The sequence below is a fragment of the Pyrus communis genome, chromosome 5, assembly GCF_041283825.1.
Source record: "Pyrus communis isolate YQ-2024b chromosome 5, ASM4128382v1, whole genome shotgun sequence".
In the NCBI taxonomy this organism is placed as follows: domain Eukaryota; kingdom Viridiplantae; phylum Streptophyta; class Magnoliopsida; order Rosales; family Rosaceae; genus Pyrus; species Pyrus communis.
In genome coordinates, this window is record NC_142569.1 from 13,655,335 (window position 1) to 13,794,094 (window position 138,760).

The 138,760-nt window shown below is 37.2% G+C and overlaps 17 protein-coding genes, 1 long non-coding RNA gene, 1 other non-coding gene and 7 pseudogenes across 30 annotated transcripts; 15 read left to right on the plus strand and 11 right to left on the minus strand.

The window, feature by feature from the left end:
* The first annotated feature begins 1,929 nt into the window (after positions 1 to 1,929).
* On the plus strand, positions 1,930 to 4,766 carry LOC137726051 (Polynucleotidyl transferase, ribonuclease H-like superfamily protein). Of its 2 annotated transcripts, none has more exons than XM_068464912.2 (8): positions 1,930 to 2,315; positions 2,397 to 2,527; positions 2,745 to 2,927; positions 3,031 to 3,143; positions 3,247 to 3,363; positions 3,449 to 3,563; positions 3,667 to 3,882; positions 4,076 to 4,766. In XM_068464912.2, the coding sequence occupies exons 1-8, from the start codon at positions 1,987 to 1,989 to the stop codon at positions 4,717 to 4,719; spliced, it is 1,848 nt and encodes a 615-aa protein (XP_068321013.2). In that variant the 5' UTR covers positions 1,930 to 1,986; the 3' UTR covers positions 4,720 to 4,766. The 2 variants fall into 2 exon arrangements, with proteins under 2 accessions (XP_068321013.2, XP_088550586.1); XM_088694460.1 differs by having other exon boundaries at positions 1,934 to 2,319.
* Positions 4,736 to 7,173, minus strand: LOC137726053 (F-box/FBD/LRR-repeat protein At1g13570-like). Its single transcript, XM_068464915.2, has 4 exons — positions 6,914 to 7,173; positions 5,679 to 6,509; positions 5,417 to 5,572; positions 4,736 to 5,271 (listed from the first exon to the last, which is right to left on the minus strand). The coding sequence occupies exons 2-4, from the start codon at positions 6,468 to 6,470 to the stop codon at positions 4,987 to 4,989; spliced, it is 1,233 nt and encodes a 410-aa protein (XP_068321016.2). The 5' UTR covers positions 6,471 to 6,509; positions 6,914 to 7,173; the 3' UTR covers positions 4,736 to 4,986.
* On the plus strand, positions 6,918 to 9,284 carry LOC148696819 (uncharacterized; annotated as a pseudogene).
* An 11,274-nt stretch (positions 9,285 to 20,558) lies between these two features.
* On the plus strand, positions 20,559 to 23,936 carry LOC137725575 (FAD-dependent oxidoreductase family protein). Of its 2 annotated transcripts, none has more exons than XM_088694464.1 (9): positions 20,559 to 21,118; positions 21,235 to 21,384; positions 21,826 to 22,040; positions 22,176 to 22,246; positions 22,377 to 22,539; positions 22,759 to 22,951; positions 23,095 to 23,253; positions 23,384 to 23,472; positions 23,552 to 23,936. In XM_088694464.1, the coding sequence occupies exons 1-9, from the start codon at positions 20,767 to 20,769 to the stop codon at positions 23,642 to 23,644; spliced, it is 1,485 nt and encodes a 494-aa protein (XP_088550590.1). In that variant the 5' UTR covers positions 20,559 to 20,766; the 3' UTR covers positions 23,645 to 23,936. The 2 variants fall into 2 exon arrangements, 1 of the variants encoding a protein (XP_088550590.1); XR_015962756.1 differs by having other exon boundaries at positions 20,708 to 21,118; positions 23,361 to 23,472.
* Positions 23,937 to 24,052: 116 nt separating this feature from the next.
* Positions 24,053 to 26,825, minus strand: LOC137724815 (F-box/FBD/LRR-repeat protein At1g13570-like). Its single transcript, XM_068463499.2, has 5 exons — positions 26,726 to 26,825; positions 25,977 to 26,039; positions 24,899 to 25,738; positions 24,638 to 24,793; positions 24,053 to 24,525 (listed from the first exon to the last, which is right to left on the minus strand). The coding sequence occupies exons 2-5, from the start codon at positions 26,037 to 26,039 to the stop codon at positions 24,226 to 24,228; spliced, it is 1,359 nt and encodes a 452-aa protein (XP_068319600.2). The 5' UTR covers positions 26,726 to 26,825; the 3' UTR covers positions 24,053 to 24,225.
* Positions 26,826 to 27,887: 1,062 nt separating this feature from the next.
* Positions 27,888 to 29,185, plus strand: LOC148696820 (uncharacterized; annotated as a pseudogene). Its single transcript, XR_015962138.1, has 5 exons — positions 27,888 to 27,955; positions 28,008 to 28,169; positions 28,389 to 28,572; positions 28,716 to 28,874; positions 29,066 to 29,185. The product of XR_015962138.1 is annotated as an uncharacterized LOC148696820 (transcript).
* A 161-nt stretch (positions 29,186 to 29,346) lies between these two features.
* Positions 29,347 to 32,660, minus strand: LOC137726743 (linoleate 9S-lipoxygenase 6). Its single transcript, XM_088694463.1, is given in 9 exon segments — positions 29,347 to 30,257; positions 30,367 to 30,630; positions 30,729 to 31,027; positions 31,173 to 31,262; positions 31,363 to 31,448; positions 31,535 to 31,792; positions 31,795 to 31,945; positions 32,036 to 32,319; positions 32,417 to 32,660. Coding segments are annotated over 9 exon segments (2,358 nt in total). The 5' UTR covers positions 32,568 to 32,660; the 3' UTR covers positions 29,347 to 29,482.
* A 6,142-nt stretch (positions 32,661 to 38,802) lies between these two features.
* LOC137724816 (uncharacterized) lies at positions 38,803 to 40,948 on the plus strand (annotated as a pseudogene). Its single transcript, XR_015962139.1, has 7 exons — positions 38,803 to 38,950; positions 38,995 to 39,108; positions 39,514 to 39,727; positions 39,868 to 39,938; positions 40,069 to 40,230; positions 40,450 to 40,633; positions 40,777 to 40,948. The product of XR_015962139.1 is annotated as an uncharacterized LOC137724816 (transcript).
* A 427-nt stretch (positions 40,949 to 41,375) lies between these two features.
* On the minus strand, positions 41,376 to 44,894 carry LOC137726973 (linoleate 9S-lipoxygenase 6-like). Of its 2 annotated transcripts, XM_088694461.1 has the most exons (9): positions 44,655 to 44,894; positions 44,274 to 44,557; positions 43,943 to 44,183; positions 43,537 to 43,875; positions 43,365 to 43,450; positions 43,175 to 43,264; positions 42,731 to 43,029; positions 42,369 to 42,632; positions 41,376 to 42,259 (listed from the first exon to the last, which is right to left on the minus strand). In XM_088694461.1, exons 1-9 carry the CDS (start codon positions 44,803 to 44,805, stop codon positions 41,485 to 41,487), a joined length of 2,529 nt encoding a protein of 842 aa, XP_088550587.1. In that variant the 5' UTR covers positions 44,806 to 44,894; the 3' UTR covers positions 41,376 to 41,484. The 2 variants fall into 2 exon arrangements, with proteins under 2 accessions (XP_088550587.1, XP_088550588.1); XM_088694462.1 differs by lacking the exon at positions 43,537 to 43,875.
* A 1,437-nt stretch (positions 44,895 to 46,331) lies between these two features.
* Positions 46,332 to 47,064, plus strand: LOC137725242 (uncharacterized). The gene has a single exon (XM_068463868.2). It carries the CDS (start codon positions 46,394 to 46,396, stop codon positions 46,877 to 46,879), a length of 486 nt encoding a protein of 161 aa, XP_068319969.1. The 5' UTR covers positions 46,332 to 46,393; the 3' UTR covers positions 46,880 to 47,064.
* A 3,923-nt stretch (positions 47,065 to 50,987) lies between these two features.
* LOC137726379 (uncharacterized) lies at positions 50,988 to 51,731 on the plus strand. The gene has a single exon (XM_068465300.2). The coding sequence runs from the start codon at positions 51,056 to 51,058 to the stop codon at positions 51,539 to 51,541; it is 486 nt and encodes a 161-aa protein (XP_068321401.2). The 5' UTR covers positions 50,988 to 51,055; the 3' UTR covers positions 51,542 to 51,731.
* A 3,108-nt stretch (positions 51,732 to 54,839) lies between these two features.
* Positions 54,840 to 54,935, plus strand: LOC137727188 (small nucleolar RNA R32/R81/Z41). Its single transcript, XR_011067757.2, has one exon. It is a non-coding gene; the product is annotated as a small nucleolar RNA R32/R81/Z41 (small nucleolar RNA).
* Positions 54,936 to 56,866: 1,931 nt separating this feature from the next.
* LOC137723313 (calmodulin-like protein 3 pseudogene) lies at positions 56,867 to 57,860 on the plus strand (annotated as a pseudogene).
* LOC148696821 (putative disease resistance protein At1g50180) lies at positions 57,831 to 59,920 on the minus strand (annotated as a pseudogene).
* Positions 59,921 to 61,870: 1,950 nt separating this feature from the next.
* LOC137726703 (putative CRM domain-containing protein At3g25440, chloroplastic) lies at positions 61,871 to 64,356 on the plus strand. 2 transcript variants are annotated; one of them, XM_068465638.2, is made up of 4 exons: positions 61,871 to 62,179; positions 62,274 to 62,592; positions 62,763 to 63,170; positions 63,616 to 64,356. In XM_068465638.2, the coding sequence occupies exons 1-4, from the start codon at positions 62,097 to 62,099 to the stop codon at positions 64,171 to 64,173; spliced, it is 1,368 nt and encodes a 455-aa protein (XP_068321739.2). In that variant the 5' UTR covers positions 61,871 to 62,096; the 3' UTR covers positions 64,174 to 64,356. The 2 variants fall into 2 exon arrangements, with proteins under 2 accessions (XP_068321739.2, XP_068321741.2); XM_068465640.2 differs by having other exon boundaries at positions 62,277 to 62,592.
* An 885-nt stretch (positions 64,357 to 65,241) lies between these two features.
* On the plus strand, positions 65,242 to 67,242 carry LOC148696822 (uncharacterized; annotated as a pseudogene). The gene is made up of 3 exons (XR_015962757.1): positions 65,242 to 65,453; positions 65,982 to 66,255; positions 66,824 to 67,242. The product of XR_015962757.1 is annotated as an uncharacterized LOC148696822 (transcript).
* Positions 67,243 to 67,483: 241 nt separating this feature from the next.
* On the minus strand, positions 67,484 to 69,756 carry LOC137726723 (Far-red impaired responsive (FAR1) family protein). Of its 3 annotated transcripts, none has more exons than XM_068465679.2 (3): positions 69,598 to 69,756; positions 68,472 to 68,893; positions 67,484 to 67,843 (listed from the first exon to the last, which is right to left on the minus strand). In XM_068465679.2, exons 2-3 carry the CDS (start codon positions 68,847 to 68,849, stop codon positions 67,640 to 67,642), a joined length of 582 nt encoding a protein of 193 aa, XP_068321780.1. In that variant the 5' UTR covers positions 68,850 to 68,893; positions 69,598 to 69,756; the 3' UTR covers positions 67,484 to 67,639. The 3 variants fall into 3 exon arrangements, with proteins under 3 accessions (XP_068321780.1, XP_068321779.1, XP_088550591.1); XM_068465678.2 differs by having other exon boundaries at positions 68,472 to 68,896; positions 69,598 to 69,739; XM_088694465.1 differs by lacking the exon at positions 69,598 to 69,756 and having other exon boundaries at positions 68,472 to 68,939.
* A 10,202-nt stretch (positions 69,757 to 79,958) lies between these two features.
* LOC137726613 (protein FAR1-RELATED SEQUENCE 12) lies at positions 79,959 to 82,875 on the plus strand. Of its 3 annotated transcripts, none has more exons than XM_088694466.1 (3): positions 79,959 to 80,172; positions 80,644 to 81,142; positions 82,328 to 82,875. In XM_088694466.1, exons 2-3 carry the CDS (start codon positions 80,672 to 80,674, stop codon positions 82,517 to 82,519), a joined length of 663 nt encoding a protein of 220 aa, XP_088550592.1. In that variant the 5' UTR covers positions 79,959 to 80,172; positions 80,644 to 80,671; the 3' UTR covers positions 82,520 to 82,875. The 3 variants fall into 3 exon arrangements, with proteins under 3 accessions (XP_088550592.1, XP_068321650.2, XP_068321651.2); XM_068465549.2 differs by having other exon boundaries at positions 80,648 to 81,142; XM_068465550.2 differs by having other exon boundaries at positions 80,688 to 81,142.
* A 2,910-nt stretch (positions 82,876 to 85,785) lies between these two features.
* LOC137726949 (uncharacterized) lies at positions 85,786 to 86,787 on the minus strand. Its single transcript, XM_068465898.2, has 2 exons — positions 86,567 to 86,787; positions 85,786 to 86,470 (listed from the first exon to the last, which is right to left on the minus strand). The coding sequence occupies exons 1-2, from the start codon at positions 86,572 to 86,574 to the stop codon at positions 85,903 to 85,905; spliced, it is 576 nt and encodes a 191-aa protein (XP_068321999.2). The 5' UTR covers positions 86,575 to 86,787; the 3' UTR covers positions 85,786 to 85,902.
* Positions 86,788 to 87,790: 1,003 nt separating this feature from the next.
* Positions 87,791 to 88,642, minus strand: LOC137727136 (uncharacterized). Its single transcript, XM_068466078.2, has 2 exons — positions 88,556 to 88,642; positions 87,791 to 88,440 (listed from the first exon to the last, which is right to left on the minus strand). The coding sequence occupies exons 1-2, from the start codon at positions 88,561 to 88,563 to the stop codon at positions 87,876 to 87,878; spliced, it is 573 nt and encodes a 190-aa protein (XP_068322179.2). The 5' UTR covers positions 88,564 to 88,642; the 3' UTR covers positions 87,791 to 87,875.
* An 8,975-nt stretch (positions 88,643 to 97,617) lies between these two features.
* Positions 97,618 to 101,442, plus strand: LOC148696823 (uncharacterized; annotated as a pseudogene).
* Positions 101,443 to 104,143: 2,701 nt separating this feature from the next.
* On the minus strand, positions 104,144 to 105,159 carry LOC137726977 (uncharacterized). The gene is made up of 3 exons (XM_068465926.2): positions 105,058 to 105,159; positions 104,935 to 105,003; positions 104,144 to 104,829 (listed from the first exon to the last, which is right to left on the minus strand). The coding sequence occupies exon 3, from the start codon at positions 104,781 to 104,783 to the stop codon at positions 104,265 to 104,267; it is 519 nt and encodes a 172-aa protein (XP_068322027.2). The 5' UTR covers positions 104,784 to 104,829; positions 104,935 to 105,003; positions 105,058 to 105,159; the 3' UTR covers positions 104,144 to 104,264.
* An 8,219-nt stretch (positions 105,160 to 113,378) lies between these two features.
* LOC137726099 (protein FAR1-RELATED SEQUENCE 7) lies at positions 113,379 to 115,288 on the minus strand. Its single transcript, XM_068464969.2, has 3 exons — positions 115,155 to 115,288; positions 113,816 to 114,332; positions 113,379 to 113,641 (listed from the first exon to the last, which is right to left on the minus strand). Exons 2-3 carry the CDS (start codon positions 114,329 to 114,331, stop codon positions 113,447 to 113,449), a joined length of 711 nt encoding a protein of 236 aa, XP_068321070.2. The 5' UTR covers position 114,332; positions 115,155 to 115,288; the 3' UTR covers positions 113,379 to 113,446.
* A 24-nt stretch (positions 115,289 to 115,312) lies between these two features.
* On the plus strand, positions 115,313 to 118,285 carry LOC137726098 (uncharacterized). Its single transcript, XM_068464968.2, has 6 exons — positions 115,313 to 115,557; positions 116,339 to 116,490; positions 116,683 to 116,792; positions 116,888 to 116,973; positions 117,656 to 117,760; positions 117,876 to 118,285. Exons 1-6 carry the CDS (start codon positions 115,448 to 115,450, stop codon positions 118,030 to 118,032), a joined length of 720 nt encoding a protein of 239 aa, XP_068321069.2. The 5' UTR covers positions 115,313 to 115,447; the 3' UTR covers positions 118,033 to 118,285.
* Positions 118,286 to 118,860: 575 nt separating this feature from the next.
* Positions 118,861 to 122,435, minus strand: LOC137726662 (2-isopropylmalate synthase A). The gene is made up of 9 exons (XM_068465598.2): positions 121,678 to 122,435; positions 120,618 to 120,831; positions 120,447 to 120,527; positions 120,184 to 120,276; positions 119,995 to 120,081; positions 119,774 to 119,874; positions 119,658 to 119,691; positions 119,470 to 119,544; positions 118,861 to 119,391 (listed from the first exon to the last, which is right to left on the minus strand). The coding sequence occupies exons 1-9, from the start codon at positions 122,361 to 122,363 to the stop codon at positions 119,341 to 119,343; spliced, it is 1,422 nt and encodes a 473-aa protein (XP_068321699.2). The 5' UTR covers positions 122,364 to 122,435; the 3' UTR covers positions 118,861 to 119,340.
* A 4,497-nt stretch (positions 122,436 to 126,932) lies between these two features.
* LOC148696824 (uncharacterized) lies at positions 126,933 to 134,489 on the plus strand. Its single transcript, XR_015962758.1, has 5 exons — positions 126,933 to 127,128; positions 127,230 to 127,324; positions 127,552 to 127,618; positions 128,476 to 128,541; positions 134,289 to 134,489. It is a non-coding gene; the product is annotated as an uncharacterized LOC148696824 (long non-coding RNA).
* The last annotated feature ends 4,271 nt before the right edge of the window (positions 134,490 to 138,760 follow it).

Genomic DNA, 138,760 nt, shown 5'->3' on the forward strand with positions numbered 1-138,760 from the left:
GTGTATTCCTATTTGGGCCTGAAATAAAGGCTTAGACCGAGAAAGAATAACATGAATTGAAATGCCATGATTCTCGACCTAGTAATCGTTGCTCAGGCTAGTTGGCTCTTAGCCCAAAAACGTGCTAATTTGATCGAGTCCCTGTAGGAGTAAGACTATTAAAGGATCAGGCTCAGGCACGGTTTGGTCGAGTTCTAAATGAATTAAAATTGTTGAAGATCATGATGGATTCTGACAAGATTCAAATTATTCTAAGGATCATAACTTAATTTTGGTCAGATGAGGATGAATCAAGTGCAAAAAGGGATTAGGTTCAGAATCCTGGTTTAACTCAAAGAGGTGGAAGACTGGGTAGAGATTAAGTTTCGGCTAAAGAATGGATTATGGGGACAAAGAGATAATATCTAGGTAAATGCCGAGTAAGCATAGTCCTATCAAGTCTCTACCTCGGTAGAGGTTTGCAACGTGAAAAGCCCCTATAAGCTTTAACTTAACAAACAACTCAAAAATGCTCTACGCTTAAGCCCTTGCTTTGCGCAAAACCTTTCTCACAACCCTGTTTATCTTAACAGTTTCATCAACACATCTTTAGTTTGGATAAGTAAATAGTTGGCAACTCATGACATCTTCATTTTAGATAAGTAAACAACACTAGAACCGTAAAATTAGGCGATTTAGAAGCATCTTTAGTTTAGACAAGTAAACAGTATTGCTTCTAATTAGTTGATTATCTATGCAAGTCTCGGTCGGTAAAGAATTCTCAATTATTTAGTCCAAAGAGGTAACTTCATTAGCTTCTTAGCGAAGTCGAGTATTCTATGATCTGTTACTCTCAGGTGCACTTCGTACTTCGGCATTCAGATGGCCGAACCACGTTCACCATAAAGACATTTCTTTTGAGTATCTTTACCTGTAGAATTTGATACCGATTTGACGCACTTATATTTTTACCAATATAGTTGAAGTAGCAAAACTTAGTGCAGAAGATCTTTAAACTTCGCAGTGAATTAAGCAACCTTGTCTTTAGGTTCTAGAACCCTAGGCTGAGAGACGTCCCTTCCTCAGCTATAGTTGCTTAGGTGCATAAGTTAGTAGTGCATTCGACACCACCACAACATCTATTATACTCGCCTGACTGAGCTCGGTCATGAGTTGGCACGCTCACATTCATAAGAATGACATAATTAGCTCAATAGTTACTCGATCTACGTCCCACGTAGGCTTTGCCACTATTAGAATCGACAATTCCTAATGTAGACAACAATTTTTTTTTTTCTTCTTCTTTTCCTCTAGTTCACTCTTGTATACTTTTTGTTTGAATTTTATCCCTAATTTAGACAACAATGAATCTTCTTCATGGTCTTGCTTTTTCAACATGTTGGGGTTGTGATGTCATTTCATTATTCTTCTTTGTGACTTGATTCATATGATCATCTCGATTAACTTATCTCAATCCAAGACCCAAATACAAATAATTAATATGCTGTTATATATTATCGGATGGAATTAACCTCTATCCATATCCAAACTCATTTGTAATCAGATAATCAGATTGAAAACCATAATCCATATTATATTAATTACATCTAGTTGAATTGAATTCGGGTTGAAATTCGATGTATCTACATGTCTACTGTCTACATGAAACAATCTAAGTCTAAAATCATAAGAAGATAGTCACTTAATACTATGGTTTAGTGCTGGCCTATTATGAGATTTAATTCACTCTTTTAGTCATTTAATGTAGATAATATAGTTTGACAAAAAAAAAAAAAAAATCACACAGAGAGGAAAGCAACTGTGAGATTTAATTCATTCTTTCAGTCATTTAATATAAATAATATAGTTTGACAAAAAAAAAAAAAAAAAAAAAAATCACACGGAGAGGAAAGCAACGACAAGTCGTAAGCCTATTGTTCGGCGACTGAAAATTGAAAAACGCATATACAGGTAGCGGCTGAGTTCAAGCTGGAGATAAGCTAAACCATGGCGTCTCTGACTCCGTTTATACGGCGCCGTTTCCTCAGCAGCAGCAGCACCACCAATGTCTCGAAGAAATGGGCCGTGAAGGAAGTGACGAAGTCCAATTTTTCCGAGTCCCTAGTGGAGTTCAAGGACCACCTGTCCAGCTCCGACTTCGTGGCCGTCTCGCTGCAGAAAACGGGGTCATATCGTGCGCCGTGGCACCGCCCTCAGCCCTTCGACACCGCCGACACGTCGTATTGCAAGGCCAAGTACGCCGCTGAGCGCTTCCAACTCCTCCAGTTCGCCGCCTGCCCTTTCACTCTCAGAGCCTCCAAGCTTACTCCTTACCCGTCCGTACGCTTTCACTATACCTATACATACACATATATATAGAATGGAATTTGATGATGGGTTTGTTGATTTTGGTGCAGATACAACTTTGTCTTGTTCCCAAGGGATGAATTGAAGATGGGGATGCCAACTTATAGCTTTTCAGTTCAAACATCACATTTGACTTCCATGGCGGATGAAGGTTTTGATTTCAATGCCTGCATATATAATGGTAAGCCTCCCCAGTCAAGTTTTGATATTTCATTTTACTCCCTAATTTCTTGTGGAATATGATTTTACCCAAGTGAATATTTTTACGAAAACTGGAATAGAAATTACGAAAACTAAGAACTTTGGTTCGATGCATTGGTGAAAGTGTACCATTTGGGATATTGCAAGTCTGTAACTTCGCTGTTGTATTGAGATTTTGTGTTTTTGTAATGAGACAGGTATTTCATACTTGTCTAGAGCACAAGAATCTGCGGCTAAAGCTCGGATAGGGAATCCGACTACCAGCAGCTATGTAATGAGCTCTTCTTCGACCCATACTGTTGCTGATACGGTTTTTGTTGAAAGAATTAAATCGCGAGTTAAGCATTGGAAAAGTGCATGTAAAAACACAAAGAAAGATAGTAAGAACAGAAAAAGGGTTCTAGATTCTACTTACATCCCCTATATTTCGTTCGATTTTGTTATATTTTCGGTTAAAAAGTGTTTTGGCTTTCCATTTTGCAGATGCTCTGCTGAGTTCCTTGAGAAAAATTGTAATGGGAAGTGAAATTTACGGAACAAGACCCTGCATGAATCTAGATGTTTGCAGTGAACGTCAAGTGCAGCTTGCTCTGGAGGTATGTATGTTGACCCGTTGTTGTTTTTAATCCTTTTTTCTGGTGCCGGTATATTTAATCAGATTTTATCTGATCAAATGATTATTTTTTTCATTGGTTGCAGATGTTGAAAGAGTTCTCTGATGAACTTGTTCCTTTAATAATCCCAGCAAGGGGCGGAGGAACTCAGGCTGTTCGTGTTGTTTTGACAAGTTCTACAGCGGACAAGGACTTGTTTGAGGTAGTGACGTGATTTTCAAGTCTTTCTATTTTGCATTATCAGGCTTTTTGTAACGCAACATTTGGCTTGAATGTTTTACTTACAGAGAGAGCTCCAAAACCTTGAGGAGGAACAAAACAAGAGAGTTCGTGGATTTCGAGAGGTGATCGATTTGATTTCTGCTTCACAGAAACCTGTTGTCTCCCACAATTCCCTGAACGGTGCATCTCTGTTTAATAAATATCTATGAGTTTTAATGCCCTTGCCTTGGCTTCTGTTCTTTTTCTAGTTTCTCAACTTACTGTTTAATTTTGCTTTATGCAGATTTCACAGTTATTCATTCAGAGTTTCTCTCACCCCTCCCGACTAATGTAGATGAGTTTATGGGTTCCTTGCACTCGGTTTTTACCCACATACTTGATGTCAGCCATCTGATGAAGAATATTGGTCCTCTAAGAAAGATGACCAATATTTCTGCAGCTATTTCGTACTTGAATAATCATTACTTCGCACCCATTGATATGGAAATTTTGCCTCAAGGTATCGATATTACCCTTAGTTTTTGCGTAACACAGTAGAGTGCAGTAATTCACATATTTGTTGCTCTTGTGGGTTTTACTTGGTTTTCCTGTGATTTCTTTTGTCGATTGCTGTCCGTTATGCCATTTTTTTACTTCAGAGCAAACCTAACTTCTTCTCTTACTATACTCAATGTTTGGGTTGTCATCTACAGAAAGTGAAGGCAACATTCATAGGCATAATGTGGTGAAGATGTGCTATTTGTTTGCAAAGCTCTGCTCCATTCTGAAAATTTCTGACAACGCTATGGTATCTAACAATGCACTGTTGGCTCCAGCCATCGAAGAGTACACAAACATTTCCAATCCGTGTTCTGACAGCCCCCAAGAATCAACCAATGAGGATATCAGAGTCTGGAGAAAGAATATGAGAAAGGTCAGCTGTGATCAATTGGTATTTTTATGGGGATTCAGGAGTGGGATGACTGCAGGGATGATCAAGAGCTTGTTGTGCAAGTCACATGCCGTCTTCTCTGAAGAATTTGATGTTCGGTTAGTGGACAAGAGCTGTGCCATTGTTGTTTTCTGGCGACGTGGTTTATCTGAAACTTTTTTGGATGCCATGAGCCGTGAAGAGATTTGTGACTCTTTAATGGAGATCGCTTCGGAGGGCATAAGAGCATCAAGTTACGAAACTTACAAGAGAGTCTGCAGGTTAGGCTTATGGGAGGCAGATTTGGCGGAGTCCCTAGACAAAGCCTTGGAAGACTTGGACTACCTTGCGGAAGTTAATTCAGCAACAAATTCTAAAGAAATTTATTGGTCTAGCAACTCAGCGATAAATTTTGATGACTTGTAATATTTAAAACTCCATATGTTAGAAATGAGATCAATTTTGTTCTAAAACCCATTGTACAACCGAGAATTGTTGTCGTGCTATCCGAAAATTGATGCCATGTACTTTCTTCTAGTTAGGTTGCGTGCATAACAGATAATTGTACATAGTAAGACACAGAGACATTGTTCAGAGACATAACAGATAATCGTACCAAACTATCAAAACCCGCATTCAGTTTCTGCCGGCAAGTCCTCATATCGTATCTGCCAAACATGTTTCATTGATGAATCAAGGGTCTAAGTAGAATATCTCTGCATTCGCCGAGACACGCTTAAACTGGAGCAACTTTTGGAGCAACATTTTTACTTGAAAATTATTAGCAGCAGCAGGCTTCACAGTCATCTTCTCAAGCACAGGTGAACTTGAAAACAAAAACCTGATGAAATCTAGTTCAGCTTTGACACCAAAGATGCCAGTTATATTGACAATTCGCAGTTGGGTCAATTGGCAATTCTGGTTGTTGTCTAACCCATAGTTCGCTTCTCCCACAACAGCCAGGTACTCATTCCCGGCCTGCACAAGTCTATATCATCAGATGCCTGAACATCACATAAAACAGCACTCTAAACAGTAAAATACAATTAGTGTAGAGAGTTGGGTTGCCATTCTTAATTGAACACCAGGATATGCACGCATCAACATAATACAATAAACTCACCCAAATTTCAAGTTCCTTTAGAGCAGGGAAGCTTCTCAGAAGACATAAAACAGTTAAAATCTCCTTCGGATCGTTGAAGCTTAAATCTATAGAAAAAAAATTCAGATACAGACACGGTTGAGGTAGATTTCCTGGCAAGACTCCGACAGCCAAATACTGGAACAGAAAGGTTCAGAAAACAGGAGAATGAAATTACAGTCAAATTCTGATTGCCACAAAATCTGATTATTGACTGAAAGAATGAAGCCACAAAATCCATTACCTTTAAAAAGTTAGATTTGACACGAAGACATCGAATGCGAGGCAGATGAACAAAAAAATTGAGCAAATTCCTACAACTTCCAGCAGTCTGTCTTTGGTCATTTGCAACATTAGCAGTCAAATTAATGTGAACTTCGGCCAGTTTTAAGGTATTCACAAGACTAACATCCTCAAGCACGCCTGTTAAATGAACGTATTTGAGATTCGGTGCATCAATCTTGAACTGGGTTAATCCATCACAGCGCCACAATGTTAATCTCTCAAGAAGAGGACAGCAGACAATCAGATTCTCAAACCCATCTTGGTCCAAGGTAACATTAATAAGACCACAAATCTTCAAACTCCTGAATCCTTGGAATTTGGATGGAGGTTGTAGCAAACAATTACACAACACTAAATAAATGAGATCTTGACAAGAAAACAAACATGAAGGCATCTTGTAGCGATGCCCACTACATTTGATATCAAGCAACAACTCTTTGATAGAGTTTCTTGACAGATGAAGGATCCATCGATCAATATCTCTACCGACTTGAGGTCGGGAATGAATGATGCTGAACCTGTGTATGGGGCTAATTTGACCCAAGAGTACATGATCAACAACGCCTGCAAAGGTTTTAGGGTTTTGATCTGAGGTGCACCGTTCATCAAACAAAAGATCAGTAAGCATAGCCGATTTGTTCCTCCATTTGCTTGATAATACACTTGTTCTAACTGCCTCCCTAATTGACAAATGTGACAAAATTTTGTTTATAACGTCACTTGGTAAGTTGCTAATCCTGTCCAACTCCATTGACACTTTCTAACGGGACTTGGGCGAACACAAACACACCTGTATTATACAAAAATAAATAAATAAATAAAAAAATAAAAAAAAACAAAAAAAAAACAACAACAACAACAAAACTATCTCTAATCACATAAACCTCAATATTTAAAAATAAATAAATCCAATGCAAAGAAACGAACTTTAATCACATAAACCTCAAAATTTGTCTCCTAATTAAAATACTTCCCAATTAACAACATTAAACTATTCATTTGTTATATTATGCACTCATTTATGACTGTATCAACCAAAATTAAATTAAAAAATAGTAAATGAAAACCAGAAACATTTCCATTTCATGTTAGATTGCAGCTTTAAACGAGCAATAAAAAAAATAAAAATAAAAATAAAAAACCATTTAGCAAAAAAATAAAAATAAACGGCGACTGTGGAGAAAAGTCTTGAACCTCGATGAGAGCAGATGAAGCCGACGAGGGTTTAACGGAGGTTTTGACGGTTGAGGTAACGGAGGAGGTCGATGAGTGTTTTGAGCGACGATCGAAGGTCTGCCGGATTTATAGATGGAGACGCAGTCGCTCGGCTCGTTGTGGATTTTGGAGCTTCCAATCCAAAATGGCCTAATTGTTGTAAATAAGTGGATGCCCACTCAAAAGAAGGGATTGGATTCTTTCCTCTTTTTTCTTTCCTTTCCTTTCCTATCTTCTATTTGAACGATCACGATTAAAATATGTTAATATTTTATATAAAATTTTTTATAACAAAAGAAAGATAAAATAAGAGAATGTGAGAGAAAGAGTTAAAAAGGGATGAAAAGAGGAAGGGAGAGAATCTTAGTCCTTAAGAGCAAGTCCACTGTTGTGAACTGCTCGGGGGAAGGTGGACCAAACAGGGCTCCATAGCCTGGCAAAAACACTCCAACGTCGGGAACCCGAGTGACTATCCAAGCCCGAGCAAGAGGACTGTGAGGAATTGCCAGCCTGTGAGCCCGAGGTGGACCTGATGCAGGGCTGACGTCAGTCACAATTTTAAGCGTGGGGGCGCGTCAGCAGACAAGTTTTAAACCCCAGGAGCCCGCAGAGCAGTCGGCCTCAGTTACCGTTGGGAAACCACGTGGCTTTCCACGATGCGTTCGATCTCAACGGCTCTTTAAAATGGACCATCCGATATGCAACAATAATAAATAAAAAAATTCTGAAATAATCTCAGATCGACGGTTGATATTAATCTGCTTTATAAATGAAAAAATAAAAGAAAAAATAGTTTTAAAATTAAGAAAAGTTATCGTTGTGACACGTGGCACAATTTAGAGTGTTGGAATTCATTTTTTTTATATCCAACGGCAGAGATTAATTAGTTGAATAAAACTTTAAAAAAAATTGTAAAAAATTCGAAAAAAAATTGTTTTTACTTTCCTATAAATACATTCTCATTATCATCTACCTTACACTACAATTTCATATTTTCTCAACTACTTTCAATCACATTCCTTTCTTTCTCTCAAAGTTTCAATCCATTTTTTTTTCAACAAAATGACTACTGATGCAGGTACGAATTGATCGCTTTTTGAAGATGTTGCATTGTGTACTAGCTGGGTTGAAGTTACTCATAGTTCGCTTACGAGTAATGAGATGCAGTTGTAAGAAATGTGGAGTCTTATTTATACCAATTATCTTGAGAAAATTGGTGGGAAAAGAACCAAAGAATCGATGTCCAGTCGTTGGAAATTACTTAGCCAATCGTTTAGTATGTGGAGAGACGCCTTGACACAAGCTAGTACTCGAAGTGGGGAAAATTACTTGGATCAGATAACAATATATTATTTATTTGTTTGTACTATACCCAAATTTACATAATAATTATTTGTTTGTATTATTTATTTGTTACCTACTTACATTATAATTATTTGTTTGTATTATTTATTTGTTACCTATTTACATTATAATTATTTGTTTGTATTATTTATTTACTACCTATTTTCATTATAATTATTTCTTCTCCCGCATTGTGTAGAAACTATTTGTTTGTATTATTTATTTGTTACCTATTTACATTATAATTATTTGTTTGTATTATTTATTTATTACCTATTTTCATTATAATTATTTCTTCTCTCGCATTGTGTAGAAACTTCAAGCACAAGCTTGATACAGTGCCAAAACCAAAAGCAAAAATAAATCATTCAATCAGTGGGAATGTTCGAATATTGACAAATATTGTCCTAAATTTAGAGTTGTGCCTGTTCGTCCAGAAGTTTTCATGAACATCACCCCTCTACACTCTACATCCGATCATGACTCGCATGTTCATGAAGATGATGCAGAATAAGTGCCCGAAACGCCCCTCCCTGAACAAGCGTCAGGTTCAACCCGTTATCCAATTAGGCCTCAAGGTAAGAAGGTTTCAAAGAGAAAAGGGAGTACCTCCAAGAATGATTATGCAAAGTACATAGAAGAACTTGCTCACCAAGGTGAATTGACTTTGGCGCGGGAAATTGCGAAATATGAGGCTGATAAAGCTAGAGAGAAAGCAAAAACTACATCTATTGAGAGAGAATTTCAAGCTAATAAGAGAGAAAGAGAGCTACTTAGGCAAGAAAGGGAACATGTTAGAGACGAACGAATGGCTCAATGAGATCGTGAGATTATGAACACGCCTTTAGAAGGGAAGTCTCTAAATTCTAAATTTTTTTGGAAGTCAGAGAAAGCGAACGTGGTGCGAAAGAGGTGTGCAAGAGAAGTGAGAGCAAGATAAGATGGTCCTAGCACCACAAGAGAAGATCATCATAGCACCACAAATTGGTTAAGTGATGATGAATAGAGTAGTTTTTGTAATCGAAACACATAATTTTCCAATCACTTTGGGTTGTAATTTATTATTTATTGTATATAGTACTTTATGTTGTTTCCAATTTATTGAATTTAGTCATTTATGTAAAGTGAAAGTAAATTTATTGAATTTGGTAAGTTATTTATACTAAGAGAATATTTATTTAAATGACAAAAACACACAAAATAAAGTGACATAAACATACCGAATAATAAAAAACTCACTAAAGCTGAACTAAAAAAAACACACCAACTAAAATTAAATAAACGCACTAAAAACAAACACACTAAACTTAATTATCTTCAGCTTGTTTCAATGCCCACTGATGCTCTATCGAGTCATTTTGCCGGGCATTGTGCATACATGGCATTTGAAGTGCAGTATATCATTGAATGACCAATTCATTGTAACGTCCATCCCTTTCTAATGGCTCATGTTGCACGGGTTCTTCGGTGGCGTCATGAGCGCAATATATACATGTTCTTGAATTGTTCATCGTGTTTGGTTCATATTCATCAACGGCATCATAATCGTACTCATCTTCCACAATCATGTTGTGAAGAATGATGCACGTCATCATCATGGATCGAAGCGACTCTACATCAAACAATCTGGCAGTACCCCTGACGATCGCCTAGCGAGCTTAGAGGATACCAAAACAACGCTCTACTTCCTTGCATCTATTTCGTACTTGAATAATCATTACTTTGCACCCATTGATATGGAAATTTTGCCTCAAAGTATCGATACTACCTTTAGTTTTTGCGTAGCACAGTTGAAAAGAGTACAGTAATTCACATATTTGTTGCTCTTGTGGGGTTTACTTCGTTTTCCTGTGATTTCTTGTGTCGATTGCTGTCCGTTATGCCATTTTTTTTACTTCAGAGCAAACCTAAATTCTTCTCTTACTATATACAATGTTTGGGTTGTCATCTATAGAAAGTGAAGGCAACATTAATGTGGTGAAGATGTGCAATTTGTTTGCAAAGCTCTGCTATATTCTGAAAATTTCTGACAACGCTATGGTATCTAACAATGCACTGTTGGCTCCAGCCATCGAAGAGTACACAAACATTTCCAATCCGTGTTCTGACGGCCCCCAAGAATCAACCAATCAGGATATCTGAGTCTGGACAAAGAATATGAGAAAGGTCAGCTGTGATCAATTAGTATTCTTATGGGGATCAGAAGTGGGATGACTGCAGGGATGATTAAGAGCTTGTTGTGCAAGTCACATGTTGTCTTCTCTGAAGAATTTGATGTTCGGTTAGTGGACAAGGGCTGTGCCATTGTTGTTTTCTGGCGACGTGGTTTATCTGAAACTTTTTTGGATGCCATAAGCCGTGAAGAGATTTGTGACTCTTTAATGGAGATTGCTTCGGAGGGCATAAGAGCATCAAGTTACGAGACTTACAAGAGAGTCTGCAGGTTGGACTTATGGAAGGCAGACTTAGCGGAGTCCCTAAACAAAGCCTTGGAAGACTCGGACTACCTTACGAAAGTTAATTCAGCAACAAATTCTAAAGAAATTTATTGGTCTAGCAACTCAGCGATAAATTTTGATGACTTGTAATATGTAAAACTAAGTATGTTAGAAATGAGATCAGTTTAGTTCTAAAACCCGTTGTACAACCGAGAATTGTTGTCGTGTTATCCCATAACACGGAGAGCAATCAGGCATTGCCCTCTATTCTAGAGGTAATCTGAACAAAACCTTTTCTTTTGGTTATACTGCTAAATCGAATACTAAAAATTGATGCCCATGTACTTTCTTCTAGTTTGGTTGCGCCAAGAACTTTCTAAATGTTCATTTAGCAACTCCAGGAAAGGTTCTTGCGTGCATTTAGCTCTTTTCCATTAATAACTTTCAACATTTTCTACAAAATGCTGCCAAAAACACTTTTGGCTATCGATAAGCGTTTTTAATTCATTCTCAAAGTACTTTCAAATTAGTCTTCTCTTGTACTCGAGATATTTCATCAGACATGGTCAAAATTTAATATCAGAGTCCAAGTTGAACATGAGATTAGTAAGAGAATAGAAGAGATATCGATTGGCCAAGGTAACAACAAACAATCAGATTCTCAAACACATATTGGTCCAAGGTAACATTAAAAAGACGACAATTCTGCGAACTCCTAAATCCTTGGAATTTGGATGGAGGTTGTAGTAAACAATTATACAACACTAAATAAATGAGATCTTGACAAGAAAACAAACACGAAGGCATCTTGTAGCGATGCCCACTACATTTGATATTAAGCAACAACTCTTTGATAAAGTTTCTTGACAGATGAAGAATCCATCGATCAATATCTCTACCGACTTGAGGTCGGGAATGAGTGATCGCGAACCTGTATATGGGGCTAATGTGACCCAAGGGTACATGATCAACAATGCCTGCAAAGGTTTTAGGGTTTTGATCCGAGGTGCACCGATCATCAAACAAAAGATCAGTAATAATAGCCAATTTGTTCCTCCACTTGCATGATAATACCCTTGTTCTCACTGCCTCCCTAAGTGGCAACTGTGACACAACTTTGCTTAGAACATCACTTGGTAAGTTGCTAATTCTGTCCAACTCTATTGACACTTTCGAACGGGAACACAATCCACAAAAAACTTGGTGCATTTTATTGTTAAATGCATGAAAATTGAAACCCAGAAAACTTACCATGAGACAAGGAATATGGGGAAATTATTTAACCCAGATCGATGAAACTGCAGCAGCTACTTCAAGTTTATCTGTAAAGATGGTGAACGGCTTTTCTTTTTATTTGGAATTCCCGCATGTTATATGTGGGTACCTGAATTATTACCTGTGTTGAAATTAAATTGTGTTGATGACCTATTTGACTCAACTGTATTTAGGACTAAAGAGGAAGAGAGTGTATTTAAGACTAGAGAGGGAGAGAGGCTGGCGATAAGGGAGAGAAGAGAGATATTTAATTGTGAGGTGTGTGTTGTATCAATCAATTGTGGCTTTATTTATAGTAGTATGATAGGTTAAATCCTAATAAGATATAAGGGAATATTCAAATATATTCTTAAATACATTAGGATTTACACAATCACATTTTTATTCTAAATATGACTGCAACAAACTGAACTATATTTTTTTGGTAATTAAATTAACCCTTCAACTATTTGAAATCAATCAATTAACTTTTTGTCGTTAGATTCTGTCCACTATTCTATTAGATTCATGCGTGAATTAGTCTTTTAAAAATTAATTTTTACTTATCAGTTATAACTACCAATAAAATTATGACAAGTAAACAGGTAATTCAAAACTTATAGAATGATATGAAAACATAGAAAAAACCAAACATTTATGCAACAGGGCGACGTAACAGATACGAAGAAAGGGATGTACAAGTAAGTGTATGCAAGCGTTATGCTGAACTAAGCTAATTCTGCTGTACAAATTCTAAAGAAATTTATTGGTCTAGCGACTCAACGATTAATTTTGATGACGTGTGATATGTAAGACTCCACATGTTTGAAAGGAGATTAGTTTTGCTCTAACACTCATTGTTGTACGGCTCACAATTGTCGCGTGCTATACTCTGAAAGCAATCTGAACAAGACCCCTTTTTTGGTTAATGCCATAACACAAATTACGGCTTAGGACGCATAGCTATGAGTCTATGACCATCCAAAAGCCAAAAGCGCTTTAAAACTTTTTTCAACAAGGCTTGTTTGAAAGCATTTTAAAATAACGAGTAGTAAATATTTTAAATGTTCTGCGTGTTTTTAATTTGATGTGTGATAATTTTGTGTCATTTTTTAGACGGTCTTCCCTGCTAAACAGTCATGACTTTTCAAAAGAAAAAATCACTTGTGTTATGATCTAGTGTGTTATACAACTCTATGCATGGTAGGAGAAGTAATGTTTGTTTGATCAGGCTTTTTATATTTGAGTGCATCTATTCAAAGTTCACAAATTATGCTTCTCAACGAGCTCGAAAGTGGTTGTCTTGGTCTCGAGTTAGCCATTTTTGAGTCATTTTTGGCCAAACCATGGCGATTTAGCCATTGAAAAAAGTACCATTCTCTTCGTCTCGTCGAGAAGTATGATTTTTATTTTTGAATCACTTGATTTCGTTGAGTATTGAAGAAGTTATAAACATTTAAAGTTTACCTAGTTTCCGGTGAGTTTTCCAGTTTTCCCTCGGACCAGTCAACTTTGAGGCTATTTTTTTATCATCTTTGGCAACTATTGGGCTTCCAAATAGGTATAATATTATTCTACCCTTTCTTATCTTCATTTTGATATATTATGGTTCGAATTTGGTTAAGAAATGATTGAGTTACGAAGCTTTGAAAATTACTCAAACCACCGGTGAAGAGCTTCGGAACACTTAATGGAGTTTTTAATGGAATGATCAAAATGATGGATGGTGGACAATCCCAGGGACCACTTCTATTGATTTGAAATATCAAGGACCAAAGTGAGGAGTTATGCAAATCTCATGGATCATTTTGGCTAAAAAACTTTTTTTTTTTTTTTTGAATACATTGATATTTTTACATTATGAAGAAGGGGAGTTCGGCTAAACCATACAATAGACAACTTAATTTGTTATCTAATTCACCATTACTCAGGGAGTTCTATAATCGTAAAACTCCATAAGCGACACAAGTGATAATTATCATCTTATTTTGTTAATTAAAATAGTTAGTTTTGATACTCAATTTACTCACGTTCCCTTAGCAATTATAATGAAAATGGCTTGAAAACTTTGAGATTTTAGTGTAAAATAGTTAGTTTTAACGATAAGGACAAAATAAAGGGTAAAATGAATAGTACTAGTCTTGACTTTTTAGTGTAAAAATGTGATTTTTCGTTAAATTGAACAGTATCATGAGCTTTTCGTTAAAGTTCATTTTTTAAGAAAACTAATGAAAAGGGTTTGAAAATTTTGAGTTTTAACGATAAGGACAAAATAAAGGGTAAAATGAATAGTACCAAGATTGACTTTTTAATGTAAAAATGTGATTTTTCGTTAAAGTGAACAGTACCATGAGCTTTTCGTTAAAGTTTTTTTTTTTTTTTTTTTTTTTTTTTGTCAGTTATAGATTTTTTTGGCTTGAGGGGCATCTTAGTCCAATTTTATTTGGTGAAGCTTTGTGACATCAAAGTGTGCTTATGACTTTCTAATATTAAAAAATTAGAGATAAAAATAATAAAAGACAAATGTGTTGTAAAACTAACGATGTGTGCAGTGGAATAAATAAACAAAATACAAAATTTACGAGGTTCCTCTATAGTCAGTGTGACTGGAGTACGTCCTCGGAGCAGCAGTGGTACTTTCATTATAATCTAGAATAATAAGATTACAAAAATAACTCTTTCTATTATCTCATCTCTTCTTCCTCTACCAGCCGTATCTCTATCTATGTATATTTGCTCTCCTTCTTATCATCCATTTTATAGATAAGACTTTAGACAAAGTTGTGGTGGGAATAGTGGATTGGTAGTGGGATAGGTGGCCATGCACAATGAATGACCTGTGAATTACAACACTCCCCCTTGGATGATCACAAGTCTTCAATTGACTTGTTAAAATCTTGATCTATTTTGGATGCTCTCCCTGATAAGTATCTCCCCTTGATTTCAAATTCTTTAGGTTGATCATTGATTCTTCTGCTTTAGTCTCTTAGCTGGGAGAGTTGCCGAATAAGGTGCTTTACTTATTGTTAACTTTCCACAAGCTTTTTCTTGAACTGGGCTGTAAGACTTTCTGCTAGACTTGCACCAAAGGTTTGAATTTACTCCTTTAATCTGGAGCAGAATTTGATTCAAGGATGGTGGACACTTGATCTTGAATCAGACTTGTGATTTCTTCAAGATCATTGGGACTTGTCCTTGAATGAAATAGAACCACAAGCAGCTCTACATGACAAGTGATCTTCGGCTCTATCGGGGATGAATCAGTTCGTGTTTTTTGTCCTTGTATCCACATGCTTCAATGCATCATTTTTGCTTGCCTTATCTATTCCCCTTGCAGAAGTGGTATTTTCCCTATGCATGTTTGACATCTTTTCTTGCAGTATTTGTCCTCTGATGCAGGAGTAGAATGCAAACCTTGCATTTGAAAGGTCATTTAGAACATCAATTTTTAGCAACTCATCATGCTTAACAGCTTCAATCATCATATCATCAGTTTGAAAATGAATACCTGAGAGCAATGCTAGGTAAGCAATCAGGAAAGTTTCCAGGCAGTCGGTTCCTGACTGGAAATTTGATTTCAAGTTCTGATTGATTGCTTTCTTTCTCTTTAGTCCTCCAGGTGAGAATAAGGACAAAGAAAAAGACATGGAGATTGCATGATATGAAATACTTTTGCTCTCATCCCTGATGATATGAGATATTCTTGCTCTGGTATGACTTATTTGAAGAGGTATTCTCGAAGAGGAAGAAAACTGAGTATTTTGAGATGCTTTGTTGAAGTTGCATTCTTGGAAAGGAAGAAGAGTTAGATATTTTTGTAGGTCTGCCTTGTTATGGAAACAGAGGTTGACATATATAGGGATTTCCTAATAACAGGTAGTGGTGTTGTGCCTTTACTCTTGTCAGCAACTGTGGTGTAATTAGAACAGTAAGATTCACGCGTTTTCATCTTTATCAAAGATCTTTGACAAAGTTGCACATGATATCCAAAAGCTGAGATTGCATCTGAGAAATGTTGACGAACTTTATCTTGAAAATCTGGCTTTTAAAATTCAGAGAGCGATGTCTCTTCGATTTTTGAACAAGTGGCCATGTTGCTTCTTCTTTTATAGAGGCATCAATTGTGCTCAAAATGTATGCTCGAAAAACTACTGCATGTAGAATTTTCTCTTTCTTGCACTTTTGAGATTTTATTTTACCTCTTTTTTCTTTCATCATTTTTGAAAAATGATTTGCCTATCTAACATTTGCTTAGATTTGAATCTTAAAAGTGGTACAGATGAGCTGCGTCAGGATAATATATGGCGCCCATCATTCTTATCTTCTAATGATACTCTTACGATTGGGGACTCTATGATGAAGAGTGACCTAATTGCTACAGTGGTAGCTAGGAATTTTCTCACTCCCAAGGATAATAGAATCCTTTCAAACCGGTCTGATGAGTCGGCCGTTCAAGATTCCTTGGCTTTCAGTATTTAGTTTGCGGGCTCTATTTCTAATATGGGCCAACGCTTACTTGTTCGAACTCACCAAGTTGAATCATTGATGGCTGAGGTGGCAAGTCTTAAACAAGAGATTAGAGGGCTCAAATAAGAGAATATAATGTTACACATGCTTACAAATAATTACTTGACGAGCATGAAAAGAAAACTCGATCAGTTACTGGAATCTGAAGGTCGGACTCAAAATGACAATCAGAGGTTTAGGTCTTTATTTCAAAACACCCATTGTCTTAGCTGTCTGGAGTTTCACCAAGTACTGAGGCTTCAAATAATCAACCTCTGGTGCCTTCCCCTTCTGAGGTACTTTCGAGTACTGAGGTTTCACATGAGCAACATTTATGAAGTTTCCCTCCTGTTTGTTTGTTTTAACTCATGTGTATTTAATTTCTCGAAGATATTAATAGATAAGTTTTATTTCATTCAATGTATTGTGTCAAATACAATGGAGCATATACTTCACTAAAATGTGGTACTTCTTGACTAAATATTAATTTACCTTTACCTTCACGAAGATAAATGATCATTTTTAGTGTCTAAATAATTTGAGTATTCAACTCATAATCTTCAATCCATATGATTCTTTATAAACATCATGGATAAGATTCGTGTTGACATATTGTTCAATTCTGTAGTTCGAGACAATATCTATCTTAAAACTTTATAAATTTTCTAGACTCATCAAGAGTCTAAATCTAATATTATCGACTCTTACAAGAGATTTTAGTATGCTACAACAATATCATAATGATAGTACTTACTAAGGCAATTGATATCATCCATTGGTATTTAAGTACATATTTTATCATTTACCCTTCCAAGATTTTCTTCAAGCAATCTAAATCATTCAGGGATTTTCTACACTTCATGACACATTTTCTTTTGGAATTTATACAAAACAACTTGCTTCCATGTATATTTGAGGGATTTACTTATGGAGATATGATGTGGGCGACTCATAACCCTTCATATATAATTCTCCATTCATATGAACTTGTTTATAAGAGCATAATTTCAGGTTTCAATTAGTAACCTTGTGTCATATCATGTGAATGTAATTCACTGTATTACAAATGCCCATATGTAACTTCATTTGGTTCAACATCTTTTGGCTATTTGTATCATATACATACATATATAGGTCCATTTTTCCACGTTCTTACAAGATTGTAATGAAATTGCCTTTCTCCATTTTTGGCAAATAATATTTCCTTTTGTCGACGAACAAAAAAATGTGACTCAATATCAATACAGTTCATTAATGAATTTAGTAGCTACTTGTAAAAACCAAAATTATCATTGGTTGTCATCAATCATTGATCCCATATTCTCATGTGCATGCACATGCATAAAAGCTTTTCATTTCTTTGGATATCCATTGCCTCTTCAAGGGCATTAAACTATTTCTTTCATGATAGTCATAATTTAGAGAATGTGAATCATAACCTCATCTGGAGCGTTATAGAGCTGAGATTTTAATCTCCACTTCTGGGAGTTGAGTCATCGGAACCTATATGTTTATCATGCTTCATGCATGAGACATCAATATTCCCATGTCCGCAGATTGTCTTTTTTGGGACATATATCCATACGACGACTGTCATGCTTCTAGCATGCAACAATTATGTTTTGGGAATGCAATAGTTCAATAGTGTCATATTCTTCTTCTTTCGAAGTACTGAACCTGTTGAATCTAAGGGTTTGCCATGCTTCAGGTGTGTAACAGATTTGCTACCACATTATTTTGTCCAACAGGAACATCAATTCATGTAGGCACATTCGCAACAAGCATATGTGATTTTATTACTTTTGTTGCATCATTAAATGCATATGACATTTGATTTGCATATCGTTGCATCATTCAATTATTCTCACTTCGTTTTTATATTGATTGCTTCATGAGTCAAAATAAGACAAATTCTCTTCGTTATTCTAGAACGGTCTTTTCTTATCATTCTTCTGAAAAAATATTTTCTCATCATTCTTCTGGAACGATGTTATTTTCTCCCTTTAACGGCGGGAAAACTGTCTTATCAAAATCCTAGTTTGCAAGCAGTGCGATAAACATATCTCCAGTCAAGGGTTCCAAATGTTGAATGATAGATGGTGAATCAAATTCAACATAAATTTCCAGTTTGCCTTCATGTCTCATTTTTAGTACATTGTGGCAGTGCAATAGGCACATAGATAATATAAAAAACTCGTACATGTGTAATGTTTGGATGGTACCCAAACACAAGTTGTAATAAGAAATATTGATGGCTGGTAACTGATCTCAACTAAACTTAATAATGAATTATGTATAATGGTATATCGACATGTAGAAAAACTTGCAATCTCGTTTTCATGAGCAGAGTATGGGTAATCAATTTCATCCACTTAATAAATGTTTCTGCTAAATCATTTTTGAGTATGAACATGAGGAACATAGTGTTCAACATCAATGCCAATGACATGCAATAATCATCAAAACTTCGAGATGTAAACTCTCCAGCAAAATGTATCATACATCAAGGAACTTCTGGTCCTTATTTAATAGCCTATGAATTGAGACTCTCATGACCTTTATTACAATTAATTTATGGCACTTCGGCTCTTCAAACCTAAGGTACTTATCTAGAAATTTCATATTCGATCTTGAGGATTTAGGAACTTAATTCCTGATCTTTTTGCATGATGGAACTTCGGGTCTAATCATTTTATATGATGAGGATCAAGAAACTTCAGGTTCTTATCTGATCAAGGAACTTCGGATTAAGTATGTACTTATCGTAACAAAAAAAAAGTACAATAAATAAATTAAAGTAATAGGCGGTAATTCCAGTCATAGTAAATAAATTATTTTTAAATAAATAAAGCTTGTGACAAAGATTTTGATTTAGCACCATTCACATAAATATGCCAAAACAGAAAATTCAATGATTAAGTCCTCATCTTTTGCTTTTTTTTTTTCTTGGTCTGCCACTTCTTTTGTTTCATTCTTTTTATTTTATTATTAGTATTATTTTTATTTTTATTTCACAACTCTAAGTCCTTTTAGTTACTCAGGAAGTAATAGTAACAATAAGTTTCAATTGTTGTTCCTCCTCCAGTGAATTTCGAAAAAGTCGAAACGGTTCCCATAAGTTTTGAAGTCAAGAGTGTTTGCAACTTATGCGAAGATCAAACTGTTAGATTTAACTCAAATTTTAGTATGATAAGGATAAGAGGATACCGAACAACTTCGTGAAGAAACAATTTTGATCTGAGCTACTAAAATAGAGTTTTGGTACTCATAAGATGTCTGTCCAATTTTCTACGAAAATTGAAAACTGGTTTGGTATTTTAAGTATCTGCAATGATCGCACCGTTGGAATTTTCTGAAAATTTGATATGTTGTAGGTACTAGGCGTATGAACAACTTTGAAGAGGAAATTATTTCAATCCTAGGTCTACAAGTTTGAGTTCTGAGGCCGTTTACATGGTTGTCAGATTCTCTACGAATTTTGAGTTTGTACTCTTTTGCTTCTGCAAAGGATGGTATACAGTCATATAACAACATATATATATTTTCTTCAGAAAAATCAGTAGTACAAAGATTTTAAGATGAAATGAAAAGATTTTCTTATCTGTGAGATTCTAAGCGATAGAGGTGAACAAGAATTGTGGTGTTGTGCTTTCCACTGACACCAGAACTTCTCATGCTGATAACGTGTTGTAAAATTGACAGTGTGTGCAATGGAATAAATAAACAAGACACAAAATTTACGAGGTTCCTCTATAGTCAGTGTGACTAGAGTACGTCCTCGGGGCAGCAGTGGTGCTTTCATTATAATTTGGAATAATAAGATTACAAAGATAACTCTTTCTATTATCTCCTCTCTTCTTTCTCTCTTCTTTCTTCCTTTACCAGCTGTATCTCTAGCTGTGTATATTTGCTCTCCTTCTTCTCATCCATTTTATAGACAAGACACAAAGTTATGGTGGGATGAACAGTGAATTGGTAGTGGGATAGATGGTCATCCACAATGAATGACATGTGAATTACAACAAGATGGACATTCTTGATCGAAATGTTTTATAAAGGTTGAGGTATGTGCATTTCTAATTAGGAGAACGCAAGTTTTATCCATAAAAAATCGAGTGAAAATAACCTCCTCCCGTTTGAATTTCAGTTTTCTGTTGAGTTTCAGTCAAATGATCCATCCGCTACTCTCGGTAAAACGACGTGTCGTCTCGCGGGAATATTCTGCTTTCCCTTTACACCAACACTCCCCTCGGATTAACTGAACTCAGAAGAAAAGTCAACAAAGCTTCGATGGCTGCAGCTTCGACTCTTCTCGCGCAACCAAAGGCCCACACAAACGATGCAGTCTCGTCTTTCCGAAGTCACTTCAAGTCATCCAGCTTCGCCTCCCAGTCAACGTCCATTGGCTCCTCCAAATTCGCATCCAAATCGCTCTCCTTGCGCGCCGCCGCAACCCGATCCGGCCGACCCGAACCCGCCACCTTGTCCCATTCGGAATCCCAGTCTGATCAAACATTCGATGTTTTAGTAATCGGAGCTGGAATAATCGGGTTGACCATTGCCCGGCAGTTCCTAATCGGGTCGGACCTGTCGGTCGCCGTAATTGACAAGTCTGTCCCTTGCTCTGGCGCCACCGGTGCCGGTAATGTTAACTTTTTCCTTCTAACTGACTGTTTGGTAGGCGGGAAAATCAAGTTAGATGCCGGAAAAATGTTGGGTCAAATTTAATCTGATGAAAATGTTGACCTTTTGTTTTAGGCCAAGGGTATATATGGATGGGACACAAAACTCCCGGCAGCGACCTTTGGGACTTGGGGCTCAGAAGCCAGAAGCTTTGGGAGGAATTGGCTGAGAGTTTGATTGAGCAAGGTTTGGACCCTCTGCAACTATTGGGTTGGAAGAAAACAGGTCTGCGTTTCGAAGGCTCGTTTGCTACTGCTTTTGCAGAAAACACTTTTGTTCATAAGCGTTTTTAATAAAAATGATTGCTTTACAAACACTTCGAATTTTATATTAAAAATTCAAATGCTGCATGAAAAAACACTTGGAAGTGCTCCATGTGGCAGGTGCTTATTTAGAAAGAGCTTCTGGCGTGACCTAGAAGCAATCTTAAGTTTTTCTGCCAAACGCGGCTAGAAGAGACTTTGGTTGTCATAAAATGTTTTTTGAATTTCAAGTAGTCCCAAATATGCTTTATTTATTCAAATTTTGACCCACTATGAACCTCATTTATCATTAACAAAAAAGATACTGACACATGTCACGTTGTTTAGTAGCAAATTCAATGAACAAATATGGTGATTCTATTAGTTTTTATATTTATTTTTAAGTGTTAGTCTGCTTTTATAGGAAGCTTGCTAGTTGGTAGAACTCCTGAGGACTTAGACGTGTTGAAAAGGAGGGTTAAGCAGGTATGTGAAGCCGGGTTAAGAGCGGAGTACTTGTCTTCCAGTGACTTGCATGTAAAGGAACCTGAACTCTTGGTTGATAAAGACACTGGAGCTGCCTTTCTACCTGATGATTGCCAGTTGGATGCACGCTGTGGTGTTGAATATCTTGAACAGGTTTTTCATTTATTCTGCCCTGAATTTTATTAATTTCTGGCACGTGTATGATATTGTGTATTTACACATTGCATAGTGAACAAATTTAGTGATCCTTTCGTTATTGGTATAATTAATGATCTGCCACTTACGCAGGGTAACAGGAATTATGCATTGAAGGGTAGATATGCTGAGTTTTATAATCATCCGGTGATTAGTTTATTAAGGTTTGCTGTCATGTTTTATTCAGTGCTCTGGAGATACACTGAGAAACCAATGGACAAGAATGGAGAATTTGGTTTTCAGTAGTTCAGTTACATTGTTAAGCTAATACTCATACTTATCTTATGTGCTCAGATCTGGTGGCAAGGGGGAGGTTGTGGCTATTAAGACTTCTAAGAATACATTGCACTGTAAGAAGGCTATCGTAGTCGCAGCTGGTTGTTGGAGTGGGTCTTTGATGCGTGACCTGCTGAAAGAATCAGAAATTGTGCTGGATGTCCCCGTGAAACCACGAAAGGTTTAAATTAGGATTTGAACAGACTTCTCTTGCGTATATTAAACCAACTTAGCTGGATTTCCAGATGCATAAATGTAATTTAATAATATTGCTTTGATTAGGGATAACTTATAACTGAAGTTTGTATGTGTTTTATGCTATCCAACCTTCTGAACGAGTTGCTCTAATTGCTCCAACTTTTATCTAAGAACGACGTAAGATTTTTGTTCTGCATGACAGGGTCACCTTTTAGTGCTTGAGAATTTTAATTCCTTTCATCTCAATCATGGGCTGATGGAGGTGGGATACGTTGATCATCAAACTGCAAATCCGCTTCCAAGCATATCGACCTCTGAATTGCTTAATCAAGATGAACAAACCTTGTCTGTGTCAATGACAGCCACTATGGATGCAATGGGGAACATTATTCTTGGTAAAATTTTACTCTGATTATTTGTTTCGTTTCTTGACAAGACATGGAATTTTGTAAATAATAACTTGCAGTTACCTATGAGTCTCAAGCTCATGTTTTACAAATCCAAGAGAGTCTTACCTCCAGTTATTATGACTTTCTAGGAAGCAGCCGCCAATTTGCTGGGTTCTGCACCGAGTTGGAAGAATCCATTATTAGCCGTATATGGGAGCGAGCTGGGGAGTTCTTTCCCAAATTAAAAGAAAAGCCCCTTTCAGATATCAGTAAGAGTAGAGAAGTGCGAGTAGGATTACGACCTTACAGTAAGTCCTGAAATCTTTTAGAACCTAATTTATGTGATCCTCTGGATCATTGGATTCTAAGATTTATGCTAGTACTAAAAGCTTCTGTCATTTCCGGCGAATTGAAGAATGATATAACCTTGTATCTCAGTGCCTGATGGGAAGCCAGTGATTGGGGCTGTGCCAGGTTTGGCAAACGTGTTCCTTGCAACTGGGCATGAAGGGGGAGGACTTTCCTTGGTAATTTTTTGTACTGATTATTTGTTAAAAGTTATGTCAAGTGAAGGAAAAATCATCCATCATTTCGTTCCAATTTCAGGCTCTAGGGACTGCCGAAATGCTCACGGATATGGTGCTAGGAAATTCTGAGAAGGTTAACTCTGCACCGTTCACTGTTCATGGTCGATGTTGATGATAAAACCACCAGTGTATTCAACATTAAGACAGTAATTTTCATGATCATTTCATGGGCTATATGAATCATAAATTCATAACGTAGCTTGGGCAATCTGGATAGCCTAAGTTCTAAGGTCATGTCTGGGAGAACCTTTCTCTCATCTTTATGTATTCCATACCTTATCTTTCATCTTGTATGATTGTTTTGTGCTATTTAGCCAGGTGTTCTATAGAAAAGTGTTCTGTACATATTTCCACGTTTTCTTATAAATTAGAATACATTATGCTGCGGTTCCTGGGCTTGAAAAGTTGTATATCTTTTATACTGCCTGAAACATGTCAAATTGATATACTGTTTGGAATCCCCTTCCCCGTGATGCCCCCGCTGGATTCAACATTGGGTGCATCAGGGTACAAAAGCATGTAAGAAATCACATAATATTATTGTTTGCAAAGAAAACAATGGCAGGTAATAGTACCCAAACATAAATTCCCCACCATTTTAAACTGGGAAGACAAAAACAGATTAGGGATAGTACCCAACTATCAAAACCACACTTCAGTTCAGCAAGCAAGTCCGTGTCTGCCGTAGTTGTTTCATGGATGAACCATGAACCAAGGGTCCATGTATATTATCTCTGCATTCTCCGAGACACACCAAAACGGGAGCATCTTTTTTACTTGTTCCGGAAAACCTCCGACAATAACAGCTGGCTCCACAATCATCTTCTCGAGCACAGGTGAACTTGAAAGCAAAATTTTGATGAAATCTAATTCAGCGCTTAGACCAGATACGTCGGTTATTTTCAGAAGTCGCAGTTGAGTGAGTTGGAAATTCTGGTTGTCGTCCAACGCGTAGTTCATTTTCCCCCCAACATCCTCATCCCCTCTGCGGGCCTACGCAAATAGATATCATCAGAGACTAACTCTAAAAGTACAATTATTTTAGAGTTGGGCTGACATTTGTAATTGAACAACAGGATATGTATCGACAAAAAATAAAACTCACCAAAATGTCTAGTTCTTGTAGAGCAGGGACGCTTCTCAGAAGGCATAAGGCAGTTAAAGTCTCCTTTCTATCATTGAAGCTTATGTGTATAGACAGAACTTTCAGGTATCGGAGCGGTTGAGGCATCTTTTCTGGCAAGACTCCAAGACCCAAATACTAAGGGTTCATAGAAACAGCAAATTGAAAGTATATGGTCAAATTCTGATAGCCATATAAGCTGACTAGCTATTAATTGGAGGTATGAAACCACAAAACCATTACCTTTAAGAAGTACATTTCGATACGAAGCCTTTGAATCCAAGGCAGATGAACAAAAAAGTTGAGCAAATTGCTACAACTTCCAGCAGTCCGTCCTTGGTTATTTGCAATGCTAACAGTCGAAGTTGAAGTCAACCAAATGCGAACATTGGCCAATTTTAAGGTATTCACAAGACTAACATACTCAAAAACACCTTTAAAGGAAAAACGAGAGAGATTCGGTGCATCAATCTTGAGATGGGTGAATCCATCACAGTTGATCAAGACAAATATCTCAAGGAGAGGACAACAAGTAATCAGATTCTCAAGCACACCTTGGTCCAAAGTTACTTTCATAAAACCAAGCATCTTCAAACTCCTGAACCCTTTGAATGTGGGCGGAGGTTGAAGCAAACAATTAAGTAACGCCAAATAAATCAAATTTTGACAGGAGAACAAATATGAAGACACATTGTAGATATGCTGAGTATGTAAGTTAAGGACCAACTCTTTGATAGAGTTCCTTGACAGATGAATAATCCATCGATCAATATCTTCACTAGCTTGATATCCGGAAAGAGTGACCTCGAACATGTTTATGGGGCCAACGAGACCTTGGAGTACATGGTCAACAATTTTAGCAAAGGTTGTATGGTTTTGACTCGAGGTGCGCCGATCATTAAACTGAAGACGAGTAAGCATAGTCCATTTGTTCATCCAGTTGCTGGATAAAACGCTAGTCCTCACTGCCTCCCTAAGTGGCATATGTGACAAAATTTTGCCTATAATATCACTCGGTAAGTTGCTAATTCTGTCCAACTCCATATCCATTTTCACAGGAGACTTTGGTGGTTTTATGTCCACCTGAAATATTCCAGAGATGAAAAAAGAATCTTCAGTCTAACAAACTAGCCACCGTTGTTACGTGCATTTAGTATTTAAGCCCCAACTTTATGCAATTAAAAGTGTGGAAACAGATAAGGTAAGCAAACATAGTTCAAAACTAATTGTCATATAGTTATCAAAATCGTGGGCAGTAGCGTGTAGGTTCAAGATTCAAGTGGTAGTATCAGGTCCCTTGGCTATTGTTCTTAGAACTGACCTGGTCTGGCGATCCATGGCATCCCAATTCGATTGAATGGGATGATAGTTTCTCATTCTCCATCTGTAAAAACATAATTTTGATTAAATCACACATCGCATGTATACCCGGCCTTCTAATTCTTTAAGAGGTTTGTCTAAAAGATTCATGATATACTAGGAAAGACGTTTCAAATACCACTCATAGGTTATTGGACATGTGTTTTGACTACTAAAGGGAAATCACCAAAAGTGGCAGTATATATTCATTACAAGAACAACTGAACAACAACTTAAATTCTAAAAGAGAATAAGATTACAGGGTGCAAAAACCCCTACTCAACCCTTCTTCACTTTCCTCCAACAAAACAAGTACAAAATAGAAACGAGATTGTTATCAAACGGTCCTAAATTTCCTTTCACTCGAGATTGAGAACAAAACAAGCAAACACACTGAAAACTTGGCACATTTTACTAGTACTCACAGGAGAATGTCTCGACTGCATTGTTTATATATCAATCAAATGCACAAAATTAAAACCCCCAAAAAAAAAAGAAAAAAAAAAAAACATATGAATCAAATTTTGACGATGAGTATAGAGAAATAGAGACGGATGAGATGACGTTTCCTCCGCAAGATCGCTAAAGAGATATGATAGCAAACGAGTTTCAATTAACCGATTAAAGGTAAACATGCATGGAGAAAACGCTCAAGGTTAAAACATGCTGAAGCAATCGCTCGAGGTAAAAACATGCTCTGGAGGGGCTTACGTAATGAAGCGACGAAGTAACCCCAGATCCAAAAAAATAAAGAGCACTTCTTCCAAAGGAATACAACTCTAGCAAATTAAACAAATAAAAAAACGATCTGCTCCCAACAAACCAGAAAACTGTTTCCCTACAAAAAAGATCACGTAAAAATTCAATAATTAGTATTTTAATTTAAAAAAAAATCAATAATGAAATGTGATTTAAATAAATAGAAAAATGCTGACATGGATATTGTTTAAAGCACCTTAATCAAATCTTCAAGAGGAACCAATGTTTGATCTAAAAGGTATTGAAAAAAATGTAGGGAATTCTAATTTTTTTTTCTAATTTTTTAGACCATACTTGTAAATTATGTATTGTGTCACTACTACGAAATAAGCACCTTATTCAATATTTAAGTAATAATTAAATCATCAACAATCACGTCTTATAATTTACAAAATATGGGTTAACATTGATGGTCACTCTAGCATTAACTGGTCCCATTTTTTTTGGTGAAGCCGTGACCCCAAATTGGAGCTGCTGGCTTTATAAATAGAGATAATAATAAGGTAATGCTAGAGTGACCATCAGTTGAACCATATTTTATAAACTACGTGAAGTGGTGATTGATGATTGAAATCCTTTTTTAAATCATTAATAAAATTCAATCATCAATCGTCACATTATGTGGTCTACAAATATGGTCTAAAAACATTATCTTCCTAGTGTTTTCCATAATAATACAGGTTGTTGCCCCATCATATGTCTCCTATATGCACTGTTCTAATAATCCCCGCCTAGTGCCTAGTGCCGTCTGAGCCCAGCTTAGGAGCTAGGTGGTGACCCTAGGCCTTTGAAAATGAAGAAAGAGCACCTGAACTCTTGGTTGATAAAGACACTGGAGCTGCCTTTCTACCTGATGATTGCCAGTTGGATACACGCTGTGGCGTTGAATATCTTGAACAGGTTTTTCATTTATTCTGCCCTGAATTTTATTCATTTCTGGCACGTATGATATTGTGTATTCACATATTGTATAGTGAATAAATTTAGTGATCCTCTCGTTATTGGTGTAATTAATGATCACCCACTTACACAGGGTAACAGGAATTATGCATCAAAGGGTAGATATGCTGAGTTTTATAATCATCCGGTGATTAATTTATTAAGGTTTGCTGTCATGTTTTATTCGGTGCACTGGAGATACGCTGAGAAACCAACGGACAAGAATGGAGAATTTGGTTTTCAGTAGTTCAGTTACATTGTTAAGTTAATACTCATACATTTCTTATGTGCTCAGATCTGGTGGCAATGGGGAGGTTGTGGCTGTTACGAATTCTAGAATACATTGCACTGTAAGGAGGCTATTGTAGTCGCAGCTCGTTGTTGGAGTGGGTCTTTGATGCGTGACCTGCTGAAAGAATCAGAAATTGTGGTGGATGTCCACGTGAAACCACGAAAGGTTTAAATTAGGATTTGAACAGACTTCTCTTGCATATATTAAACCAACTTAGCTGGATTTCCAGATGCATAAATGTAATTTAATAATATTGCTTTGATCAGGGATAACTTATAACTGAAGTTTGGACGTGTTTTATGCTATCCAACCTTCTGAACGAGTTGCTCTAATTTCTCCAACTTTTATTAAAGAACGACCTAAGATTTTTGTTCTGCATGACAGGGTCACCTTTTAGTGCTTAATTCCTTTCATCTCAATCATGGGCTGATGGAGGTGGGATATGTTGATCATCAAACTGCAAATCCGCTCCCAAGCATATCGACTTCTGAATTTCTTAATCAAGATGAACAAACGTTGTCTGTGTCAATGACAGCCACTATGGATACAATGGGGAACATTATTCTTGGTAAAATTTTACTTTGATTATTTGTTTCGTTTCTTGACAAGACATGGAATTTTGTAAATAATAACTTGCAGTTACCTATGAGTCTCAAGCTCATGTTTTACAAATCCAAGAGAGTCTTACCTCCAGTTATTATGACTTTCTAGGAAGCAGCCGCCAATTTGCTGGGTTCTGCACCAAGTTGGAAGAATCCCTTATTAGCCGCATATGGGAGCGAGCTGGGGAGTTCCTTCCCAAATTAAAAGAGAAGCCCCTTTCAGATATCAGTAAGAGTACAGAAGTGCGAGTAGGATTATGACCTTACAGTAAGTCCTGAAATCTTTTAGAACCTAACGTGATCCTCTGGGAAGCCGGTGATTGGGCCTGTGCCAGGTTTGGCAAACGTGTTCCTTGCAAGTGGGCATGAAGAGAGGGGGTGGGGAGGGGGGTACTGATAATTTATTAAAAGTTATGTAAAATGAAGGAAGAATCATCCATCATTTGGTTCCAATTTCAGGCTCTAGGGACTGCCGAAATGGTCACGGATATGGTGCTAGGAAATTCTGAGAAGATTAATTCTGCACCGTTCACTGTTCATGGCCGATGTTGATGATAAAACCACCAGTGTATTCAACATTAAAACAGTTATTTTCATGATCATTTCATGGGCTGTACGAATCATTAATTCATAACGTAGCTCGGGCACTCTGGAAAGCCTAAGTTCTAAGGTTATGTCCAGGAGAACCTTTCTGCACATCTTTATGTATTCCATATATTATCTTTCATCTTGCATGATTGTTTTGTGCTATTTAGCCAGGTGTTCTATAGAAAAGTGTTCTGTACATATTTCCACGTTTTCATATAAATTAAAATAAATTATGCTGCGGTTCCTGGGCTCGAAAAGTCGCATATCTTTCATACTGCCTAAAACATGTCAAATTGATATACTGTTTGGAATCCCCTTCCCCGTGATGCCCCCTCTGGATTCAACATTGGGTGTATCAGGGTACAAAAGCATGTAAGGAATCTTGGCACGCCCCCGTCTGTTGGTAAGCCTGGGATCGGTATTCTTGGACTCAATTCTTTCCTCTAACATTCGAAGTTTTCTTTTGAACTTTTCAAACTTTTCGCTAACCTGTTCATTATGTATCCACATTGTTGATGGCCTCTGACCCAAGTACACTTCATCTGACGTGTGTTGTGAGAGCACCTCTGCAAGTGCTATACCCAAGATCATCTCATCCCTTTCAGGCAACATGCTAAGGTAGTATTTGTCTGGATCCGTCAAGAACTCTGCATATTCAAGTGTTCCTTCCTCAGGAATGAACCTTCGGCACAGTGTGGGACGATTTAGAGGATAACCAGCATATGCATATTGCCCAAAGTTTACTGAAGCATGCAAGGCTGATGCAATCCATATAAGAGTTGTCAAAGCTTTGATGAGGTCCTCGCGTGATGCCATTTGGTACCACCATGTCTCGCTGCTCTTATCACCGTGACCAACATTTCGGATTTCAGACCACCATGCTTGGATTTCTTCATCAGATCTTACAGAAATGTCGTCTGCGTAGAAGAGCATGCAAAAATCTGTTACCCAAACCTGGATAGCAGTCCATATCTCAAGTCCATCTGCAGCATAGGGATAGTCCTGGAAAAGGAGCTGAACCCCGGAAGGTTTATTCGGATCCGGGTCTTCTATGGCCATACCTCTGGAAAGTGTTCACAAAGAAATCACTTCTTGGAAAGCATCTTCAGATAAACAATATTGCTCACTGAATGTCGAATTATGACCCAGGGTTATCATGGAATTATAAATACCTTTTAAGTAGATCAGCAGGAAGGGCTTGTTCATCAAATCGCCACTCTTTGTAGAGCTCAGCAGATAACTGCATTGAGAGTTCAGCAGAAAACAATGTCTTCTCAAGGATTCCACCAGAGTTAATGAGCATACTCCGAGCCAGAGCGTTTACGTGCATGGTGTCTTTGAAATGAGGATCTAGTAGCCAATGGATTGGGTGCATCACACTGAGCTGCCTTCTAGTAGCAATGATGAAAGGCTCAACCACCGCATGTGTATGCAACCTAAAAAATTCATTGCACGGGCAAGCATTTTGGTTGTATGAAATGCAATGAACAATGATAAATGCAGTATTTAGGGTTCATCAAACAGTTCAACTCACCAATGGCTGACTAGTTGATGATAGACAGAGTCATTAACTGCAACATGGGCCTTAGCATACTGCCAGAGTGCTGCAGCTTCGCCCTGACTGGCCGGTAGAACTACCCAATTAATCTCGTTGTCTACTGCTGAACCCGGCAAACTAAGTTCTATTGCTATTGGCTTTAGTGTGAAATCACTCTTCAAGAATAGTAGTGTACGGGATGCGTAAGTACAAACATCCTTTGAGTTGATTTGGCTTAAGAAGGGCATGAGATAGTCATGGTGATCCAAGATGAATATTCTCCGGTTGTTCATTGCCTGTGAAGTTTATGGAAATTTATAAAAAGCAATTGCCATGAAAATGCATTCCTTCTGTGATACAACGTTGGGTTGATTTTACTACCCGGGGTGAATTATATACTGATTTTTCAGTTTGGGCGGCAGGATGATCATATAGAATTACCTGAGGAAGAGTCATTCCTTCGAGGTTGTGCTCTATGTCTGATTGCTCTATTAAACTCACTGCTCCGCTTTTGCTTTGTGGTGGAAATACCTTCAATTTTCTCAGAAGAAAATCGATATATGAAGATAACTAGAACAGTTTTGTTTTTAATCACGTAGAAACACTACAGGTTGATAAGGGTAGGATGTACCTCCAAGGATCGTATTCGTGCTGGATTGATTCCTGCAAGCATTTGGCGGCCAAACTCTTCATCATCCTTCCATGCAAATTCGTTTTCTGGAAAGCAGAAAACAACAATCTAAAGAGTTATGAAGTGGCATCTACCGTGCAAGCTGCAGTAGTGTAATAGTCAGATCCGTCACCTGCTATGATTTGAGGAACTGGAAATTTCAAGGGGTTCTTGATTGCATGAGTAACTTCTTTGAAAAACTCTTTTGGTACTATAGCTTTCAGTTTCTCTTTGAGAGCGCCCTCAATTACTTGACTTTTGTTGCGAGAAAACATGTCATGTATCTCATCAAATGACTCAAAATGATTGGAACCGGGCTGTATCACAGATTCTACCTTATGGGTCAGGAAATGCAGGACAGCCTGGATCGAGTTTGATGCGAACTCAGATCGCCTTTGTCAGGATCCCCGAGGTCATTGTAGTAATCATAATCATAAATTCGTTCCCATTCTTTCCTCTCCCCAGTTCCATCTCCTCTCAAGCTAATAAGCTCTTCCTTCCTCAGTTCTATTAGAGCTTGGGGTGTTTGATTGGGAAGATATTTCTGTAACAACATGAGCAGCTGTGTTGTTTAATTGCATTTGCAAATACTTGTGTCAAATAAAACAGGCAAGTTAGTAGTTGTGCAACTTACAGTATTTGCAAAGAAAATTCGATCTAAATTTTTGGTCGTTCGGAATGGATACACCCAGGAGTGGCAGTCGAAAAGTATAATCTGATTGTTCTGGATTTGAAGAGATGCAGATTGGAGGAAAAACCTTTTCTTGCCTCGGTTTCTTACAACCAAAGCTCCTGGATTTCCAAAGTTTGGTTCAACCTGGAACTTGACACTATATGTTCTGGTTTTTTCGCCATTGTCTGTCTTGGTGGTTCCACATTTGAGGTAAACTTGGTTGCTCAACTTGCCCTTGCCAGTTTCTGTTGGATACAACATCAAGAAAGCGAAGATTTTCAAGTCACAGAATTACACAAAGCTCAATTGTTTTTCAAAGTAATTGCTCCACTTTGAACTTACTTGGATCAACTTCTGTCGAACTATATAATCGAAGAGAAGCTGATCTTCCCGAACCAGATTGTTTATGGCTCTGGACAACGACAATTTCTCCTTTGATAGTTGAGTGTCTGCTCCGCGGTGGGTTAGTAACTGGGTGGCGCTGGTGTTGCATGATTGCTGCCTCTTGTGCATGGAAAAGTGACTCGGCAAATCAACGATGGAGAACTTTTTATGAGAAGAATGAAGTTATTAATAATGTAGATGAATGTGAAAGGTAAAGACTTATACTTTGCCTCTTATTCTTACCTAGGCATGTGATTCCTTGCTTGACCAGAGGTTTTCTTCTTCTTTTGTGATATTTTAGTTCCATTTCGAGTACAAGTTTTGTGATTCTGTCCTTGATTCTTTTATCGATATCGCTAGTAGACTTGCGAAACCTGCATGCCCGCACGCTTAGGATCCATTTGCTAGGCTAGATGGGATTGAGCTTCAGGAGTAGGATTGGATTGGCATTGGATGATTTACATAACCTATCATATTTTCTCTTATTTCGGATTTGTAGCCAATCCAGTCAGTAATGCATTTATCTCACCAAACATTTGCTGGGTTACAAATCCAATTTAATTGAAAATAACCTATCTCATCCTATCCACCAAACGAATCTTTAGCCTTTCAACTTCCCGAGTACAATTCAATGTACTAGCAACTTTTCAGCTCTTCCAGATCTATAGAAATTACATGCCGTGGCCACAAGACTTCTATAAATCATTGAAATCGGAACCATTAATTCTTTTTATCATCATTTAAAGATTATTTTTACAAAAATAAAACTGGTTTAACCATTCATATGTATCAAACAAATATTCAGTTCATCATGAAAACGTTACTTTATATCAAAACATTGGTTTGACACGCATGAATAACTAAAACAATCTCGAAATTGAATTATTTTTGTAGAGATGATTTTTTATGATGATGAAGAATGAACAGTTACGTTTAACATGTTTAAACGATAAAAATACGTTAATTTCAAGGAGGAACAATTTTTTTTTTTTTCCTTCAGTAGTACATGCCATTTTTTTCCTCCTACTTTTTGGTGGAGTTCTATTTTCATTTTCTTTTTGCTTATACAATTTAGCATTTTTCTCCTACTAACAAAAAAAAAAAAAAAAAAAAAACTAATTAAAAGATTTGAAAATTTTAAGTTTTAACGATAAGAATAAAAGGTAAAATAAATAGTATTAAATTTAACTTTTTAATGTAAAAATGTGATTTTTTTGTTAAATAAACTTTTCTTTTAACTCTCAAACCAAACAGGTCATCGCAGACACACAGCCAAGTCGTTGCCCAAACCTGAAACAAAAGATGGCGATGGTGAGCCTTCAGAGACTCCGTCACTCTCAAATGCTCCACCGCCTCCCTTCCATCTCCTTAATCTCCAGATCCTCCGCCTCCTCCGCCTCCTCCGCCTCCTCCGCCTCCACATCCTCCCCCACTCACTCCGCCAAAGTCTCCGACCGAATTGTCAAGCTCTTCGCGATCGACGTCGACGGCCGCAAGCGCGAGGTGGTGGGCCTATCGGGCCACACTCTCCTCAAGGCCCTGGCCCAGAGGGGCCTGATCGACCCGGCCTCCCACCGGCTCGAGGACATCGACGCCTGCTCCGCCGAGTGCGAAGTCAACATTGCTCAGGAATGGTTCGACAAGCTCCCGCCGCGGTCCTACGACGAGGAGTACGTGCTGAAGAGGAACTCTAGGTCTAGGGTTCTCAACAAGCATTCCAGGCTGGGATGCCAGGTCGTCCTCACTCCAGAGCTTCAAGGTATGGTGGTTGCTGTCCCTGAGGCCAAACCCTGGGACATTCCATAAGCTTAGGGTAGTGAAATTCTTGGGATTTTACCTCTGTTTTTGGATACAATAATGCGATTTTCTGGCTCTGAGGGAATTATGTGGAACCAGTTTTTAATGTTGTGGGTCGAATGCTTTGGATTTCCGTGTATGAATTGAGAAAATTGTTGTTCAATTTCATGATTTGAATATGTTGGAATGTTGAATTGTTTGTTTTGGGTGTTGATTTAGTTGGTGAAAATCGATGAAATGTGGGAGAAATGTTGAAAAAGTGTTGAGCCATATATTTCGGGTTTTCTAGAATGGGGTCAGAAATCCTTGTTCGTTGTTCCATTTAGTAATATAAGGTTGGTGTTTCGGAAGTAGGAGGCTAGGAGCAGATTGAGTAAATGACGGACATACTTTTGACCTGGATGGAGTGATTTCAGTTTGTAGGCTTAGGTCCAGGAAGTAAATGTAGAGTTCGACTTGAATGGAGGTTGAATGTGAATCTTTAGTTTATAGTAGTCATCTCGTTGTAGTTTACATGAGCGAAGAGTGGTAACTGTTTGGTTTATATTAATTGATTGCTGCATAACAAACTGCAAATTGTGGAATTCTATGGAATGTTGCATAAAAGGTAATATAATGCAAGAAGTGGACGAAGGCGGTAGGGAGTTTAGATTTTCACCTGATAATAGTTTCAGTAACAATGATGAAGAACTTGAAACGCTTGATGATAGGCTAGTGTTAATGTTCATGGCTGGGTTTGTTTTGCGATTAGCTATAGTTGCTTGAGCTGGCGATAGTACTGAATCACAATCGCTTATGTGAAGTTGAGATTAGTGTAGCTGTGCAAGAAACTAAGCAACAGATTGGTTTATGTTCAAAACGTGCTTTTATGAACTTTTCTGTTCTGCACACTGCTCGGTGCAGTTTTATTCCATTACATGTGTTTGATTTGGTGACTTTGGTCACGCATAGTTTTGCACTTGAGATGTTTTGTTCTTTTTTGATTATTTTCTAGCACCTTAGTGGAGCTTACTTGAGATATTATATGCGCATTATTCTTTGGGTACTGGGTAGTGGAGATATTGAAACATGTCCCCAAACTCTTTTTTTCCGGCATGCTGGAAGAATAAGGGATAGGTATTGTGCGGGATAGGGAACCATGAGAAGATCATGATAGGTGTTAAGTGGCTAGAGCCCTTCAGGAAGCACATATATCCCGTATTTGGGATTCTGTTTGAAGATGAACATAGTTTTACATGCAAAAAGGAAAATGAAATAGCTAATGGGGTCTAAGGATGAATTGTTCTGTCTATGACCCTCCCTATGGACGCACAATTTTCTTTGGATTACCCGGGATGCTTTTCTCAGGAAATCCTTTTTTGATGGCTACAATGTGGTTTAGAATAGCCGAATTATTTTCTCTTTTGATGTCCACATTGTTGGATGGCTGTTTGTCGTTGCTTCTAGGAGAGAATTTACCCGGATCATGAGAAGTGCCATTGTCTCTCAGACTCTCTCAGTCTCTTCCTCTTATTTTCGTATAATTGAATGGTGAAATTATAGTGGTTGGAGAATTTTCATGTGGTCCAATATCCTCGTGAATAGGGTGTTGAGTTTCTACTTATACATCTCGTATTAGTGGTTGGAGGATGTGATTGTGCAGTGCTCTCACACCATCTCCAGAATCCTAGAACCTAACAAAAGAGGGGCAGAAGATGTATAGTTGTAGTAGTGACCACTGAAGCTCCCGTTTTGCTTCCTGGTTTGCATGATCTAGCAGCGCCTTCTAGAATCTAAATTAGGCTTTTAACCCGAAGTGAGGGGGAGAAGTGGACATAACTAAATCACCAAATTACTTCAAAAAATGGCTCACGGGCTTTGCATGTCCCTATTTACCAAAACATTGAACTAAACTACTAATTGACGTGATATTCTCTCTTTTGTATTGCCACGTTGATTTTTCAAAGTACAAGGAGGCTCAAACTAAAATTGAAAATCAATGTGGCAATTTGGACGACCACAAACGATAGTTCAAAGGGGTAACTAAATTTTTCCCTCTACCTATTTGTTTCAAATCGTTATCATGGGTCTTGTTGTACTGAGAAGTACTTTCATTCTGCTGATGTTGCTGCATCTCAAGTTAATCAGTTATGTTAAAAAGTTATAACGTCTTAGAAGAGCATATGTAAAAGAGATGTCAAATTTTAACTTAAAACTAAAATTTGACTGGCTATGTGACACTTTGATATCTTTTAAAGTTTTGTTCTTCACCTGATATGTCAAATTCAAATATTATAATATATTTTAATAAACTCAATAATAAAGTAAATAAAATGCATGTAATAATTAATTAAAAAGAGTTTTGAAGCGTTAATTTTGTTAGTAATGGTGAAGGGTGCTAATTCATATCATGCCACATCATATTTTGTTTTTTGGTTGAAAAACATTATGGTTGCCATTTATAACGGTTAGTACTAATTTGAATAAAGAGCACTTCTTCCAAAGGAATACAACTCTAGCAAATTAAACAAATAAAAAAACGATCTGCTCCATAAAAAATAAAAAAAAATAAAAAAAAATAAAAAAAAAACCATAGACATCACTGATTAGTCAACAAACCAGAAAACTGTTTCCCTACAAAAAAGATCACGTAAAAAAATATCCACGTATTCGAAATTCAAATAGTATTTTAATTTAAAAAAATCAATAATGAAATGTGATTTAAATAAATAGAAAAATGCTGACATGAATATTGTTTAAAGCACATTAATCAAATCTTCAAGAGGAACCAATGTTTGATCTAAAAGGTATTGAAAAAAATGCAGGGAATTCTAATTTTTTTTTTCTAATTTTTTAGACCATACTTGTAAATTATGTATTGTGTCACTACTACGAAATAAGCACCTTATTCAATATTTAAGTAATAATTAAATAATCAACAATCACATCTTATAATTTACAAAATATGGGTTAAAATTGATGGTCACTCTAGCATTAACTGGTCCCATTTTTTTTGGTGAAGCCGTGACCCCAAATTGGAGCTGTTGGCTTTATAAATAGAGATAATAATAAGGTAATGCTAGAGTGACTATTAGTTGAACTATATTTTATAAACTATGTGATGTGGTGATGATGATTGAAATCCTTTTTTAAATCATTAATAAAATTCAATCATCAACCGTCACATTATATGGTCTACAAATATGGTCTAAAAACATTATCTTCCTAGTGTTTTCCATAATAATATAGGTTGTTGCCCCATCATATGTCTCCTATATGCAATGTTCTAATAATCCCCGCCTAGTGCCTAATGCCGTCTAGGCCCTGCTTAGGAGCTAGGTGTTGACCTTAGGCCTTTGAAAATTAAGAAAGAGCATCTAGACCTACTAAGGTGAACGCCTAGTGTGCCTAGGCACCCGCCTAGACCTGTCTAGGCACTTGCCTAAGTCTCAACTCTCACTTATACATAAAATTGATAACTTCCATTTTGGAATATATTTTTTTTATTAAAATGTAAGAGACTTGTTAAATACTCGAATGAACACTCATTATATGATTGCTCCTCATATTCTCAATATATTTTAGTATTTTATAATTTATATGTCATTTTATTTTACAATTTATGTGTTTCAATACAATTATGTATTATTTTTAAGTATAAATACATTTATTTATACGATATATAATAAATTTGCTTAAATCCACCTAATCCGTCTGAAGTTAGGCCCCAGCCCACTGCTCGACTAATGCCTAGCGTCTTTTAGAACTTTGCCTATATGAGAGAAATAGTTAGAGTCAATTTTTCCTTTCCAATTAAAAAGAAAGGGGGAAGCTAGTAGTAGGGTCTAATGATGTGGAGGATTTAAGAAACTAATGAGTTCGAAACTAAATCACGAGCGACAAACCATGCAGTTCAACCCCATTCTCCAATCTTGTTGTATAAAAGTAAAATAAAAACATAAGGCAAGTGAACATTCTAGATTAAGATGTTTCATAAAGGATGAATATGTGCATTTTCTCCGTAGAACTTTATCCATAAAAATTGAGTAAATCACTTCTTCCCGTTTGAATTTCAGCTTTCTGTTGAGTTTTATTCAAACGACGACCCATCGGCACTCCCGTTAAAACGACGTGTCGTCTTGCCGGAATATTCTGCTTTCCCATTACACCAACGCTTCCCTCGATTCACAGATTGAGGAGAGTCAGGGCTGATTTGGTATTGCTGTGCTTTGAAAAAAAACTGATTATGCTGTGCTGTGAGAATAAGCGGCTGTGAAATAAAGCAGCAGAGTGTTTGGTAAATTTTTTTGTAAAAGTGCTTTTGAAAAAAAAAACAGTATTATAGTGTTTAGTAAACTTTTGTGTAAAACATATGTGAAAAAAAACCAATTTTTCAAAGCTGGGTTTTGCAACTTCTTGTTTTTGGCTTTTTTGCACCCAAAACTGTGAAAAAAAAACTGAAGCTGAACGTTTACCAAACACAAAAACAGCTCATATCTTTTTTTTATACCAGCTTTTTTCAGAATCACCTCAGTATTAAACTAGGTCAACATAGCGGCCCCACACAAATGACGTCGTCTCGTCTTTACGAAGTCACTTCAAGCCATCCAGCTTTGCCTCCCAGTCAACCTCCCTTGGCTCCTCGAAATTCGCATCCAAATCGCTCTCCTTGTGCACCGCCGCAACCCGATCCGGCCGACCCGAACCCGCCCCCTTGTCCCATTCGGAATCCCAGTCTGATCAAACATTCGATGTTTTAGTAATCGGAGCTGGAATAATCGGGTTGACCATTGCCCGGCAGTTCCTAATCGGGTCGGACCTGTCGGTCACCTTAATTGACAAGTCTGTCCCTTGCTCTGGCGCCACCGGTGCCGGTAATGTTAACTTTTTCCTTCTTACTGACTGTTTGGTATGCGGGAATATCAAAATTAGATGTCGGAAAATGGACTTGGATACTCTCTCTTGAGCTAATGGAGAGGATCCTCCTCATCAATCATCATGACCGTTGAATTTTTATCCAACAGCTACAAACAGTAGATCTCTTTAAAGTTTTTCTGCCAAACGCGGCTAGAATAGATTTTGGTTGTCATAAAGTTTTTGAATTTCAAGTAGTACCAATGTGATTAGTTTATTCAAATTTTGACCCGATGTGGACCTCATTTATCGTTAACAGAAAAGATACTGACACATGTCATGTTGTTTAGTAGCAAATTCAATGAACAAATATGGTGATTCTATTATTTTTTATATATATTTCAAGTGTTAGTCTGCTTTTATAGGAAGCTTGCTAGTTGGTAGAGCTCCTGAGGACTCAGACGTGTTGAAAAGAGGGTTAAGCAGGTATGTGAAGCTGGGCTAAGAGCGGAGTACTTGTCTTCCAGTGACTTGCATGTAAAGGAACCTAAACTCTTGATTGATAAAGACACAGGAGCTGCCTTTCTACCTGATGATTGCCAGTTGGATGCACACTGCAGCATTGAATATCTTGAACAGGTTTTTCATTAATTCTAATTTTGGCCCTGAATTTTATTCATTTCTGGCACGTATGATATTGTGTATTCACACATTGTATAGTGAATAAATTTAGTGATCCTCTCGTTATTGGTGTAATTAATGATCACCCACTTACACAGGGTAACAGGAATTATGCATCAAAGGGTAGATATGCTGAGTTTTATAATCATCCGGTGATTAGTGTATTAAGGTTTGCTGTCATGTTTTATTCGGTGCACTGGAGATACGCTGAGAAACCAACGGACAAGAATGGAGAATTTGGTTTTCAGTAGTTCAGTTACATTGTTAAGTTAATACTCATACATTTCTTATGTGCTCAGATCTGGTGGCAATGGGGAGGTTGTGGCTGTTACGAATTCTAGAATACATTGCACTGTAAGGAGGCTATTGTAGTCGCAGCTCGTTGTTGGAGTGGGTCTTTGATGCGTGACCTGCTGAAAGAATCAGAAATTGTGGTGGATGTCCACGTGAAACCACGAAAGGTTTAAATTAGGATTTGAACAGACTTCTCTTGCATATATTAAACCAACTTAGCTGGATTTCCAGATGCATAAATGTAATTTAATAATATTGCTTTGATCAGGGATAACTTATAACTGAAGTTTGGACGTGTTTTATGCTATCCAACCTTCTGAACGAGTTGCTCTAATTTCTCCAACTTTTATTAAAGAACGACCTAAGATTTTTGTTCTGCATGACAGGGTCACCTTTTAGTGCTTAATTCCTTTAATCTCAATCATGGGCTGATGGAGGTGGGATATGTTGATCATCAAACTGCAAATCCGCTCCCAAGCATATCGACTTCTGAATTTCTTAATCAAGATGAACAAACGTTGTCTGTGTCAATGACAGCCACTATGGATACAATGGGGAACATTATTCTTGGTAAAATTTTACTTTGATTATTTGTTTCGTTTCTTGACAAGACATGGAATTTTGTAAATAATAACTTGCAGTTACCTATGAGTCTCAAGCTCATGTTTTACAAATCCAAGAGTAGCTTACCTCCACTTATTATGACTTTCTAGGAAGCAGCCGCCAATTTGCTGGGTTCTGCACCAAGTTGGAAGAATCCCTTATTAGCCGCATATGGGAGCGAGCTGGGGAGTTCCTTCCCAAATTAAAAGAGAAGCCCCTTTCAGATATCAGTAAGAGTACAGAAGTGCGAGTAGGATTATGACCTTACAGTAAGTCCTGAAATCTTTTAGAACCTAATTAACGTGATCCTCTGGGAAGCCGGTGATTGGGCCTGTGCCAGGTTTGGCAAACGTGTTCCTTGCAAGTGGGCATGAAGAGAGGGGGTGGGGAGGGGGGTACTGATAATTTATTAAAAGTTATGTAAAATGAAGGAAGAATCATCCATCATTTGTTTCCAATTTCAGGCTCTAGGGACTGCCGAAATGGTCACGGATATGGTGCTAGGAAATTCTGAGAAAATTAATTCTGCACCGTTTCATGATCATTTCATGGGCTGTACGAATCATTAATTCATAACGTAGCTCGGGCACTCTGGAAAGCATAAGTTCTAAGGTTATGTCCAGGAGAACCTTTCTGCACATCTTTATGTATTCCATATATTATCTTTCATCTTGCATGATTGTTTTGTGCTATTTAGCCAGGTGTTCTATAGAAAAGTGTTCTGTACATATTTCCACGTTTTCATATAAATTAAAATAAATTATGCTGCGGTTCCTGGGCTCGAAAAGTCGCATATCTTTCATACTGCCTAAAACATGTCAAATTGATATACTGTTTGGAATCCCCTTCCCCGTGATGCCCCCTCTGGATTCAACATTGGGTGTATCAGGGTACAAAAGCATGTAAGGAATCTTGGCACGCCCCCGTCTGTTGGTAAGCCTGGGATCGGTATTCTTGGACTCAATTCTTTCCTCTAACATTCGAAGTTTTCTTTTGAACTTTTCAAACTTTTCGCTAACCTGTTCATTATGTATCCACATTGTTGATGGCCTCTGACCCAAGTACACTTCATCTGACGTGTGTTGTGAGAGCACCTCTGCAAGTGCTATACCCAAGATCATCTCATCCCTTTCAGGCAACATGCTAAGGTAGTATTTGTCTGGATCCGTCAAGAACTCTGCATATTCAAGTGTTCCTTCCTCAGGAATGAACCTTCGGCACAGTGTGGGACGATTTAGAGGATAACCAGCATATGCATATTGCCCAAAGTTTACTGAAGCATGCAAGGCTGATGCAATCCATATAAGAGTTGTCAAAGCTTTGATGAGGTCCTCGCGTGATGCCATTTGGTACCACCATGTCTCGCTGCTCTTATCACCGTGACTAACATTTCGGATTTCAGACCACCATGCTTGGATTTCTTCATCAGATCTTACAGAAATGTCGTCTGCGTAGAAGAGCATGCAAAAATCTGTTACCCAAACCTGGATAGCAGTCCATATCTCAAGTCCATCTGCAGCATAGGGATAGTCCTGGAAAAGGAGCTGAACCCCGGAAGGGTTATTCGGATCCGGGTCTTCTATGGCCATACCTCTGGAAAGTGTTCACAAAGAAATCACTTCTTGGAAAGCATCTTCAGATAAACAATATTGCTCACTGAATGTCGAATTATGACCCAGGGTTATCATGGAATTATAAATACCTTTTAAGTAGATCAGCAGGAAGGGCTTGTTCATCAAATCGCCACTCTTTGTAGAGCTCAGCAGATAACTGCATTGAGAGTTCAGCAGAAAACAATGTCTTCTCAAGGATTCCACCAGAGTTAATGAGCATACTCCGAGCCAGAGCGTTTACGTGCATGGTGTCTTTGAAATGAGGATCTAGTAGCCAATGGATTGGGTGCATCACACTGAGCTGCCTTCTAGTAGCAATGATGAAAGGCTCAACCACCGCATGTGTATGCAACCTAAAAAATTCATTGCACGGGCAAGCATTTTGGTTGTATGAAATGCAATGAACAATGATAAATGCAGTATTTAGGGTTCATCAAACAGTTCAACTCACCAATGGCTGACTAGTTGATGATAGACAGAGTCATTAACTGCAACATGGGCCTTAGCATACTGCCAGAGTGCTGCAGCTTCGCCCTGACTTGCCGGTAGAACTACCCAATTAATCTCGTTGTCTACTGCTGAACCCGGCAAACTAAGTTCTATTGCTATTGGCTTTAGTGTGAAATCACTCTTCAAGAATAGTAGTGTACGGGATGCGTAAGTACAAACATCCTTTGAGTTGATTTGGCTTAAGAAGGGCATGAGATAGTCATGGTGATCCAAGATGAATATTCTCCGGTTGTTCATTGCCTGTGAAGTTTATGGAAATTTATAAAACGCAATTGCCATGAAAATGCATTCCTTCTGTGATACAACGTTGGGTTGATTTTACAACCCGGGGTGAATTATATACTGATTTTTCAGTTTGGGCGGCAGGATGATCATATAGAATTACCTGAGGAAGAGTCATTCCTTCGAGGTTGTGCTCTATGTCTGATTGCTCTATTAAACTCACTACTCCGTTTTTGCTTTGTGGTGGAAATACCTTCAATTTTCTCAGAAGAAAACCAATATATGAAGATAACTAGAACAGTTTTGTTTTTAATCGCGTAGAAACACTACAGGTTGATAAGGGTAGGATGTACCTCCAAGGATCGTATTCGTGCTGGATTGATTCCTGCAAGCATTTGGCGGCCAAACTCTTCATCATCCTTCCATGCAAATTCGTTTTCTGGAAAGCGGAAAACAACAATCTAAAGAGTTATGAAGTGGCATCTACCGTGCAACCTGCAGTAGTGTAATAGTCAGCTCCGTCACCTGCTATGATTTGAGGAACTGGAAATTTCAAGGGGTTCTTGATTGCATGAGTAACTTCTTTGAAAAACTCTTTTGGTACTATAGCTTTCAGTTTCTCTTTGAGAGCGCCCTCAATTACTTGACTTTTGTTGCGAGAAAACATGTCATGTATCTCATCAAATGACTCAAAATGATTGGAACCGGGCTGTATCACAGATTCTACCTTATGGGTCAGGAAATGCAGGACAGCCTGGATCGAGTTTGATGCGAACTCAGATCGTTTCTTGGGGCTGAACCTCTCATCCGGAGGAACGTATATGTCCAGGTTAATGGTACTTGGTCGGCTTTCAGTTAAAGGATCTACGATTTGTCGTGTTAGCCATGGAAATACTATTTGTTGAAATGAGACGAAAGAGAAGTTGTATACCTGCATTGCTAGGATGGCGGCCTGTTCTTCCTCTGCGCGGATATGGATGTAATTCCGAGCCACCCAAGACAGGTCTATTGTGTTCTTCGCCTTTTTCAGGATCCCCGAGGTCATTGTAGTAATCATAATCATAAATTCGTTCCCATTCTTTCCTCTCCCCAGTTCCATCTCCTCTCAAGCTAATAAGCTCTTCCTTCCTCAGTTCTATTAGAGCTTGGGGTGTTTGATTGGGAAGATATTTCTGTAACAACATGAGCAGCTGTGTTGCTTAATTGCATTTGCGAATACTTGTGTCAAATAAAACAGGCAAGTTAGTAGTTGTGCAACTTACAGCATTTGCAAAGAAAATTCGATCTAAATTTTTGGTCGTTCGGAATGGATACACCCAGGAGTGGCAGTCGAAAAATATAATCTCATTGTTCTGGATTTGAAGAGATGCAGATTGGAGGAAAAACCTTTTCTTGCCTCGGTTTCTTACAACCAAAGCTCCTGGATTTCCAAAGTTTAGTTCAACCTGGAACTTGACACTATATGTTCTGGTTTTTTCACCATCGTCTGTCTTGGTGGTTCCACATTTGAGGTAAGCTTGGTTGCTCAACTTGCCCTTGCCAGTTTCTGTTGGATACAACATCAAGAAAGCAAAGATTTTCGGGTCAGAGAATTACACAAAGCTCATTATTTTTTCAAAGTAATTGCTCCAGTTTGAACTTACTTGGATCAACTTCTGTCGAACTGTATAATCGAAGAGAAGCTGATCTTCCCGAACCAGATTGTTTATGGCTCTGGACAACGACAATTTCTCCTTTGATGGTTGAGTGTCTGCTCCGCGGTGGGCTAGTAACTGGGTGGCGCTGGTGTTGCATGATTGCTGCCTCTTGTGCATGGAAAAGTGACTCGGCAAATCAACCATGGAGAAGTTTTTATGAGAAAAATGAAGTTATTAATAATGTAGATGAATGTGAAAGGTAAAGACTTATACTTTGCCTCTTATTCTTACCTAGGCATGTGATTCATTGCTTGACCAGAGGTTTTCTTCTTCTTTTGTGATATTTTAGTTCCATTCCGAGTACAAGTTTTGTGATTCTGTCCTTGATTCTTTTATCGATATCGCTAGTAGACTTGCGAAAATTGAGCAACAAATACGTCAGGTGGAAAACGAGAAGTGACAAAGGGTGCCAACTGGGAACATCTGCCCGCTATCGTATCCAATTGCATTCGCTTGTGCAACAAGTAACAACCACGTAACGGCATCTGCATTTTGGTGGAAAATCTTTCACTCTACTCTTATGAACACCATAGACTGTATCATGTTGTCTATTGCTCGAAACGTGAAGTGGCTACCTTACGTGTTGTAGTGGACTGTCGCATTATGCTTGAAATTGATGTTATTGAGCACTTGGGGAATCAACAAGGAGACCAAGAAGTACAACAAGCATCTGCATCTGCGTCCAGCCTACATATTTTCCAGTTTCCCTGGAAAATTAAATAGAATGTATTTACTATTTACCCGAAACCTGCATGCCCGCACGCTTAGGATCCATTTGCTAGGCTAGATGGGATTGAGCTTCAGGAGTAGGATTGGATTGGCATTGGATGAGTTACATAACCTATCATATTTTCTCTTATTTCGGATTTGTAGCCAATCCAGTCCGTGATGCATTTATCTCACCAAACATTTGCTGGGTTACAAATCCAATTTAATTGAAAATAACCTATCTCATCATATCCACCAAACGAATCCTTAGCCTTTCAACTTCCCAAGTACAATTCAATGTACTAGCAACTTTTCAGCTCTTCCAGATCTATAGAAATTACATGTCGTGGCCACAAGACTTCTATAAATCATTGAAATCGGAACCATTAATTCTTTTTATCATCATTTAAAGATTATTTTTACAAAAATAAAAATGGTTTAACCATTCATATGTATCAAACAAATATTCAGTTCATCATGAAAACGTTACTTTATATCAAAACATTGGTTTGACACGCATGAATAACTAAAACAATCTCGAAATTGAATTATTTTTGTAAAGATGATTTGTGATGATGATGAAGAATAAACGGTTACGTTTAACATGTTTAAACGATAAAAATACGTTAATTTATAGGAGAAACAATTTTTTTTTTCCTTCAGTAGTACATGCCATTTTTTTCCTCCTACTTTTTGGTGGAGTTCTATTTTCATTTTCTTTTTGCTTATACAATTTAGCATTTTTCTCCTACTAGCAAAAAAAAAAAAAAAGAGGAAAACTAATTAAAAGGTTTGAAAATTTTAAGTTTTAACTATAAGGATAAAAGGTAAAATGAATAATATTAAGTTTGACTTTTAGTGTAAAAATGTAATTTTTCGTTAAATTAACAGTTACCGTAAATTTTTCTTTTAACTCTCAAACCAAACAGGTCATCGCAGAAACACAGCCAAGTCGTTGCCCAAACCTGAAACAAAAGATGGCGATGGCGAGCCTTCAGAGACTCCGTCACTCTCAAATGCTCCACCGCCTCCCTTCCATCTCCTTAATCTCCAGATCCTCCGCCTCCTCCGCCTCCACATCCTCCCCCACTCACTCCGCCAAAGTCTCCGACCGAATCGTCAAGCTCTTCGCGATCGACGTCGACGGCCGCAAGCGCGAGGTGGTGGGCCTATCGGGCCACACTCTCCTCAAGGCCCTGGCCCAGAGGGGCCTGATCGACCCGGCCTCCCACCGGCTCGAGGACATCGACGCCTGCTCCGCCGAGTGCGAAGTCAACATTGCTCAGGAATGGTTCGACAAGCTCCCGCCGCGTTCCTACGACGAGGAGTACGTGCTGAAGAGGAACTCTAGGGCTAGGGTTCTCAACAAGCATTCCAGGCTGGGATGCCAGGTCGTCCTCACTCCAGAGCTTCAAGGTATGGTGGTTGCTGTCCCTGAGGCCAAACCCTGGGACATTCCATAAGCTTAGGGTAGTGAAATTCTTGGGATTTTACCTCTGTTTTTGGATGCAATAATGCGATTTTCTGGCTCTGAGGGAATTATGTGGAACCAGTTTTTAATGTTGTGGGTCGAATGCTTTGGATTTCTGTGTATGAATTGAGAAAATTGTTGTTCAATTTCATGATTTGAATATGTTGGAATGTTGAATTAGTTGGTGAAAATCGATGAAATGTGGGAGAAATGTTGAAAAAGTGTTGAGCCATATATTTCGGGTTTTCTAGAATGGGGTCAGAAATCCTTGTTCGTTGTTCCATTTAGTAATATAAGGTTGGTGTTTCGGAAGTAGGAGGCTAGGAGCAGATTGAGTAAATGACGGACATACTTTTGACCTGGATGGAGTGATTTCAGTTTGTAGGCTTAGGTCCAGGAAGTAAATGTAGAGTTCGACTTGAATGGAGGTTGAATGTGAATCTTTAGTTTATAGTAGTCATCTCGTTGTAGTTTACATGAGCGAAGAGTGGTAACTGTTTGGTTTATATTAATTGATTGCTGCATAACAAACTGCAAATTGTGGAATTCTATGGAATGTTGCATAAAAGGTAATATAATGCAAGAAGTGGACGAAGGAGGTAGGGAGTTTAGATTTTCACCTGATAATAGTTTCAGTAACAATGGTGAAGAACTTGAAACGCTTGATGATAGGCTAGTGTTAATGTTCATGGCTGGGTTTGCTTTGCGATTGGCTATAGTTGCTTGAGCTGGCGATAGTACTGAATCACAATCGCTTATGTGAAGTTGAGATTAGTGTAGCTGTGCAAGAAACTAAGCAACAGATTGGTTTATGTTCAAAACGTGCTTTTATGAACTTTTCTGTTCTGCACACTGCTCGGTGCAGTTTTATTCCATTACATGTGTTTGATTTGGTGACTTTGGTCACCCGTAGTTTTGCACTTGAGATGTTTTGTTCTTTTTTGATTATTTTCTAGCACCTTAGTGGAGCTTACTTGAGATATTATATGCGCATTATTCTTTGGGTACTGGGTAGTGGAGATATCGAAACATGTCTCCAAACTCTTTCTTTCCGGCATGCTGGAAGAATAAGGGATAGGTATTGTGCGGGATAGGGAACCATGAGAAGATCATGATAGGTGTTAAGTGGCTAGAGCCCTTCAGGAAGCACATATATCCCGTATTTGGGATTTTGTTTGAAGATGAACATAGTTTTACATGCAAAAAAGGAAAATGAAATAGCTAATGGGGTCTAAGGATGAATTGTTCTGTCTATGACCCTCCCTATGGACGCACAATTTTCTTTGGATTACCCGGGGTGCTTTTCTCAGGAAATCCTTTTTTGATGGCTACAATGTGGTTTAGAATAGCCGAATTATTTTCTCTTTTGATGTCCACATTGTTGGATGGCTGTTTGTCGTTGCTTCTAGGAGAGAATTTATCCGGATCATGAGAAGTGCCATTGTCTCTCAGACTCTCTCAGTCTCTTCCTCTTATTTTCGTATAATTGAATGGTGAAATTAGTGGTTGGAGAATTTTCATGTGGTCCAATATCCTCGTGAATAGGGTGTTGAGTTTCTACTTATACATCTCGTATTAGTGGTTGGAGGATGTGATTGTGCAGTGCTTTCACACCATCTCCAGAATCCTAGAACCTAACAAAAGAGGGGCAGAAGATGTATAGTTGTAGTAGTGACCACTGAAGCTCCCGTTTTGCTTCCTGGTTTGCATGATCTAGCAGCGCCTTCTAGAATCTAAATTAGGCTTTTAACCCGAAGTGAGGGGGAGAAGTGGACAGAACTAAATCACCAAATTACTTCAAAAAAATGGCTCACGGGCCTTGCATGTCCCTATTTACCAAAACATTGAACTAAACTACTAATTGACGTGATATTCTCTCTTTTTTATTGCCACGTTGATTTTTCAAAGTAAAAGGAGGCTCAAACTAAAATTGAAAATCAATGTGGCAATTTGGACGACCACAAACGATAGTTCAAAGGGGTAACTAAATTTTTCCCTCAACCTATTTGTTTCTAATCGTTATCATGGGTCTTGTTGTACTGAGAAGTACTTTCATTCTGCTGATGTTGCTGCATCTCAAGCTAATAAGCTCTTCCTTCCTCAGTTCTATTAGAGCTTGGGGTGTTTGATTGGGAAGATATTTCTGTAACAACATGAGCAGCTGTGTTGCTTAATTGCATTTGCGAATACTTGTGTCAAATAAAACAGGCAAGTTAGTAGTTGTGCAACTTACAGCATTTGCAAAGAAAATTCGATCTAAATTTTTGGTCGTTCGGAATGGATACACCCAGGAGTGGCAGTCGAAAAGTATAATCTCATTGTTCTGGATTTGAAGAGATGCAGATTGGAGGAAAAACCTTTTCTTGCCTCGGTTTCTTACAACCAAAGCTCCTGGATTTCCAAAGTTTAGTTCAACCTGGAACTTGACACTATATGTTCTGGTTTTTTCACCATCGTCTGTCTTGGTGGTTCCACATTTGAGGTAAGCTTGGTTGCTCAACTTGCCCTTGCCAGTTTCTGTTGGATACAACATCAAGAAAGCGAAGATTTTCGGGTCACAGAATTACACAAAGCTCAATAGTTTTTCAAGGTAATTGCTCCACTTTGAACTTACTTGGATCAACGTCTGTCGAACTATATAATAGAAGAGAAGCTGATCTTCCCGAACCAGATTGTTTATGGCTCTGGACAACGACAATTTCTCCTTTGATAGTTGAGTGTCTGCTCCGCGGTGGGCTAGTAACTGGGTGGCGCTGGTGTTGCATGATTGCTGCCTCTTGTGCATGGAAAAGTGACTCGGCAAATCAACCATGGAGAACTTTTTATGAGAAGAATGAAGTTATTAATAATGTAGATGAATGTGAAAGGTAAAGACTTATACTTTGCCTCTTATTCTTACCTAGGCATGTGATTCGTTGCTTGACCAGAGGTTTTCTTGCTTCTTTTGTGATATTTTAGTTCCATTCCGAGTACAAGTTTTGTGATTCTGTCCTTGATTCTTTTATCGATATCGCTAGTAGACTTGCGAAAATTGAGCAACAAATGCGTCAGGTGGAAAACGAGAAGTGCCCAAAAGGTGCCAAAGGGTGCCAACTGGGAACATCTGCTTGCTATGGTATCCAATTGCATTCGCTTGTGCAACAAGTAACAACCACGTAACGGCATCTGCATTTTGGCGGAAAATCTTTCACTCTACTCCTCTTATGAACACCATGGAATGTATCATGTTGTCTATTGCTCGAAACGTGAAGTGGCTACCTTACGTGTTGTAGTGGACTGTCGCATTATGCTTGAAAATGATGTTATTGAGCACTTGTGGAATCAACAAGGAGACCAAGAAGTACAATTAGGATTGGATTGGCATTGGATGAGTTATCTCACCAAACATTTGCTGGGTTACAAATCCAATTTAATTGAAAATAACCTATCTCATCATATCCACCAAACGAATCCTTAGCCTTTCAACTTCCCAAGTACAATTCAATGTACTAGCAACTTTTCAGCTCTTCCAGATCTATAGAAATTACATGTCGTGGCCACAAGACTTCTATAAATCATTGAAATCGGAACCATTAATTTTTTTTATCATCATTTAAAGATTATTTTTACAAAAATAAAAATGGTTTAACCATTCATATCTATCAAACAAATATTCAGTTCATCATGAAAACGTTACTTTATATCAAAACATTGGTTTGACACGCATGAATAACTAAAACAATCTCGAAATTGAATTAATTTTGTAAAGATGATTTTTGATGATGATGAAGAATAAACAGTTATGTTTAACATGTTTAAACGATAAAAATACTTTAATTTCAAGGAGAAACAATTTTTTTTTTCCTTCAGTAGTACATGCCATTTTTTTCCTCCTACTTTTTGGTGGAGTTCTATTTTCATTTTCTTTTTGCTTATACAATTTAGCATTTTTCTCCTACTAACAAAAAAAAAAAAAAAAAAAAAAGAGAAAACTAATTAAAAATTTTGAAAATTTTAAGTTTTAACGATAAGGATAAAAAGTAAAATGAATAGTATTAAGTTTGACTTTTTAGTGTAAAAATGTAGTTTTTCGTTAAAGGAACAGGTACCGTAAACTTTTCTCAACTCTCAAACCAAACAGGTCATCGCAGACACACAGCCAAGTCGTTGCCCAAACCTGAAACAAAAGATGGCGATGGCGAGCCTTCAGAGACTCCGTCACTCTCAAATGCTCCACCGCCTCCCTTCCATCTCCTTAATCTCCAGATCCTCCGCTTCCTCCGCCTCCACATCCTCCCCCACTCACTCCGCCAAAGTCTCCGACCGAATCGTCAAGCTCTTCGCGATCGACGTCGACGGCCGCAAGCGCGAGGTGGTGGGCCTATCGGGCCACACTCTCCTCAAGGCCCTGGCCCAGAGGGGCCTGATCGACCCGGCCTCCCACCGGCTCGAGGACATCGACGCCTGCTCCGCCGAGTGCGAAGTCAACATTGCTCAGGAATGGTTCGACAAGCTCCCGCCGCGGTCCTACGACGAGGAGTACGTGCTGAAGAGGAACTCTAGGGTTAGGGTTCTTAACAAGCATTCCAGGCTGGGATGCCAGGTCGTCCTCACTCCAGAGCTTCAAGGTATGGTGGTTGCTGTCCCTGAGGCCAAACCCTGGGACATTCCATAAGCTTAGGGTAGTGAAATTCTTGGGATTTTACCTCTGTTTTTGGATACAATAATGCGATTTTCTGGCTCTGAGGGAATTATGTGGAACCAGTTTTTAATGTTGTGGGTCGAATGCTTTGGATTTCTGTGTATGAATTGAGAAAATTGTTGTTCAATTTCATGATTTGAATATGTTGGAATGTTGAATTGTTTGTTTTGGGTGTTGATTTAGTTGGTGAAAATCGATGAAATGTGGGAGAAATGTTGAAAAAGTGTTGAGCCATATATTTCGGGTTTTCTAGAATGGGGTCAGAAATCCTTGTTCGTTGTTCCATTTAGTAATATAAGGTTGGTGTTTCGGAAGTAGGAGGCTAGGAGCAGATTGAGTAAATGACGGACATACTTTTGACCTGGATGGAGTGATTTCAGTTTGTAGGCTTAGGTCCAGGAAGTAAATGTAGAGTTCGACTTGAATGGAGGTTGAATGTGAATCTTTAGTTTGTAGTAGTCATCTCGTTGTAGTTTACATGAGCGAAGAGTGGTAACTGTTTGGTTTATATTAATTGATTGCTGCATAACAAACTGCAAATTGTGGAATTCTATGGAATGTTGCATAAAAGGTAATATAATGCAAGAAGTGGACGAAGGAGGTAGGGAGTTTAGATTTTCACCTGATAATAGTTTCAGTAACAATGATGAAGAACTTGAAACGCTTGATGATAGGCTAGTGTTAATGTTCATGGCTGGGTTTGTTTTGCGATTGGCTATAGTTGCTTGAGCTGGCGATAGTACTGAATCACAATCGCTTATGTGAAGTTGAGATTAGTGTAGCTGTGCAAGAAACTAAGCAACAGATTGGTTTATGTTGAAAACGTGCTTTTATGAACTTTTCTGTTCTGCACACTGCTCGGTGCAGTTTTATTCCATTACATGTGTTTGATTTGGTGACTTTGGTCACGCATAGTTTTGCACTTGAGATGTTTTGTTCTTTTTTGATTATTTTCTAGCACCTTAGTGGAGCTTACTTGAGATATTATACGCGCATTATTCTTTGGGTACTGGGTAGTGGAGATATCGAAACATGTCTCCAAACTCTTTCTTTCCGGCATGCTGGAAGAATAAGGGATGGTATTGTGCGGGATAGGGAACCATGAGAAGATCATGATAGGTGTTAAGTGGCTAGAGCCCTTCAGGAGCACATATATCCCGTATTTGGGATTCTGTTTGAAGATGAACATAGTTTTACATGCAAAAAAGGAAAATGAAATAGCTAATGGGGTCTAAGGATGAATTGTTCTGTCTATGACCCTCCCTATGGACGCACAATTTTGTTTGGATTACCCGGGATGCTTTTCTCAGGAAATCCTTTTTTGATGGCTACAATGTGGTTTAGAATAGCCGAATTATTTTCTCTGTTGATGTCCACATTGTTGGATGGCTGTTTGTCGTTGCTTCTAGGAGAGAATTTATCCGGATCATGAGAAGTGCCATCGTCTCTCAGACTCTCTCAGTCTCTTCCTCTTATTTTCGTATAATTGAATGGTGAAATTATAGTGGTTGGAGAATTTGCATGTGGTCCAATATCCTAGTGAATAGGGTGTTGAGTTTCTACTTATACATCTCGTATTAGTGGTTGGAGGATGTGATTGTGCAGTGCTCTCACACCATCTCCAGAATCCTAGAACCTAACAAAAGAGGGGCAGAAGATGTATAGTTGTAGTAGTGACTACCGAAGCTCCCGTTTTGCCTTGTGTAATGTTTTGCTTCCTGGTTTGCATGGTCTAGCAGCGCCTTCTAGAATCTAAATTAGGCTTTTAACCCGGAGTGAGGGGGAGAAATGGACATAACTAAATCACCAAATTACTTCAAAAAATGGCTCACGGGCTTTGCATGTCCCTATTTACCAAAACATTGAACTAAACTACTAATTGACGTGATATTCTCTCTTTTTTATTGCCACGTTGATTTTTCAAAGTATAAGGAGGCTCAAACTAAAATTGAAAATCAATGTGGCTATTTGGACGACCACAAACGATAGTTCAAAGGGGTAACTAAATTTTTCCCTCAACCTATTTGTTTCAAATCGTTATCATGGGTCTTGTTGTACTGAGAAATACTTTCATTCCGCTGATGTTGCTGCATCTCAAGTTAATCAGTTATGTTAAAAAGTTAAAACGCCTTAGAAGAGCATATGTAAAAGAGATGTCAAATTTTAACTTAAAATTAAAATTTGACTGTGTATGTGACACTTTGACATCTTTTAAAGTTTTGTTTTTCATCTGATATGTCAAATTCAAATATTATAATATATTTTAATAAACTCAATAATAAAGCAAATAAAATGCATGTAATAATTAATTAAAAAGAGTTTTGAAGCGTTAATTTTGTTAGTAATGGTGAAGGGTGCTAATCCATATCATGCCACATCATATTTTGTTTTTCGGTTGAAAAACATTATGGTTGCCATTTATAACGGTTAGTACTAATTTGAATATTTTAAAATTTTAAAATTTTTCTAATAAGTGATTAATTTGTGATACTGTCACAAAATCATCGTGGCTGCAAGTAACGTTCGTGAGTGTTGATACAATGCCCAAACTCGAGCCAATGGGCCAAACAATCATTAGTCTGAAGTCCATAGGGCTGAGCCCACTCGAGCAAAAGAAAACCCTAGTTCCTGCTAATTTTCTGTATAAATACTACATTATCAGAGATATTAGGAAGTATCGTCGTGTGCAGGATTCCTTTTCTTCTTCCGCTTCTGCGGCAGCTCCCGTCCGATTCTAATTCCTTTTCTTTCCTCCATAATTCTTCGCCGTCGCTTCTTCGATTGTTTTGATTCGATTTAAATCTCTGTATTTATTTATCAAATTTTGCTTTGAATTTTTTGAAAGGGTAAGCAAGTTCAGCTTCTTGACTGGGTGTCGAATCAACGATCCAGCCAAATGAATTACAAACCTTGCGAAATCCAAATCGGCAGTAGCACTCGCCTGAATCTGACTTCCTCCTGATTCTTCAGGCCCTTTTACTACTGTTACACTTACATGTTCTTTTTCATTTTTTCCCCCAATTTAATTTATAAAGTTTGATAAATAATTAATAACTATATTAAGCAAACGCACTCTGTCCCTAAACAGTCGATGTTTTGAGGCAATTTCTTCGTTTGCAATATTAATCCAGTTCTAGTTTTTCTAGATTATCCAACTACTCGCCCATTATCCCTTTTACTTTGATTGGTTTTGTGGGCACATGGTTGGATTACACTTTTTTTTATTTTCTTAAATTTAATTTGATATTTTCTGTGAATTGAATTTGATTGATGAAGAAAATGATGAAAGAGATGTGAAAGGGTGATGATCCTTTGATTTAACGTGATCAGAATAATATCTCTTCGCTACGTTCTTTCTGATTCTAAAACAAATAAATAAGGGCTACTATATGGAATTAAAACAAACAAATTCTAACACATTCTTTGCACAAAAAAATGGTGGGACTAAAATGATCTTTAGACTTCGGAGATTGGACTGAAAATAAAGTCCCACTAGAAGTTTCTCATTAAGGCTCAAAAAATAAAACGGAGTTGAACATAATTGGACTCTTAATATTAGGTTTTATGTTATATAAACAATAGCTAATTGGGGATGGAAGATTTGAATGGCAAATAATCTTTAGACACCCTCCCCTTGGTTGGTTATGTTGATTACTTTTTATTTTCACTTCGAATGAAGTAATATCATCTCCAATCGAAAGGTTCAGAGAGTCAGATGGTTGAAAATAGTTCGAAAACTATCTTCAACTGAGAGCCAGGTCAAATGGCTCATGGGCCCCACTGAACAAAAAAAGGCCACCAACCAGCCGACCTAAGGCCAAGCCACATGCTGACTTCATATTTGATTTTTCTTTTTTTCTTTTTTTCAAAATTTAAAAATTCTATTTTTTTTCCTATAACTTCTTGAGTCATTAAACAACATTAAGTAACATTAAACAACATAACAAAAATTTAACAATATGAAACTTAAACAACATTTTTAAAAACATTTAACAACATGAAAATTATTGACAATCCATAATATAAAATTATTGAGGTAATTTAATTTAAGTAACCATAGTAGTTCAATTAAAATAATAAATTATGTTTGGCTATATGACCTTTTGGCTCTCGATTGGAGATAGTTTATTTTTTTTCACAGTGCTATGTTTGGCCTATGGCCTATGGCCCCCTGGCCCATCGGTTGAAGAAGGTAAGAAATATAGCCTTGCATTGTTTATTAAAATATTATTTTCTTGGAGGGCCAAAGGACTAAAACGAGTCATCTGATTAGCCTTCGGTTGGAGATATCCTAACCTTCTATTTATTTAATTCAAATGATATAAACATGACTGTTCTTTGGAGAAGTAACCTTTTATTTAAATAATTCAAATGAATTAATTTTGCCCGTTCTTTGGAGAAAAAGGGTGTTTATAAATCACTTTATATTTGAATTGGAATGCAATGGGACAACCACTTTAGTTTAAGGACTCGTTTGAAATTGCTTTTAAAATTGTTGAAAACGAAAATATATGGAACAAATTTTTAGTAAAAATAAAAATGAATCTTGAAAAAAATACTTTAAGTGCTCTCTACATCACATAACAGGTGCTAGTGCTTCTTGCACGAATCACTTAAGAGTCTTTGAAACCCAGAAATATATATATATATATATATTTAAAACGATTTCGGTTATTTTAAAAGTACTTCTAAACGACTTCAAACCTCATTTTTTTGTCATTGCAAACTAGTTTAACTCACGTACTTGTTACTAAGTATGATAATTGAATGATAGTTAAATTTCACCATAAAAACCAAGCTAGCTTTAATACATTACCCAAAACTCCATTCTATAATTTGGGCATGCGCAAACTTACGATTTGCACAAAACTTGTGTTCAAACAAAAATGCAACCCTTGAACCACAAAAAAAAAAAAAAATGAAAATTAATGAAAAAGGTTTGAAAACTTTCAACTTTGAGTTTTAATGAAAATAACAAAAAAATGTTATAAGTGAATGGTATCATGATTGATTTTTTAAAGTAAAAATATAATCTTTCGTTAAAATGAACATTACCATAAATTATCGTTAAAGTTCCAAAAGAAAAACCCCTAAAATCAAGTCCTAATTCGAGAAAATACGGCGCTACAATTATAAACGCGGCGCCGCAAAAACGGCGGGTTTCATTCCAAACGACTTCAAACCAATACCCGCGTTTTTCAACGGATATCGTTAAAAACCAAAATTTTAATCCAATCAATCATCAACGTACAAACGTTTGACCCTCATCGATTTTTCACCTCCTTTTTCCTTGTAACAACTCCGAACAACCCCACCACAAATTCTCAGTTCGGTATTAACCAATTTTCCCAACCATTTTTTTCCTCAGGGTTTTTTCCCATATTTTCTACCCTCCATTTCTCACTTCTTCCAAAAAGTGAAATCTTTCTTATCATTTGGATTTTTTTTGCTGGTTCCTCAATATCCCGATCGAATTTTGAATCGTACTATTTGGTGGTGAATCAATTTTTTTAGCAATTTTAATGGACAGGGCGGAGGTACGGCGGGTTTTCCAGATGTTTGATCAGAACGGGGACGGGCGGATCACGAAGATGGAGCTGAGGGACTCGTTGGAGAAGCTGGGGATTTACATTCCGGACAAGGACTTGATCCAGATGATTGAAAAAATCGATGTCAATGGAGATGGGTTCGTGGACCTTGATGAATTCGGGGCGTTGTACCAGACGATCATGGGCGAGAGGGACGAGGAGGAGGACATGAGGGAGGCGTTCAATGTGTTTGATCGGAACGGGGACGGGTTCATCACGGTGGACGAGCTGCAGTCGGTTTTGTCTTCCTTGGGGCTCAAGCAAGGGAGGACACTGGAGGATTGCAAGATCATGATAAAGAAAGTTGATGGTGATGGTGATGGGAGGGTGAATTTCAAGGAGTTTAAGCAGATGATGAAAGGTGGTGGGTTTGCTGCTTTAAGCTCAAATTAACTAACAGAAGGATCTTTTCCATGGTAGTGATTTTCGAATTTTCGTTTTCTCCTTCTGCACTCCTTCCATACCCATTATTTGCGTACCTTGATTCGCCTTCGAGTTTATTTGATCTAAGGGCTAGAAAAACAAGGGGTGCAGGAGGGGGAAAATGGAGTACAAAAGTACGAAAATCATCACCTTTTTTTTTTTTTTCAATAGAGGAGGAGATACAAAAGAAGAGCAGCCTTATTGTTTAGATGTTTAGAGGCCTCTCTCTCTTGTATAATTTCATTTTTATTTCAAAAGAATGCAAACTCTTTCATTTCTTTGATTGGTATCTTTTCAATATCTTTGAAATCTTTGAACATTGATCGTAATAACTTTTTACTTCCTGCTATCCAATGAATTGAGCCAAAGTATGAGAGCGATCTAAGGTGGATATCTCTTTCATCTTTTGATGGAACCAATTTTTCAACCTTCTCGTCCAAGTATATAGCAACTCTTCGAAGTTTACCAATTACTTTGTTTCTAGCAGTAAAATTGGCGATTTGGAGGAAATGCTCCTCTTCTGCCTTCAACAAGCACATGTCTCGCATAAGATCATGGCAGGTTTTTATCTTCCTAACCAAACCCCGTTCCCCAACTTCAGCCACACCTTTCGACCAACTCAGTTAATACCTTCCATGGTTTCGACTGAACTTTGTCTATGTTGGGTCAAAGAAATAAAACCTTCTGGTGTCCATAGGTTGGCCAACTTATTCACTGGAATCTCATTATCCTTAGGAAACTGACCTAAATAAAAAAATACATGGCTTTAAATGATATGGTAAGTCGTCATAACTCAATGCTAACAGCCATGTTGTGCCTGCGTACGCTTGTTCTTGGCCTTTGCTTCTCCTTATGTTTGCATAAACATTCTTATGTGTCGCATCCCACTCGTCACCTGTTCCTGTAAGAAGAATATTGATGGCTAATGGCAAACCTGCACACCGTCGAAGAGCTTATTGAAAATTCCAAGTCTGAAAGAAAAACACCAAATTAACAGCACTTCCCATTATAAAGGCTACTGTTCAAACCATTTCGAAAATACTTATAACTAAGAGAAAAGAGTAATGCTATTTAGACATGTAAAGTTGACACAGTCGAAAACATTCATTTCAACGCCTAAAAGTAAAACGTAAGTTTTTCTTTCCACCCATTTTTTTTGTTGATGTGACGACATTCATATCCTAACAAGAAAAAACTAAATGCGATCAATTCTGTTATAGTTTTGTTAATCGTTAGTCAATATTCAAACAAGAAAAGTAAAGATAAAAGAGTTATTGAGAAAATACCAATATCACTATCCCTTCTAAGAAGTGCTGTCTTTTCGAACAATTTCCGGCTCTCATTCTCATTTATAGTGGGAGGGGTTGGTAGAGGAAACCACTTGGACCAGCATGCGACGCTACTGCTTCTCTACGTGTGGTGAGTAATATTCTGCTCCTTGTTTCCTCGTATGGAAATGCAGCTTTCAAGGAGTCCCATGCCTCAATACTCCAAATATCATCAAGAACCGCCAAACATCTTTTATCTTTCTGGAGAAGACAAAGTTTCTTGGCTACTTCTGCATCACTCATTCGAGCGATTTCTTTCTTTGCTCACATGTAGCAGAAATGAGTTTCGTTAAAATTTCTTGCCAAACATATCTCACTTGAAACTGTTTAGATATACACACCCCAAGCAAAAGAGCTAAAACTGCATCTTACTTCATTATGATGGTAAATCTGTTTTGCAAGAGTGGACTTGCCCAAGCCACCCATCCCCCAAATAGAAACAACTCGGAGGCGGTGATGTTTATCTCTTACCAAATGCATAACCAACTCCTTGACACTCTTCTCTAACTCGACAACATCACATTCTATAACATGAGAATAGGTTCGCCTTAGTTGTCGCTTCCTCTCATTAACGTGTAACCGCTGCTCTCCCTTATGTCCCTTATGTTGTGAGCCTGCAAACTACTCAAACTCAAATTAGAGATTTTGGTTGTAATGTTCCCAATTTCTGACCCTATCTCATGAAGATTGACTCATTCGATCAAGATGGAACGGAACCTATTCATAAAACTCTTAACACCTCCTCCTTTCGTCTTGGAACTTGGAAGTCACCTTCAAGGCAAAGTTTTCACTGACATCCTCCAAATCATAAGCAGCATCTCTAATTTCAGCAACCAAAACACGTATTACTTCATCTCTTTGTCTTGCATCTGCATCCTTCAACAAGCCCTGCATCATTTTTAGCTCGGTTTGTGCAAGCTTAACTTGATCGCCAACTCCGCACAGAAACTTGCCTCCTTAATTATGAAGTCACCAAGCTTTTCGGCCACCAACGAAACAACAGCCTCAGCCATATTCTCTCCACCAAAAGAAAATTGAACCACTAAACCAGACTTAATTTGTTTGTATATCAATTCAGATTGATGATAAGATCGATCGATCTTAAGCAATTTGCATATAAGACCTTAGAATTTGCAACTAACCTCCTTAGCTCAACTTTTATTCATATAATCAAAGACTAAAGAGCAAATATATACAAATAGTAATCACTAAATAAACCGTTTCATTTGATCTCGATGTGGATTGCGTGCATCACATGGAGATAAAGTCCAATGTATCTCACAGCTAGCTGGTTGAAATCACACTCTTGCTAGCTTTTCTATATTTTATCTACCTTTCATCGCTTCCTCTTAAAACATCCAACCAAAATGAGATCATGAGAGACGACTTCAAGTTCATGAGCCAAACAAGATTCTCAAGTCTTCATAAAAATATTTTACCCTAAATTACTAACTTTATGCCATTTATTTTTTGGACAAACGATAGGTACTTTATACTAAATTCATCTAAATTAAAGGAAGGTGGAGGGTTTGAACTCAAAATACAATGATTTGAACCCTATCCATCACTTGCACTAAACTTTATACCACGGAGTTAAATACTTTGCTTTCTCAAACCCTCTAAACCTAACATTATCTTCTTGTCACATTTTTTTTCAATAATCCTATTTAGGAGTTTTTTCTCGTATGCACATATGTTCATCGAATGTATGTCGTACACTGGTGTACTCCAGTAACATTTTCGCATATTTAAAGACATAAAACTTCCTTAGGGAGGGACATCTCTCTCTCTCTCTCTCTCTCTCGATTTGAGAGTCTATATATGTGTGCACGGTGATTGTACACATTCAGGGTTTATCTTAAATCTTCAATAAGGAAGTAGGTCATGAAAAGTTTTTGTTACTCGATTATTTGAGACATTTTAGGTCGAATCTGTCACAGAGTTGACATTGAACATGTGTTTTGGAAAGCAAATATGTTGCGGTTGAGGTTGTGGCTGATATTCTTGCAGATTTGGGACATTCTCTATGTTCTCCTAGATTGTTTCATGACCATTTTCTCTCGCTCAATCTGTCATCAATTTTGATCTCGAGGAGTTGGGGTATATATGACAGATGATGTATGTTTTTAGTAAGCTCTTTTTTAGCCAAGAAAATAAGTAAAATTTGGAAGTCCTATACGATTAAAGTAAATTATTTCATGTCTCATGACATTACCAAAGTTATATGTGCCTATGGCATTGGTTACTTATTGATGGAAAGGGTATGATAAACCGTCAAGTTAACTTATGTTGTGCGACAACTCACTTCAAACAATTAAATATTTAAGTTGAACACTTGTATGCGATGTGTTGTCACATAAAGCAGTCCAAACTAAGATTTCCATGATGGAGGAAAAATAATGCAACTTTTGTATTATTTTTTTGGATCTTTAACGAAAAGCTCTCAGTACTATTCACTCTAACGAAAAACCATATTTTTGCACTAAAAAATCAATCTTGATACTATTCACTTTACCCTTTATTTTGTCCTTATCTTTCAAACTTAAAATTTTCAAGCCCTTTTGATTATTTTTCATTTATTTTTTTTTTCCTCAAGACAATAGGTAAATAAAAGTAACTTCTACAAATGTGGAGAGGGATATAATAAACAAACACTAGCTTCTTACACCGCTATTTAATTCTTATTATTATTTTCACTTGATTTATTCAATTTATAAATAAATAAAAAAATTAAGTAAAAGGTTAAAATGAAAGTGTGCAAAAAAATAACTTTCCATTAAAATGAACTTTAACGAAAAACTCTCGTTATTGTTCATTTTAAGAAAAACCACATTTTTACATTAAAAAATCAATCCTGATACTATTCACTTTACCCTTTATTTTATCATTTTCGTTAAAATTCAAAGTCTTTAAACATTTTTCATTAATTTTTCTATAAAAAAATCACAACGTACAGAACAACCACCCCAACGTAAATACGACGGCGTTTACGCTGCTGGTTCTCGTCTTCCCAATTGGGGTTAATGGCAACACGCCAGAAAACACATTGGAAGAAATTCGGTTGAACCCTACCACTACCGAGCTCTCAAACGTTGGATTTTGAGACTTTGGAATTCCAGATGGCCTAACTCGCCTTCTTTCGGATCCTCCAAACAGAGGATTGCTATTTCCTACCGCAGCTCAGCCCCAATGCAAAAACTGGCGCGGCCGAGCGTTTTCCGGTCACTGCGCCTTCTCAAATCCCACAACCACCCCAAAATATACCGACCCAGGTACCCTCTTTCTCCAAATCTCAAAAAGTAGTGAATTTTCTGTGATAATTGCATTGAAATGTATAGCATTTCATGTTTGGACCTCAAAATGCAGTAGCTTGGGTGATGTTGTATGCAAGGTGTTCGATGAAAAGCCTGTGTGGGACGCGGTGGGCATTGCAAGGTTTCCGTTGGAGTGCCAAAAATGGGTTCATTCGACTCCGTGTGTTAACACAGAGCACAAGGCTGTGGAGCCGCTGGAAAATTCAAAAGACGGCGGGGGTGCTGAGGCCACTGGTGATGGTAAAGTGAAGAGGAAAAAGCTCAAGGGAAAAAGGGCAGTGGTTAGGTGGCTCAAGTTCTTCAGGTATAAGAAGAAGAAAGACTATGAGAGAATGACTGCTGAGGAGAAAATTCTCCACAAGTTAAGAAAGGTAAAATAATCTGTACGTTAAGAGTTGTATTGGGTTTTGATTTCGTACAAGTTATCTGGCAATTTTGGAGTTTTCAGCATATCTCTCAACTGATGTTTGCATGAAAAAGGTAGCACGATTCTGCGAAATGTTTAGAGACTGATGAAAATATGTGATTTCTGTTTTTGCAGGCTCAAAGGAAAGAGGAAAGGCTTGTTGAAGCTCTCAAAAAGATTGAGCCCTCGGAGCCATCGGAGACAAACCATGATCCAGAAATATTGACGCCGGAGGAACACTTCTACTTTCTGAAGATGGGTCTCAAGTGCAAGAACTATGTGCCCGTTGGTAGACGGGGGATATACCAGGGTGTGATTCTGAACATGCACTTGCATTGGAAGAAACATCAAACTCTGCAGGTGGTGGTGAAAACATTCTCACCTGAAGAGGTTAAGGAGATTGCTTCTGAGCTGGCTAGATTAACTGGAGGGATTGTGCTCGGCATTCATGAAGAATACACAATAATTATGTATAGAGGGAAGAACTATTCTCAGCCTCCAACAGAAATCATGTCACCCAGGGTCACTCTCTCCAGGAAGAAGGTTCGCTTATAGTCTATTTTTTTCTAAACTTAGATCTTTCTGAGAATTTAGACTTTTAACTGTCTCCACTAGAACACTGCATGTCAAGCGCAAGCCGAGTGCTTTTTAACTGCATATTTGAAATGAATTTTGATACTGTAAGCGCCTCATTGCTCTTTTCTGATAAACATTTTAAATCAATTCCTGATAACATGACAATCAAGTCCTTTGCTTGCTTCCTCATGACCGGAAAACTAACAAGTTTTCCTTATATAATGTTCGTTTAAAAGATCCATCAGTAAATAAAACACAAATATACAATGACATGCAGGTATATGTTCGACAACACGGTTAGACTTTTGACAGGTGTTGAAATTAAAACTAGGTTCCCTGATCATATACTGAAGCACTGTCTGTCATTATTTGTTTTCATGTTTTCCCTTATGTTCTCTGCTCCTTCATACAGGCTTTGGATAAATCGAAGTATAAGGATGGTCTTCGAGCCGTAAGGAAATATATTCCAAAACTTGAACAAGATCTTGAGTTGCTTCGAGCACAGGCTAAAAGGAAAGTAGACATCAATGCAGATTACATTGAAGAAACGCAAGAAACTGGTACTGAATCTACTGATAGTGTACACTCTGGGAGCTCCTCAAAGTTGAAGCTGGAGGCTTCAAATAAGGTAAAAGAAATGATGGATAGGAGCAAGGAACGCTCTGGGGATGACCTTTCAACAGATGTGGATATAGCTTCAGACTCTGAAGATTTATCTGATATTTTTGATACCGACTCCGAGAAGGAGACCGAGAAGAAGGCAGAGCGACCTCTGTATTTGGAAGAGTTTGAAAAGTTTCCAGTTGAAAGTGATGGCGAACCTGAAGATTTTGAGGATCACCTGCGTCAAATATCTAGGGACGCAAAGAAGGATAAATCCTTGGACGAAGATGCTGGCTTGCCAAATTTTGATGAAGTTGATCGAGTATTTCTGCGTGCTGCTTCACTTTTAAAGAAAAAAAGAAGATGAGACACTTGTAAATTGCTTACGATCACAATTCGATGGTTAGATACTTGACCTTTTTCTGGTCTCCTGCTAATTAGATACTTGTTATTTCTAGTTAAAGGTTATATTTGGTTTGAAGGCCTATTCCTTCCAAAATTGAGCAAGAATTACTCTCATAAATAAGGTTAAAATGTTATCAGTCCTCAACTTCTCGTATGTTTCTTACTATATCTTGAACTATATTTACATCGTGTCTCTCGTTGCTATGTTCGATTGTAAGACTCATCTCCAATGATAAGGAGGTGCTAAACCCTACACGACCCATTCCTTCTGCCTAATTCATACTCCCACAAACCCTTTTCTTTCACATAAGCAAGCACCCAGCAGCCTCTTCCAACACACACATACCCCTTCATTTTCCCTAACCAAACACACGCCAACCCACTCCTACACACTCTTTCCTTTCTTTCCTGAATTCATATAGATACCTGCCTCTTCCTTTCACTAACCCCTTTCCTTTCCTCTGTAAGCCACTGTAAGGAAAGAGTAGGTTTGTATTGGAAAAGGTTGTTGCTATGTGAAAGCAATTGGTAAGCGCGCGTCGGAAGGGGTTTTTAAATCAAATGGCATGCCAATAATCTTGCTTTACGTTTTTCTTTGTACAACAGACTTACAAAAGCTCTCCACATCCATCACAACTCTGCAACTCCAAGCAGCAAGGCCACTGAACTTGGCAACTTGCTCCATTTTCTAGTTTCTTTTTAAGAAACTATAAAATCGATACCACTTTCTGTGACGCCGCAATTTTGAACCTTGAAGTAGCAGCGCAACAGTGTCACGCTCAGTAGAAAACATGTGGTTACTATAATACCATGTCGACGTTGTAACATTACATTTCCAATGGAACGTAAAGCGTTTTAGTAAAAATTGATTTGCACAATAAAAACAAAATATGATTCAGTAGCAGAGTATTCCGAAACTAATCAAATTCAAAACTTCGTTTTTTAATCCAAATATGAACATCACAAAGGTAAAAAACTGCCAAGCCTTGCTAAAAACAAGTGGTCCAACTAAAGGACTACTTGTACGGTGAAATGACGTCGTATGGAGGTCATACGACGTTGGGACAATAAACAAGAAAGAAATTAGCCAGGGGATTATGGGAGTAGAGAGCGAATCGGAAGCTGTCAACTTTTTGTTGGAAGTTTGGAACCCGTTTATGGACGAGTGCTGAAAAATGGAGCATAGATTCGATACAAGACCAAGACCTTGGCTTGATTTGATTGGCAACGACTCCAAATCCAGTAAGTTTTCTGCTACCCTTCTCTTCCATTGAGTAATTTTGTGTTTGGTTGCTCGGGAAAATTTGAATGAGATTTTGAGCTTGTTGTATACAATCTATCATGGGTTTTACCCTTTAATTTGGTTTTCATTATTTTTTGGGTTTGGAGTGTACGGAAACTTGTACCCAGAAAAGAGAAGTAAATGAAAAGATCTTGAAAATTTAAAGATATGAACTTTTCTAATTGATTTATGGTAAAAACGGGGATTAGGGAAGAATGAATTTGGCTTCCATATCTGTAATTCCAGTGTTGAATTACTCAAAATATTGTTTTTTACTTCAAGGATATGGTTGTAACTGTGTGATTCATGAGGAAGAAACTTTGGTGTTCAACAAAAGCATATAAAATCTTCAAGGCTTCAAGGTAGGAGGAAACTCAGCAGAATGTGATGTGGGGGGGAGAGAGAGAGAGAGAGAGAGAGAGAGAGAGTTATTATGTTTCTCGAATGTAATAGAATGTGATGTGTGGTTGTGAAATTGGATTGGACAGCTGGAGCACCTGAAACTTCAGCCGAAAGGGACTTGAATGCAGTTGTAGAACCACATTTTGTTATGGAATTTGAGTCTGAAGATGCTGCCGAGGAGTTTTACGAAGATTGTTCAAGGCGTGTTGTGGTTCATCATGCGTATAGATCAGTGTCGCCGATCAGATGTTGACAAGAGAGTTCTTTCCCGGTAGGCTATCCTGCAATAAGCAAGGAGGGCGTTCTGTAAAAGCTAGAGACCAAGTTCATCCACTTATAGTTTCTTCCGGGAATTCTATGGTAAGTTCATCTAATCTAAATTCAAGAAAAAGGTAACCATTGGCCTAATCTTGATGTGATCCTTGATTAATGGAGTTGCAATTTATGCCTATTACTCATCTTATCGAACTTCTAAAGCATGAGGAGAAACATGATTGATTGAACTTTGCTTATTGACTGTGTTGTTGAAACTAGTAATATCGATTTCAAAACCATGGTTTATGTACTTTTTGATCAGGTCTAAGGCAAGTCTTAGTCTAAGGTGCTTTAGATTCTTCATCCCTGCTATAACTAGCATGGTTCCCATGTAATGTAATTTACTAGCTTATCTACGAATGAAGACTTTCGGGTTTCCATGCAATGGAGTTACACGCGTTTTGTTTTCTAATGTTCCAGAGAATTGGATCATATTAGTCGGGATGGGAGTATTTTTCTTTTCTTTTAAGACGAAGAATCTATTATTTAGGTTGTTTCATTATTAGGAAATATTGTTTGACAAGAGATCTGAAAGTGTGCATAGTTACATGATTGCAGAAGTGCATTACCTGCAACCTCTGAGTCTGATTTTCTTTCAAGTAAACATTCGCAGGACGCAAAGGATATGAAGATTGCGGAACTCACCATGGACCTGGGGTGTGAAGAGCAATTATGTGGACAATACCATGAGCAACCTACATTGCTGAATAATGTTGAGGAGGAGATGGAACTGATAGCAACGAAAGTTAGAGGAGTCGTTAACTATGTAAGAGAATTTGAGACTGACGTTGAAGGGCTTCCACAAAATCAAATGGAGGCCATAGTTCGAGGGCTTCCTCCAAATCAAACGGTGACTGAATCGGGCCACAATTAGAGACAGAATTATGGCTCTGTGCAGACTGGGTGCATGAGGATTCGACTGATGTTCTCCTGAAGAGTATTCTGACAGACTAACATACTATACAGCAGAAATGTCCTGAACCATAAAAATTTAGTGAATGGAATGCCCTTCAGGCAAATAGTTACTTTGGACTCCAATTGTGCTCGGCCGAGGCCTTATTGCTGTCGTTCATAATTTCTTTAATTTTCTTTTTTCAGTCAAGGTGTTTTTGGATCCCTCTTACTGCAGATACTGCACAACTATGATCATGATACTGATAAAGTCTAACATAAGAATTCCTCGCATTCTATTTTTCGGGGCAGTGTGCAAGACAAGAAGCAAATCAAAGTGGCATGAACATTTCGTTCAATCGAACGAAACAAACAATGAAAGTTTGTAGAAGAATGTTGGATTTTCATTGAACCGTAGAATAAAAGAACTTCTCTATTTGTGATAGAAGAAATTAATTGTAATTAACACTGTACATTCTTGGATGATGGAGCTGAATGGCAAGTAATTCACTGAAAATCCTAGTTTTAATCTCCAATGCTATCTACGAAAGGAATGTTTTTGCATTTCAGATTCAACTTTTCTCACATTTTCGACAATAGCTTGTATCTTTCCAGACAGTTCTTCTGTTTCCGCCTCAACATTGTGCATAAAACTAAGTAGTTTTTCTCGATAAGCTGCACATCGTTGATCCTGATGCTCCAACTCCATTGTAAGTTCCTCAATTTTTCGATCCTTATCACCCTGCAATCATCAACAAGCAAATTAGTCAACTGCGGAAACTGTACTGAGTCAAAAGTATTGAGACCTATTAAAAATAGTAAACATAAACTCAAAAGATCGCTATCGTAGAATTCTAAGGTTGATTCATGAACAAATTCGAAAGTCTTCCAATGGTTACTTATTCCAAACTCACCCTTCCTTATTCTCCTTGAAATTTTTTTCATCGGTGGTTCATTCAACAACTGGTGAGATATCGAGAACCATGCTTTTATGCATGTCATCAAAGAACTTTACCTACCATTCCCTAAGACCCACCATGATGCTTCATGTAGGGACCATTACAAAATCATAGATGGATCATGAAAGTTATTACTAGAGTAGATCTACCATGCATATCTATCTCTTGTTTCTTTACCCTTACACAACATAAGTTTGCCGAGTAAGTTCTAACGTGTGAAAATAAACAAAAGGCAAAGAAATTTAACTATTGTAAACGATTTGGAAAGACGATAGCTAGAGTTTTGAAAGATCACTAAATGATTAATATGGGAGAGAAAAAAGGGGGATAACCAAGCAAAAAACAACGACCTCGAAAACATTTGAAAAGGGAGAATATTAATTATTAAGTTAAAACTATAAGGATGCTCACCTCTGTGCTAAAACCATTGGCAGTAACAACCAGAGGATGATTATGATCCTTTACAAATCTCGTAACAACCCATTTTCCAGATTTTTCCATCTTCACCAAGATTGTTGCCTTGCAACCTTCTCGTGCACTAGGTCTAGGCTTTTTCTCAGGTCCAAATTTTCCCGGCTGGTTAGGAGAAAACCCTTGTTTGTTACACCCAAGCCGACGGGCAAGAGTTCTCCCATCAATTCCTGATCGACGACGCTGCATAACACGGACAACAAATCCAACCTGTCTGGCATAGTCAGTATAGAATTTCCTGGCAGCATCTTCGGAATCAAATTCCATACCCACATAAGGTTCCGGAACTAGACCTCCACCCGAAGTACCTACATCCATCTCCACAGCACTCTCTACTTCTACCTCAGCTTCCTTTTCCAAATCTACTGTCATATAACATATAACAGAATCCATAAACATTTATTTCGGGCAGATTACTTGCGTAATTTGTCATGGGAAAACAAATCTAATACACACTAAATAAATCCACCCACGCATTACTTTTACTAATCAAGCTATCAACATGCAGTTTCAAGCAAACAGCCCTGATCTTTGAACAACATCATGAAGTTTTAACTTTTCTAAAACTTGGGTCATTTATCGCGCCGAATTTTTGTCATAGAAAACCGAAAAAATACTACTTAAACTCAAAACACAAATCGTTCATGAAATTCAACCAACCACCCAATATTTAACATCAAGAACAAAAATGCAGACAGATAAATAAAACCCAAAACAATCCAGATAAGCAAAAGCTCTCACAGCCGCACACATTTACAGAATGCTCAATTCAATGGTGGTATATAATTTTTTCAAGTTCATGAAATCACAAGAGATCTGAGAATCTAAAAAAATTAAAGTTTGTCCCACTTCCCCACATTTTCTCACCAAGCAATGCTTTGCATGAGCTAATTTTCTCGAGAAAATTCAAAACATTTGCAAGGAAAGCCCAGTACTTACAGCCATTTAAAGAGACAAATATATCGGATTGCACAGATTCGTTATAATAATTGAAAAAAAAAATAAGGAAAAAAATTGGAGTTGAAAGAGTGGCAGAGCGTGGAAAAAAAGAAGTAAAGGAACTTACTTTAATAAAAATCGGGAAGTGGGTAATCGAAGAAGTTCGGAATGGAATTGGAAGCTGAAGATTTTTTTGGTGGGTTTCGTGGACTGATCCAAGGGAAGAAGATGGAGACCGCTCAGCAGCTGCAGACGAAGACGAAAGGGACTCAACGCTCTAACTTCCGAACTCAAAAGCAACTCAGCAGTAAAATTATATTCTTTTCTTTTTACTTTTTTATTTAAATCTGCTTTTGGTGATATGGGCTCATGGTTTATGGGAGGATCTTGGATTTGCGTTGGACTGGGCTTTACTCACATGTCAGAATTTTTTTCTTTATTTTTTATGTAACAATATCTTTTAAGGAAGAAGGTTAATTTAAGCTTCGTAATGAAATCGTTTAATGATTCGATATGGGAGAGTCAAATATAAGATTTTTTGCTGATACGTGAAAAAAAATATTACTAAATTGTAATACTTATGATTATAAGTTTTAAAATAAATTAAAAAGTCGCACCAAAATATATATATATATATAAGTAAAAAAAAAAGGTCAAATTCGGTTTAAAACCAAATTCCACCAAAATTACCAGTTATTTATTATTTGAATTAAGTTTGAATATCATGATTAGCTTTCATATGTAATAAAAGGTTACCTAAAGGATTAGTTAGTGATTATATATAAGTAACATAATGATTTTTGCAATTTACGATATAATCTAAGGATGCGCTTGTTGCACCGGATTATTTCGAACTAAATTAGCTTCAGGGACTAATCTAGACTGACATTAGACTAAACTGGACTAACTTAGTAAAACGTTTGATATAGCGTTGGACTAAGAAAGTGATTAATAACAAATTTTATGATACACCCTGACCAAAATCAAGGCGTGTTGAGCGTCACGTGAGGGTGACGTAGTTATGTGCACAGTGCGGAAGCAATATTAACATAAAAAACGCAAATAAATAAAAACTAAACTAACTATAGCACTAACTAAGAACAAGTGCAAGATGAAAATAAGTGTGAATTCACAATCAGAGCATATTCTCTAATTGCTCATATTCTATGTGATCAATGTGTATATATAGTAGTCTTGCTTGACCAAAACAAATTATATTGAAACCAAACGATTAAATGAATATCACAGGAAACTGTCAAACAGCGTAATAGTGGCCCTCCAATTGGGCTGAGTCAAACTTCTTGTTAATTAGGGATTGTGTCAATTCCTTGAACAGATGGAGCGTAAGCAGGGGCAAAGCTATATGGTGGCCGGTATGGCAGGGGCCCCTCCCCATTAACAAAACACCCCATTAACACATCATTTACCACTAACACTCCAAAAATTACTTCTCATCCCCACTACACATGTTGCAGCACATACAAAGATTTTCATCCCTGTTCAACAAGTAATCAATGAATTTTATCTACTAGTCTCTAAACCCAACTCCTTTTCTTTTCACTTTGCTCACCACAAAAGATTTTCATCCCTGTTCACGCAACAATCAAATGCCATATGCTTTACTTTTTTTTAGGGAATTCACTCGACAATCAACTTGAAAGCAGGGGATTTCTTTAAACCCTTCAAGTATATAATGAATTCAGGTAAACATATTAACAACAATACATTCACCAATTAGGAAATAAATTTGAAATTTAAAATAATAATTGGCTTTCAAATTTGACAGAAATCCTAGAAAACACTTAGCAAGACTTATGGAATCAGAAGAGAGAGAAGATGTAGATGGTTGTAGTGGCTTACAAGACCTTTACCTTTATCATCTTTCTTTTGATTGCCGTCTTTTTCTTCTTCCTCACTCTCACTAAGCATATTCTTTGAATCCTCAATCCTCAACAAAATCTCATAAAACTCCTAGTTAGAAGCACAAAGAGTAGTGGTCGCCATAGAACGCCACTTTTTCTTAGTACCCAATCTGAAACGACGAAGCATCTCAACCAGATTAGCAGCAACCTCCAGATGATAACGAGACAAGTTAGTGAACCTCCTGTAATACTTATTCGCCGTCATCTTCCCCTGTCTCAATTGAGTAAATTCTTGCTTCTTGCGATCAATATACTCAGAGGGAACAAACCTTTTCTGAAACAACCATTTAAACATTTCCCAGTCAGCAATTTCCTCTAAGTTCAAATGATAAACCTCATGTTCCCACCAAGATGTTGGTTCTTGACCTAAGATCTAGGTAGCCATCTCGACCCACCTTTCAGAAGGAAGATTCCCTTGACTTTGCATCACTCGGAAAGTCTTCTCAAGATGCTCGAGCCACCGCTCTGCTCCTTCATGTCCTTCGTGACCCTCAAACTTATCCAACTTTAAATTATACATAGTCTCCAGATGAGTCATCTGAGAAGGGCGAAGTGAAGACTGAATCGCGTAAGTTATAACTTCCCCCAACTGAGCTATATTGGGGAAACTAGGCTTAGCTAAACGACGTGGCTCTCTACGAGGCGGCATAATTCTGACAGAAGACACCAAAATAATTATAATACTCACAAAATATGCAGTACTGCCAAACCTAGGCTCTGATACCAAACTGACACACCCTGATCAAAATCAATGCGTGCTGACCGTCACGTGAGGGTGACGTAGCCATGTGCATAGTGCGGAAGATATTAACATAAGAAATGCGAATAAATAAAAACCAAACTAACTAGAGCACTAACTAAGGACAAGTGCAAGGTGAAAGTAAGTGTGAATTCATAACCAGAACATAAGTAGCCTAAGTGCAGTCCAGCAGGATGAATACTAATTACACAACACAAAGATAATCCTACAATGGTGATAATCTGTTAGAGCTGCCATGGATTCCGCGCAAGCCACCAAAAAGCACTCCTAACTAGAACCTGGAGAGGCTCAAAACAGAAAATGTGAGTGGACAAAAACAAAGCTTTTCAAAATCATTTCATTTCTCAAAAGTTCTAGCCCCTCGTCGTAAAACCTATATAATTTCCCAGGAAATATAATATATGCTATATCAGAAATCATGCTCAGGATGAAAATCCATAGAAATATACGATGCCAAAGTATCACAATGAAATGCTATAAGTAATCCAATTAAAATATATCAATGCCAGATATCATATCAGCCAAATCTACCTAACGTGACCTGCACGGCTGAGTCTATAGCTCATAACTAATCTTAATCATATCAAATCCTGCACACGAGTCGGAACCACCTAAAGTGGTCTGTACAACAGGACTAGATGTAAAATAATTATGCTCTAGTGCTATGATCATGTGAAAACTATGCAAATAATCGCAAGTCACCTACAAGTCGGAACCAACTAAAGTGGTTTGTACGACATGACTATGCACCTAACTTGGATCCAAGGTGAGCATATGGTATGGGAGGTGAACATCACGTGAAGGATTGTGCCCTAACTCTGGGTGGAAGCACTAACACCGAGGTGCAGGTTTATGAGCTCTCAATGCATCACATCATAATCATAATCTATAAACTTACCTGACACTTACCTATGTGTCCGCATCACCAATTATAAATATATGCAACTACTAATGCATAAATAAAATAGGCAGATACTTTGCATGGCATTTCAAAACGTATAACCATTCAATTTCATTTTTTGGGAAAAATCTCAAGTATATAGGTATATACGGAAAACCAAAAACCCACTCACTGGTATGTGGAAAGGTCGTAGCCCCCGAGCCTCGATTGATTGTACTTGTCTTGAGGATAGGTCTCACCTATATGCGAAACAACTACAAAAACGTTAATTTAAAGCACATAACCAAAACTAGGTAATAACTTTTCATACATAACTCAAATGAGATGTTTGAATATACCAATGTGATCTACTCAACACCACAAACATCCCCATATTTTTAAAATAATTTTTGGACAACTTAGGCGCCCCCACGCGCCGGCAATGGCACGGCTAGATGCGCCCCCACGTGCAGCCACGTGCCGTCAACTTGATTGACGCTATTAGGAATATTCCGTTAAATGCTAACAGAAGTTAACGACGTTACCTGACACCATTAGAATATTTCGTCAACTATGATGGAATATTCCGTCTCCTTCTCCGGCGAGTCTCTCCGGTCGCCGCCGCTGCCATCTGCAACTTGAATTTTCTCCAGTTTCTGGAAAAACTTTAAAACTTCATATCTTTTCCATTTCTCAACCAAATTCCATGAAATTTGTACCAAAATAAAGCTTACAATGATTAGAACAAAACCTTACCACTTTTAAAACTTAAATCCAAAGGAATCTCACCGAAAAACCCACGATAATCCGGCCAAACTTGAAACTCGCCAAATTCAACTTCCCGACGTCCAAAGCACTTCGTTTTTCTTCTCCGAGCTTCGTGAAGACGATCTAAAACTCCTTAGAAGCTTAAAACTCACAGAAAAGTCCACGATCATGATTGCATGAACAGTACATCAAATCGGGAATTCTGGTTCTCGGGTTTTCGAAGGTTTCACGTCCAACTAAAGGTATGGATCGACTCCTGAACTTGAAAGGAGTCCAAAAACACCAACAACAATCTCGATCTACGACTGGAAGGGTGGTTTGAGGTTTGTCCATATGGTTGTACGGAATTGGAAGAAATCCGAGAGAGAAGAAATAGATAGAGTCAACGGAAAAAAGTTTGTGTGTGTGTGTGATGTCCAGCTGAGTCACCAACCAAAAACAAATAAAAAAATAAAACCTAAATTAATTGGTTCAAAAATATTAGGGACTTAACATATTGTCCACATCCAGAACTTAAACCACACGACACCACAAACGTTCAAGGGTACTTTAGTAATTTCACGCCATCGATACAAATATTTCGGGACGGGCTGTCACATTTTAATATATATTATTTAATCTAATATATTTACAACCAATTCATTGATTAAATTTAATAAATACAAAATTTCCATTGTTAATGATTTTTTATCAAATGAATTTATTTTTTGTTCAAATTCTAAGTAACTAATAATAAGAAGAATATCATGAATTTTATTTATTCAACAACAACAACAAAGCCTTTTTCCACTAAGTGGGACCCGGCTATATGAATCATAGAACATCATTGCACTCGGTTCTATGTCATGTCTTCCATTAGATCTAAGTACTCTAAGTCTTTTCTTAGAGTCTCTTCCAAAGTCTTCCTAGGCCTTCCTCTATCCCTTTGGCCTTGGACCTCTGTCTCGTAGTCCCATCTTCTAACCGGCGCGTCAATAAGCCTTCATTGCACATGTCCAAACCACCATAACCGATTTTCTCTCATCTTTCCTTCAATTTCGACTACTTCTACTTTACCTTGGATATCCTTATTACTAATCTTATCCTTTTTTGTGTGCCCACATATCCAACGAAGCATCCTCAGCTTCGCTACATCCATTTTATGTACATGTTGATGCGTTTCCCCCCAACATTCCGTGCCATACAATATCGTCGGCCTTATTGTCGTCCTATAAAATATTCCCTTGAGCTTCATTGACATACGACGGTCACACAACACGCCGGATGCACTCTTCTACTTCATCCATCCAGCTTGTATACTATGGTTGAGGTTTCCATCTAATTCTCTATTCTTTTGCAAGATAGATCCTACAACGGTCACACAACACGCCAGATGCACTCTTCCACTTCATCCATCCAGCTTGTATTCTATGGTTGAGGTCTCCATCTAATTCTTCATTCTTTTGCAATATAGATCCTGGTAATTTTTTACAGAAGCTTTATTTATGCTTGAGAGTGTAAATAATTTTTTGATTCGTTCGCGGTAGGGTCCATTGATGAAATGATCATATATTTTTGGTAAGTATTCTTTTTTAGGCTTATCAGTACACAAGAATCCCAAGCCATTGCCCTTGATGGAGAACACGCTACTATCGTCCCAATCCAGCCAACGTCTTCATCACCTTCGTAGGTTCTAGCGTTTTTTGCCTCCCATATTCCTTCAAGCGTACTGGGTGGCTCACACACCAATGGGTTCACAAAGATCTCATCAATCATGCGAAGCCGACAAGTCCGAGGTCAAGTTCGATGTGTAGCAAACGAGTCCAAGGTTGAGTTCGAAGCGCAGCAAAGTGAAGCAGACGACTAGAGTTGGACAGACGGCGGTAAGAGCGAGATCTTCCTCAGTTCGAAACTATGGGTTAGGGTAAGGATAGAGGGAGAGATTGGTGGTGGGTTGGTGGTGTGTCTTGCTGGAGTTAGCAAGTTGTGGTGTGATGGTGGCAGTTGATGCTTAAAAGAATAGCAAGCAAAGAGAGGATGAGAGGGAGCATACGAAGATGGAGCAAATGAGGTATTAACAATCCCATGGGTATTTGGGTGTCTCGCTAAGAACTCCTAGGGAAGGAATTTGTCCATGGGAGTCCTTTTTAGTCTCATTAAACATAATCCCACTCTTAAACAAACACGGCACTGGACTAAAAATTAGTCCAATCTAGTGACATTTAGTGAAGGCAAACAAATGCCTTCTAAATGTATTACCAAAGACAATGAATTACTATAAAAACTCTCAATAGTTCAACTATTCATAGGTTAGGTCTAGAGGTTTGCATAAGCTTTTGGAGGTTTAATTTGTAGTTCTTTTTCACACATTTTCATAAAAAATTGAAACAAAAAATCATCGATAAATTTTATAACTGGATAAGTCAAAACTATAGTTTATTGGAGATGCAACGTGACACGCCCCGACCCCGATATTCCCCGAATACCAGGATAAGCACGTGCTGGCCGACACCCGAAGGTGACGAAAGCCATTTATTGAGTGCAAATGCTGAAAACAAGGGATAAATAAGGCTTATAAATATAAAAGAATAATAAATATGCAAATAAGGACCGTGTTCAGAGCACACCTCTAATCTAGAACACTAAAGAAAAATAATATAAAATTGAATGAACCAAGGAGTGGGTCCTACACCGAGAGGACTCGAAGATGCCGATGCGGAAGTGCCTGGACGTCGGGATTGTATGTCTCGATTCTAAGTCCTGAAGGGGGCGCAAAACAAACATGAGTGGACCAAGTTGATATATATATAATAAAATAGTTATCAACATACTAACCCCCAGGTTTTATGAAAACACATATATAATGATAAACATAGGTTTTCCGAAACCTAGCATGTCGTGCAATGTCTCAAATCATAATTCGCATAAACAATAAACACTAGTGAATGTCCGATATAACACTTCAGGCCCCATGCCGGCTCCCCGTCTCTGAGCAGACAGTCAGAGGAAAATGCACTTCAGGCCCCTTGCCGGCTCCCCGTCTCTGAGCAGACAGTCAGAGGAAAACACACTCCAGGCCCTATGCCAACACCAAACCGTCGCCCGGGACGGACCGGATCTATCCCTACGTCCCGTAGCGGAAAGGACCACTAGGTAAGTACAAAACCGGTGAACATACATATATTGAAAATCAACTTCATAGTATAAAGTCATCCATCATCTATATTATAAAGAAGTGTTCTAAACATGTTCTAAATATCATATCGTCATCCATCAGATATTCTATAAGAACATGGGTTATAAGAAAAATAGTAATAATTCAAACTAGCCTCAGTAAGCATGTTATCTCGTAAAACGTTTCATAAAACATAATCATCAAATCATGCTTTTCATGTATGCATTTCTACTATCAAAACATGCATTTTTAGAAGGGGTCCACTCACAGTACTTAGCTGCCGAAGAGCCACGCAACTAGCGAAGACGGAAACGCCACAAATAAACGCCCCTAAGCACATAAACGGTACATTTAGTCAAACTCTATTCAAACAATTGAATTTGGGAAAACGGACATCGGAAACGGGTTCAGGACGTCGAAATTAGCTTAGGAGGGGTCCCGCACGAAAACTCAAAAAGTCAACGGTCAAACCGGTCAAAGTCAAAGTCAACGCTGACCGTTGACCCAGTCAACGGTCAACGCGTCAAGTCAACGGGTCAGGGTCACGGGTCAGGGCCTTAGGGTTTTGGGTTAGGGTAATTGGGTTAAGGTAATTGGGTTAGGTGTTAGGTGGGTTGGGTTTTAGGTTAGAAACCACACGGCCCAAAGGCCTAAATAAAAGGGTAATGGGTTTGGGCTTGGCAGGAAAGGCCCAAAGGCCTTGGGTTTTTAAAGAAACAAAATAAAAATAAAAAGGAAAAGGTTTTGGGTTTTGGGCCAGAGACCAAACAGGCCTAAGGCCCGTGTGAGGGTGGAGAACGGCCCGAAGGCCTGGGTGCGCCGCAGAAGGACGCCGGAACTCGGCCGGAAAATTCCCAAGCTCCTTTGGAGCTCAAAACTCAACCAAAACATGTCATTCAATATACCAAATTGAAGCCCCGAAGGTAAGGAATCGAAATATACCCTTGGTTCCCGTCATCGTGGTCGAAGTTGGCCGGAAAACAGCCTGGAAGCCACGGGTGTCCGCCGGAACTGGGTAAGATTCAAATGAGCATAACTTCTTCAATACTCAATGAAATTGGGTGAAACAAAAAGGAAAGTTGTAGTACTCAGCGAGACGAAGAGATTGATACCTTGGTTTGGCCGGAAATTGCCTCGAAAGTCACTGAGGCTGCCGAAAACTGGGTAAGATTCAAACGAGTATAACTTCTTCAATACTCAATGAAATTGGGTGAAACAAAAAGGAAAGTTGTAGTACTCAACGAGACGAAGAGATTGATACCTTGCACGCTGGCCAACTCGCCGTGGTTTGGCCGGAAATTACCTCGAAAGGGACGGTGCTCGCCGGAAAACTGGGAAATGTCTTCGAGGTGGTTTCTTCGTGGTTTGACGTCCAAAACACAACCATGGGGTTAGAAAAGAGTTATAGGTGTGGGCATGGGTGTGTGTGTGTGTGTGTGGGTGTGTTCTGCTCGGAGAAAGAGCACCGAGAGGAGGGGGAAGAGAGAGCACGGAGGAAGAAAGAGAGAAGAGAGGAGAAGACTTTTCAGAAAAAAAAAAAAGAAAAGAAAAGGGAAAGGGAAGGAACCGGGGGACAAAAACAGGGGGTGGGCCCCTTGGGCTCACCAATTAAGGTTCAAAAACAATTTTAAAAAGGAAGGTATCCCCCAAACTTAGTGAAAATACAAAAATACCTATTTTCTTACGTAAATCCCGGGACGGGTTGTTACACAACGAGACCTTCCCTCATCACCCAGGTGGTGAACTAGGAGAGAAGAAACATTCCATAGATGGAATTATAGAATGGACGCCATCGGCTACTTGAGTTAGGCGGGTAGTGGGATAGGGAAGGGAGAATGAAGTGGTAGTCAACTTCTATGTGCTTATAGTAGGGAATAGATTTTCTCTAGATCTATTTCCACATCCTAACCGTTCATCGTACATTATGCAGCCAATTTTTGTCAAGTACTATTTGTGTTTAATTTTAAATAAAAAATTTTTGGACCCCACGATGCATGTTGAATGGCTAAGATGTGAAAATTCCTAGAATCTCCATAATTTAGAACTGTATGGAATCCAAATTTCTTAGAGTAAGCATGAAACACAAGATCGGCCGCTGAGTGTGTAGAGCTAGCTTTATAAAGCACACAAGAAAGTGCCTCGCTACTAGATAGCATAGTGAGTAAGAAATACACAACAATTCAAAGATAGTAAGAGCGAGTACTTGTACTCTACTTTAGAAAATAATGTTACATTTACGACATTTAAAGGTAAATTTAGGCAGACTAAATTTCTAAATCAAATTTTATAAAACGAATGACATGCAAGTTGACGATATGTTATCAATGGCGGAGCCATCTTAAGACCACAGTAGGCTGAGGCCTACCCTGATTATTTTTTCTTGCAATCTCTAACTATTTGTCTACCATTGATCAATTTTATAATATCACCATTAACTTGAATTTGTTTTCAATCCAACAAATACAAAGCCTATAATTTTCACTTAACAATTCGATAAGAATATTAGTTGATCATATTCTCTGTTTTTTGCCTATATGCAATTTTTTCCTTTGCTTGCAGACTATTATTTTTGTTAGTTTCTTATTTCCCTCTATATCACCTATGAAATTAAGAAGAGAAAAAGTTTTTCTGTGAATAAAACCTTTCAAAATTCTCTTATGCCTTAATGTTTTTACAAATGAACGTATGATCACGTACATTTGAATTTAATAAGAATGTGCAATAAATAGATATGCTTTTAATGTTTTATTATCCATCATTAATATGAAATTCATGAGTAGTTGACCATGTATCCTTAGTCACAAGGAGACCAAAAGAAGGAGGTTATGTTTCTATATGTATTATATGCTAATTTCAATTTAAAGTGTGCCCCTTCTAACATGAATTTTTGACTTCGCCACTGTATGTTATGTATTAAATTTACAAAAGAAATGATAGCACAGTAAATTGGAAGGTCATAGCGACTATATAAGTCCATTCGACATTTTACAAAATTTCCAAAAAAAAATATAAAAAGAAAAAGTAATTCGTAGAGGAAGGCTCATTTCTTCGCCGCATTGGATCATTCATCTGCCAACACCCTGGAGTTCGAGCTCAAACGCTTCAACCGCCCGCCACCTCCCCAAAACCAGAAGAACAAACAAGGAACGAACTTTCTGCTTCCTCTCTATTGCAGAAGCCAAGCAAACTGTTGGGTCGCGATCTCTCTGTCACAGCAAGTGAGTTAATCATTTTCTCTTAGCATTTTCACACTCTTTAATTTCCTAATCATTCCTTAATCTGCACTCACGTTAAACCTTCGATTGTGTTGTTTGTTGTTTTTGGAGTTTCCTTAATCTGTTTGGATGCTGAGAAAAAGTAGACACTATAAGAGTTGGGTAACTTAGAATTCAGTAACCCCAATCTTGGGTTGTTCTGAGTTTTCCAGTCTGTTGTTGGTATTTTCTTGTGTTTTCTCGGCAGCCAAACGTAACCCAGGTTATGTTTTCCAGTGGATAGTTGAGATATAGATGTGTTATTCTGCATGTGTGATCAGAATCATTACATTGGTAAAATATTTTAGTAGGGTTTTGTTTGGTTACACTATGATGTGAGACTTTGCACAATTCATTAGGTAATCGAAAACTAGTTTGGTATAAAAGATCGCATTTTTTCTTCGCAAAATTATTGTTTTGCTTGAATTTTGGAAGCTAGAACCTTAGATGGAGTCTTGTCACAATGCTTATTTGGGCAGTGGATGATGAAGAACCTTCTATGAGCAAGGATGAGGACGTGTTAGAGAGTTCCAATGGGAAAGAGGCAGTCACATATGAGGGGAACTCAGATACAGAACCATTTGTGGGTATGGAGTTTGAATCTGAAGAGGCTGCCAAAGTGTTCTATGATGCATATGCAACACAGGTGGGCTTCATTATGCGAGTTGATGCCTTCCGGAGATCAATGCGTGATGGTAAGGTAGTTTGGCGGAGGCTTGTGTGTAACAAAGAGGGATTTCGCAAGACCCGAGCCAAAAGAACTGAGAACAGGAAGCCTCGAGCAATCACCAGAGAAGGGTGCAAAGCGATGATTGTGGTAAAGAAAGACAAATCAGGAAAATGGATCGTAACACGATTTATAAAGGAGCATAACCATCCACTAGTAGGTACACCTGCAAATGGTCGCCGCAGTATGCTTCTATCTCAAACACCAGTGAGTGCTTCTTATCTGCATTTTTGAGTTGCTCGCTTATAGGTTTATTTTGTAAGACAGATGCGTTGTGATTTCTGTTGATTAAGTTAGCGGTTTATTTTGTTTACTTATGTTGGTTAATTTAGTCGATTATCTAGTTTCTGTCCGTTGTATATTTGAAAGTGCATCGGATGGTCTAGTCTCTGTTGCCTGGAAGTGATTTGGAGCTTTTGCAAGCTGGAAAGTTACTTTTGCTAATGCAACCCTACATTATTAGTAGGGATTCTGGTTAATTGGATGAAGTTAGCAGATGCCCCTTGCTTGAAAAGGTTCCCCGATGATATCGTTCTTTTGGTTTTCCTTGTTTGAAGAATGTAGTTCATATATTTCTCAACGGCGTACTAGGCAACCCATTTTTTGTCACCTCCAAATTGTTAAAACCAGTTTTGACATTCAATCTAAAACTCAGGACTTGTTTGATAACCATTTTGTTTTTAGTTTTAATTTTTTGTGCTATATATGGTGGAGAAGTACTTGTGGGAGAAAGGGAAGCAGAGATAAAGAAGGGTGAAGGAAGGAGGGTGGAGGAAAGGAAAGGAAAGCAATGACAAAAATGAAAACTAAAAACAATTTTGAGTTGATTTCACTTTACGTTTTTGTTTTCATATGATCTACATTCCTTATTTCATCCAATATACTTTCCCCTGGTCTCTAGCACAAAAAAATAAGAACTAAAAGCTAGAACCAAAATGTTTATCAAATGGGTCCTTAGCTTTATAAACTTGCTCAAGAAGTAATAAAATAATTAAATAAAGACGTTTTAATGGTTTCTTTTGGTAGTAACTGTTCTTAGAATTTGGACAAGTCCCCTCGCGTGCTATATGTAATTGCTTCTCTGGCCGTTTTGTGAGATGTAATAGGTCTCGTTTCTGTTCAGTTCGAGTAATAATAGTTTCTTTTGGTATTGTGCTTTTAGTTTATAACTGTGTCGTGGTTACTGTAAACGTTTTACATGTAGGGTTTGTGCTCTAATTTACAGTGGTTACAGTAACGTTTTACATATTTGATCAGGGCTTGTTAAAGCCATCTAGCAGATACCCGACGCATGTTTGTGAGGGCGGGGGAAGAGTTCTTTGCATTATGCTACCATAATATTTCCCATAACAATCAATTTTTACTATTGATTTGCCTTTTGGTTTGTTCCAGGACGAAAAAGATCTGAAAATTCGGGAGTTGACTGCTGAGTTGCAACGTGAGCGAAAGAGGTCTGCCACCTATCAAGAACAGCTTGATATGGTTTTGAGGGAGATGGAAGAACATTCCAATCACTTGTCGAGAAACATTGACGGTATAGTCCAGAGCGTGAAAGAAATTGAATCAAAGAGGGTAGCTCCTTGAAACGGTTAAAAGGCTGCTTGATTGGTTCAGCTCCTTGCAAGACTTAATTTGCAAATGTGGGTCTGGCTAGTTGGTCAAGAGAGTATCTCTGCCTCTTGCATCTGAGTTCAAATCCCCCTCCCCATAGATTAGATAAGAGTAGTGTAGATTATCGTCTTGTTCAAAAAAAAAAAAAAAAAAAAAAAAACAGAAAAACTGAAAATCTCAGTTTTCGGTTGAGCAGAAACTGAATTATCCTGTAGTTTTCGTTCTTTGGTTTTTGTTTTTTTTTTCCGGTTGATTTACGCTTAGGTTGTACAAATAGCATACGTATAAGTAGCAAGATCTTCTAACTCCATAATATTTTGCGTACTCTATTATTTTTTCTTCAATTTCATTTTAATTTAGGGAAGTGATTTTTGACACTCCCGTTAGCTCGCGCCTCCCTCTTTTTCTAGCCATACGACTCAGAGTAAATCAAGGACACAAACAAAGGGAGGAGTGCAGAAGGAGACAATGAGATATGAAATTCACTTCCCTTATTTCGCCTCCCAATCTCTCTCTCTTATTTCTTTCTAATCTATTTTATCTCCAACATTAATGGTTATTTATTATTATTATAAATCGAGGGACTGAAAATAAAAATTGAAATGAGATAATAATTTTCCTTCTCTAGCTGTTTGTGGAAACTCCAGTCCCAAGTCGAGCACGAGTCCGATTCGGGTAGAAATGTTCAACGAACGAAAAACAAGGGTCTCAAACGCAAGACCATATCGGGAGGTTGAAACGAGTCCAATGCAACTGATGAACATGTCAATCGAAGTTCATATAGATTTATTACGGCTAAACAAGCTCCCAATCGTCCCCGGTGCTCGCACCCTTGGCGCACTAAACAAGCTTCTTCTCGGCAACGGGAGCGGCCATACTACTTGTTGGGGGTTGTCATGTGCCGATTACAATACGGACCAGCGCACCGGCCAATATTGCTAGTAGACACGGTTGAGGTTCGTATATGTCATCCGTTATGCTATTCGGCATACAACGAATAAGCAAGCCAAACATAATGCCAGGTCCCGAAGTCCCGACAGTGAGAACCTAGTTCAAACAAAAACAATTAGCAACTAACACCAAAAACCGTACTCTAACATCATCTGATGGTGTCGTACAAAATTCAACCATATTTTGCATCAAGGACTAATTCGGATGAAATGACGGCTTTGTTTTCTCAGCCAAGTTTGGAATCTGATCGAAATCATTCATAATCTAATCAAACAATCAACACCAGCAGCAACTGGACGGAATCAAAGGATATTGCAACGGGATGCTACCGTGACAATATCTCAAAACATTAATGCGACTGAGTGTCTTACTCCACATGACAACACATGTGTGATTAGGGATGGCAACGGTTCAGTTTGGGGACGGAAATGTTATATCTATCCCATAACCACGAAAATTAACCATACCCATAACCGCAAAATAAGCATCGGGGATTATCTATAACCATATCCACCGGATAACGGATTTTCAATCGGTTATCGGTTATATACATCTTTATCAAAAAAAAAATTATATTCATCCAATTGACGCACTACAAATTTTAGTAGATACTAATTCTGCCATTAAATAGCCACATCCAATTACAAAAAAACATAACAATATATATTTGAAGTTGTTCATGATAAGCCAATATGATAAATTGGTCCAATAAAAAAGAAAAAGAGGACAAAAACAAATACGAAAGGAAGACAAAACAAATTGTCTAATAATTTCAAAACTTGTGACGACAAAAGAACGATGTTTGATGCATAATAAAGATAGTGTAGAATTGATGAGGTTGTTGGTATGCCCCATGTATGATGTTTGGTGCATAATAAAGATAGTATAGGGTTTGATGCATGCGTAATAAATTAGTACTATAGGGATAGGAATAATTGAATATGTTGTGGACATGATTCCAAGACTTCGAAACGCATAATTGAATAAAATTATAATATATATATCAAATATATATATATATATAAAATATTCGAATCGGATTCGGGTATAGATATGGATTGGATACCCTTATAACCATATCCAAAACCATAACTGAATAAAGTTCACGGTTTTTCCCCATATCCAAACCATACCCGAATTTTCATATCCAAATCCAATCCATGTGGGCGGTTATCAACGGTTATCGGGTTTAACGGTTAGAATTGTCATCCCTATGTGTGATTGGCTGTGAGATCGCCACAAGGTCATCCCCAATGTAGGGAAGTTTCCAGGATGCATTTTTGCTCATCCACATTAACTTGGGTGTACGCTCACCACACATCTCCAAGCTTGCCAAGTGTCCCCTTGGCTTAACCCTGGTTAACTGTGATTTAATAACTCTTTATTAATTTAATAAAGAAATAAAAATAAACTAAAAATAGACAAATAAAAAACCAAGTCTGCAACTCACTTCCCGAAGCGTTTATTCAATTTCAAAGAAATTGTCCTCCTCCACCAAATCATCCATGGCGTTTCGAATCACAGAAATTATCTCCTAATTGTAATTTTATTTATGTATAATTTTCTACTGGAAATTGCTCGAGCATTTGAAGCAGCAATGACGACCCTCTATTCATCTCACCTGTTATCTGCTTCCTCCCACCACCCCACGCCAACCACCCACAATTTGGAACAGTCTTCTGGGTACAAATTTTCTTCACTTATCTGTGCATCTTTGCTTCGGGTGAATGGAGGCAACCTGTGCTCCTTTCTCACGATGTCGATGGACCTCAACCCGTCAAATCAATTCACCCATTCCCCTTTAAATTTGTATTAGAATTTGAGATTTTAGATTTGGGATATTCGCCCAAATAACAGAAAAGGGAGAAAAGTGACAGCGGAGAGATATGGGAGGAGGGAGGAAGATGGGAGATGGACGGTTGGAGGAGGGAGGAAGAGGGGAGATGAACGGTTGAGATACAAATATTAATTAAAAAGTTAAAAGATAAATGTTAAAATGATTATTAATGTATTATTATAGTAAAATATTAACAACAAATGAAAATATTAACCAGGATTAAAGCAAGGGACACTTGGCACCTTTGGTGATGTGTGGTGAGCGTACACATAAGTTAACGTGGGTGGGTGAGCAAAAATGCACTCTAAGTTTCCATAAACCCTAATTCCAAGTGTCCGACCAACATTACCTAAGTACTCTAATGAAGCATATTCTATTCCAAGTTGCGATATTTTCAAGATTTCAGTGTCAACCAAAACAGGGTCACCTAAAATCTCAAACAAAGGACAACTTCTCAGCAACAGAATCCGTGCAATTCATAGGGAATACGTCCATTATTCAAAATCCAGAGACAAAATATATACAATATCGAACAAGAAACAGATAAATATAAAATTGGATTCAGCAGCTAGTGAAGAAAAGCATAAACAGCAGTAGAAATATAAACCAAAAGAGCCGTCGTGATCAAAACAACAAGCACCGCCACAGCATGGGCGGCGGATTTGCTGCCACACGACAGCAGCCCCAGCCTGATCTGGATCACATTCACCATCGACAGCACCAGAAACACGCAACCCATGACCGACCCGAAAGCCGACCCCAACATTCCGAATCTCAACACCTTCAGATTGATGTGGCCCCGGAACGCGTCCTCGACATCCTTGCTGTTGAGCAGGATGATCGCCAACTTCAGTCCCTGCGCCACCAGCGATGAGAACAGGAAGAAGCTGAAGGAGACAACCTCGAACACCAGCAGCTTCTTCGCCACGTCGATCCCGGCGTCGCACGATGTCCGGCTTGCGAGGCTCCTCTGCCCTGGAGTCGTCAGAGAAAGCCCCACGAAGACGGCGATGGTGAAGAGTGAGTTCACGTTGACAAGGCCGTCCAGGGCCGTGACGTGGACGCTTGTTGTTGACGATGATGACATCACTTCCCGGCCGTCATGGGTGTTGCACTCCCTTGGGTACTTGTCAGATCTGGAAATCAAGAGAAAAGACACAAAAACAATAATTTTTCAATACCAGATGTCAAATTCTGAAGCTGAAATCTTGATAGAGAGAGGTATGCCGTACTCATCCATGGCATCGAGATTGTAATGGTGCTTGGTTTGTGTATTTCTTTATTATCTTGCTAATGTTGTTGCTTGTAGTGCTTTCTGTTTGTTTCTTGAGAAGATGGAAGGAAAGGAGAGGGAAGGCGAAGGGGAACAGAGGAAGATGCTTTTGCTTCTTGTTATTGGATTTTCAATCTTCTCTTGAGCGAGGTCCGCTATATTCTTATGTAATCTTCATTTTTTTGGCATTATGCCCCGTTGTCAACAAAAAAGAAAAATGATCAATAGAAAATAAAGTCGTCTAGTTAATTATTATAGCTAATGGATAGACGGTTTTGTAATTCTTTTATATGTTTTTATACAGTTTGATGACTAAACGATTTTATATTTTTATTGATGTGACAGCTCGTTCCTAATTTTACGATTTTATTAATTTTAAAAGAGTAATTTGATGAAAATGCTCCCTAAAGACAAGGCTTTTGACTTTCGTTGACTATCGTTTAGAGAGATGTAGGACTCATTCTTTTAGCGTAATTGCGTAGTACGCAACGATATGAACGCGTGGGCACAAACGGAATCAAATTAGGAGTTACGATGAAAATTTTACGGACTTATAAATGTGAAGGGTAATTTGATAATTTCATATTTAAAGATATTTTATGACTTATTTTGTGAGCCACGTGGGCCCACACCCCACTCCTGCCCGTCCCGTGTCCCTTCTCTCTTCCTAACACTCTCCTTTTTATTTTTAAAACTTTTGGACCACTCTCTTGCTGCCATGTGTCCATTTCCTCCACACATTTCCGGAGCTCCCACTCTTCACTCACCTCGCTCGACTCTTCACTCACCTCTCTTGTGCTGCCACGACACGTCGACACCCCATCTCCCTCTCAATTCCCTCAGCTCTATTCCTCTGCAAACTCTGGCACCGAGACCGGCATGCCCTCGCCACTCCGGCGAGACGACCACCACGCACCACCCCAACCACCACGTCTCTTCCTCTTTTTCTTGTCACTCTCCCTTACCTCAACCTCTGTGTCCCTCACCTTCTCTGTGCTCGTGGTGTTGAGACGCCGAGACCACCACCGTGGTTCATTCTCCGGTGACCTCACCACCCTCAAGTTGCCATATTTTCAAGATTTCACTCTCAACCAAAACAGGGTCACCTAAAATCTCAAACAAAGAACTTCTCAGCAACAGAATCCGTGCAATTTACAGAGAATACCGCCAGACTGACATTCCATTATTCCAATATCCAGAGACAAAATTATATACAATTTTCATGATATCGAACAAGAAACAGATAAATATAAAATTGGATTCAGCAGCTAGTGAAGAAAAGCATAAACAGCAGTAGTATAAACCAAAAGAGCCGTCGTGACCAAAACAACAAGCGCCGCCACAGCATGGACGGCGGATTTGCTGCCACACGACAGCATCCCCAGCCTGGCCTGGATCACATTCACCATCGACAGCATCAGAAACACGCAACCCATGACCGACCCGAAAGCCGACCCCAACATTCCGAATCTCAACACCTTCAGATTGATGTGGCCCCGGAACGCGTCCTCTACATTCTTGCTGTTGAGCAGGTTGATCGCCAACTTCAGTCCCTGCGCCACCAGCGATGAGAACAGGAAGAAGCTGAAGGAGACAACCTCGAACACCAGCAGCTTCTTCGCCACGTCGATCCCGGCGTCGCAGGATGTCCGGTTTTCGAGGCTCCTGTGCCCTGGAGTCGCCAGAGAAAGCCCCACGAAGACGGCGATGGTGAAGAGTGAGTTCACGTCGACCAGGCCGTCCAGGGCCGTGACGTGGACGCTTGTTGTCGACGATGATGACATCACTTCCCGGCCGTCATGGCTGTTACACTTTTTTGGGTAGTCGTCAGATCTGGAAATCGAGAGAAAAGACACAAAAAAAAAATAATTTTTCACTTTCAGATGTCAAATTCTGAAGCTGAAATCGTGAGAGAGAGAGAGAGAGAGAGAGAGGTTGTATGCCGTACTCATCCATGGCGTCGAGATTGTAATGGTGCTTATTGGGTTTATGTATTTCTTTATTTTCTTGCTAATGTTGTTGCTTGTAGTGGTTTATGTTTGGGGTTTTTATCGTAGTTAGTCCTTGAAATTGAAAATCAATCAATATAATTCTTGAAAATAGGTGTCGCCAATCCATGTAGTCATTCTGTCATAATTCTGTTAAAAATTATGTTAAGTGTTGATGTGACACATAAATGGATCTCATAAGTTCTTTTTTCTAAAAAATGATCCTTGAAATTGACCTGCCACATCAAAATGGTCTCTGAAATTGACTGGTCTTTGAAATTGAAAATCGATCAATGTAGTCCTGCAAGTAAGTGCCTAAATCAATATAGTCATTCCGTCACCATTCGGTCAAAAATTTTGTTATGTTCTGATTTGACACATAAATAAGTCACACAAGTCTAATTAAATTAAAAAAAAAATTACAAATAGGTTTAATAATTTAATAGTTAATAAATAGTTGTCAACCCAAAAATCCAGTCCTGTAATCGCCTCCGATCCCAGTCCACATTTGTCTACCTCCTTGCTGCATATTCTCTATAAAAATAAAAAAATCTCAATACACCCATCTTTTCACACTTCAATACCCTTCATCGAATTGAACCTAGATCGAGATCACCTTTGATGACAGCTTGGTTGACTGGCAAAGACTTCTGGGATATCAACGTTAACATTTAGGCGATCAACATCCTTACAACCTTAATCTTGGAGAGCTTGTTCGGCGCTTTCCTGAAGGTATGGTGATTTAAAGAACAGCGAGGTCTGCCTTGAGATAATGATATTATAACTGAGGTGTGTCTATTGTTGGTTGAAAATTATTTCCTAACCCCCTCTTAGGCATTGGTTAAGCTTTGTGCTCTTGAGAATTTATGGAAGGGTCTCTCTTCGAAGTAGGCCTTATTGTAACAAAAATAAAATAAAAAATTCATTGTGCAAAAAGATATTTAGACAACTTTTTTTACCCACGTCAGCATATAACAGAAAATTTTACAAAATTGTGGCAGAAGGATCATATTGATTTGTGACATCTATTTTCAAGGACTACATTCATCGATTTTCACTTTTAGGGATCATCTTGATGGTGTGGGTCAATTTCAAGGGCAATTTGTGATAAAAACCTGTAAATCTTATGGGGCCCATTTATATGCCATATCAGCACTTAATGAAATTTTTAACAGAATTGTGACGAAAAGACTACATTGATTTATGACACCTATTTTCAGGGACTACATTGATTGATTTTCAATTTCAGATATCATCTTGATGGTGAGAGTCAATTTCAAGAATCATTTGTGATAAAAACCCTTATGTTTGTTTCATGAGAAGATGAAAGGAAATGAGAAGGAATGGCGAAGGGGAACAAAGGAAGATGCTTTTGCTTTTTGTTATTGGGTTTTGGATTTTCTCTTGAGCGGGGTTGGCTCCTTAAAAAGATTGAATTTTTTTTTTCAAGATATTTTGTAATCAATTCACGGTACTTTTTGATTATATTGGAACCGTTTATATTATAAATAACTTTGTAAGGATTAAAAGATCAATAGAAGTTCGTTATATCTATCGTGAAAAGAATGTTGTTGATGATGATTTGGTTCGTTTGAGTTTGTCATGCAGTTTGAGTCTAGTCTTTTTTTAGCACGCTTCTCCTTGCCATCAGTTGCTAGTTGCAAATATAGTTGGGGTCTTGTGGCCTCGTGATATTCTTATGTAATCTTCCTTTTTCGTTTGGGCTTATGCCCCGTAGCCAACCAAAAAAAAAAAAGATCAGTAGAAAATAAAGTCGTCTAATCAATTGATTGTAGCTAATAGATAGATAGTTTTGTAATTCTTATACTAGAGTTGCTCATATGTTTTTATACAGTTTGATAACTAAACGATCTCATATTTTATTGATTTTTTTAAGAGTGATCTTTACAAAGTGTTTTTATAATATGAATAGTTCAGATCATAAGAGCATAAAATCCCATAAATCGGGAAATTTTTCATTGTGACTGGAACACGAGTGGTACACCACATGTTTTTATATAAATGGTGGAAAATTTTAGGGTAAATTACATTTTACCCCCTCAGGTTTGTGGTCAATTTCAATTCCTTACAACATCTTTAAAACATTTCAATTTCATACATTTACTTATCATTTTATTTCAATTTCATACATCCGTTAGAAAATCCATGAAGTAAACCGTTAAGTGATGACGTGGTAAATATGAGATCCACATTTGTACTGACGTAGTTGCCAAATTTATCCCACGTGGCAAAAATAATAGTTTTTATGCATTTAAAATATAATAATATTTACCCTATTCAAAAAAAATAAAAAATAAATTAAAACCAAACAAACCCAGAACCCCCTAACCCTCCCCCTTCCTTACAACCTAAACAACCCATCCCACCCCACCCCATTGCACCCCACCCTAACCTCCCCCGCAACCCCCCACCCCACCCCCACCTTCCCGGAGACCGCCGCCACGCCCAAAAATCCCACCCAAGTCACCCTCTCTGTCCAAGCCCTTGCGTTTTTTGTGGGAGCGAAGACCGCACGACGAGTCTCTACAAATTGATTGGTCATAGGAAGAGAAAGAAGAAGAGAGAATAGTGCATGAGATTAGGGTTAAGGTTTGAGGACTCATCTCCTAGAGAGATAGGGGAGATAGAGAGAAGCAGTCAGAAATGGTGAGTGAAGAGAGGACTGAGAAGGGGATTTTTGGGAAGGGAGGTGAAGACAGTGGAGGAGAAGGAGGTGGGTTCCCGCGGGGGGGGGGGGGGGGGGGGGGGGGGGGGGCGGTGGTGGGGTGAAGGGGTGGGGGTTGCGGGGAGGTGGGTTTGAGTTTGAGTTTTTTTTGTTTTTTTTAGGGGTAAATTATTATAATATTTTAAATGAATAAAAAAAAATTGCCACGTGCCACAAATGTGGCCGCCACATCAGCTCTTAACGGATCAATGGATGGAAAATGTAACGAAGGTACTATATTGAAATAAAATAGTAGGTGAGGTATGAAAATGAAATGTTTTGAAGATGTTGTATGAGGTTGTAATAGACCTTAAACCTGAGGTGGTAAAGTGTAATTTACTCAAAATTTTAATATTTAAACTATTAACTTTTTAACACATATCCCACCATTTGTATAGTGACACGTGGTATATCACCTCGTGTTCCGGTCACACTGAAAAAATCTCTCCATAAATCGGCCACATGGTGAATTAAAGGAAAACTCCTTGTCATTCATTGATGAGCCAAATTAATCTCTCTTGAATCTGGAGATTTTTTTTTAAGGATAATAATTGCATGGCTCTAAAAGACGCTAAGCTATAGTTGAGTGGCGGGCTACGGCCTAGCTAGACGAGTGACGAGTTAGGACTTAGCATCTAAGTGACTAGACGGACTAGACAGATTAAGTAAACTTGTTATATTTCATATAAATAAGTAATTATCTACCCCTATACTTGTTTTTACCCTAACTTTTGATTGATAAAAGGTATGCTATTATTAATATGTAGTATAAACATAGCCAAAACAAAATAAAAAGTACAAATATTATTGGTGAGAGACAATGGGGTCTTAAAAAGAGAAAAAATAATAATAATAACAATAAAAGTGAAAAAGTCACTTGCCGATTAAAATAAAAGAAAACGAAAAGTGTAAAAAATAAAAAAATAAAAAATAAAAACTAATGAAAATGGTTTCAAAATTTTGAGTTTTAACGACAAGGATAAAATAAAGAGTAAAGTAAATAGTACCAGGATTGACTTTTTAGTATAAAAATATGGTTTTTCATTACAGTAAATAGGGCTGGAAAAAAATCCCAAAAATCCCAAACCAAACCGAAAAAATCCCGATCCCAAACCAAAAAAATCCCAAACCAAAATTCCCGAAAATTTCGGTATGTCATCCCGAACCAAACCGAAATTTTCGGTATGGGATTCGGGATTACATCTCCATTTTTTCGGTATTCCCATACCGAATAGAAATAAATATTATATATATATTATTTTTTAATTATAAGAGAATTATTTTTTAATTAATGGTATTGGTAGCCACTAGTGTGATTAATCTTTGTCTCAACTAAATAACTAATGTTTGTTTGTTCAATTTGTTTGTTTCTATATTCCAGTTGTCTCAACTAATGTGATTAATCTTTGGATATTAGTTTCCTGCATACCTAGCCACTAGTGTGATTAATCTTTGGATATTAGTTTCCTGGATATTAGTTTCCTGCATACCTAGCCACTAGTGTGATTAATATGTGGATATTAGTTTCCTGCATACCTAGGCAAATCAAGGAAACAAAGGAGCAAAGACCATTATGCATGCATGAACATATCAGTATACATATATTGTATATATATACACGGACAAGGTGGGTACAGGGCATGCAATTAGTTGAGCTCAAATTTTTTTCTTTTGTTTTCGAGTACACAATATAGTTGTTATTTCAGACATGGGCGCCGCCAAAATTTTCATTTAATTACAACTATGTGGAGGAGGAATCTAAGTTGGAATGTGGGGTGAGATGGCATTAGCCCAAAAACTTTGTGCACAAATGGGTAGTGGGTAGATTGAAACTTAATTTTAGCCCAAAAACATAATATGTCAAATTTTAGTCCAAAAGCCCAAAAACATTTCGGGATTCCCGATTTGTCCCGAAATCCCGAAATTATTTCGGGATTCCCGAAAATTGGGATTCCCGAAAATTTGGTTTGGGATTGGTATTGAATTTGGGATTCCCAAAAATTTCAGTTTGGGAATCGGGACAAGGATTTCGGTATGGGATCCCATACCGAACCACCCCTAACAGTAAACGGTACCGGAAACTTTTCGTTAAAATTCATAAAAAAAATATGATGGGCTCTTAAAACAAAAAAGTTTGAATAAAAAACTTAAACAGCAACTGACAACCTTTGGCAAAATGACAACGTGTAGACAAGCCATCTTCTTCTTCGAATGCGTCGTCGGTCTGCATAAAAAAAAATTCAGATTCCGGCATAGCTCTCTATAGATTTCCGCCTACCATACCTAGCTCCACCCAAGGAGCCACTTAACAAGCTTTCTGATTTTCAGACTGAATAGGAATTGTTGCAGTGACAACTCACCGCCTAACGCCTAGGGGCTGCCTTGGGTGCTTTTTAGAACACTGAATACTTTCATTCTCATATATTGAAATGATCTCATTTCTCCACTTGCAAAAAACATATCTTAAATGTAGAAATTTCATAATCGTAACCATTCAGTCCCTTAATCTTCATTTGAAAATCATCTCTATAAAATCATTCGAATCAGATATCGTTTAGTATCCAAATGTATCAATAAATCAACGATGTTGATACCAAGTAGCATATCATTAAACAAAAATTGAAATGAGATTATAATTTCCCTTTTCTAGTTGTTGTGGAAACCCTAGCCCCAAGTCAAGCACAAGTTCGATTCGGGTGGAAATGTTCAACAAACTAAAAAACAAGGGTCTCAAACGCAAGACCAAGACCAACAGTTAATCGGGATGTTGAATGCAACCAAATGAACATGTCAAGCTGAGTTCATACAGATTTATTATGGCTAATTATGGCTGTTCCGATGAGTTGATGTCTCCTACAGATTTATTATGGCCAATTATGGCTGTTCCGATGAGTTGATGTCTCCTCCCGTCAAGAAGGGAAAGACACCAAAAACCATATTCTAACATCATCTAATGGTGTCGTACAAAAGTCAACCATATTTTTCACTAGCATCTGGATGGAATCAATGGATATCACAATAGGATGCTACCGTGACAATATCTCATAACAATATCGCGATTGAGAGTCCTACTCCACATGACAACGCATATGTGATTGATTGGCTATGAGATCGCCACAAGGTCATCGCCAGTCTGGGTAAGTTTATCTCCAAATATCTGTAACCCATAACCCCTAATTCCATGTGTCCGACCGACATTACCTAAGTAGTCAAATGAAGCAAAGTCTATTTTAAGTTACCTCTTTTCAAGATTTGTCACTCTCAACCAAAACAGGGTCACCTAAAATCTCGAATAAAGAACTTCCGTGCAAAGAAATCTGTGAAATTCGCATAGATACCGTCACAATGATATTTCAATACCTGGAGACAAAAATATGTAATTTTCAATAAGTTCTATTTGAGAGCAAACACTTTGTAATTTGTACAAAGACTTTTGGGACGACAAGGAGATTAAGATTGACACATGTGGTAGACTTTTTAGTAGTTGTATTCCTTTGGTATTCAAGTCAGAAACATTATTAGATAAACTAAAACTCCACTAGCTGATATAATGCATAAGTGATTCTCGGTGATAAGGTTAATCTTTGGTAAGGTTTTCTTAATGGGAGGTCTCCTAATCGAAGACCATTGCATACATTATATAACTGAGATCCTTGCACTCTCACTTTACATGCAAGTTTTATAGAAATACTCAAGCCCCATTGAGTGAGCCTTGCTTTCCAGTTGTGTAGAGTTGCAGAAGAACTTCGGTTTCTTGCCCTATTTCCTGAGACGATGTTTTCTTTAGGTTAGTGGTTAAGTTGATATAGAGTCAGTCCTTATATTGCTTAAGGGTCTATCTTATATTTGATATCAGAGCCCTCACATATCATTTAACCTTATGTAGAAAGCATCAAGAAATTTTAATTTGTCTCGCAGGTTATAGAACTGGAACTGTATTGATAGGAGCATATTCATGCGACTTAAATGGCTTGTTCTCGTACATTTACGTTGTTATTTCTTAGTTCTTTAAGTCTTTTAAGTTAGTTTCGTATGTTTTCAGGTTCTAAGGGCTAAAAGAGCAAAGAAGTGCATTTTGGGCCTTTTGGAGCACTATTGGGCTAAGGATGGATAGCTTATGCTTGGAGCCAAAATGTTGGATGAAATTGAAGGCCTTGTATGCACCTTAGGATATAAAACAAAGGGCCTAACCCATGCATAACCCACCAATTTCAGCCACATGCACACAAACACATTCTATGCCATGCAAACTAACCTATTTTAGGCCCATTCTATGTACTTAAACCCTAGCCCTTTAAACTTGCAGCCCTATTATGATTTATTCACTTCCATACTCTTCTTTAATCCACATGCATTCATCATAATTCACAACACAAAACAGCCACACAAACTAACCCATTATCGTGCCTTCCCTTGCCATTTTCAGCCATCACACTTCATCATTGTAGCCACCATTCACCCTAGTTGTCAATCATATACTTTCCCATTGTATAATTCATCCACATGCATCTTTAATCATTCACTCACAAGCTTTAACCAACAAACAAATCAGCCACAACACACAAACACACCCATGTCGTGGCCACCCTTGCATTTCCAGCATTCCCATTTGCATTTTCAGATTTCCACCAACCAATCTAGTTGTCATTACACATGCATTCCCTTCTTTAATCATTCCTAGCTGCCATTCACATGTTCTCCCATCCATTCTCTCCCTATAAAACCATGCATTGCATTCATACAATTCATTCCATTCACCACAACACAACACACAACACAAATACCTTTGCCGTGCATCCCCTTCCAGTTTTCCAGCATTCTCTCCTCCATTGCAGCCACTCCAACCATTCCCCACTCCATTCCACATACACCTAAAGCCCTAAACACTTCCTTAGACCTTGTGCCGCAACGAAGAGGAAGAGAAGAGGGCCTAAACGTTCATACAATTCAAGTTTGAGTTGTTGGAATGTTTAGGTGTTTCTTTGATTTCAATGTTTAATTTCAATTCTCTTTGTCTTGTACGTATGAGGAACTAAACCCCATTTAGCTAGGGGGTGATTCGAAACCATGTTTATGCTTGCAATATGAATTGATTATCTTTGGTTGGAATTTCATAAGTTGTGAATTCAATTTGTTTAACCGTTTGATTGATAACTTATTTATGTATGTTTATTGAGAGTGCACGCTTAATTTTCATGCATGAATATGACGCTAGAATATAAGTGAGTTTCACCTAATAGTTATGAACTTATATTCACAAGTAGTGGAGGTTGCTTATAAACAATCGCGTTAGATGAATTCTTGGCATAAGTTTCATGCAATCATAGTAACGAATGTCTCGTCAACACTTATAGTTTTCATGATGCTTAATGATTCTTGCTTGTATCTCTATTATGCAATTCATGTAGGGAACTTGTGGGGAATGCTTTGGGTTGTCGCATGCAATCATCCAATTCATTAACTTAAGGAAAACTTGACGGTTAATTTAAGCGGACCTAATTAACCCGGGGTGTTGAGTTTCATAACTCATCGAAAGACCAACTGAAAATCAATCTCGTATGCAAGTGTAACATGTGTGGAGAAGAACCTTCTAGCTAGCATTCGATCCATATTTTCATCGCATTCATATTTACATTTTGCCCTTAATTATAATCTGTCCATTTAATTTAATTTCGTCAAAAACTCAACCCCCCCCCCCCCCCATATTTTGTTAAGTCTTAGTCATTTGATTTGTTTTAGTATTTTACGTTTGTTTAGTTTTGCATTCTTTGAGTTTAGTTTAGTGTTTTAAACTCTATTTTACGTTTTTGAGTCAGTTTCCAAGTGATTTGCAATCCCTCCTAATCCCCGGTTAAGAACGATCCCTACTTATACATATACTACAATTGTCAAAAAGAGGGTTTAATTTGTGTGCGTATAAATCTCGCATCATGTATCATCAAGGAAAAATATATAAACACGTTTAAGGATGACTAAAGTTTTTCTTGATCATAAGGATATATATTTTTCAGTCAATACATGCACTAGTAATGGTGCTTAAATTCAAGACATGATCACAGACCATCTAAAGATGATCTTTCTTTCATGCTTTGAATTTAAGTAGCATATCATTTTATATATAAATATTTGAATCAAATTAATATTTTCAAACCACGAAGGCTTGTGATCTTAATTACAGAAATTCGATTGTTGACTATAAAGTGATGTGATTAAAGACAGCTTTCACATATTAATCAGTCTAAATATGTTGAAAAGGTGATTTATAGGTTGGGGTTAAGGATTAATACTCTTTACATAATGAATGTCTTCTTCAGTGAATCCCAACTCGATGAACCTCAATACAGTTGAGCCTCTTACTGGTGTCAACTATAGAAAGTGGAAACAAGATCTCGAAATCGTTCTGGGAGTCATGGACTAGGGTTTGGCGCTGAGAACTAAGGAGCCTCCAACACCTACTAATGATAGCACATCCAGTCAGAAATCCAAATATTAAAAATGGCACAAATCCAACAGAATTTTTCTGTTAACATCAAAAGGATCATGACAGATGTGGTGAAAGGTGGCTTTCTTGATGCAAAAAATGAAAAAGACTTTCTGAAGTCCATTGATGACAAGTATAGGGAGTCACTAAAAACTGAGACATGTAATCTCATGAATGCTCTTACCACCATGAGATATAATGGGATCCAAAGTGTGCAAGAGTACATATTGAAGATGGTGGATGTGGCTGAAAAACTCAATGCACTTAGGTATCAAATTCTGATACGTTTCTGGTACATGTGATAATGAATTCCTTACCTGAGAATTATACACAACTCAAAGTCTATTATTATGGTCTGCGTGAGAAATGGGATGTGAATAAGTTGATAGCCATTTGTGTGAGTGAAGAAGAGAGGATGAAGAAAGAAAGTCTAAAAACAAGAAGTATGAGTCTGTGAACTTCGTGCAAAGTACCATTAAAGCTACCAAACCTTATGTCCCTGATGCTACCAGGATGTTACCAAAAGGGCTCCCTCACCTAAAAGAAACTTCAAACATAATAAACCTTCAGTTTTCAAGTGTTATTTTTGCAAAAAGGCGGGCCACATGAAGAGAAACTATGCAAAATATAAGGCTTGGCTTGCCAAACAAGAAGCAAAGAAAGGTAAAAATGTTTTTGGTTGTTTTGAATCTAATTTAATTAACATACCTAGCACTGAATGGTGGCTTGACTCGGGTTCTTCTATACATGTTACAAAGAGAACACCAAATAAGGATGAAGTCAAAGTTTCGGTTGGCAATGGAAGGAGAGTTGAAGTCAAAGCCTTAGGAAGTGTTACGCTAAAGCTAGAATTTGGTTTTTATTTAGAGTTCGATACTGTTGTTTATGTTCCTTCCATGAAAAGAAAGTTGATTTCTATTTCAAAGCTAGTGTTATTGGGTTTTTATTTTACCTATTAATAATAAGAGATACTTTGTATGCGGTCTCTAGTCACCAATATTTTTTAATTGAAACCTTATTGATTTTTATATTTTGATCAAAGTCCTTTAACTTTCTACACGTCAGCATATTAGCATTAATATATTTTATGTTAGTTATTTTCTCTTTTAACTTAAATTTGTATTTAACAAATCTCACCATTTATTAAATTTACAATTCCATAATTATCGCACTATAAATGGTAAAAATCTCATGGATTATGAGACTAAAAACAATGTACATAACAAACCATTGTGCACAAAGTTTTGCAAATTTTAATGAGTAGTGTCAAGTGAAATAATATACACCTAGTAAATTAATTTTGCATGTACCCATGAACTTGACAACATCAAAAATGTACTCCTGCATGACACAACAATGTACGTACCCAAATAAAAAAGGATAAGAGAAAAAAAATCATGGGTACATTTAAAACAAGAGGAAAAAAATGTACCCATTAATTTTGGCTCAACACACTATTAAAAAAAATACAAAGAATGTACCCAAGGAAAAGAATATACAATGTGCACCATTTTGTTAAAAAAACACACACACACACACACACACAATTTGTATATTCTTTTTTTGTACAAAATGGTGCACATTGTGTGTGTGTGTGTGTGTATTTTTTTTTTTTTTTTGAAAAAAATAAATGTTCTATTGTATACTTCTAAATCAGGGTTAATTTGAAATTGAAAAATGAGACATTTATAGATTTATATTACAAAATGGGTTCATTTCACATAAAAAAGGTACATTTAGACAAAAATTGGAACATTTTACATATAACAAAGTGGTACATTTATAAAGAAGAATGGGTACATTATTAATAAATTATGGTTACAAATAAAAAAAATTAGAAATTTAGATTAATATATAGTTACAAATTAAAACTAAAAAGAAAATTAGTACAAATTTAAAAATAAAAAAGGGTTGCAAATTAAAATTGGATACAAATTACAAAATAAAAATATATGATACAAAGTTTAGCCATAAATATAAATATGTCAAATGTAACGTTTCTAACACTAAATGAACAAAAGTAAATAAAATTTAATTATGCAGAGGTGTAGATTTTATTATTGAAGTAATGACATTCATTAAAACCTAAGGAACTTGATAAAAAAATTGCAAAGAAGTAAGGTTTTAATCAATGGAATATAAGTAAGAGGGATGATAACCTAATTTCTCCTAATAATAAAGGCTTCAACGTTTTTTATGAGTCTTCTCAAATAGGTAATGGTTTCATGAGTGATGGCACGTTTCAACTGAAATTGAATCAAACTGAATGTTTTTTTAATGTACAAGATGAAAAAGCCAAAACTCAACAATCTCAATTTTATGGCAAAAAAGACTCGATCATATCTCTAAACAAAGAATGAAGCTGCTAGTTAAAATCGAAATTTTACATCCATTGAACTTCAGTGATTTTGACTTTTGTGTGGATTGCATTAAAGGGAAAATGACAAACACTAGAAAAGAAGGCTCAACTAGGAGTACGCAACCTCTAGAGATCATTCACACAGACATTTGTGGTCCTTTTCCCACACATACCTTGGAAGGTAACAAATATTTCATAACTTAAATGGATGATTTCTTGAGATTTTGCTTCATTTATTTGATTTCAGAAAAGTCTAAAGCACTTGAAACCTTTTAAAATTTATAAAAGTAAAGTTGAAAATCAATTGGAAATGAGTATTAAGGTTGTGAGGTCTGATAGGGGAGGGAAATACTATGGTAGGTATACTGAAATTGGCAAACATCTTGGACCCTTTGCGTTATTTATGCAAGAAAAGGGAGTTGTAGCCTAATATACCGCACCAGGTACTCCGAAGCAAACCAGAGTGGCCAAGAAGAGGAATAGAACCCTAATGGACATGGTAAGAAGCATGATTTGTAAAACCAATCTTCCAAGTTGTTTGTGGGGTGAAGCAGTGAAAACTGTGAATTATATAATAAATAGGGTACCTTCAAAATCTATGGAAGGGACACATTTTGAACTTTGGACAGGCAGAAAACCAAGTTTGAACCATCTGCATGTATGGAGTTGTAGGGCAGAGGCAAAAATCTATAACCCATGCTACAAGAAACTCGATTCCAAGACTGTTAGTTGTCATTTTATTAGATATGTTGACAGATTGAAGGGTTTTAGATTCTATTGCCCTAATCAAACTACTAGAATTGTCGAAACTGGAAAAATAGTTTTCATAGAGTCTAATGCAAGCAATTCTGGAACAAGGGTTAAAGAATTCGTATTTGAAGAAGAAACTAATGAAAGAGAAGTTGCAGTTGAGGAAGTTGATCGGAACACATGGGTAATGCCACCAATGATTGTAGTAACTGAGAACAAGAGAAGTAATGATTCTGATGAACCATACAACGAGATAGAGGCTGCACATGACACTAAACTGCATAATAATACAGTTATTCCAGATGTTTTTGAAGATGTTATGACATGAAATCATCAACAACAACAAGCACAAGAAGACAATTCTATGGTTGCAGGTGTTGTAAGAAAGTCATCTAGGGTTCGAAAACCTACAACCTTAAGTGATTTCGTGTATTTGACTTAGGTTGACATTGATCTTTCAAAGTTAAATGATCCGATGAGTTACAAAGAAGCTATTGCAGGACCAAATGCAAACAAGCGGATAAAGGCGTGAAGAGTGAATTAAGCTCGATGGCAGACAACCAAGTATGGGACTTAGTGGAACAAACAGAAGGAACAAAACCCATAGGGTGCAAATGGGTCTTTAAAACAAAAAAAGGATTCAAATGGAAACATAGAAAGGCACAAAGCCAGGCTCGTTGCAAAAGGTTTCACATAGAATGAGGGTGTAGACTACAAAGAAACATGCAGTCATGTATCAACAAAAGATGCTTTTAGGGTTATCATGTCTATGGAGGCTCATTTTGATTTAATTTTACATCAAATAGATGTAAAAAGGGCATTCCAGAATGGGGATCTAGAATAGTGTATTTACATGCAACAACCATAAGGTTTTAAAGAGGGAGAAGGAAGAAACTTAGTGTGCAAGCTCAACGAATCCATTTATGGATTGAAGCAAGCATCATGACAGTGGTACTTGAAGTTTCATAGAGTTGTGAAAGAACATGGCTTCACCGAGAACCCTTTAGACAATTGCATCTATCTAAGGTTCAGTGGGAACAACTTTATCATGAATGCTTGACATTTTCTTGCCTAGTAAAGAATAATGATGAAAGGTTGTTCAAGTTCCCTTAAAGAGTTCAGCTATTAGTTATGATAATGCATGTATGTGTTTATTACATTATACTTTATGATTTTTCATTCATTATAAAGTGATAGACAACCGGAGGGTTTCATATAGAAGTACATGGATCATTTTCAATTCTCAAAAGGGACCAAATATTTGACACATTTAATACATGTTCAGCTGTGTCTTACATATCATATATCTTGTTGGAGTTTTATGTGTTGGTAAGTTTTATTGTAAGTAATTATGGGGACGGTACTCTTCAGTGAAATGAGTGTGTTACCCTATAGTGCACATAAATGCTTGACAATGACAAAGACTGGTAAATAAGAAGTGTCAAATTCTAATCTCATGGCCAATACATATTCTTTCCAACTCAAGTATAATTATACAACTTTACAAAGTATTTGCTCTAGTGGGAGAATGTAAGTACTATTTGATAGCGAACACTTTGTAATTTGTACAAAGACTTTTGGGACGACAAGGAGATTAGGATTGACACATGTGGTACACTTTTCAGGAGTTGTATTCCATTGGTATTCAAGTTAGAAACATTCTTAGATAAATTAGAACTCTACTAGCCGATATAATGCATAAGTGATTCTCGGTGATAAGGTTAATCTTTGATAAGGTTTTCTTAAGGGGATGACTCCTAATCAAAGACCCATCGCATACAGTATATAACTGAGGTCCCTACACTCTCACTTTACATGCAAGTTTTATAGAAATACTCAAGCCCTAGTGAGTGAGCCTTGCTTTCCAGTTGTGTAGAGTTGCAGAAGAACTTTAGTTCCTTGCCCTATTTCCTGAGACGATATCTTCTTTAGGTTAGTGGCTAAGTTGATATAGAGCTCATTTAGATGTGCTTTTAAAATGAGTGAAAGCGCTTTTGGTGAAAATGTTTTTGATACCAATCCTTAGTAAAAATCCAAGTAGATTCTAGAAAAGTACTTTAGTGCTTCCTGCAAGAAGTACATATCTGGTGCTTCTTCAAAATATCACTTAAAGTACTTTTGGAACTCAAATCAATTTAACCAAAAATGCTTTTAGTCATTTTAACAGTATATCCAAACAAGCTCATAGAGTCAGTCCTTATATTGCTTAAGGTCTATCTTACATTTTCATGATATCGTACAAGAGACTTGCATAAATATGCATTCTCTTTCGGTTGGTGGTTAAGTTAATATAGAGTCGGTCCTTATGTTGCTTAAGGATCTATCTTACACTTTCACGATATCATACAAGAGACTTAGCCTTGGTTTGGCTTAGCTTAACTTTTTAAAAAAGTGGGTATGAAAAAAAGTTGGAGCATTTTAAGTGTTTGGTAAACACTTTAAATCAACTTTTTTTCAAAGTTATGGATGAAAAAAAGCGGAAAACTAGAAGCTGGAAATAACAGCTTTAACAAAATAGCTTATTGTGGTAAAACACAGGTTAACAGTAAAAAATAAATGAGCTTTTCAATTTTCTAATCCTACCTTCTTTCTCTCTATCATCAGTCGTGCCCTCTTATTCTACTTGTCTCTCTCAACCTTATGTGTTTCTCCATAAAAGTGTTCCCACAAAGTCTCGAGAAACCTTACCGAAGCCCTTTCTCTTCCCTTACGCTCCTCGTGTCCACAGACCACTAGCCCAAGAGGAAGAGCGAGTTGAAGAAAAAGCAACCAATCAAATTGATTGGGAAAGATGATGGGGGAGTGGCGGCAGCATCATCAAATAATCCACCAGAATTTGCGAAACCCAGAAGAAGATGATGGGATTGGAAATGGAAATAGATGGTTGTTCGTGAAGGTGATGACGGACAAGCAAATGGAGCAGCGCCTTGGAAATGAAGAAGATGAGAGAGAGAGAGAGAGAGAGAGAGAGAGAGATTTATTAATTTTTAGGCATTAAAAATGATTTTTTTTAATTTTTTAATTATAAATATTTAAGATAAAGTTTATAAATTTTTTTATTTTAAAAATAAAGTATATTTAGTAATTTACCTTTATTTGTTAAGAAAATTAAATTAATGGTATATCTAGTATTATATCTTTTTTTATCATTTTACATAGTTATTTTACATAAAAATTTACCAAACATTATCGTACTTTTTTATTTTTTTTCCAAAAACACTTTTATAAAAAGGTTTACCAAATACTATACTGCTTTATTTCACAATTGTTTATTCCCATAACAGAGTAAAAGCAATATTTTTTTCTTAAAACATGGTAATACCAAACCAGCTTACATAAATATGTATTCAGCAGCTAGTGAAGAAAAGCATAAACCACAGTAGAAATATAAACCAAAAGAGCCGTCATGACCAAAACAACAAGCGCCGCTACAGCATGGACGGCGGATTTGCTGCCACACGAAAGCATCCCGAGCCTGATCTGAATCATATTCACCATCGACAGCACCAGAAACACGCAACCCATGACCGACCCGAAAGCCGACCCCAACATCCCGAATCTCAACACCTTCAGATTGATGTTGGCATGCAACGCCTCCTTGACATCCTTGCTGTTGAGCAGGTTGATCGCCAGCTTCAGTCCCTGCGCCACCAGCGATGAGAACAGGAAGAAGCTGAAGGAGACAACCTCGAACACCAGCAGCTCCTTCGCCACGTTGATCCCGGCGTCGCAGGATGTCCGGTTCTCGAGGCTCCGCTGTCCCGGAGTCGCGAAAGAAAGCCCCACAAAGACGGCCATGGTGAAGAGTGAGTTCACATTGACCAGGCCGTCCAGGGCCATGACGTGAACGCTTGTTGTCGACGATGACGACATCACTCTCCGGCCGTCTTGGGTGTTGCGCTCTTTTGGGTAGTCGGATCTGGGAATCAAGAGAAAAAAACACAAAAAGAATAATTTTTCACTTTCAGATGTCAATTTCTGAAGCTAAATCTTGAGACAGAGAGAGAGAGGTTGTATGTCATACTTCGAGATTGTAATGATGCTTATTGGGTTTATGTATTTCTTTATTTTCTTGCTAATGTTGTTGCTTGTAGTGGTTTCTGTTTGTTTCCTGAGAAGATGGAAGGAAAGGAGAGGGAAGGGCAAGGGGGTTTCTGTTTGTTTCCTGAGAAGATGGAAGGAAAGGAGAGGGAAGGGCAAGGGGGAACAAAGGGAGTAGCTTTTGCTTTTTGTTATTGGATTTTGGATTTTCTCTTGAGCGAGGTTGGCTCCTTAAAAAGACTGAGGAGGTTTTTTATTTTATTTTTAAAGACACCTTGTGATCGATTACCTTTAGTTTATTGAAATGGTTCGTATTATAAACAACTTTGCAAAAATTAAAAGATCAATAGAAGTTCATCATATCTATGGTGAAAAGAATTTTGTTGCTGATGAATTTGGCTCGTTTGGGTTTGTCATGTAATTTGAGTTCAGTCTTTTTTTAGCAAACTCCTCCTTCTTGTCATATGTTGTTAGTTGCAAATATAGTTTGGGTCTCGTGGCCTCATTATATTCTTATATAATCTTCATTTTCTTTCGGCATTATGCCCCGTTGTCAACCAAAAAAAAAATCAATAGAAAATAAAGTCCTCTAGTCAATTATTGTAGCTAATGGACAGATGGTTTTGTAATTCTTTTACTAGATTCTTTCATATGTTTTTATACAATTTGATGACTAAAAGATCTCATAGTTTATTGATTTTTTTAGAGATGACATTTACAAAATGTTTTATAACATGAACGGTTCTGATCATAAGAGCATAAAATCTCATAGATCGGCGAATTAAAGAGAAACTCCTTGTTCATTGAGGAGCCAAACTAATCTCTTTTCTCTTGAATCCAAAGATTTTTTTTAAGGATAATAATTGCATGGCTCTAAAAGATGCTAAGTGCTAGTCGAGTGGTGAAGTAGGACCTAACGTTTAAGTGACTTGGCAAACTAAACATATTAAGTAAATTTATTATTTATCATATACATAAGTAACTATATACACTTATATTCTCCTTAGCTTTTAATTGATAAAAGGTGTTTGTTAAAAATAAAATAAAAATTTGATAAAAGGTGTGCTATTATTAATATATAGTATAGACATAGCCAAAACAAAATAAAAAAGTACAGATATTATTGGTGAGAGACAGTGGTGTCTTACAAACAGACAATAATAATAATAAAAATGAAAAGTCACTTGCTGATTAAAATAAAAGAAAACGAAAAGTGATGACAAAAAGTTTGAATGAAAAACCGAAACAGGCTACCTTTGGCGAAACGACAACATGTAGACAAGCCATCTTCTTCTTCGAAGGTTTGCATTAAAAAAAAAATTAAAAAAAAATTAAAAATTCAGATTCTGCACTCTATAGATTCCCTCCTACCGTACCTGACTCCGCCCAAAGAGCCGCTTAACAAGCTTTCCGATTTTCAGACCGATCGGGGATTGTCGCAGCGGCAACTTACGGCCTATTGCCTAGGGGCTGGCTATGCTGCTTCTCAGAACACCGAATACTTCATTTTTTTTTTATGGGAATGAACTCATTTCTCCATTTGCAAATAACATATCTTAATCGTAAAAGTTTCATAATTATAACCATTCAGTCTTTTAATCTTCATTTGAAAATCATCTTTATAAAAATCATTCGAATTAGATATCTTTTAGTCATCCAAATGTATCAATAAATCAACGGTGTTGATAACAAGTAACATATTCATAATGAATCATTGATTTTTTTTTCATACATTTAGATGACAAAACGATATCCGATTTGAATGATTTTTTATATGGATGATCTTCAAATAAAGATTAGAAGATTGAAAGGTTTAGTTATGAAACTTTTACGATGAAGATACTTTATAAGTAAGTGGGAGAATGAGTTCATCCGTTTATAAAAGGAATGCATACATTTTTCTTTTTTAATACAAAAAGTATTCCACCTCACATTGGTAACATGTTGATTTATTTCATCATGAGACTTTAGCATCTATAAAACGGAATCATATTTTTTGGTATTTATTAACCCAAATCAGAGCTATTGACTGAAAAAAATACATTTGTAAAAGTTCCAACTTGAATGGAGAATCCAAATCTTTATTGAACCAACATTTTGGGGTTTGTTATTGGATTTTTGTTGTAACTTTTGGGATGGTTTTAAAGTTGTGAGATTTTTATAACAAAAGTAAAAGGGTAATGTTAAAGAGATAAAATTTTGAAAATTAAAAGACATAAAAGTTGATTTGTTTATCTCATTTTTATTGATGATATATTATTTAATTTGTAAATTTTATCTTTTTATTATTTAAAATAAAAATGAAGGTGGTGAGGTTGTGAGGGTGGGTGAGGTTTTGAGGGACTAAAGGCATTTAAAAGAATTGACCAAAAAAGAAAATAGAAATAAAAAAGGGGTATTTAAAAGGATGCGGATCAATGTCCTTTTCTTATTTAAAGTAGGAAGAAGACTTGTTGACCTCGTGATTCACGAATTCTTGATTATACTGGGAGACTGGCAAACGGCTATCCAGAGATTTTTCAGTGTGATCGAAATATAGAATGATACATTACATATCATTATACATATAGTGGAATATATGTATTAAAAATTTAATGACTTTAAAAATACAATTTTTCACCACTTGTATAAAAATATATGATATATCATCCGTGTTCTGATCACAATAAAAAAATTTTCGTACCACACACCATTGTGAAGATGTTTAAGATAATATAATATTAGGGAATTGTTATTGTCACTCCAAAATTCTCATTCTACACTCCAAACTTTCTATAATTAGAAAGAAAAATATACTTATGAGAAATGTAGAATGAGATTTTTGGAGTGTCAATAATATTTCTCTAATATTATTGTATAAGAAAATTATAACAAAAACTTATATAAAAAGTGTTTATCTTAAACGTCTATTATATGGAGCATGTTTGACACTTTTTTATACGATCCGTTAACCTACAAGAAATAATATGAAAATAAGGAGTTTTTGGTCAACCTAATAATGAGTCAAGTACTTACCGAGTAACCCATTAAGAACTCGTTAACAAGTTGGATCATTTATCGGATCACCTGTTAAGAATCCGATAAGATATTGTTTACTAGATCTAGACATTAGACATGGCAATTTCTAGCATGATCCGTTAATCCGACAAGAAATATACATGATTTGTTAACGAAAGGGGTCGTTAATGGGTCACCTGTTAAGATAACATGTTTGACACAATCCATTAAAATAACGGGTATATGACATGAAAATGACACAAACACGACTCATTTGCCAAGCTTAATATGAAGTACATCCTACTGCAAATCTAACTTTTGTTGATCTTTATATAAAATGTGTGATTCAATTTCACATAAACGTATAAGTGTGACAAAATAACACTGCTCTATTAGCGTGATCACCTTGTAAGGATGTGGTCGTAGGAGCAATGTTGTATATATCTATTCTGGAATTGACTTAATTCATCATTTTGATCATTCAATTTGAAAATCAGTCAATATCGTTCCTGAAATTTACTACCGCATATCAATGTGATCCTTGCCATTTGATTATATCAAATTTTCTGTCAATTTAATAATGTGGCAAAGATGGAGTCCGCACAACCAATGATTAGGCACCACGTGGATCATATGGAAAAAATTAATTTTTTGAAATTTAAAAAATCTTTAGAAACTAACAAAATAATTTAGAAATTAAATAAAACCACAAAAGAAAGCACAAGTCTCTCAATGCAAATTACAAAATCTAAAACAAAGATTGAAACAGCAACACCAACATATATCGGATTCATCTCTTTGATATAAGAAGCAATTCAGCACAGCATCCTTTAGCTATATTTGGGAAAATCAAAGCTGATAACCTAAACGTGCTAATAATCAAACTAGGCAAAGGAAGCAGCAAACAGAGCCTGGAGACTGTGTCTTCTTTTCTTTTTTTTTTTTTTTTAATTTCAAATATTGACTGTGTGGACTCCAAGTTTGTTATATCATCAAATTAACAGAAAATTTGGCGAAATCAAACGGTAAGGACCACATTAATGTGTGGTAGTAAATTTCAAAAATGACACTGATTGATTTTCAAATTAAGGGACCAAAATAATAAGTTATATTTATTTTAGATATGTAATAAAAACCCGAAAAAATGACTAGAACCTTTAATAGGCTCAAGGTTCTAAACAACCCTAGGTGTTAGTTGGGCAACGTGTTGGAGCCTAGCGCCTAAGTGGCTAGGCGGATTTAAGAAATTTATTATATATCATATAAATAAGTGTCTATTTATACTAAAAAACACATAACTGTATTGGGATACATAAATTACAAAATAAAATGACATATAAATTACAAAGTATTAGAACATATAGAAAACATGGGAATAAACATATAATGAGTGTTCATCCAAATATTCAAAAAGTCTTTAACATTTTATCGAAAATATAAAATGCAAAATGAAAGTTATCAATTTTTTGTTTAAGTGATAGTTGTGACCTAGGTAGGTCTAGATGGTCTAGGCAGATGCTTAGTTGGGCTAGGCTAACGCTTAAGCAGATTTAAGCGTCATTTCTTAAGGACTAATCGAGACAGTCGTCAGCCACCTAGTGCCTCCTAGAAGAGTGAACAAGCTATTTTGATATTCTGATTACATCTGATGCACCAAAAGCATTGCTCACAAAATTAAAATGACTGAAAATTAGAAGCCATGTTATTTTTGGTCAATAAGATTTCCAAGGAGTAGAGCCTTAATTATGGTTGTTGAAAGTTAACAGAGTAGACCTTGAATAAGGTCGTTGAAAGTTAACATCAGCCTAGGGTTGTTGAAATTTAACATCAGCCTAGGGTTGTTGAAAGTTAACATCAGCCTAGGACGTTCAACTAATAGTCTTGGCCACGTGTGATTCACAATACGCCATTGAAAACATTTAAGATAAACTTGTCATTATGTAAGAAAATTAAAACATAAAATTTATCTAAATCGACTTGACCTAAACGTCCATTATATGGAGTCCATTCTAACTTATCATTTTTTAACAAATGATATTATCTACACTAAGAGAAAAAGAGTTAAATATAGCCTCACAATGAATTAGCAATAATGTGGTTCAAACTCGCTTTTAGCGAGAATCGAACTTAAGACTTTTCACTTATAAGTGATAAGAAATACTACCAGACCGTAGTACTAAGTAGCTTCTAACTCATCATTTTGGTCATTCAATTTAAATTAATCAATGTTCTTCCTAAAGATCAAGGGAAAATTTTATAGGACGGCGGGGAAAATTTTATAGGACAGCAATAAGACCAACAATGTTTTATGGCACGAAATGTTGGGCCGTGAAGCATCAACACGTACATAAAATGAGAGTAGTGGAGATGATAATGCTTTGTTGTATGCGTGGGCACACGAGAAAGATGAGAGAAAATTGGTTACGGTGGTTTGGGCATGTGAAACAAAGGCCTACAAACACTCCGGTTAGAAGATGCAATTACGAGATAAAGGTTCATGGCCAAAGGGATAGAGGAAGACCTAGGAAATCTTTGGAAGAGACTCTAAGAAAAGACTTGGAGTATTTGGATATAACGGAAGATATGGTACAAAACCTGGTGCAATGACGTTCTAGAATTCATACAGTCGACCTCACTTAATGGGAAAAAGCTTTGTTGTTGTTGTAATGTCATTCCTAAAATTTACTAGTCATAAGCTATGGCTTGAAATTGCGGGGGCCCACCCTGCGAGGCTAGGGTGAACTCAACAGTTAGCCCCCATTCGAATTACGTTAGGGGGTATTTTGCTAGGAGGCAGATTGTCTATCCTCCTGTTTGAGTGTCATTCTCATCCCCTCCTATTTGTGCAATCACGGTTAAACCACGTCAATATTTTATATTCCTATTACTTTTTATCTTATTATCTCTATAAAAATATCAATATAAAATATTAATATAGTTTAACCGTGACCGTACAAAATAAAAAAGAATAAAAATGACACTCAAACATGAGGGCAAACAATCTACCTCTCTTTTGCTTTGCTAGATCTAGAGAGATACTACGTATGCATCCCAAATTCGATGCAGCAGCCATTTCGTACACTGGTCCTACCAAAAATTCTCATCCTTACTTTACTGTTATTTATCATTTTATTCTTTTGGACAACGAAGACCCCGGTCACCATATATTAATGTGGTCCTTTCGTTGATCTTGTTAAATTTTCTTATATTGATGACTTAACAAACAAGGAGTTCACACGGTAATAATTAGGCGCCACGTGGAACTAAAATAATTTAGAAATTAAATAAACCTAAAAAGGAAAACACAAGTGTCTCGATGCAAATGAAAAAAAAATCTAAAACAAAGACTGAAACAACAACATATATCAGATTCATCTCACCGATATAAGAAGCAATTCAGTACAGCATTATATTTGGGAAAATCAAAGCTAATAACCTAAACGTGCTAATAATAAAACTAGGCAAAGGAAGCAGCCAACAGAGTCTGCAGGCTTTTCCTGGCTTTTAAAATTTCAAAAAGTGATTGTGTGGACTCCGGGTTTGCTACGTAATCAAATTAACATAAAATTTGACAGAATTAAACGGCAAGGATCATATATATGTACGGTAATAAATTTCAGGAACGACATTAATTGATTTTCAAATTGAAAGACCAAAATGATGAGTTAAGTTAATTTCAAAGATCATTTGTAATAAAATCTCCAAAAAGAAAAGGAGTACAAACCTTTAATCGGCTACAGTTTGATAATTTGATTACATCTGATGCACCAAAAGCATTGCTCACAAAATTTAAATGACTGGAAATTAGAAGCCATATTCGCCTTAATTAACGTTGTTGAAAGTTAAGCCATACACAATAATAAAAGTTCGCATATAGTGTTAAACTCTGATTAGCAGGTTATTAACATTCCAAATGAAGGAGCCGGGCACTTTTCTTCAAGTTATTCAGTAGCTAAAATGTACGGAATACCAATGTAGTTATGCAAGCACGAGATTTCCGGTGGCTGGAGGTACAACCGTTCTCTTTCACAGGGGCGTTGGCGTCAACATTGGCTATTGGAATTGAATGAACTACTGGACCATATGAGTTCTCTCATCATGATATCTTCGTTTCGCTAAGCTAAAGCTAAGGCTTGGCTCCTCAAGACTGAGGAGTTCCTCCTCAATTCACAGCAGTTGATTTACAAATTTTCGTGTTTATATTATAAATCTCTGTAAAGGTCATCTCTAAAAAACTCAATTAGAATTAAGATTGTTTAGTCAATCAATTGTAACAAATAGATAAATGATTCGTGATTCTTTTACCAAATTTCATATTTAATTGATTTTTTTTTTTTTTTTTTGCAGAGATGATCATTAAAAAGAGCGATTTATAATATAAACAGTTCCGATCATAAACATAAAGTTCCGTAAATCGGTTACATACGAATTGAGGAGCCAAGTTAATTTTGGGAGAGAAGACGCTTCTATACCGTCTTTTCTAGCTAAATAGCGAGCGGTCACTCAGCAACGAACCCGTGTCTTCTACACGAAAAGACAATGTCCTGACCACCGGATGAAAGGGACCAAAAAGCCACTCCTCATATACCTCAGCTCCGAGAATAGAAGTGGTTCGTCTTTTTTCTATACGCAATTCAAGATTTCGTTTGTGTTGATGTGAATTTGGCAGGTCATCCCCCTCCCCCTTCTACGATCATAAAGTCCCCGATCCCTTTCTTTGTCCTTAGAAATTGGACACATTGTCAAACCCTTAAAACGAAAAAGTCCAGACTTTTGTTACCGGTTAGGATACTGGTGGTGGTGGTGGTGGTGGTGGTGCACATTGAGGTCAGTTCTCATACTGGCCAACGAGAGAAGGATTCAAGATAAAGGAAAAAGAAGCTCTTATTTTCCTAATATCGACGTCCCAACGGAAAAATCAGTTACCACCCCAACTATAAAAACACAAGAACATTTTTTTGTACTTGGTGTCAAACTGTGATTAGCAGGTAATTAGAAATTGTGCATCCAAGGGAATGAACGAAGTATCTCCCTTCAAGTTATTCAGGACTTTCAGTGACCATACCAGGCTTTGGCTATGCAAGGCCTCATACGGTCCAGCCATTCAACCAATTCCAATGCTGACACCGATGTCTGCACCTGTGTGAAAGAGAATGGCATCTGCGGGCACCAGGAACCTCGTCCTTGCATAACTGCATCTTGCTTTCATACCTTTGAGCTACTGAATAACAGGTCAGCATCACAACATGCTAAAGCTGGAGGTCATCCCACATTACCGGAGGGAGCTTTTCTATTTAACTAATGAAAAATGTATATAAAATGATACAGAACCTAGCAATTAGCAGTAAGGCTACCATCTCTTATTTCATCTACTAGACTGTCTAAAAAGCCTAGCAAATCCGGCCATTTTAATTAGAATAGTAGGAGATATGATATAAGTTATACTGTTATAACTAAGAATGTTAATGATATAAGTTATACTGTTATAACTAAGAATGTTATAATTTCTCTCGATCCTTGTCTTCAATCTCTTTTACATTCTTAACTATATTTTGAACACTTTTAGTAAGGCGGTCTTCGTGTTGGTCTACCTCTTTCAGAACCATTTCAAGTGTTTTTCTGCACTCTGCTAACTGTTGGTTCGCCCGATAAAGCTCTGCAGATAGCTCACGAATTTTCTTGTCTTTCTCATCCTGCAAGCACATGATATCTGTTATTATATAAATGTATCATATTGGAGAACACAGAAGTTCGAAATCAATCAAAGGTCTATTTGTTACACTACGATTTCAGAAGCTCCCCGTGAAATATGATTCATAAATTCATTCATGTATTAAAAAACTCAATTTTTTTGTTAAAGCAACTACCTGTGATGGAGCCGGAATGGTGACTTTCTTGCCCCTAGAAATCCACATTGGATGACAATGTCTTATTTCAAGCTTTGTAACAACCCACTTCCCGGACTTCTCTTTCCTCGCCATAATCATTGCCTTGCAGCCCTCCCTAGTTTCCTCCCTCGACCTCCTTACTTCACCCCTTTTTGACTTCTTATTGTCACGAAAACCTTCTTTGTTACAAAGAAACTTACGACTGTTAATGGATCCATCACGATTTGAACGATGGAAGTTACCAACACGGATTCTAAAACCCACACGCGTGGCATATGCATCATAGTATTCCTTGACAGCCTCTTCGGAGTCAAACTCCATTCCAACATAAGGTTCCAGGATACCATTTACTTCATTTTCAATCAACTCTGTCCCATTGTTTGAATCTAGCATTTCTCCACTTTCAGTATTCGGAACATCCCTTTCAACTGAACTCTCCACAACCGGCTTGTTCAAATCCGCTTCAGACTCCATTGGAGTAGGATCTGCAGTCATTCTGTAATTCTCAAATGCATAAGCTGTGAAGTTCACAATATCACACGAATATAAACCATATTTACAGAACCAATGCAAGTTAATGGATGTGATGCACGTTCGCAATGCAAAATCAAAGCAACAAACCACAGGGAAATTGAAATGGAAAATTCCACAAGCGAAAAAGAGAAATGAACACAAAAAATTAAATTCATCATCTGCACAAGTATCCATTGATAGGGAATAAGTGTTCCTCACGCATTGCATCCTCCCAAAAACTTATACACGCGAGTGTCGGTTTTTGCTAGTCATATGATAGGCAATAACTCCACTCATTCGGACATATGAAACTGAAAACGAATGTGTTGGGGTCATTCGTATGCAGATAAGTTATACACAAACCCACCCAGTTTCTTTTCGAAAGTGCGATTTTCATGAATTTCAATTTGCACCAATCATAATTCTAAATCACAATGCAGATGATTCAGGCTTCTGCCAAGATTAAAACTTTAACATCCGATGAATCGAAAGCCAACAAATTTAGGTGGAAGAAAAAGGGTCCAAAAGACTAACCCCCAAAAATTAACAGCATCACATACAAGCAATCCAAACCCAGAAAATCAGATATTAAAAATTGCAGAAATTTTACTAATTTTCCCAATAAATATTCGAGTAGAGGCTAACACTGCAACACAAGCTTTAATTTAATCCAATTTTCTGCATATCCCTAGCCCACAAATAATCCAAAACGAAAGGCCCTTAATCTCAATTGTCATTTTTAATCGAACAAATTAGTACTTTTAGTTAAGTAAGCTCAATTATCAAAACCCAGATGAAAACTTACATGCTTCCATTCACGCTCGTCTCTAACCTTTTGCCTCTGAAGAAATTTGAGACACTCCTGTTTCTCTTGATCTACCAACATATTTTGACGGCTCTGATTTAACGGTATGGGACCCACCTCCTGCTTATCAGTTATGACCTCAGTTTGAATACTGCGGCCCAACTTCGGCCGGGCCCAAAATAAAGTGTGAAATTTTGAATAAACCCATCAACGTTCCAGCGCTCTGCTAGGGTTTTAGGCTCTCCGCCATAGTCGCAAAAACCCCAGCTCCGGTTTGATTTGGGGCGCGCTCAATGGAGGGGCTGAGCGTTTCGGATACCAATTTGGTGGTGTATTTGCATCCGTCGACGAGCGATAATGTCCACGAAGCAATCCTGCGCGAGCTCAGCTCGATGCTTTTGAGGTACCTTCTCAGCAACCCTTTCTTTAATTTTTCAAAATTTTGATTTTTTTTTAACGATTTGGAAGCTTGATACTGTTTGTATGATTGGTTTCGATTTTGCTCGCGTAAGGATTATTCGTAGTGGTTCTTCTTTTTTTAGTGTTGGCTGAGTCAGTTGTGTTGAATTTAGAAAAAAAAGCATGAGCTTTTTGGAGACTCTGTTTGTGAAATACCGGGTTACTCGTTCGGTGTTTCGAAGAGAAGCAGATGTTTGCCACCCATTTTGTTGTAACTTCTGAATGTTCCCACAATGTTTGCCGTTGTTTGGACTCTGCCTTGCAACAAACAAGTAATTTGCTAAAGAAAGAGTATGATTGAGAGCTAATTCATTGGAGTCAGTTGAGTTAAAGTTCCCAATAAAAACATGACCTTTTTGGAGACTATGTTTAAAAGTACCAATTATTTATTCGGAATTTCGAACAGAAACCGACTTTGTTCCCCCATTGTGTGTATTTTCTGAAATGTTCCAACAATACCTTGCAACAAACAAATAATTTGCTTAAGAAAGAGTACAAATGAAAGCTCATTTATCAGAGATTCAGAGTTAAGAATGATATCTTCATACATTGTTTTCGGATTTGTTTTTTTACTGTAACCCTCGAAATTCAACAGTTGGCTTGGTCTGTATTGGTCAAGTGTTGAGGGTGTTTGTGGCTCTCGTTGGAATAATATTCCGTTTCACGTGTTTGTGATGTCTTAACAACTTGGGAATTTAATTTTCTGTCTCTGGTTTCCCATGCAGGTACAATGATATATTTGAGGGTATTGTATTGGCTTATGAATTCAACATCTTAGATAAGGAAGCAAAGATTCTTCCCGGTGTTCATCCTTATTTTACTGTCAGGCTAAAAGCAAAGTTATTACTTTATTCTCCAAAGCCCGATATGCTTGTAGGTAGTATTCTTGTTCTGCATTAACTAATAAAGTAACAGACATACAAATTTTATCCCTTTCAAGGATATTATGCTCAAAATTTGATTTATTTTGTTATGAATTAAAAAATCATTCTGTATCAAATGATACACATGCATTTGTATCCACTAATGTTGATCCTGCTGTTTGATTTGTGATGTTCTGCCACTGCAGAAGGAAAGGTTGTCAAAGTCAAACAAGAATCAATTCATGTAATTATTCTTGGCTTCTCATCTGCCGTCATAACAGACAAAGATATTCGCGAAGAATTTCGATATAAATCTGTAAGAGTCTTCTTCATCATTGTGTTTCAATGTTGTTATCCTTAATCTTTCCAATAGTAATTCATCTTCCTTCTGGTGTACCAATCTTCTCTTAGAAACATGGCAAGCAATTATTTGTTAGCAGATCCCACAAGCGGCATGTAATTAAAGTTGGGACCATGATACGACTATTGATCAAAAGGTGACCTTTGATTATAATTACCTTTTTATGATTTGAAAGAAAACTGATATTTGGTAGGAGCAATGCTGAAGAGACTGCATTTTTGAACCGCATGAGTAATCAACGTCACGTGGCACTGGCAGGTGTTCAATCAGTTACCAACTGGTCATAATGGTTGATGTCATAAGTTAACCCCACCTGACACAGAATGTGGTCTGAAAATATGGCCACTCTAGCATTGCTCTTAGTGGTATACTCTTTTCTTTATTTTACCGTGGAATGCTGTCTTCGTTCTTTTAGGCATCCTCCTTCCCAAACCCACCCTCCCTCCTCCCTTACCTTGTCAATTAATGTGGATTTCGGTTTTAAAGCCAAGTTGTAACACATTCTAAACTGTACTCCAAAAAGTCACAACTCACAATCGTTTTCGAGATTTGTGAATTAGATGCTTGAGTCATGAAATAGTGATGATGGAGAGGTAGGATGCATGCTTAAGTGTTCATATTGTGGGGATTCTACATATCTTGTGAACTAAAAAAAATCTAGTTGACTATACTTTTGTGCAGTATATACGTGGTTCGGTACTCATTTTGTTACATTGTAGCTTCGCAACTAAGTGATACATTTGATTAGTACTTCGTTTTTCAAAAAGTGTTTGTTACTTGTGTGCTTCCATAACATTGCATTTGCATTACGCTTGCAGTGTGGATGAGGAAACACTGTACATTTATGGTTCCTTGCTTCCGGCTCACACAGGAAACATTCTCTGGTTGGATAAACAAATGGAAGATACTTCACTAACGGATGGGTATTTCTCTGACCTTGGATTTAACTTGAAAGAGTTTGTATTTAAAAGTATAAAATCCATTTTGGAAAAGAAAAAAAGGTAGATTCTGCGTTGTAATTGTTGAAAAAATTTGCAGGAGTGCTAAGAGGAGGAAGGGAAACGATGGAGAATCAGTTCTGCAAGAGCCTAGTAGAACCAGTGCCGAAGCAGTTTCAGTCAATAATGACCATCATGTCAAGAAGTCAAAGAAATACAAAACACGTGAAGAGTCGTGTTTTCAGGTGATATTTTGATTACCAGTGGAATCAGTGTTATGTTTCTGAACTAGACAAAGGCATGTGAGCTAAGTAGTTGATCCAGATAGAGGAGGCAGGGTCGCGTGCAAGTAAATTACTCCAATTATTGGATGACAAAAAACATCTTGGTATTTAGGTTTTACAACTTTGAAAGTGTGTTGTATAATGTTTTTGTAGATCATGATGAATCATCAATCTCTGAGGTTATGTATTTTCAAGCAATACATGAAATCGGTTCCTGAGTTCGTTATTTGTTTGGCGTGTCCTATATATGAGACTATTTTCAAGCACGAGAAATAGCTCGTCGAGCTGTTCGAGCTCTTGATCCATTTATTTTTGTTCTCTAACTCAAGCTTGGCATGGACGAATTTGAGGCTCTTTGCTTTTTTTATGAACTGTACCTCAACTTTGACTGGTGGATGCTTGTTTCTTGCATGGGTGACTGCCACTGCCGGTAACATTTGTTGAAGAGAAACATCAAAAACCCTTATCAAATCCAAAGCCTAAACTAAAGTGAAAGGTGCGAGTAAGTGGTCTTTTATCACTGTGGTGGAAATGAGTTGAGCTCTTGCATAGCGACGTGTGTTCGAACTCCGTTGGTAATCTAACAGTGAATCTGACAAAAAATTTATCGTTTGACCAAAAAAAAAAAAAAAAAAGTGCATTAATGTTATGCCATGGCATAGAAGAACATTAGATTTACATGGCCACCGTTTTTGCGATGGAATGAAATTTTATTAACAACGATCGAGAACTTATATAGAATTGGCATGTTAAACGTGATCCCAATAGCAAACCTTACTTAGGAAAAAAATCAATCGGAAATCCAAAAACACCACAAGTCTACAATTAAAAATTCAAATAATTAAAATACAATTCTTGAGCCACAAATGATTTTAATTCAACCAACATGAAAGATAACACTCATGAGGATTGAACCTTGCAATAACCACCGTGAAGGCATCATGAGGAAAGTACCGCACCACCCTCTTATGATCTTAAAATTATCAACAAAGAAGCCCAGTTATGACTCATCTTCAATAAAGGTTTAGCTTTCTACTAATAGTCTCTTTTCAAGTGTACAAGCCACAAAAAAGCGCGCACACAACACTCGTCGACTGAGTGAGAGACCGGCTACGACCATGAAGGCTCTTTTCATTAGATCGAAAGAGCAACCACAACTGCTAAATCAAAATGCTTATAAAATAATATAAGAAAAGAGGGGAATAGAGGAAAGGGATCAAGAAGGATAGTCTCCGAGCCGAGAATCGACAATGGAGGATTTTCTCTTTAGCGGCTAGGGAATTAATTGGCCACCTGATAAACCAATGATTCTAGGTCCTCTTTCGTAAGACTCTGCAAGGTGCAAAATCAATCAATCATAAGGACTTGACTGCAGAATTAAGATTATTTATCGACTTAATTCATTGTTACCTTCTTTGTCTCAGCCAACGACTTGAAATGTTCAAACACCTCGTGAAATTTCTTTTCGTCCAGATCATGGCCAAGCTAAATAATAATACCAAAAAAAAAAAAATGTAATTACTGTAGAGAACTTATTTTCATCATATAATATCTCAAAGTTCAAACAAAAAAATTCAGAAATAATTTTCGATTAATACCTGCAAGAGGCGAGACTTCAAAGCATGACGGCCACTGTAGAAAAATATAATGTGAGATGTTTAAACACTAATTCATACTTATGAGGTTGACGCAAGTATTATCCTTTATTACGAACCTGTGTTTTCCTAGGACAATGCCAGTGTCATGAGAATGGACGTAGCCAATATCTTCAGCCAAAATAATTTCATAGGTGCTCTTGTTTTTAAGAACTCCATCCTAAAACACACACACACAGAGGAGATTTCTCTCTTTATATATATACGTGTATGTGTATTTTATGAAATCATTTATTTATATATTTCAACTGCAAAATAAAAGTTAATATGGAAATATAACCTGGTGAATTCCACTGGCATGAGAGAAAATATTAGCTCCAACTATAGCCTTATGTGGTTGTACAGATAATCCGCTGTACTCTTCCACCTTATTAATTAGTGCATGCAAAGAGTTTTAACATTTCAGGTAAATCAGACCAACCAAACTAACCAGGTAAATTTAAGGAAACAAACGAAGAAGAAGAATTACCATCTTGCTAGTGGCTACAATATGCTTTGTATTTATTCCTGTATGAAGTCCCCCAAGCATGTCCTTACCACGAGTTTTGACGGCCATCACAAACTTTACGTATAGGAACAAACATGAGGTTGTAGTTAGACCGTTGATTTAGATCATTGATCAGATAATTGCTATTTTATTCCATCCTTTTTTTTGTCAAAGTAAGATCTTTTCTTATAAGATAACATAATATGAGCAATAATTGTATATTGATGACAAAAATAGAGATTTACCTCCTCTAATGAAGCATTTCCAGCCCTCTCACCAATGCCATTGATCGTAACTTCAACTTGTCTGGCACCAGCATATGCTCCCTATAGTATGTAAACAATATTAAAATTCAAGAGGTACTGAGAGTGGCTGATCAATTTTGAATTCAGTACAAGAGTGACGCGTGCACATACAGCTATTGTATTGGCATTGGCGAGACCAAAATCGTTATGGCAATGCATGGATAGGATTACATTTTCGATCCCTATTACATTGGCTTTCAAGTCCTTAACAAATTGCTCCACTTCGCTGGGGAAATTGTAGCCAACAGTGTCTGTGAATGTTAAAGTTGTTGCTCCGGCCTTGATAGCTTCCCCATATATTCGATATAGAAACTCCTTCTCAGACCTAATTCAGATTAATTAAAAGCATATAATCAATTAGTTTTTAAGCCCGATCCTTCTTTTATACGAGGGACAGTTTACATTAAATTAGTCTAAATTATGTAAGGGGATTCAAAAGTTCGAACAAGAAGCACACTGATATAGTTGACTTTCAAAACTCAGGTCTACTTGGCCTAACTGTTAGTTTGGTGGATGGTGGACTATTATTCTTTTTATTTTTGTTTTAAATATTTGTAAAGTAAACATAATTACATTCCGTTTGGATAAAGAAATGACGTGATTTTATTTTCTAGAATTTGTGAATTTTCTCGTTTGGTGAAATGACGGGATTTTATTTTTTAGAATTTGTGAATGTTAAAATGACGGAAAATGAACAATAGAATTGAATGTGAAATTTGTTATTTTTAAACTCTCAATCATAGAAATTGGAAAATGACACCTATTTACATGAAATTTAAACTTAGGAATTGAAGGTCTCAAATTCCAATTTTTTTTTTCCATGCGGAAATTCTAAATTTCTATGTTTATGAATCTAAACAAGGGAATTGGTGTATGTCAATTTATAAATTCTGACTTTTATTCAAATTTCAAATTTATTTCCCTCATCCAAATAGTGTTAATGAATTTGCTCATGTGGAATTTAGTCGATGGGTTTTATTCGACTAAAAAATTTATATCGAGTTCTAAGTGAAATAAGTTAAATTTCAAGGCTAAAATATTATTTTTAGTATAACGTAATGTGTAGATATCTCTTCACATATCTTTACTTTATTAAATTAGAACCTCTTGTGATAGTAAATCGGTTTCATATAAATTGTTTTCGGAAAGAACGAGATAGAGAGTTAACCACCTTCCAGCGTCTTCACAGACAAACGTAATGTCCTGAGCTCCAAGGCTTCTGGCATACCTCACCGACTCCTTCGCGAGTTCGAGAACTTGATCGGCAGTCTTGTTCAGCTTATACTTCATGTGGATTTTGCTGGTCGATATGAATATGCATAGGCGCGGGCGCGTCGCGTCCTTCACCGACTCCCATGCAGCGTCGACGTCGCTACGAACGCACCTACAGTATGCAGATATGACAGGCACGTAGCCGCACTCGTCAACACGGCTTCCAACCTCTTTTGCTATCAACTTCACTGTCTCCAAATCATATTTGGACGAAGCCGGGAACCCCGCCTCGATCACATCCACTCTTAGCTTCGCCAGCTGGTGTGCAATGGCCAGCTTTTCTAGCCGAGTCATGGACGCCCCCGGAGCTTGTTCTCCGTCCCGTAGGGTCGTGTCCACGACTCGTACATAGGTTTCGTTTGGGATTCGGTTGGGAATGTATTCGGGGTGAGTGGGGGATTGGGAGAGAGCGGAGCAGCGCGTGTTTGTCCTCAAGATGGCGCGTTGTTGTGAGAGAGGGAAGAGTGATGAGGGTTTGGGCAAGAGGGTGGTGGTTATGTTAGAGTTTGTGGGTTTTGAATGTCTGATTATGGAAGCTGGGGATGTGGATGAGATGAAAAGAAGATTTGCTGCTGAGAAGGCCATGGTGTGTACAAAAACCAAAGCCTTCTCTCCTTTGTGTGTAGTGTGTATCTCGCAATGGCATAGTCTTGCAATTTGCCCATTTTAAAGGAATGTAATCTTACTTGGCAAAATAGTTAGTGCATTAACAAATAATAAGAGAAAATTTTCATTGACCGGAATACGAATAGTAGATCATGTGTTTTTATATAAGTGGCTGGAAACTTTATTTTTTAAGTTAGTAACTTTTTAGCACACATATCCCACCATTTATATAGTAACACATGATGTACTATACCGTGTTTCAGTCATACTAAAAAATCTCTCATTTCACTGAAGGGTTATGTATTCCAGTTGTGAGTTGTCCATGGTGATGTTGCCTCGGTTGTCAACATGTTCTATTTTTGGAAGTGGATTGTCTGCCCTCTCATTTCCATACTCTCCCGATGCCCTCCTGTTTGTGTGATCACAATTAAGCCACGTCAACATTTTATATTCCTATTATTTTTTGTTTTATTATTTCTATAAAAAATTAATATAAAATGTTGACGTGACTTAATCGTGACCACACATCATATGAGGGCATAAGAAAAGTATGAAAATGGAAGGGCAGACAATCCACCTCCTTTATTTTTTGGGTTTAGTTTTTGTTTAATTGATTTTGTTAAAAACTAAATCACATGGATTCTTTAGTGGGGGACGTGGCATCCTCCGATTGGATGGGTACATCAATCGTCCATGGTGATGTGAGGTTGCCGTCACCTCAAAAAATTTCTTTAATGCATAGACTAGATTTACCAAAAAATAATAATACGCATACTAGATTTAGAAATGGAATTGTTATTAATACTTTAAAAATCACATTCTAATTCTAAACTTTCTATATTTAGAAAGAAAAATATACTTATGAGGAGTGTAGAATGAGATTTTTAGAATGCAAATAACACTTCCCTTAAAAAAAAAATTAAATAAAATAATGCATGGACTCTCCAATTAATGACTTTATGATGTCAAAAGATATCTTATAATAAATGAGGTAGAGATTTAGGTTGTCGCAAAATAGGCCAGCATAATAAATTTGTACCATGTTATCTGTTAGAATTAAATTAAAATCTATTATTTACATGTCAAAAGAAGTATTACTATTTTATATTATTATTAGTGTCAGTATCTAATCTATATTAAGTTGTTTATAATTTAAAGGATAATACTTGCATCTCCTATGTGGGGATGCATATATCCTTATTTGGATTATTGTATTTTGACCGAATAAAATCAATGATTGGAATCGTTCAATTTATTTATTTATTTATTTATTTTTTGAATATCACTCCTACAAAAAAATCATTCAAATTTGAGATTGTTTAATGGGAGGCTTTGATACAGATGCCTAGGTTTTAAAATTTTAAGATTAAACATTTATGCCTTTTATAGTTTTGATTAAACATTTTTCCTACAATTTAGGTGCCACATGGATTAGAAGTAGCATTTTTTATAATTTAAATTACCCAACTTGCCATTATATAAATATAACTTTTAATTCCTAGATAATACATCAAAACTCCTAAAATCTTGAGATGAATATTGTAGAATTTAATTCCAATAAAAGTCTTTCAAAATACCCATGAATGCGACTTGCCATTATATTTAATATACCTTTTAATTTGGGAAGTGTTATTAGCATTCCAAAAATCTCATTCTACACTCCTCACAAATGTATTTTTCTTTTCAAATATATAAAGTTTGGAGTGTAGAATGAGATTTTTGGAGTGCCAATAACAATTCCCTTTAATTTTCTTAGATAATATCTCAAAACTCCTAAAATCTTGTAGATAAATATTGTAGTAGTCAATTTTAATAAAAAGTCTTTCAAATTACACATGAAACGTAGATTTCTTCTTGGTACATATTTGATATGTTTGTTTTCTTTTTTGTATGTATTTGGTACGCCTATATTTATTTAAAAAAAAACATATTGGGTACATGTATTTCCTCTTGATTAAACATATGTTTCTCCTTGGTACATATTTGGTACGTTACTTTTATATATCTTCTTGGTACGTATTTGGTACATTGATATTTCTTTTTTGAATGTATTTGGTACATTTATATATTATTTTGGTACGTTTGTATTTATTTAAAAAAACATATTTGGTACGTTACTTTATATATCTTCTTGGTATATATTTGGTACGTTTAAATATATTATCTAAACGTATCAGCCTCAAGAAAATAGAGAATACATCTAATTATCTCACATGAAATCAATATAAAATAATGAAAACAACAACTAATTGAAATGGATAAGTCCATTCAAAATTCAAAAATGAGGATCACATAATTCTAACGTGGGAGAAGAAACCATACGGCTCAAACATGGGAGAAGAAACTGGCTTCCTAAAAAAAAGGCCACGTACAAAATTATATCAACCTAAAAGGATATATATGGAATTTAATAATTAACATTTTAAATTAAAAAAACACAATAATTACATGTAATCTAAATAAATATAAAAATGCTGACATGACTATTGTTTAGGCGTCCTAATCAAATTTCAAAATAGAACCAATGTTTAATTTAAAGAGTATTAGAAAAGTGCAGGGGATTCTAATTTTCCCTTGTTTAATCATCCAAATATATCAAATAAATGGATAGTTCATCATGAATATATTATTTGGTATCTACATTGTCAATTTGTTTGTTCTACACGATTAAATGACTAAATGATCTCCTTTGAAGATGATTTTTTTTTTTTTTTTTTTTTTTTGTAAGGGTGATCTACAAATGAAAAATAAGAAATTGAACGGTTTCGATTATAAAATTTGTACTGTCAAGTTATGTGAAAATGTTATTCACAGGGAGTAATGAACTCATCTCTGAGGAGGAAAGCTGGCCGTATAATTGGGGTGAATAGCCCTTAAGAGTTGGAATTGTAATGCCTTTTTTTTTTTTTTTTCAGGAATGCTAAGAAAATTGTATTTTTGTACCGTATTGATATATCGCATTTTTGTTCATAATCGGATTGTTTAATTTCTTATTCTTCATTTGAAGATCATCCAAACAAAACATCATTTGAATTAGAGATTGTTAGTTATTCAAATGTATCAAATTTCTTAATTCTTACATTTGAATGACTAAACAATATTTGATTTGAATAACATTTTTATAAATATGATTTTCAAATGAAAAAAATTGAACGGCTCTGATTTAAAATTATCTATAATAAAAATTACTTTATGGGTAATGCTAAGGAGATTAATTTGTAGATAAAATTTGTAAACTAAATTATGTGCCACTATAAAAATGAGCACGTTTATCAACGTTTAAATAATAAATCAATTATCAACTTTATTTTTTAATTTTCAAAATTTAATCAGCCCCATAACCGGATCTGTATCTGCCTAATTATTGATACTTGCTGTCCCATCATTTACTCCTAACTACAATCCTAGCGACATCTTTAATGACATCACATATTGAAATTATTAGCTTGTCCATTCTGCAACGACCCCAGTACCACCACTTTATTTCCCCATCTTTACTGGTAATTGGGTTGCAGAATTCTAAAATTTGTCGGTGTAGCTTTTAATAGAACGTATTTACTGCTGCTCACCGTTTGGGGGGGTTCTTCTTTATCTAGCTGACCGCAGTTGGAGATAGCTACAGTAATTGGAGATAGCTAGCGAGCCACCGAGAAGAAGCTGAACGCAAAAGAGAAGAAGTTGAGCACGAGCGAGAAGTCGTCCGCTATGACATTGCTGGGATACCCCAAGCAATGGTAGCTTCTGTCATTCGCATTCCTTAACCTCCAAGTGGCCTTCAAGCTCCATTCCACCAGCCACTTCACCGGCCATCCCAGTAGTTGTACCCAATTATTTTATTTTTTAACTTAAAATTGTATGAATATTTTATTGTAATAATTAAATAATTTTTTTAAGTTGTGATCTATTTTAAATTTTTAGATTAATATAATTAGCATTAAATATATTTATTAGTAATAAAATGTGCTAAATATATGTAATAATGCATGCAAAATAATTTACTTACAAAATAAAAGAATGTAATTTGATCAAAAAACTAATATATCTACTACTGTTTGTTTATGAATTTTAATTTACCTTTTTTTTTTTTTGTGCAAATATAATATACCTACAATATAAATGTTGGTTGATTCATAATAAATGTTTATTTATGAATTTTAATTTACCTATTGTTTTTTTTTTGTACAAACATAACAAATTGTGTGACAGCCCGTCCTGAAACATTTATTGCAGGTGTGAAAAGATGAAATTGCCCTTGGACGTTTTGTGTGGTTGTGTGGTTTTGTTTGTTGTGATTGGATGCCCAAATTTGGACCACACACTCACACCCTTTCTTTCACTCCTGTTGACTCTGTCTCTCCTCCTTCTCGGATTTTTCTGCATTTCCGTACAAATTGTACGGACATCACCCAAATCAACCATTTTTCTTCACGGATCGAGGGTTTTTAATGTCATATTTGTATTCCTTGTAACCTTACGATCTCATCTATACCATTTTTAGGACATGAAGCCGTCGGAAAACCCAAGAACCATAACCTCCGATTTGAGGTATTGTTCATGCACACGTAAATGTGAAGTTTTTGGAAGATTCTAATCTTATAGGAAGCTTCAGAACACTCTCACGAAGCTCAGAGAAGAAAAACGAGGTGTTTTGGACGTCGGGAAGTCGAGTTGGTGAGTTTGAAATTTTGGCCGGATTATTGAGGGTTCTCCGGCGAGATCCCGTGGATTTTAGGGCTTGAAATTGGTAAGAATGTGTTCTTCTCATCCTAAGCTTTATTTTGGTGAAAATTTCATGAATTTTGGTTGAAAATCGAGGGAGATATGAAGCTTTTGATATTTTTCCAGTTTTCGGCGACGGCAGTCGGTGGTTCACCGGAGAAGAAAAGAAAATATTCCGTCAAAGTTGACGAAATATTCCTAACGGTAGTTAATGGTGTCAGGTTAGTTTTAACAAAATATTCCTTACGGCGTTAACTTTTCCGTTAGGCGTGCCAGGCGTGTGGTCGCGCGTGGGTGATCGAAAATTTTTTCTAAAAATATGGGGATGTTCCTGAGGTTGTGTAGATCATGGTGGTATATTCAAACACCTCATTTGAGCATTGTATGAGAAATTATTACCTAATTTTGTTTATGTGCATTAAATTGACATTCATTGTTTCACATATAGGTGAGACCTATCCTGAGGACGAGCATAATCAATCGAGGCTCGGGGGCTACGACCCTTCGACATATCAGTGAGTGGGCTTTTGGTTTTCAGTATATATCTATATACTTGATTTTTCCTAGAAAATCATTTTTAAATGAAGGTATGTTTTGATGTACCATGCCAAGTATTCATATAGTTTATACATGCATTAGTAGTTGCATATATTTATGGTTAAAGATGTGGACGCTCAGGTAAGTACCAGGTGAGTTATCGAATGTTTATGTAAATTGAGGATTATGTGAAATGTTTAGAGAGCTCATTAATCTGCACCCCGGTGTAGTGCTCCGCTAGAGTTGAGGGCCTAGCCTTCACGTGATCGTCCACCTCTCGCACCACACACGCTCACCTTGGATCCAAGGCAGGTGCCAACCCGTCGTACAAACAACTTTAGGTGGTTCCGACTTGTAGGTGAATTGCGATACTTCGCATAACCTTCACGTGATCGTAGCACTAAAACGTATTTATTTACACCCAGCTTGTCATACAGACCACTTTAGGTGGTTCCTACTCGTGTACAAGCATATTGTTGATGAGATATATATATTGTTGAATTATGGATTGAGCCGTACAGGTCACATGAGGTGACTCCAGCTAGATGGATAAGCTCTAGATTCCTCCGTACAGGTCACGTTAGATGACTCCGGCTGATTTAGCATTTTTATTGTGATTTAGCACCTGGATTACATGTTTTATACTGAGACATTTGGCATGGCATAATATTGATGCATTCTGCTTTCGAGCCTGATTTGATATATGTTTATATATTTTATTTTCTGGGAAAATTATACAGGTTTTATGGCAAGGGGTTAGAACTTTTCAGAAATGAAATGATTTGGAAAAGCTTTGTTTTTGCCCACTCACACTTTCTGTTTTTCGCCCCTCTAGGTTCTAGGTAGGAATTCTCGTTGCTGGTTTGCAAGGACTTCAAGGCAGTTCTGACATACTACCAATGTAAGATTATCTTTGAGTGTTATTAGTACTTATTTGGCTGGATTGAAATTAGGCTACTTATGCTCTGGTTGTGTATTCCACACTTAATTTCGCGCTAGTACTTTGGTAGTTGGTTTTTTTTTTTTTTTTCTCATATTTCTCTATATCTTTATCGCTTCTGCACTGTACACATGGTTACATCATTGTCACGTGACAGCCAGCATGCCTTGATTTCGGTCAAGGTGTGTCAAATTGTATGTTAATGCTTCTGGCCAAAAAACAAATAAATAAACATTATGTACCTACAATATAAATGTTTTTTAATTTACGTACAAAATAATGTGGTTTGATTCAAAATAAATTTACTTATATTTTACTGTTGACCCTGAAAACTACCAAGCCTACGTGGCGCGCAGGTCGAGTAATTAATAAGCTAACTACATCCTTAGGTTGTGTGCGCGGCGTGCCAACTCTTCAGCTTAGCTCAGCTAGGGAGTAAAATGTGTTTATGTTGCGTTGAACGCGCTGCTGAGTTCTTGATCTTGCGATTGCTGCCGAGGAAGGAACACGTCTCAGCCTTCGGATTCTAGAGCCTGAAGACAAGGCTGTTAGTTTTGCAACGTTCATGGATCGTCGGCACCGGGTTCAGTCACGGTGATTATATTCGTAAGAGTATAAGCACGCCGAACTGGTACCAAACTATATGGACACAAGTACTCAAAAGAGATATACGTCTTAATGGTAAATATGGTTCGACCGTCAGAATGTCGAACTCTAAAACTTACTTGTGAATACCCAATCATAAACAACTCAGCGTTTAATGTGCCGAGCCCAGTATCTATAACACCTCACTTCACCGAGAAGGCTAATGAGATGACTTCTACCAACAAGGACTTGAAAATCCTTGTCGACCAAAACTTGTATAAGTAACCAATCGGCCGAGAAGCAATGCTGTTTATCCAAACTGAAGGTGCTCCTTGATCGACTGATTCTACGGCTCCAATGATGTTTATCCAAACTGAAGATGTCGCCAGTTGCCTTCACAGTGTTGTTTATCCAAACTGAAGATGTGTTGGCGGGAAAAAGGAAAATAAAAATCACAATGTTGTTGAAAGGTTTAGCGTAAAGCGAGAGTTTGCGTATGGCAGTTTGTGTGTTGAATTGGAGAGCTTTGAATGATGCACTCCCCTCTATATATATAGCAACGAACCTACTTCTGGCCGAACCAGAGATGTATATGGGCTAAAACTCCCAAATCTATTATGATTAGGATTCGGTCAATCCTAGTTCCAATAGGTTTTTGAACCAAACTCTATAATGAATTAGATTCATTCCCGATTTCTCAGCGTCTTCAACTCTGAAACCCCTTTATTGTACCCGGGCTCGACTTCTTCACTCTTATCCAAATCAATCCTTCTTGCAATAGGACTCGGCCGACCTGATTAGGCGGCTTATGACAGTTGGACAACCCATAGTATTTTAGGAAGAGCATTCGACTAAACACAAACCTAAGCTCGGTCCAATAATATTATTTTGGGCCCAAACATTTACATATATGTATAGATAAATTATTTTTAACACGCATATATAATAACAAATAAAAAATGGCTAATGTATGTAATAATCTATGTAAAATAATTTATCTATAAAATAAAAGAATAATAATTGATTTTTTATCAAACAATATTATTTTATGCAAAATAACTTATTGTATATTATTTTTTAAGGTAATTTAGCCAAAAGTCAATAAAAACTTTATTATTAAGCTATATATCAATGACATATTTTTGTTTTGGACTTGATCAATGATATATTTTGATTAATTAGACATAGGTCAATGATGAATGCCACATAGGCTTTAAGTCATTATAAGTAGTTAGAATTTGACTCTTCTATCATTCTCTCTTTTTCTCTCTCTATGAATGTCATATGGGCTTAAGCCTATAAATACGGACTTGCGGATCAATTTTGTGGAGATCCTCCGGACCGATGGGTCTCAACCATTAATACAAATCCAATAGCCAAAATCTTTTATCCTTACTATTTTTCTGTCAACTCTTCTCTTTCTCCCTCACTTCAAAGCTCTCAACCTCAAACCATCAACTCCCCAAATTCCAAATTAAATTCAACCCTACCTTAAAATCAGCCCTAACACCGCCACAACCCACCCAACCACAACCCTAATTATAGGTCCCTCACCTTACCCTCTCCAAAATCAACCCTAGAACCGCCACATCCCACAATTACAAGTCCTTCGACCTTAAAATCTCAACCGTTGTTAACGCAACAACAAAGAAGGGGGGTCGTGTAAACCAATGTCTTTTGGTTGTAGAGATCTTTTCATAAATATGGAAGAATGATAGAGAAAAATCTCAAAAATGAAGAAAAAGAAATAGATGACAAATAAAAAGCTAAAACAGTAAGGGATAGTGAAAAAATATGTAACATCCCACATCGACCAATGGACAGGGGGTAATGTGCCTTATATGTACATGCCCACCTTCATATAGCACAAGGCCTTTTAGGAGCTCACTGGCTTCGAATTCCATCGAAACTTTGAAGTTAAGCGAGTTCGGGAGAGAGCAATCCTAGGATAGGTGATCCGTTGGGAAGTTCCCACGTGAGTTCCCAGAAACAAAACCGTGAGGGCGTGATCAGGGCCTAAAGCGGGCAATATTGTGTTACAGCGGAACCTGTCTGTGATGTGACAAAATAATATCAGAGCCACTGTCATGTGGTGCGAGTGTACAGATGAGGACGTTGGGCCCCTAAGAGGGTGGATTGTAATATCCCACATCAACTAATGGAGAGAGGGTGATGTGCCTTATATGTACATGTCCACATCCATATAGCACGAGGCTTTTTGGGAGCTCACTGACTTCGGATTCCATCAGAACTCCGAAGTTAATAAAGTTCGAGCGAGAGCAATCCCAAGATGGGTGACTCACTAGGAAATTCTCGTGTAAGTTCCTAAAATCACATACCAAATCGGCTCTGCCGTAGCACGATATTGTCTGTTTTGGGCCATACCCTCACAGATTTGTTCTTAGGAACTCACATAAGAACTTCCCAATGGGTCACCCATCCTGGGATTGCTCTTGCCCGAACTCGCTTAACTTCGGAGTTCCGATGGAATCCGAAGCCAGTGAGCTCCCAAAAGACCTCGTGCTATATGGAGGTAGGTATGTACATATAAGGCACATCACCCCCTCTCCCCAGGCGAGGTCCCTTGGTTGAATGCATTTGATAAATTTCTCTCTGCATAAGGCACTAGCATCCTCCTCGAATGCATCTTGAAATGCTTGGTTAGAGAACCAAGGATATCTCCTAAGCACTGAGGTTCCCCACTCTAAATTTGCCTGAATGCGGCAGTATTTGAAGAAATACATGTAAGAGAAGGTATAATGATTGGTGAGAAAAGCATTGGCCAAGATTCGGGCATGAGCAATACCCTTAGGAAATTCCAGGTTAAACGCCCAAAGCTTGAGGAAATACCATTGTAGCCATAGTTGATTCATCCAAGTGGTCTCGTTAAGGTTAGTTTCGAAGGGAATGCCTCGGGTTATCTCATCAAGGAGATGATAAAGATGAGTAAGGAGGAAGGAACCCGTGGCCATGTCATTAAAGTTATAAAGAGCTTTCACTAAAAGAATCTACTCGACTTGCACTCATTTGGATTTATTAGGGAAGACGTGTTGGTTAAGCCAGTACAACAGAAAGTATATGTGTTCTTGGTCTCTGTTGGTGTTGGAGGAGAAGGGGCCAAATTCCTTCTTCGCAAATAGGATAAAACCCGTGAAGAAAGTCCCACAACTCTTGAAAGTAGCAGAGTTGTACTCTAAATGAGTTATGGGACCAAAGGTGCCCGAGCTCTCAGCAATTGGGCGAGAAGAAGGAGACCAGTCATGGGTAATGTCCACAACTCTGCCCGAGGGCCTTAGCCCGAAGACCTGGGCCATGTCAAGAATGGTCGGGGATATGGGGCCCATCTTGAAGTCAAAAGTGTTGGTCCTCGAATTCCAAAAAAGAAGAGCTGTGGTAAGCTCGAGCTTATTTATCCACTGCGTCTATCCTTCGTCCTTCATGAAAGGAAAGCCATGATGGTGGTTCGACCACTTAAATGCTAAAATGCCGGACTCGGCCAAAAATGGGTTCGGGATGAACCAATTCTTCTTGGACATGTTGTTTTCAACGGCAATGAGGACTGGAAATGTCTATGCAGGCGCCAAAGAGTGTGCTCCTCCCTCTTTGAAGAAAAGCAAGGTATGCAGGCTAGCCCAAGGACGATGAAGGCTATTAAGCAAACGACGCATTATGGCGATGCCATCACCAGATTCATAGGATGATCTAGTTTGAGTAGCTTTTGGTGCCATTGGATGATCTTGGAAAAGATGGAAGAAATTTGAAGGCAGAAAGTATGAAGGAGCAAAAAGCAAGAGAGTACTGGGAAAGTTGGAAAAACTGGGAAGTTCTAGAAATTCGAAGGTTTGAAATTGCTAAGGTACTTAGCCGAAGGTTTACGTGAGGATTATATAGTGAACGGTTAGTTAATGTTGGAAATCCTGGGCTAGTGCAAAGGTTTAGTTAACAACGACTGTCTTAAATGGTGCAAGTCCCGAGTGAAAGCATATGACGAATATTTAATCATTATTAACACCTCGATTTGCAGACTCAACAATGATTAAAGGGGGTACTATTTGGGTTAATATTTGAACATTGGGCTTGAGTGGAGGAAAGCCCAAGGGTGCCAAATTAAAGGAGATTTGCCCAAAACCCAGCATCCAGCTCAGAGGCAGATTGAAGCATTCTCAACCAAGGTACAAGCCACGTGCTTACATTGAAATGACAAGTGATGGATACTAACTTACTACCAGCCAAAGAACACTTTTCAGTGGCATTACAAGTAAAAAGCTGATGACTCACTACCTTTCAAGTGCTTTCGAGCAAGAGCAAAGTTACAGTAGTCGGGCCAAACTGCCTATAAAAGGAAGAAGAGACAACAGATATAAGGACACTCAACCAATCAAACAAACATACAAACTATGCTCTCAAGCCAGATTTGCATCCAAAAGCTGAAATCAACCCAGATTCAATCATTTTAACCATAGTACTTTAGAAAAGTTATCTCTTGTCTAGTTTAAAAGCCTTGCTATCTCCCTTAGTGGTGTAGTGTCGATTCCTTCATGATCAACTTGTTTACCATCCATCCCTTTTTAGCATATAACCTTTGTAAATTCAAAGAAAAGTGACTGCAAGAGGTTCAACCTTGCCAGACAAGGTGAAATCCTAGCCGAAGCTCGTTGTTTGTTTTCTAAATTAGTAGATCTATTACTTAATATATTCTCCATCATGTATTTAACTTATTCCCATATGTTTCTCTATTTTAAGAGTACCATTTGCATCTGGATCTAGTTAACTTGATCAATATGTTTTCATTAAAAGTAACTTGGAACCAGATAAATAACTTAAGGGGCTCTAGACTCCCTTCATTCAAACATACAAGACTATGAACTAAAAGTCCGTGTTTACAAGGCTAGAAAAAGAACTTAACGTGGACTTAACCCATCCACGACAATCTTTTGATAACAAGAAGTTTGAGTAACTTGGGGCTTAAGTAATCGATTTAAAACACACTTGTTCTACATCTGCTATACTGAGATAGCAGTGGCACACCTTGCACTTAGTTAGTTTTGATTGCGAGCCTTAAGGCCTACACCTAAGGCCCCACAAAGGCACATTTCAGAACTAACTTTGTTCTCTTCTTGTAGCACATCAACAAGCAAGAGCCCGACGACACATACAAAGTGCCAATCCTTTGGGGCGCTGTACTGAGGTCCGAGGAGCCTTCTCTAGGGAAATCTTTGCCGGAACAGAATTATAAAAATATACCAATTATATCCCTAATACTAGTTTTGAAGCTACTATATTCAATGTTTCGTCAATTTAAGTAACATTACTTGCATGTGATACATATTGAAGGGTAGGTTGGTAATTTTATTACAAAGAGATAGTGTATGAAGTAATCTTTGAAGGGTAAATTAGATGTTAGATTCACAATCTATATGAAATGTTAAGGGCTTATAGGAAAGAAAATGCCGATATTACACTCTAAAGTGTGTCAAGTGACTTAAGTTGACAAAAATTGGATAATATAGCTTTGAATATAATAGTAGGGATGTAATTAGCAATTTTAACGAGTTTAGGGACTTATTTTATTAAAAAAATAATTCAGGGACCTATTTTTAACTAAGATGATAGTTCAGGAACTAAATCGGCACTTCACCTCATGTAATATAAAGAATCCTTTTTGTTGAACATGTGCTGAAGAAAGAAGCTATTGTTGTTTATGTGGATGGCTACCACATGATTACTTTGGATTGCTAAATTACATGAGATCAATCCGTGAAAAACATCAAAGCATGAGTTGGTGGGGTTTTAGTCTTCTAGCCTTTATATTTTCTATTATTGGCAAATAATAAGAATGGGGTTGAGTCACTTAAATTCATTTCCCTATAAAACTAAGATCAGCAAGTGTTTCGGTAGAGCAAGAAGAAATGTCAGTGAGCTATATACAAAGACCAAATAGAATAGAGAGTTTTTAGACTAAATTAAGTTATTTTTGTTGATACGCCCGACCTTGATATCCTCCAAACATCGGAATGGGCATGTGCTGGCTGACACCCCGAGGGTAACGAAGCTATATTAACATGCATGTAAGTTATGAAGAAAGAACGAATGTAAATAAAATAGGTAAATTTAACTTTAATGAATATGCAATTGTGGGAACATGTTCAGAGCATACAACTAATCAAGAATTCTGTAGAAGAAATATTATAAAAAATACGAACAAAGGAATGGGCCTTACACCGAGATGACTCGAAGATACCGATGGAGGAGTGCAATGATGCTGGGTTCGTAAGCATTCATTCTAAGTCCTGAAGGGGGCGTAAAACAAAGCATGAGCGGACTGATTTAATAATAATAATAATAATATCAACTACTCTTCAAACGTACTAACCCCCAGTTTTAGAAAACTCATATAGCATAATAAATAATAGATTTTCCGAAAACCCTAGCATGCCATAAAACCTTCATAAAACATATATCTTAATAAAGTGTGCTTAGTAGTGATATCATAATCGTCCGAAGGCACATCCATCGCCTGCCCGAAGGCACATATATCATTCACCCGAAGGCACTATATCGCCTGCCTGAAGGCACATTGTATGAATATCCGCTAAGTAAGCACATAAAATCATGAACATAATATTTTCAAAATATATATCATCGGAGCTCAATAGCTCAAACGTCATATCATAAATTCATATTCATAAATATCTTAGTAAACGTAAATTCGATAAAGTATGATATTTCATAAAGCGTAAATCTGATAACTCAATAAACGTTTCATAAAACGTAGTCATAAAATCTTTCTTTTCATGTATGCATTTCTAGTAATAACATCATGCATTTTGGAAGGGGTCCACTCACAGATACTCCATCGCCGAAGAGCCGTTCAAACTAGAGAGGACGTTATCGCTACTAACAAACGCACATATCCACATAAAGGGACCAATTAGTAAAATCCTACTAAAATGATTGAATTGGGGAAAACATAGTGCAAATTTGGAATTAGGGTGTCAAATTACCCCAAGAGGGGTCCCAGAAAAATTTCGTAAAAAAGTCAACGGTTGACCCGAAAAGTCAACAGAAACGCAGAGCATGTCAACTATGTTAAAACTTTGGAATTTCACTAAACCGATGTCAAAAATGGAATCGAGACATCGAAATTAGTCTGGGAAGGTTTTTGAGAAAATTTCGAAAAAGTCAAAACAAAACAATATTACAAAAAGTATTCCAGGGAATATTCCACAAAATATTCCAGGAATATTCTGAATCCAATTAGAAAATGGGTCGGGTCCTAGGGAAAACGAGTTAGGGTCAGATCCGGTTCTAGGTGGTTGTGTCAGGTAGACCTGGTTTCAGATCGTAGGTCGGCTGACTTCCACGAAGAAGAAAGCTAGAGCTTGGAAAGCTCCATTCATCCCCAAATCTCAACAAAAACTAGTTATTCAATATACAAAATTGAAGCCCAGGAAGAATATTATACCTATCACATGGCCAGCCATGGCCGGAGTTGGTAGGAAAATAGCCTAAAAGGCTGCGGGTTTTCGCCAGAATCTGGGGAAGTCTCCCCAAGCTGTTTTTGCTATGTTTCGACGTCCAAAACACACAACACGATCAAGGGCTAACGACGAGGACAAAAGAAGAAGTTTTAGAGTGTTTCCAAAGCTTACCTATGTTGGCATCGGCTAGAGTTCGCTAGAGATGATGAACAGTGACTGTGGTAGCCACGACGCAGTGAGGCACATAAGTAGTTGAAATGTTCTTCCCTCGCTTCTAGTTTCGTGGAACTCGCAAGGAGAGAATGGTGATGGTGGTGAGTGGTGTCGTTGTGTGTTGTTGTGTATGTTGGTCCATATGTTACAGTGTACTTGGATTGTAATAAGATTAGGTTGTTGTGAGTTAGTTTGTTGACTGCCTTATATTGTAAGCTAGTTAATTCGAATCTAAAACATTATATGTATTGATGTAGCCTCTTATTTCTCATTAACGTGAATTTGTTCAAAGCTATACTTTTTCTCTTTCTCTTCTCTTTCTTTTCTACTTTTTACATTTCTGAAGTTATTTAGCTTTTGGCATAATTTCTGCAACTCTATGAAGTTTGATCATGCACTGTTATGATGGTATAGAGCCAACACTCTGGTGTGGATTGCTGAGAATATATGTTTGGGAATTTTTCTGGCAGATTTGGGTTATCATGTTTCCGATGATTTGTCTTGCAATGTCTTCAATTTTTGCAACTATGATTGTTATGGTAGTTTACGGTGGAGAAAATGTTTGAATCCGGTGACATCTCAGGTTCTATGTTCAAAATTCTTTAACATATCATCTTGTCTTGAAGATTTATTGTTGAATCTTGCTTTTCTTGAAGTTCTTGAAGATTAATTTCTGTAAACTTTGTCAATGTTGTGATAGTTGTTAGAATCTTTACTTTCTTGCTGAGGTTAAGGCCAATGGCATTTCTATCTGTCTTGATGATATAGATATCTGAATTGTACAAAAGCCAATGCCATCAATTCAGTATGTTGAGTGAATCCAAAGGCCAATGCCAATGAAATAGTGTTGATGAAATAGTGTTGTTTGTAGTTGCTGAATCAAAAAGGTCGAAGCTAGGGATGGGTTTGAAAACCAAAAAATCGAAAAAAATCGAACCAGAAAAAAACCCTGAATCGAATCTGGTTCAGTTTCGGTTCGATTTCTACGGTTCAGAAACCGGACCGAACCGAAGTATAGGCAAAACGACGTTGTTTTGTAATTAATTATAAATTAATGATTTTTTTTTTCTTGAAAAGGCGTTGCTCAGTCTGAAAAACTGAAGTGTGTATTAGTCTATCATTTAGTCTGATACCCTAAACATCGATCCCTTTCCCTTATCCCTCTCCTTTGTACTCTGGACCCTCTCTTTCCCAGCTCTGTCGCTCTTCCACTTTGTCTTCTTCCTTCCCAGCAACATGCGACTCGTCTCACATCTCGCCATCGCTGATTTGCAAGTGCCGTCGTCTCACTCTCAGTCTCTCACCCCCATGACCGCGACTTCCTCTCGCCATTTTGATTCAAGTCTCGACCCACGACTTCCTTCATTTGCAAGGTTAGTCTCATGGTAATTTCTCTCATATTCTACATATTTTGTTTTCAATTTGATGCCTTTTGCGTATTTTATTTTCAATTTCATAGGTTTTGCAATTTGTTTTGGGTATGCTGGATTTGGTTAGGTAACTTCATTTCTGAACACTATCAGTTGAGGTTTGATTAATTTGTGAGATACAGCTTTCAGTTTGATCATCTTACTCTTTCAACTTGATTAATTTTTTGTATTTGTAAGTAGAAAGTGTCCAATTTTGAACTAAGAGTCGTGATTCTTAAATGGGTTTGTTACATTTCAGGTTTTTTTTTTTTTATTTTTTTTTTTTTAATTTTTTTTAATTTTTGGTGTGTGCTTTTGATTCTTGTTTTGGGTTACCATAGTTTTTTTTTTCTTGGAAAATTATAAGTTTTGAACATTTAGAATTCAATTAATCGATGTGACATCCCACATCACCCAGGGGAGTGATCCTTAAATATATATTCCCATCCCTACCTAGCACGAGGCCTTTTGGGAGCTCACTAGCTTCGGGTT

Coding starts and splice junctions, on each gene's coding strand:
- LOC137725242 (XM_068463868.2), top strand. CDS start 46,394: ATGGCGATGGCGAGCCTTCAGAGACTCCGTCACTCTCAAATGCTCCAC.
- LOC137726099 (XM_068464969.2), bottom strand. CDS start 114,331: ATGACTGCAGATCCTACTCCAATGGAGTCTGAAGCGGATTTGAACAAG. Junction 113,642..113,815: donor CCATTCCGGCTCCATCACAG/GTAGTTGCTTTA, acceptor ATGTGCTTGCAG/GATGAGAAAGACAAGAAAAT.
- LOC137726662 (XM_068465598.2), bottom strand. CDS start 122,363: ATGGCCTTCTCAGCAGCAAATCTTCTTTTCATCTCATCCACATCCCCA. Junction 120,277..120,446: donor GAAATGCTTCATTAGAGGAG/GTAAATCTCTAT, acceptor CTATACGTAAAG/TTTGTGATGGCCGTCAAAAC. Junction 119,392..119,469: donor CGTTGGCTGAGACAAAGAAG/GTAACAATGAAT, acceptor TGCACCTTGCAG/AGTCTTACGAAAGAGGACCT.
- LOC137726053 (XM_068464915.2), bottom strand. CDS start 6,470: ATGGAGTTGGACAGGATTAGCAACTTACCAAGTGACGTTATAAACAAA. Junction 5,573..5,678: donor TCAAATCTAACTTTTTAAAG/GTAATGGATTTT, acceptor TTTCTGTTCCAG/TATTTGGCTGTCGGAGTCTT. Junction 5,272..5,416: donor TAAAGGAACTTGAAATTTGG/GTGAGTTTATTG, acceptor AGACTTGTGCAG/GCCGGGAATGAGTACCTGGC.
- LOC137726973 (XM_088694461.1), bottom strand. CDS start 44,805: ATGCAACACCAGCGCCACCCAGTTACTAGCCCACCGCGGAGCAGACAC. Junction 44,558..44,654: donor TTCGACAGAAGTTGATCCAA/GTAAGTTCAAAC, acceptor TGTATCCAACAG/AAACTGGCAAGGGCAAGTTG. Junction 43,265..43,364: donor CACGAATACGATCCTTGGAG/GTACATCCTACC, acceptor AGAAAATTGAAG/GTATTTCCACCACAAAGCAA.
- LOC137726977 (XM_068465926.2), bottom strand. CDS start 104,783: ATGTCGTCATCGTCGACAACAAGCGTTCACGTCATGGCCCTGGACGGC.
- LOC137726703 (XM_068465638.2), top strand. CDS start 62,097: ATGCAAAAACTGGCGCGGCCGAGCGTTTTCCGGTCACTGCGCCTTCTC. Junction 62,180..62,273: donor CCCAAAATATACCGACCCAG/GTACCCTCTTTC, acceptor CTCAAAATGCAG/TAGCTTGGGTGATGTTGTAT. Junction 63,171..63,615: donor TCACTCTCTCCAGGAAGAAG/GTTCGCTTATAG, acceptor TCCTTCATACAG/GCTTTGGATAAATCGAAGTA.
- LOC137724815 (XM_068463499.2), bottom strand. CDS start 26,039: ATGGAGAATGAGAAACTATCATCCCATTCAATCGAATTGGGATGCCAT. Junction 25,739..25,976: donor GCCATGGATCGCCAGACCAG/GTCAGTTCTAAG, acceptor GGAATATTTCAG/GTGGACATAAAACCACCAAA. Junction 24,526..24,637: donor TACAAGAACTAGACATTTTG/GTGAGTTTTATT, acceptor CTATTTGCGTAG/GCCCGCAGAGGGGATGAGGA.
- LOC137726379 (XM_068465300.2), top strand. CDS start 51,056: ATGGCGATGGCGAGCCTTCAGAGACTCCGTCACTCTCAAATGCTCCAC.
- LOC137726051 (XM_068464912.2), top strand. CDS start 1,987: ATGGCGTCTCTGACTCCGTTTATACGGCGCCGTTTCCTCAGCAGCAGC. Junction 2,316..2,396: donor TCCAAGCTTACTCCTTACCC/GTCCGTACGCTT, acceptor ATTTTGGTGCAG/ATACAACTTTGTCTTGTTCC. Junction 3,364..3,448: donor CGGACAAGGACTTGTTTGAG/GTAGTGACGTGA, acceptor TTTTACTTACAG/AGAGAGCTCCAAAACCTTGA.
- LOC137726723 (XM_088694465.1), bottom strand. CDS start 68,930: ATGTTTATGGATTCTGTTATATGTTATATGACAGTAGATTTGGAAAAG. Junction 67,844..68,471: donor CCAATGGTTTTAGCACAGAG/GTGAGCATCCTT, acceptor TGATGATTGCAG/GGTGATAAGGATCGAAAAAT.
- LOC137725575 (XM_088694464.1), top strand. CDS start 20,767: ATGGCTGCAGCTTCGACTCTTCTCGCGCAACCAAAGGCCCACACAAAC. Junction 22,247..22,376: donor CCGGTGATTAGTTTATTAAG/GTTTGCTGTCAT, acceptor TTATGTGCTCAG/ATCTGGTGGCAAGGGGGAGG. Junction 23,254..23,383: donor AGTAGGATTACGACCTTACA/GTAAGTCCTGAA, acceptor CTTGTATCTCAG/TGCCTGATGGGAAGCCAGTG.
- LOC137726613 (XM_088694466.1), top strand. CDS start 80,672: ATGCTTATTTGGGCAGTGGATGATGAAGAACCTTCTATGAGCAAGGAT. Junction 81,143..82,327: donor TGCTTCTATCTCAAACACCA/GTGAGTGCTTCT, acceptor GGTTTGTTCCAG/GACGAAAAAGATCTGAAAAT.
- LOC137726098 (XM_068464968.2), top strand. CDS start 115,448: ATGGAGGGGCTGAGCGTTTCGGATACCAATTTGGTGGTGTATTTGCAT. Junction 115,558..116,338: donor CTCAGCTCGATGCTTTTGAG/GTACCTTCTCAG, acceptor TTTCCCATGCAG/GTACAATGATATATTTGAGG. Junction 117,761..117,875: donor GATACTTCACTAACGGATGG/GTATTTCTCTGA, acceptor AAAAATTTGCAG/GAGTGCTAAGAGGAGGAAGG.